Source organism: Passer domesticus, chromosome 4 (assembly GCF_036417665.1).
Source record: "Passer domesticus isolate bPasDom1 chromosome 4, bPasDom1.hap1, whole genome shotgun sequence".
NCBI classification, from domain to species: domain Eukaryota; kingdom Metazoa; phylum Chordata; class Aves; order Passeriformes; family Passeridae; genus Passer; species Passer domesticus.
Window position 1 is genome coordinate 2,256,539 of NC_087477.1, and position 138,893 is coordinate 2,395,431.

The 138,893-nt window shown below is 50.2% G+C and overlaps 5 protein-coding genes and 5 long non-coding RNA genes across 11 annotated transcripts; 5 read left to right on the forward strand and 5 right to left on the reverse strand.

Moving 5' to 3' along the window:
• Positions 1-1,345: 1,345 nt before the first annotated feature.
• Positions 1,346-4,024, forward strand: LOC135299809 (serine/threonine-protein kinase pim-1-like). Its single transcript, XM_064419232.1, has 6 exons — positions 1,346-1,363; positions 1,435-1,536; positions 1,650-1,700; positions 1,905-2,271; positions 2,889-3,065; positions 3,298-4,024. The coding sequence occupies exons 1-6, from the start codon at positions 1,346-1,348 to the stop codon at positions 3,402-3,404; spliced, it is 822 nt and encodes a 273-aa protein (XP_064275302.1). The 3' UTR covers positions 3,405-4,024.
• Positions 4,025-24,794: 20,770 nt separating this feature from the next.
• On the forward strand, positions 24,795-29,972 carry LOC135299810 (TOG array regulator of axonemal microtubules protein 2-like). The gene is made up of 5 exons (XM_064419234.1): positions 24,795-24,982; positions 26,579-26,684; positions 27,423-27,658; positions 29,182-29,334; positions 29,963-29,972. The coding sequence occupies exons 1-5, from the start codon at positions 24,795-24,797 to the stop codon at positions 29,970-29,972; spliced, it is 693 nt and encodes a 230-aa protein (XP_064275304.1).
• Positions 29,973-30,435: 463 nt separating this feature from the next.
• On the forward strand, positions 30,436-35,776 carry LOC135298361 (TOG array regulator of axonemal microtubules protein 2-like). Its single transcript, XM_064415918.1, has 4 exons — positions 30,436-30,611; positions 31,589-31,692; positions 33,061-33,265; positions 34,438-35,776. The coding sequence occupies exons 1-4, from the start codon at positions 30,510-30,512 to the stop codon at positions 34,879-34,881; spliced, it is 855 nt and encodes a 284-aa protein (XP_064271988.1). The 5' UTR covers positions 30,436-30,509; the 3' UTR covers positions 34,882-35,776.
• Positions 35,777-37,612: 1,836 nt separating this feature from the next.
• Positions 37,613-39,105, forward strand: LOC135298362 (uncharacterized). Its single transcript, XR_010360350.1, has 2 exons — positions 37,613-38,429; positions 38,872-39,105. It is a non-coding gene; the product is annotated as an uncharacterized LOC135298362 (long non-coding RNA).
• Positions 39,106-57,853: 18,748 nt separating this feature from the next.
• LOC135298363 (hydrocephalus-inducing protein-like) lies at positions 57,854-88,826 on the reverse strand. 2 transcript variants are annotated; one of them, XM_064415920.1, is made up of 11 exons: positions 88,532-88,826; positions 86,697-86,813; positions 85,414-85,533; positions 82,546-82,665; positions 80,067-80,201; positions 78,279-78,478; positions 74,502-74,685; positions 73,322-73,421; positions 71,999-72,117; positions 70,696-70,919; positions 66,917-67,001 (listed from the first exon to the last, which is right to left on the reverse strand). In XM_064415920.1, exons 2-11 carry the CDS (start codon positions 86,766-86,768, stop codon positions 66,968-66,970), a joined length of 1,308 nt encoding a protein of 435 aa, XP_064271990.1. In that variant the 5' UTR covers positions 86,769-86,813; positions 88,532-88,826; the 3' UTR covers positions 66,917-66,967. The 2 variants fall into 2 exon arrangements, with proteins under 2 accessions (XP_064271989.1, XP_064271990.1); XM_064415919.1 differs by lacking the exons at positions 71,999-72,117; positions 73,322-73,421; positions 74,502-74,685; ... (4 more) ...; positions 86,697-86,813; positions 88,532-88,826 and adding exons at positions 57,854-58,884; positions 60,756-60,982; positions 62,276-62,438; ... (2 more) ...; positions 64,526-64,661; positions 65,872-65,972 and having other exon boundaries at positions 66,769-67,001; positions 70,696-70,798.
• A 6,897-nt stretch (positions 88,827-95,723) lies between these two features.
• LOC135298365 (uncharacterized) lies at positions 95,724-96,739 on the reverse strand. Its single transcript, XR_010360352.1, has 3 exons — positions 96,571-96,739; positions 96,282-96,459; positions 95,724-95,965 (listed from the first exon to the last, which is right to left on the reverse strand). It is a non-coding gene; the product is annotated as an uncharacterized LOC135298365 (long non-coding RNA).
• A 2,266-nt stretch (positions 96,740-99,005) lies between these two features.
• On the reverse strand, positions 99,006-99,959 carry LOC135298364 (uncharacterized). Its single transcript, XR_010360351.1, has 3 exons — positions 99,817-99,959; positions 99,528-99,705; positions 99,006-99,211 (listed from the first exon to the last, which is right to left on the reverse strand). It is a non-coding gene; the product is annotated as an uncharacterized LOC135298364 (long non-coding RNA).
• A 2,253-nt stretch (positions 99,960-102,212) lies between these two features.
• LOC135298366 (uncharacterized) lies at positions 102,213-103,169 on the reverse strand. Its single transcript, XR_010360353.1, has 3 exons — positions 103,027-103,169; positions 102,773-102,914; positions 102,213-102,458 (listed from the first exon to the last, which is right to left on the reverse strand). It is a non-coding gene; the product is annotated as an uncharacterized LOC135298366 (long non-coding RNA).
• A 1,143-nt stretch (positions 103,170-104,312) lies between these two features.
• On the reverse strand, positions 104,313-106,574 carry LOC135298367 (uncharacterized). The gene is made up of 2 exons (XR_010360354.1): positions 106,479-106,574; positions 104,313-105,933 (listed from the first exon to the last, which is right to left on the reverse strand). It is a non-coding gene; the product is annotated as an uncharacterized LOC135298367 (long non-coding RNA).
• A 1,630-nt stretch (positions 106,575-108,204) lies between these two features.
• LOC135299811 (serine/threonine-protein kinase pim-1-like) lies at positions 108,205-115,008 on the forward strand. The gene is made up of 6 exons (XM_064419235.1): positions 108,205-108,296; positions 112,665-112,872; positions 113,006-113,056; positions 113,262-113,628; positions 114,251-114,430; positions 114,687-115,008. Exons 1-6 carry the CDS (start codon positions 108,205-108,207, stop codon positions 114,791-114,793), a joined length of 1,005 nt encoding a protein of 334 aa, XP_064275305.1. The 3' UTR covers positions 114,794-115,008.
• Positions 115,009-138,893: the final 23,885 nt, after the last annotated feature.

Genomic DNA, 138,893 nt, shown 5'->3' on the forward strand with positions numbered 1-138,893 from the left:
ATGAAAACCTTACCAATGGCACAACTGCCCAGCCCACAAGGAAAAGAAAAGAACAAGCTGTCAAATTCTTCAAATATTTCTTCTGCTTTGCTGCAAGTGTTGTGCTGCACCCACAGTGTGGAAAGCTGCAGTTGGTGGCACACCTTGTGACAGAAGCTGCACCTCGTTCTCCGGGAAAGGTTCTTGGAAAAAGCAAACCGGACTGTGGAGAAGATTCTGGAAAAACTGAAAGAGCTTTTAAGAAATTAAATGAAAATTGAAACAATTCAAGATGTTTTTCTCGATTTGTTTTTATGGTCCCCTTTTCCATCTTGCACTAGTTGTCCATCCCATTAATTCCAAACAGATCTCACTTCTAAGATCACTTCTAAGATCCATGAGTTGGCAAGTTTAAGACATTTTAAGATACCATGACCTAGACACACTTTGGCTTCCCCTGTTTTTCTTGGAAATCAATGCTGGAGAGGTAAGTGCAGTGCTTGGGTCAGGTACAAATTCTGCATTCAGGGAATGCGCTCTGAGAGTGTTTGACCCTCAGCAGGGACAACGCACAGGAGTGACCGAGGGGATTCCTGAGCCACTGTGCAGGAGTCCAGACTCTGGCTCTTGGCTGAACTCGGCAAAGTTCCCGTGTTTGGACAGGCTCAGGGGCTGCCCTCGGGGAACGTGGGGCTCGGGGCGGGGGCGAGCGGGCAACGGACAAACGGACACGGGGACAAACGGCCCCGGAGCTTCAGTTGCAGCAGCGGCAGCGGCAGCGGCAGCAGCAGCAGCAGCAGCAGCAGCAGCAGCAGCGACAGCAGCAGCGGCAGCAGCAGCAGCAGCAGCGGCAGAAGAAACTTTAGAGTCTCTTCTCCTCTCCCTCTCCCGCTGCCCCGTACCTCTCCCGTTCTCCCTTTCCCGCCGTCCCTCTCCTCTCCCCGCCTCCCTCTCCCCGTGCCGGGCCGGGCCATGCCCCCGGCCCGCCCCCGGCCCCGGGCGGGGCTGCCCCGTGCCCGCCCCCGGCCGTCCCGCCGCCGCCTGGCCTCAGCCCGGCTCTGGCCGTGCTGGCGCTGGCGCTGCTGGGCGGGCGTCAATGCCTGGGGCTGGGGCGGCATCGCCGGCTTTTGGCTCCGCCTGGCCCGAGCCCGGCCCCGGCCCCGACGCAGGGTCCAGTCCCGGCCCCGAGCCCGAGCCCGGCCCCGGCCCCGGCCCCGGCTCCTCCCGGGGCCCGCGGAGGACACAGGCGGCGTTGCCTCTCCCGCCGCCTCCGCTGTGGCTTGCCCGGCCCGAGCTCCGCCGCTCGGCAGCGCAGCCGCCGGCCCCGAGCCTCCCATGTCGCGTTCTGAAAACCGAACGCCGGGGGATGGCCGGGCCGGGGCGGGTGAGGGGCGCTCGGGGGCCGTTGCTGGCCCCGGGCCGAGCGCTGACAGCCGCGTCCCGCCCGCAGGGAAGGCGCAGGAGGCCCTGCAGGAGCGGTACCGCCTGGGTTCCCTGCTGGGGCGCGGCGGATTCGGCAGCGTCTGGTCAGCGACGCGGCTCTTGGACGGCGCCCCGGTGAGCGGCGGGGCCGGCGGCGGGCGGAGAGGGAAGAGGGAGACAAGGATGAGAATGTCGGAGAGCAGTGGGAAGGGCGTTGAGCTCAGCCCGCTGCTCTCCCTTGCTCGCAGGTGGCCATCAAACGCGTGCCGCGGGATCGCATCCGGCACTGGAGCGAGCTGGTGAGTGAGCGGGGCCAGCGGCAGAAGCCGGGCCATGCCGGGCGGCGAGGAGCCGGGGCCCGGCTGGGTGGGAGCCACCAGGAGCCCTGGGGGGAGAGCGGGCGTGGGCTGAGCAGGGCATGCAGAGCATCCCGGGCTGGCTGAGGGGTCCCAGAGCCCTGGCACGGCCTCAGCTCCACTGACGGCATCGCGCTCCTCCCGCAGCCCGACGGCACCAGCGCGCCCCTGGAGATCGTGCTGCTGGCCAAGGTGTCCTGTGGGTGTGCTGGTGTCATTCAGCTCCTGGAGTGGCTTGAGCTCCCCGACAGCTTCTTGATGGTGCTGGAGCGTCCAGAACGGTGCCAGGAGCTGTCGGATTTCCTGGCGGAGCGGAGGTTCCTGCCGGAGGAGGAGGCGCGGGGGCTGTTCCGCCAGGTGCTGGAGGCCGTGCGGCACTGCACCAGCTGCGGGGTCCTGCACAGGGACATCAAGCCTCAGAACATCGTGCTTGACCTGGCCAGCGGGCAGCTGAAACTGATCGACTTTGGCTGTGGCGCTTTCCTCCAACACACAGCCTACACCCAGTTTGCAGGTGAGCCCTCGCAGGGGATGCTCCTGGGCATCTCATGGCCCAGCCTGGGTGTAGCACTGGGGCTTCCCCCTACTGCAGCTGGGATGGGATTAATGCTGGAGCCAAGTTGATTTGGTTGGGGTGTGAGGGGGGCCAGCTCCCAGCCCTGCTGACAGCCTTCAGTACCCAGTGTGCCCTGGGCTGGGGCTGGAGCTGGTGCAGCCAGCCCGACAAAAACCCCCATGGGAGTAGTGGAGAGGGGGCTCTGAACCCATGCCCTGGATGGTTTGGTGTGCAGGGGAGGAGGGGCTTGGACTGCTCCACTCCCCTTGTTTGCCTTGGCTTATTAACATTTTTTGGGGGCCCATGCAGGCAGAGAGGAGAGTGGGTTTTCTCCACCAGTGGGTGGGTTTTTCCTTTCTGTGTCGTGGTTGGGCCTTCCCAGAGTTTCTGCTGCCCTCTTCCAGCACCAGTGGCTTCTTTTCCAGCCCTGAGTTTGTACACAAGTCCCAGGTGATGGTGAGAGGGCAGCAGTCACCCCGTGTGTTGCTAGAGCAGCCCCCACATGCCCAGGGATGCTGGGGCCAGGCTCTGGGAGCAGCAGCATCCCCCTGCTGAGCTCTGTCTGTGTTCCACAGGAACCCTGGCCTACAGCCCTCCAGAGTGGACCCAGCACCAAAGCTACCATGGCGAGGCAGCGACAATCTGGTCCCTGGGCCTCCTGCTGTACCAGCTGGTCGTGGGGAAGCACCCGTTCAGGAGGGGCCAGGAGTTCATCTGGGGGCGCATCTTGTTCCCACCACGGCTCTCTCAAGGTGGATCCTCATCTCTGGGCACAGGGGGAATACCAATGCTGGGAGACAGCAGCGGGCTGATGGGCATCCTGCTCTGGCAGCTGCTGAGGAGGTGGCACATGTCCTGCTCTCCTCTAAACAGAGAATCTGTGGGGAAGTTTAGGCCCAGGTCTGGGCACACCATTATGGCCTGGGCACAGGAACAGGGGGAAACTTCTCCAAGTGACTGGTGATTTCTGGTTTGTCTCCCCAGAATGCCAAGATGTCATTAAGAGGTGTTTGTCCATGCAACCCTTGGACAGGCCATCATTAGAAGAGCTTTTCTGCCATCCTTGGGTGCAGGGCGCTCCTCGGCCCTAGAAGATGAGAGAGATCCATGTGCACAGTTGGATCCAGGGGCCTGGCAGGTAGGAGCTCCACACATTTCTTGGCACTCAGTGGCAAAGCAAACCAGACTGGTTTTGTCCTGCCTGTAGCTCTGAGCAGGGGTCAGCAGAAGGGAACATGCAGCTCTTGGGCTGGAGCTGAGCTGGAGATCTGGTGTGGCAAGCACTGGTGGCCACCATCCCCCCTGGTTTTGCTTGTCTGGTTCATGGATGGCTGGGGCCCTGGGCAGAGCCCTGACAGCCTGGTCTGGTCCCAGGGAAGGAGAAGGAGCTCCTGGAGAAGCTGTACCAGGTGGGGCTGCTGCTGGAGACAGCAAGGACAACCTCAAGGACAACAATCTCTTCCTTGGCCTGGCCAGCTGAAGATGATGGACTTGGATTCTGGCAGCTTCTCTAAAGACACACTCCACACCCAATTTGCAGGTGAGTTCCACAGCCAGGGGGATGCTCCCAGATCTGGGCATGGCATGGCCTGGCTGGGCACCAAAGGTTCCCCCCTTTGCTGGGAGGGATGCAACAAATTCTTCGGTCGACTGCCCAGCTGCTTTTTGGCTCTGGGCAGCTGCTGAGGGCTGGATGTGCCATGGCTGGCTGCAGGCTGGGCACATGTCCTGCCCTCCTGCCCTGCTTCCCAAGGCAGCACTGATGGGCAGCTCTGGGCACAGCTCTGAGCCCAGCCAGCACGGCCTGGGCACTGCGGGCAGCTGGGACAAGGGGACAGGAGCCCTCAGCTGACGGGCAGTTTCTGCTTTCTCTCCTTGCAGCCGGGCTCTGCAGATGCTGAGGCTGCTCTGGGCTCTGGCAGGGCTCTGCTGGAGCTCAGCACCGGGCTGGCATCAGCCAAAGAAGAAATGGTGTCACCTGCAGCACAGACTTGCTTGAGCATTTTGACAACGCAGCTCAAGTTTGCAGCGTGGACACCTCCAATGGAAAACATGACACCTCCCAAAAATTAAAATCGTTCAATACCTTCTGAAATCAAATCAATCTGGGATGACTCCAAATGACATTTTTCAGCTTGCTCAAGATGTAGCTCAGCCCTTCTCTGAACAGTTCTCTCCCCCACCTGCCTTTTACTTCTCAACTGCTCCCTTTTTTCCCCCAGTGAATTCCCAGTCCATCGCAGTCTCCATCACTTGCTGGCCTTCCGTGTTGCCCCTGACCATAAGGAAGGCCGAGCCCCAGGTTTAGGGACTCGTGCTGTCACTGGCTGAGGAGCAGCAATGTCTCAGAGGTCCAGTGGGATTTTAGTGTCATTCAGAGCCACTCTCCAGCCCTCAGCTCTCCTCACTGCTGAGTTCCCACTCCCTTTTCTTCATCCTTGCAGCAGGATGAGCTCTGTGAATCCCCTTGAGCCTCCCCACTCTTCCCAGCCCACGCAGCCACCTCAGTTAGGCTGAAGCTGAAGTTTCTCTGTCTCCTCTGGCACACCAGTCCAGTCCCCTGTGTGGGGAGCCCCAGTCCCAGAGCACAGCACACAGCAGTGCAGTCCGGGCTGGAGCAGCTGCCCTGCAGCCCTGGCTTGGCTGTTTGTGGCAGCTGAATGCTCCCTGTTTCCAGCTGTCCCTGCAGGATGGCCCCAGGGCAGAACCCAGCCGGGCTCCCACTGCAGCCCCTGGAGCTTGGGGCAGACAGTGCTCCCAGAGCTGAGGTTCATGGGGAGCACCCGCAGCTGTGCCTCGCACTCTGTGCTGGCAAGTGTTGTGTTCTCATCTCCTGCAGCCTGAGGGGAAAACAACCTGTGCTGCCAGGCCAGCACTGCCCCTCTGGGCAGGGACAAAGCTGAAGGGCTTTCCCATTCCAGAGGAGCTGGCACTGAGCCTTGGCAGGGCCTGGCAGGGCTGGAGCCGGGTCTGGCCTGCTGTCCGGGACTCGCTGCCCACCAACCACCCCCACCCACCACGCTCCATCCTCCAGAGACAGAAGGGTCTGTGTGTGCCAGGGGCTCTTGGATGTCTGTGCATCCATGGACAGAAGGGTCTGTGTGTGCCAGGGGCTCTTGGATGTCTCTGTATCCATGGGCAGAAGGCTCTGTGTGTGCCAGGGGCTCTTGGATGTCTCTGTATCCATGGACAGAAGGCTCTGTGTGTGCCAGGGGCTCTTGGATGTCTCTGTATCCATGGACAGAAGGCTCTGTCTGTGCCAGGGTTTCCATAATGTCTCTGTACCCATGGGTATGGCATGAACATGGACAGTGAAAGTGTCAGTCATGTTGCTTGCACACTCCTTCCTTTGTACACAAGACAAAACCATGCACACCCCCAGGTATGGATATATTAATAGGATATGGATGGATAGGGGTTTCCCACAGTGCAGTAACTTTAGCATAACTCACCATTTAACTGGTGGCCAGGGGATTTTTTCCCTACTCTGTGGGAGAAGGCGTCCAAGAGCTGAAGGAGCAGCATTCAGAAGCAGATTCAGGATTTCTAGGTAGGAAGTGGAGCTCACGACCATCCACATAACTCGCCATATTCATTGGGATGGGCTGCTGCTTCTCTAGGAATTTGGCCCAATGCAGACATGAGACTTGGAGAAATCCCAGCTCTCTCTGGGTTTGTGCAAAAGGGGGAGCAGCTCAAACACTTTGTGCTTGCCTGGGGGACACAAGGTCCAAGGAGCTTTGGTGGCAGAGGGTGACCTGGGCTGGTGGCAGGTGAAGTTCCATTCTATGACATTCTCAGAGTGGCACAGGACAAAGGTCCAAGTACCCCCAACCCCACTGATGAAGTCCTTAGAGTGCTGCACATCCTCTAGGAAAAGCTGCTGTCAGACAATCTATTGGGATTTATAACTTTCATTTGCAACACTTTAAATCCAAATTTCAAACTGCAATATTTTTACACTCAAGACACAGTAATGCATAAATGCATAATAGATCTTTCAATTTCCTATTGATTCCATCACAATTTAGAATAACATAATATTGCAAACAAAACCCTGAATGTTTTTAAAAAGGGATGCTGAGGTCAGTAAGATGAATCCATGCCATCAGAACATTTACAGAGTAACTGATTTCTCTTCTTGAAAAGATCAGTTGCCTCTTAATCCAAAGTTACTGATGATTTTCAGTACACATTTGTATTTTTGGTTTTATCTTTCATATTTTTTTCTTTCCTTTTTTGTCCAGTGTTTTTAACAGAGAAGTCGTCCTACAAAAGGAATGTACAGCAAAATGAGAAATATTTCTGATAAACAATGAAAATGTAGGCTCCTCCTCTGTTTCCTTTTCTATGGATACCCTGAAGAAAAATATCTAGCAGATATGAGCAGAGGTGTGATGTGTTTCATTTGGACTAAGCTGGAGTTCAGCACTGCTGACATCCTGATCCAGTCAAGAGCTGCAGAATTCTTTTGCAGATCTCGAACCTTGTGTTTGCAGGCACAGCACCTGCAGTGCTGACACACCAATGCACATGAATAACTCTGTTATTCCCTCTCAGAATTTGGGCTCTGCCCCAGCACGAGGTGCTGCAGCCCTTTGCTCCTGGTTCCCGTGTGGAGCAGCTCCCTTCCTGCTGGCTGAGCTGCTCAGGCAGAACCCGGCAGCTCCTGGCCCTGCAGGGCTGAGGCTTTTCCCCACTGCTGGGCACAGACTGATGGAGCAGCACTGCTGAACACAGGGGCACACAGAGGGACCAGGAGCAGCTGCCTTTGGCCACCTGAGGCTCCAAGGCCCAAACTCTGAGCAGCCAGAGCTGGAAGAGACTCACAGACTCCCTGTTGGCTGTGCTGCCCCACTTGTGCCCAGCCCAGCTCTGCCTGGGGCAGAGGGAGAACAAGGGGCAGCTCCCTCCCAGCCCAGCCCAGGGACCCCTCCAGCCCCAGGGCTTGGGGCACTGTCAGCACCTGCTGCTCCAGCCACCGCTCCTGCTGACCCTGACAGCAACACCCAAACTGGGGCTGATCCCGAGGGAGCAGCAGCAGGGCCTGGATCTGATCCCTGACTCTGGGGCAGGGCTGGGCAAATGACCCCACAGCAGCAGCAGCAGCAGCACATGGAGCTGACTTTCAGGACAGCCCCTGCCACTCTTCCCTCCCGTGTGCAGCGGTGTCACAGCAGCCTGAGGCACCTGGGAGCCCCCAGTGCCAGCAGGGACTTGAGATGGCAGCCCTGGGCTCCTGGAGGTTGTGCAAGGAAAGGAGCTGGGGACTCCCAGTCCATGGGGAGCTTCCAGATGGAAAAGGCTGCTGTGCCCAGGCAGCTCCAAGGGCAAAGAAAGGAGAGTCTCGACCACTGGATCTGAGCCAGTCCCAGAGTCCTGGGCAGCAGCCACTGAGCCTTGGGGGAAGAGAGGGCACAGCAAGAGGGACAAAACCAGGTGAAGTCAGAGACTGGAGAGAGCCAGACCTGGGACAGGAACAGCTGCTTCACTGCACTCTTGGAGAAAGCTCTTGGCTGGTTCACAGCGCTGAAAGGCATGAAGGGCAGAGAGGAGGCCATACCAAACAATGCTCCTGTTTCCACACCCTCCCCTCTCTGTGTCCCAGAAGGAATTGCATGGACTATATTCAACTCTCCGAGTCGTCTAGTTCAGCATGAGCAGCTTAGCACCAGGAGCTGAAGGAGCTGCCACCATAGGCCACAGGAGCTGAGCAAGAGGGAACTTTTAGAGCAAAGTAATGCTGCTCAAATAGACCTAGCTAAATGCAGTGGATAGAATAATGGAATCACAGCATCATTTCTGTTGGAAAAGACCTCTGAGCTCATCCAGTCCAGCTATTCACCCAGCAATGTCAAGCCCAGCACTAAACCATGTCCCTGAAGTGCCAAGGCCTGGATAACAGCCCTGAGTGAGGCCTGAGCAGCAGGCCCTGAGCCAAAGGTGACCTCTGGATGAACCTTCCAACCAAAGGTTATCTTTGTATATGCTCACTGATGAAATATGCATGGTCATTAGCACTGTGATAGATGTAGCCACTTATTAGTGAAATATGTATTGACCTTTCTGTATTTAGAAGCTGGACAAGGCCATGAAATCTGACATCTGGCCTTGTTTGGGGCTGTAGGATCAAAGTCAGCTCCCTTGGTTCCTCCTTGAGCCCTGACCAGGCTTTGGGAGGAACCCAAGAGGAGGATGAAACCAGATGTTCCCACACTGGAAGTGCTGTCAGTTTGTTCATTCAGCACTGTCAGAGCTGGGCCCTCTCACAGCGAGGTTGGAGCCTCACCTGTGGCTGGAGGCACCTGCAGGAATTCCCAGTGTCCAGGAGTGGCTCTGCAGCCCTTGGCTGGGACAGCTTCCCCCAGCTGCTGTGTGGATCTGGGGGATGGTAAAGGCTGAGGGTAACAGGTGCTGGATCTTTCTTAATCACTGCAGGCAATCTTTGGTTCTGATGATTGAGTGCATTGCTGAGCTGCTCCTTTTGTGATCCTTTGCTGCTTTGAGCTGCAGTAAATGACACCGATTCCTTCAGTTGGAGTCTGTGTCTTTGGTGCTGACCCTGCCCACTGGTAAAACAAAACTGGCAGAGTCTGGCCAGATCAGAGCAAAATGTCACTTGTGAAATGTAAATATGAGGAATCAGTCCTGCCAGAAATTCCTGGTTTTCTTTTCTTTTTCCTTTTTTTTCTTGGTAAAACAGAAACCATGCCCTAAAAAGAGATTGGAGCAGTGAGCAAGCACTTAAAAGTCTTTTAATGCCAGATGTATTAAAATGCATCCAAAAATTGCATATGCAAAAAGGAAAAGAACTTGTGGGTTTGGGAAGACGAAGATTAATTTTGTTAACAGCACATTGGAAACAGCACCAACTGAAGGAAGAATTGGTTTTGGAATGCTCCCACATAGAGGGACAGAGGAAAGTTTAAATCTTGAGGTCAGGTTCATTTGTGCAAGTGAAACTATTTACTATTAATATTAATATTATTATATCACACAAACAAACCTGAGCTCAAGACACCAACCTTTTTCTGTCACTTCATGTGGGAGTGTTCCAACAACAGTTTTTCCTTCTGTTGGTGTTGTTTCCAATGTGTCATTAACAAAATTCACCCTCGTCTTCCCAAAAACACAAGTTGTATTCCTCTTCCCATAAAAAATGGATAATGTGAAATAATGTTGAAAACTGTAATTTGTTAGCTTTGGCTGCTCACTGTAACACTAAATACCCTACAGAAAAGGACTGGCCACGACCCAAATGTCAGTGGTAAACTTTGTATATTGTGTGTAATGAATAAAGGAGGACGGGATGAAATTGGGTATTTTTATAGGGTTTGCTGATACTGTGATGCAGAGTGCTTTTTCTATTACTGTGAGAAATAAAGACATTAAGACTTCTGGGTTTTTCATGTGCTAGACAATCCACAAGCTGCAGGATTGATTGAACAGGTGAAGGGGTTGTTAAAAGAGCAGTTGACAAAATGAGGAGATGGGAACCTGTCCCCATGGAGAACCCATCTCCCAGGTGTGCTCCAAGCCCTTAACAATGGCCCACTGGGGAAACGGAAACCCCTGGCTGTGCATGGCTGCCCCCAATTTATATTAGAGCTAAATCAATTATTACAAGAAATAATAAGTGATGCAGTGAAAATGTCCAATAGCACATACTGTGAGCTCCAACCAACACAAATGAGGCTCTGCAGAACCACACAGCCTTGGATTATCTGCTTGCTGGCTAGGGAGGAACCTGGGCTATTCTAGGGCAGGAATGTTACAGGAATGTCTGGCAGTGCTGGGTTTGATATCCAACCATCAGGAATCTCCTTGATAGAAAGATCAGGAGGAGAGAGGCAGAAAGGAGAAAATTCTTCCTGGTGGGATTGGCTCCCAAATTGGAGGCTGCTGTGAAATGAATTTGTGGCAGTCACTGTCATCATTGCAGCACTTGGTGTGTCATGATTCCATGTTAGAGTTGTTGTGACACCTTTTGCTGGAAATGGAGTACTGAGACTTGTCTAAAAAAAAAAGACACAGTCTCAAGAAAAAAGGGACATTTGGTAAAATAACAGAGAATAGCAGCTAATTAAGCAGGTTTTAAAGGGAATGCAAATTAGAGCTCTGAGTAATGAACTTGAGCAGTACTTCATTGAAGAACAAGAGGTGACACCTTTATGCCTGTCATGGTTTGACCCTGGCACAATGCCAGGGCCCCCATGAAAGGTGTATTTCCAAAATGGTTACTGTGAGATGTGACCCGGAAACAGAACAAAGCAGGCTCCCACCTGGGGATGGAGGGAAAAACACAACACTTGAATAATCTACAACACAGAAACATAAGGGAAAAAGAAAAAAACAGACACAACAATCCACAATGGAACACTCCCAAAACACTCCTCCTCCCCCTAGTCCTCTAACATTCAAATCTCAGTCCAATACCCTCCTTCACACATGCTCCCCCAGTTCATCAGGGGAGAGGAGTCTCCCTCTAGCACCATGGTCCTTTCTCGGAAACACAGTTGGAACTTCTTGTGCTTCTGTGTCACACGTGGCAGCCGCCCCGAGAGAATCTGCTGTGGTGACCATTTTCTTCCTATGTCCAGCGCTCTCACTACCGGCCATGGATCCAAACTGCTCCTTAGGTCCTTTTAAGAATGCATCACCCAGTTTTAAGAAGTGGCCGCCTCTTACCATTTGGGACACCTGTCCCCCCTATATTTTTATTCTCTTGGGGTCTGGGTCTCAGGAACAGAGATCTTTCGCTGAAGGCAGAGGGCTCCACCACACTTTCCCCCTTTGTCTTTGTTCTCTCTATTTCTCTTCGCGGCCTTATCATTCTTGGCTTCCGGCCAACTGCCTCTCTCAAGGTGCAGTCTCTGCATTATTGGAAGAAATTTGTTTCGCTCGTGGCTATGTGAGAGAAAAGTTCAGATAAAGCCACTCCAATCATCTCTTCCATCTAAGGTACTCGCATCTGCTGGCATTTCCTTCAACTACTCAAACCCTTTCTTCTTTCTTATCCTCCGTCCTCTCTAAACTCGCAGCTGGGGAGGATCAGTGTTTTTACAGCTTCCATTGTTTCAATACTAAAAGAGTTAAAAGCTCAGCCCGGTCTCCCAGCGGCTGGGCACCTTGCGCCCCCGCGCTTCTCCTCCTGGCCGTGGTGCCGGCAGGAGATATCAAATTCCAAGCCAGCACAGACTCTATCACTCTCTCCCGGGGGGGCTGCCCAAACCGTCCCAGTTCTCCTCCACCCCTGCCTCTTGCAGGGGCTCCAGCCTCTCTCCCCACAGGCCGCATGGCCTTCCCCTCCACCACCCAGACGCAGCTGGGCAGGGGGAAGACGTCAGACCAGCTCACCTGCCTGCCGGACTCCAAAGACGGAGTTTCTCTCCGAATGCTCTGCTTTTAACCACTGTGTGTTCTCAGAGGCGTATCCAAATCCCAGTGGCCACACCAGGTGCCAATTTCAAATCTGGCCACTGACTGGTTTGACCATAACCCTTCCAAAAACTCACTTCCGAGTCAAACCAAGACAAACACCCACCCAGAAAGTGCCCTACAATTCCAAGGTCAATCTTTCCTCTACAGCATGGGTTTGCTGTCAGAGTCTGCACGGGATTGTAAAATCACCAGGAGAAAAGTTCTTTTAGTTCTTTTAGTTCTTTTAGAAGTGAGTTCTTTTAGTTCTTTTAGAAGTTCTTTTAGAAGTGAGAAAATCACCAGAACAAGTTCTGCTTTGTCACTACCTCAAGACTTTGAGGGAGAGGGTTTGTGGTTCTTACTTGCTCACAGGGGTGCACAACAAGGGTTGAAACAGTAAAAATAGCCCAAACCCTTTAGAAATTGGAAGGAAAACCTGAGGCACTGGGAGCTAGCAGCTCAGAAACACGTGGCTTTTGCTCCTCTCTTCTACCTGAGAGCTTCCTGGGCAGGGGCAATTCTTCCAGTTGCATCACCGTGGCCATGGCTAGCAGGGGCAACGAGCAGATGGATTTAGTTTTTCCTGCCAGCCCCTGAAATGCCAGTTGTCATTTGTGTGCGCTGAGGATTCTGTTTCAGACTCTGAACTTGCGCAGCTGCTCCTTGGGTGCTGCTGGCCCGCAGGCGCAGCGGTGCTGCAGCAGCTGTCCCGCACACAGGGAGGGCTCTGGAGCCTCCCCAGGGCCACCAAGGAGCGGAGGAGGGAACGTGCCCGGGATCTGCTGCAGTACCGTGGGGTTGTGAGGGATCCTTCGGTCTCTTTGATGGGAGAGGGAATGGGGCAGATGGAATCAAGATGGGACAGGGATCAGACAGCCCCACACCAGGCAGCATTTTCTCCTCTGAGAGCTCCTCTGGGTTGAACGAGCTAGTGAAGCCTGCAGAGCAAATGAGACCTGGGAGTGAGGGAAAGGCTGGTTAGAAAGGAGTCAGATAAAGCCCATGTGGGCATTTCTCCTGCCAAGGGTATCCTGGGGAGACAAAGGAGACAAGAAAGATGTCTCATCTCACAACATTTCCTGGGATATGCTTTTGTGGTTGCCTTGGCAGTGTTAGTGGTCACAGGTTATTGGGAGGACTCTATGATCTTAAAGGCCTTTTCCAATGGAAACAGTTCTGCAATTCTGAACTTCCATTCCTGCTTTGAAGGATGCAGTCCCAAATAGACACATATTTGTGTTTTTAAGGAATTTAGCATCTACCTTTCCTTGAAAGTAATAGGAATCAGGTTTTAAATGCTCTCAAAACACTTGAATTCCTTGCTCTTAAGCTGTGTGTTTGAATTGAAGTGCTTTTGTCCACAAAGGCTGGACCATGGGATGAATGCAGGCAATTCAGTTGCAGTGGCACTTGTTTCACCTGCTTTTCTTCTTCCTTTCCCCATGGGTGGCCAATTTGGGAATATTTGTTTTGTACTTGGAGTTCTGGCTTCAACTTACTCATGGATGTGCAGTAAAATATATCTACCCCTTTCTACTAAAAAATGCTTGCAGACTGGTGGGAATTGCTAGAGACAAGGCTTACAAACCAGTCCCCAGTACGATTAGCCCAGTGTCCCTGCTTCAATCCAGGTATGCTTGTATTAAAAAGGAGCAAACTATTCTAACTCACTCACCCCCTCCCTCCCCTTTTATTTGGTAGCTCTTGTAACGAGTCCTTACCATTCCAACTCTTAGTTATCAAATGTGTGAAGGCACAATGCTGCTGTAGCAGAAGCCTGAGCTCAGTGAGAACATGTCCAAAGCACTGGGTCCCAACAGCAGTGGACACGGTGAGAGACTTGGCTTTGCTGCCATGGCCATCCAGCCATGGGGAGAGCAGCTGCTGGGGCTTCCCCCATTCTGCCAAGAGCAGTCTGCCTCCAGCATGTGGACTGCATGGCCATGATTTGGAAAGAATGTGTAAAATGCATAGTTTGAATGTATTTTGATGGTGTCTGACATCACCTGACTGGAGCAGTTTGGTAGGCAGGACGCCCTGCGGGCAGGGCCATGGCAGGGATTGGTGGCTGGCACTGGCACTGGCAGTGTTATTTTTCCAGACAGGCTCCTGGTACATCTGCAGGGGAGGGCACCAGCAGCTGTATCAGCCCAGCGAGCAGCAGCACTTGGAGGAGACCCTCATCTGCAAAGAGCCCGTCACCCCCTTTGCTTTCTCCCACGGCAGCACAAGATGATTCTGCTGCAGGTGAAGGGCTGCTGCAGCCTGGAGACTCCTTCAGCCAGCACTTGCTGCAATCTCGTTCCTGCAGCTGTGCCTGGAGGATGTTGGCCTGCAGAGGTGCTGCCAATGTCCCGGAATGCTGCTTGGCCCAGAGAGGCAGTGTGTGTACAAAAGCTGCATTCAAAGCCCTAATCACCAGACCCCGGAGCCACTGGCAAGGGCAGCAGCTCTTCTTCATTCCATGCAGGAGAGAGCCCAGCCTTGGAGCCTGTCCCTGGTGACAGGGAAACACTCTGAGTATAGGTTTGAATTTTCAGGGACAGTCCAAATGAGAATTGCTTTGAGGCAGGTGTTGTAATGTTGGGTTTGGGTGTGTCTGCAGGAAAGAAAGCAGGAATAAACCCCTTGCACAACAATGGAGAACTTTGCATGGCCAATTTACACCCTACAGATACACTGATCATGTCAGCCCACTGAACACTGGGGGCATCTAATGCAGAGATCTTTGAATAGATAAGAGAGATGAGACTTGAAGAATAATTTTGCAGATGCTGAAGAAGGGATCAGACCCACGTGTCCCGTGGGTTAGGCTTAGTTCTGCCAAATCAAGGATGATTAGTTTTATCTGCTCTGTTGGAGAGTATTTTAGAATGACCTGCCAAGTGCTATTTCTATGAAGAAAATTTTGAATTGTCAGGAACTGCCAGGGTCAGAAATGTTTTGAGGAAGATGATGTTTATGTTGGGTTTGGGTTTCTCTGCAATCAAGAAAGCAGGAAATAAACCACTGGAACAATGAAGCAGAGCAAAAGTGGAATGTTTGGATGGTCAATTAGTTCCCTAAAGCTATCGGCCAGCTGAATTGTGGGGTCATCTACTGGGGAGTGCAGAGCTGCTTTAACTTCCACCGCCTGGTGCCATTGTTTGTGTCCCAGCACTTTGTTTGATGTGAAGAGAAATTAACCAATTCCCACACCAACCAGCTGCAACCCAGAACTGAGTGGGAATTCCAGAAATAAAGGACTTGAAAAGTAGCTTTGGAGAGGGTTTACTTCCTAGACAGTGTGAAACCCTCAGGCGTGGCCAGGCTGGGCTTAAGGCTGGCTGCCCTTGGGAAGGGAAGGGAAAGGGATGGAGTTGGGGTGGGGTTTTGCAGCCATGGAAATGAGAGAACCACGGGCTAGTGCATCACAAAGGGGCAGCCCCATGGGCTGTTGTGTCACAAAGGGGCAGCCCCACGCTGGGGCTGTGAAGGCTGTGAAGGTTGTGGCTGGCACGGCCGCAGCGGCAGCAGACGCGTCTGGCTCTGCCTCTCTGTGCCGAGCGCTGGCGATCAGAGTCACCCGGCCTTGTTCTGAGGCTGGGCACCAAGCTCCTGTCGCTGGCTACACTGAGAGTGCTCCCAAATTCAAACCCAGATCCTCCTGCCAGGCAGAAGCACGGGTTCAAAGATGGAGTTTACTGGAAAAGGAAAAACCTCTGAAGGAAAAGGTGAGCATAGGAAGGAGCTGAAAGAATGAAGCCAAATGGAAAAACAATCCCACCATATTTCAGGGAAAACTGCTCCATGGTGCTCAGTGCTGGCTCTGGGTCAGAGTAGGTGGCTGACAGATACAGATGATCCTACAAGGATGCCCATGGCATCACAACATTCTGTCATTAGTTTACTCTGCTTTCTCCTTTTTGACAGCAGCCAAATCACTCATACTGTCAGCCAGGACAGGGACTGTGGCCACAGCTGAGCACAGACTGGACATGGTCATGAGATGCAAGTCCTCTTGCTTTCCTTGCCATCAATGTCAGGTCTCACTACAGATAAATTTCCCATTCTTCCTCTGCTTGCTGGTCAGGTCCAACCCTGAGGATGGTATTACAGTGCTACAGAAACACCAATAAGGCCTGCCTGTTGCTGACAGGACTTGGTGGTTTACAGAAATAGCAGTCACAGCGGTGTGGGTTTTTCCTGTGGATTCACAGGCCAGACTGAAGAAGGAATATTTTCTCCTCTTATCATTGGAGCCTTCGCCTTTTCCCTTCAGACTTGCCAGCTCCATACTGTTCATAGGAATTAAATGCAGGCTAGTTCCATGAAAAATGAACCCAAATAAATTTTCTCTACAATTAAAAATTCTTCCCCTTGAGTGCCACACCCATTAGATATGTTAATGATAAAGGTGGGACTTCACCTAACTCACTTCTTCCCCTGTGAGCATGGCTCAGCCTCACACAGAGGTGAGGGGGAGCTGGGCCAATCTCTGTTGGGAGGAAGGGTCTTGTGGCAGCCCAGAGAGCCTGTGCACATTGCCAGGGAACAGCTGTGCCCTGCATGTGGCCCTGCAATGAGCTGTGCTGCTGCCAGTGCCTGTGGAGCTGGAGGGCTGCTCAGCTGTGGGGCAGGGAGAGGAGCAGGAGGGTGCATGTGCAGCTGAGCCATTGCTGGAGAGCACAGGGCTCTGGGCTCCCTGCTGTCCCAGGGCAGCCCAGAGGCCAGGGTGCTCCTGTAGCATCCCTGTGGAAGTAGGTCAGGGTTTTCCCTTGGCCTGCCTCAAGTGTCTGCCAGCAAGAGAATGTAGCCCTGTGCAGCTGTTTAGAAGTTTGCAGGGAATGTGTCCCACGAGATATGGAGCTTCAGATGCTTTGGGTTTGCATTTTGGTTTCTCTTATATTTTGTGTCTCCACTTTGCAGGCCTGTCTGGCTACCCTCTTGCCAAGAGGTTTTCCCTGGCCAGTCCCTCTATGCTCCTTCCCTCCAAGCCATTGCCTCCCATCCAGAAGAGCTCTCCTTCTACCAAGCCAAGCCTGATATGCAGCAGAGAGCAGGAGAATGGGAAAGATGGCATTGGGTATGCTGAGGGCAGGAGAAAAGAAGAGGAGCTGAGTTCAGAGGGACAAGGACATAAGGTAAGGAGACCAAGCTAAGTGCAGTGTGGTCAATTTTCAGTTTCTGTGCTGTCAGCAGAGCTCTCAGACCTTTTCCCTGGCTGGAACTGTCCCTCTCACTGAAGTTGAACAGGTCCTGATTTGGTTCTTTAGGTGGTCCAAAAATGATGGGATACAAACAAAGGGTGTGCATCTGCCCCTGCTGCCTCCATTCCCATTCCTGGCCATGGCATGGGGGCCCTGGAGGAACTTGGGCAGGCAGAGACCTTGCAGAGAGCAGCAGGGCAGGGAGCTCTGCTCAACATCCTAAAAGCCAGTGAGGCTGAGATGGTGGATGTGTGGGGGCTGGAGAGCAGCGAGCATCCCGAGAGCTCAGCAGCAGTGTCTGGGCTCAAAGGCTGCTGGGGAAGTGTAGGAGGGAAGGGCAGCAGCAGAAGAAATGAGGGGCTTGAGAAGAGCAGGTTTTGGCCTCCTGCAGAATGGCTTTGTGGGGACATGACTGGAGATCAGCACTGGCTGTGAGGTACCTAAGGGGCAGGGAGAGAATAGTGATCTAAACCCATTCCCATGACACCCTATACTCCAGGTGGAGGCAGTGACACCTCAGAAAATTTTGATGTCAAATACGTGAATTCCAGCTGGGAATGTAGAAAATTGAGCTCAAGGGGAGAGGTGCCAAATATGTGCCCTGGGATCTCCCTCACCACTTCCCTTTCCTAGGTCAACATTCCCCATCCTAGGCCAAGCTGCTCCATCAGTTTGCCTTGTCTTTTCCGGCCAGGTCACAGTTAAATGCACATCTAAATGTCTTGAGGCATGAATGGGGACAAGGCTGCATGCTTGATCTGAGCACTGTGTTCTACTCTTTACAGGCTTCCTTGCTGTATTCCAGTGGAGGGGATATGAAGAAGGGGTTATTGGGACCACCTCTGATCCCCCCCATAGGCAAGGCAGTAAGTCCCTCTCTTGGCAGTGCTGTGGGCTCTCTGAAAAGCTCTCCGCAGCTGGAATTCCAGGAGTCCCAGGAGATGAGGTAAGCCAAGGTGTCTGCTGCTGCTGCAGTGTGCTGTTCACCTGTGTGTTCCCATCCCAAAGTGTGGTTATTTTGCACAGCCAGGTGTCCCATGTATTTAGGCATTTTGCCCATCTATGATGACCCAGCACAATGTCAAAGCCAACACCAATGTGCCAAGAGCAGAGGTGGTGGTGGGGAAGAGGAGGCAGGGCTTCAAAGCACCTCAAGATGAGTCCTCTGCTGGACTTGGCTATTGTTTCACACAGAGCTTGGCCAGCTCTCTGTGACTCCTGCAATGGAAAGCTTAAGGACAATGAATCAGCTTTGCATCCTGGTGTGTTTCTGTGCTGCATTTCCTCCTTCATCAGAGTGCCCATGCTCCGGCGGTTTTCCTCCTTTCATGGTACAGCCATTCCCTCCTTTCTCTTTCTACCTCCTCACATGTTCATTGTCCTCCATTTTCTGCAGGCCAAGATCCAGCAGCAGAAGCAAGGAGGAGAACTCTGAACATGCAGGTAGGTACAGGGCATGTCTGTCCTAAAATGACCATTTTGGTCTTGACTCAGAGGTGACATTTGGAAAGCTTGATTAAAACACATTCTTTTAAAAATGTCTTTAAATGCATTTCAATTGCTTGACGCGCTCAGTGGACTCTCCCAGAGTCCAGTCACTGGGAGTATTCTCTGGCAGTGCAGTGAAAATTCCTGCAGTCTGACGTGTTGAGTGGCAGGAGCTGGAGTGGTACCTCGTGGCCCTGGAAATGCAGTGCAGGAAAAGGAAATATTCCTCTCCATTCTGCACATGCCTTTTATCTCCCTGCAGCCTTCCTAATGTCACAATTAGTAAGGAAAACAAGGCATTTAGCACAAAATGAGAAATGTTCCCACTTCTTCCTCCTGCTTTTGTAGCAGAGAACCTTTCCTTGGGGCACTTTCTGAGCTGAACCCTTTGAGACGGGATGGACATTAATGGACATTGCCTGGTTTTGTATTGGCAGAAATAGAGAAACCTCCTCTGACAGAATGTCCTTATAAATTTTCCTGTCAGGGAGAAGGAGCCTTCCAAATGGATGCATCCTATGCAGGGTCTGAGTTTGTCATCCTGTGACAGCACGAGCCCAAAGCCACCTATGGCAGGTTCATCATGACAAATCCCTTCCCTGGCTCTCTGCCTGTGTCAGTGTTGCAGGCTGAGGCTGGGGGAGGAGATGCCTTCTGCCTTGTCCTCCCTCCCTGCCTTGCCTGATCCCTGACAAGTGGAATTGTGCCAGACAAAATGCACTCTCTGGTGCATCTGGCTCAGCCAATGCTTTCAAGTTGAAAGCCCCAATGACACTGTTGTTGTTCCTCTGCCATCTCTGGCTGTGTCATGATGGGACAGATGAGACTTGAAGAAATAATTCTGCTGATGCAGAAGAAGAGATCAGATGACCTGGTCCCTTTGATCCGGGTTAGTTCTGGCAAATCCTGGGTACAGCCCCTTTGGAATGACTCCTTAATTGCTGATGTGCAGCTGGAATGCTTAATGCAGCTAGGGGGAAGTATTGCTCAGTAAGGAAGGTGACATTTTTTCTGGACTCATTCTGGACTAGAAATGACCTATATCATTAATCCTTAGCTGTCTCACTTTTATTACTGACTGAAGCATTCTACAGGGTGAAGGAATCCCATTTTAGGACAGGGATTCCTCTCAAACTGCTTGGCTGCTGTATGAATTTACCCTCTGTGAAGCCATGTAAAGAATTAGTTCTCTTAGCTCTAACAGCTCTGTTGGAGAGTATTTCAGAATGAGCTCCATTGTTCTTCTTGCAATTAGAAAATCAGCCTTTAATCAGGCTGGCCCAAAATTGGCCCAGTCTCATACAGTTCAGAAGGAAACCCTCGGGGAAAATGAATTATCTGGTGCCAAGAACACAGTTCATGTTTGGGTAACACTCCTGCAATGCTAAGTTTTTCTTTGCATGTCCTCTAAAATATTCCAACAAAGAGAAGAAAATGTTGCTCTAAATGCATCCAGGTATTAGAACCTGGGACTTTTAGGAACCAAAAGAAGATGCTTACTAATATCAGCATGAATAAGAGCAGATAAGAATTGCTGTCAAGAGCAATCTCCATCTCTACCCATCTCTGTCAGACACAGAGGCTCTCCAGCATCCAGGGGCTGGGGCCTTCATCATGCAGCAGGTTTCAGTCTGCTGGCCAGCAGAGTAATGTCATGTCTGCTGCCAGTAGCCCATCCCTTGGGAGAGGCTCTAGGCATTGTACCTTGCTGCTCTCAGTCACAGTCTCTGTGTCTTCTGAGGGCTCTGCAATCTGGAACCTGTCTTGCCTGTTGCCCAGCATTGTGGTTTTGGGGGCTTGACATCTGCCAGAGATTTACACAAACCTTTGCTTTCATTTCCAGGCCTCCCACTGAGCCGGGCCAAGGAGATGGATCATCACACTGATCCTGGTCTTACGCGTGACACAGACCTGAGGGAAGGTTTTGGAAAGGTAAGAGAGAAGGACAGGGATGAGCAGAATTCCTTTCCAGTGGCGGTTTAGTGCTTGGCCCAAAATGTCACTGAAAATCATAATCATCCTCTCCTGGGCAATGTGGATTCTCTTGGGAATATATTTGACAACTAGAGAGCAATTGCTTGGCTCTTTCCAGTGGTGTCAAGGTGCCTGGTTTGGAGATGGTGCTAAGGTCATGTCAGAAGCATTCTTTATGTGCAAAGGCTGTTTTAGAGAAGTTCTGAATGACAGAATAAGCTACACATCAGTGAATGTAAGCAAAGTGCATCCTCGGAAGCAGAGAAGCAAAGATTCTAATGTTGTGTGTAAGCAAGGCTGCAAAAGAAAATGGGAGAGTTTGATTTTTCCTGGTTACCTTTCTGGCTGTATGTCACAGCCCTCTCATTCTCAAGTTTTCTGCTCATTAACAGCAGTGTTTCTGCAGCTTGTTTTCATATGACTCCCCATTTTGGTCTCCTGATGTCAGAGACCAAGTCCTTCAGAGTCCTTCAGAGCTGAGTCCTTCAGAAGCCAGGAAGTGAGAAACAGCTGCAATTCCTGGCCATGAGTGTTAAGCAACAGCTAATTACCCCTCCTTGCTGGATATTGCACATGGTTTTTATTCTCCTGCCATGGCCTGTAGGAACCGAACTGCCTGCTCACTGGCCGTGTCAGCTCTTCCTCTGTCTTGGAGCACTCCTATGACCTTCATGCTTCAAGCAGGGCTTCCTGACATAGGCTGCAGTTGTAGCAGTGTAAGGTTGTGGCACAGAAATGTTCCACCTGGCTGTTTGTAATTGCCAAGGTGAAGACGGGAGACATTCCTCTGAAACTTTTGGAATGGATATGGAGCTGCATTGAAACCTATGGCACTCTGTGGACTCTGGACTCTGTGCTCCTGAGGAGATGTGTCTGGTTTGTGTGTCTCTCCTTACAGTCTATGATGCATTTCCATTGCACCTAGATCCGTGCTGCATTGTGCATGTTGGCTCAAAAGAACTTAGAGCGGAAGGATGCAGAGCTTTTGGAGAGAGAGATGAAGAAAAGGAGGCAAAGGAAAGCATCCTTGCAGCCCATTCTGGAGACAGTTGAGCCCGGGGATGAAGCTGAAGCAAGTAAGTGGTGGCTACACTTGTGGTGGTCCTTTTTGACCACTTGCTTGCCCTTTGCAGTGTTGCAGTCAGACTGGGGGACTGTTCCACTTGCATTTGAGTGGAAGCTTGCTTGGGATTTAATTCTGTTTCTGAAAGAAAAATACAGGGGCATGAAGTGTCTTGCCCATGGCCTCAGTGAGTCAGTAACAGAATATCAGTTTCCCCCCTTCACCTCGAAAGTCTTTCAGAGTAGAAAATTCTGTCTTGCAAAGCACACTAGAGCTTCAGACTCTCTCCTGGAGAGCAGTCTTCAGGCAAGGTGAGTCCAAAAGAATGCTTTTCAACCAGGGTGCAACCTGGAAGAAACAAAATGCAACTCCTTCTCATGAAAACACCAGAGATCCTTCTCCTGCCACTCCCTGCTGAGGAGCTGGTGCTGTAGAGCTGTGCTGAAGCCCCCAGGCAGTGCTTCTGCTGTAGCCCTGGGAGCAAGCAGCGTTCCCGACTGAATCCCGGCCGAGGGGCTCTGCCTGCAGGGCTGTGAGTGCTGCCCGAGGGCGGCAGCAGGGCCCTCAGGAGGCAGCACTCAGCCCCAGGGCAGCACGCAAGGTTATCTGCACTTTCTCTGGTAACTTCCCCTGCCAGCCTCTGGAACAGGAAAACAAAAACAAAGCAGTACTGGGTTTCCTTGTTTCTTAGGGGAAGCATTGCTGCAATTTGGTTTGAAGCTAGAAGAGAGTAGATTTAAAGTAGATATTAGAGATATTTTTTTTAAAGGAAGGGGATTAAAAGCTGGAAGGGTTTGCACAGAGAAGCTGTTGTTGGTCCATCCTTGAAGGTGTTCAAGGCCAGCTTCCATGGGGCCCTGGGGAACCGGATCAGGATGAAGATGTCCCTGCTCACAGGTGTTGGACTAGATAGTGCCTAAAGGTGCCTTCCAACCCAAACTCTTCTAGGAATCTGTGATTCTTTTTCCCATATTAGTGTGCCATTGTTATATGTGAAGTTCTTTGGGATAACAAAGAGATGTTACCCAGCTCTGGCAAGTTTTCTCACCCTTTCCATCATTACCTTATCTAGTGCCTTGCACTTAGAAGCTCCTCTTTGGTCCCTGCAGACTTTAGCCTACCACCTGTTGATGGCACAGCTTCTAGAGTGCAGAGAAAACACCCTGGTAGTGCCTTGAAGAAGAAGGTCTTGAAGAAGCAGGACAATGTGTCCCTACTGCCCAATAGGCCCATCATCCATGGGGATGGCAGCTTCCCACGCAGCTCCTCAGGTAAGCCTGCTCCATGGCAGCTTTTTCCACACAGGTTTTTCCTTGCACAAGGAGTACAAACTGCCTCCTGCCTCAGCCAGCACAGCTGGGATCTTGGGTCCGTAGTCTGTCCTGAGAATGAGCAGCAAATCTACTTTTGAGTTACTCCAGCTTGGGAGTGCTGGAGCAGTGGTTCTTAGAGTTCTGTTGGAAAGTTGAGCTGAATCAAGTAGTGTAAAGGCCTGAGCTCTGGCTTTTGCCCATCCTGATAGTCCAAACTACAGCACTGGTGCCAGGAGGCAGCTGTGACTGCAGGGTGAGCTGCAGGGCAGTCTGCCAGGGTGTGCTCACCGTGCACCTGCGAGAACCACCACCATCAGTTGCTCACTCACCATCTGGCCCTCTGCCTGTGCTGCTGTCCAGTTCTGCAGCCAGCTTTTCTGCTATCCCAGCAAGGGCTGTCTCTGCAGGGCAGTCAGCAGCTTGGTGCAGTCGTGCTGCTGCTGCTCCCAGAAGTGCCCGAAGGCTCCTCGTTGCTGCCATCCCACAGCCTGCAGTGCCAAGAGGGAACAAGCAGTGCCTCCTGTGTCACCCAGCAAATACAGCAGCCATGTGCAGCCGATGACACCAGGAGGGGCTGCCTGCTGCTCCCAGGCTGTTTGCTGCCTGCAGGAAATACACAGCAGATAGTCCCTAGTGGCTCTTTTCTCTCCTTTGTGGGCAGCCTGCCTGTGCTGTGATCCCAAGCAGGGTGAGATAAGAAGATGGCAGCTAGGAGTGATACTTCAATGCTCTTTTCTAGTGATGCTACTTCCATGCCCAGAATTGACCAGAACTAGCCTGAGGTGTCTCTCCATTCATACTGAATCCAGATGTGTATGTCTACAGACTTCTGCAGTGACATCACTGGTGTCAGTGGCTGGGGTACCTCAGGGACACCCAGATTAGCTCCTGTCTGAATATTTTTCTTGTTATGGTTCCTCCATACTTGGTGAGAATATGCAAGGTAGCACAAAAACCCTATAAAGTCTAGGGCAGTTCATCAAGATTCTGTGCAATATTTATACTCCATCATTGTAGACAGCTCAAATGTTTTCATCTACACATTAGAAAATGAGCTTTTTAGTGCACAACATGAAATTTTTGATTGGCAGTGCTTTTGATGACAAATGGGTTTCCTAAGAAATGCATTTATCATCTGATTTTCTTCATACCCTCTAAGTTTTTTTCCTTACAATAAAATTTAATTAAGGCAAACCCAGGTCAACTGATCAACAAGAGAGTGTGTCTGCCAACAATGTGGATCTGTATTTGCATATTTTTATCCTCAGAGTGCATTTGGAAACCTTTTTAATCAACTGTCTAGTCTGGAAATTACATTTTTCCACAAGAGAAAGCTTAGAACATACTGAGTTTGCAAACATATCCATTAGATGACCAATTTCACCTCAGCATCTTTGAAATACAGGCAGTGTGCACCTCTGAAAGAGTACAGATTGATGATGTTTGGAAAGAACAACATCCATAAAGTACTCCCTTCCCAATAGTACGGATACTAAAATGTATGTGCACTCAGCTGCCTGCTGTCTAGAATATTTGCAGTCCGTGGGAACAGAGGCGCTGTCAGGTGGGAAGGGTCAGGTATGGCTGTTCCCTGGTAGCTGCTCCGTGAGGATTGAGCCGGGCCCAGCAGGGCTGGCCTGTTCAGGCTTGGCTTGGTGCTGTCTCCAGGCAGCTGCAGGTCTCTCCTCAGGGAGCTGCAGAGGGCCCCTGTCCTCAGGGCTGGGGAAATCAGGGTGCTGAGACAAGAGGGGCACTGAGGGGTTCCCTCCTGGGTAGCGAGTGCTGCTGGTCAGCGCTGTCTGGCAGGGAGCGGGAGCTCTGCGGGCGCAGGAACCTGCCGCTGGCCGTGGCACCTGTGGCCCTGGGGAGCTGGGGCTGCGGGGCAATTGTCAGGTTTAGCCTGGAGCTGTGCCCAGCTGGGGGGCTGGGAGAAAGCAAGGAGCCCCAGGAGCCAGAGAGCAGGGAAGTCTCTGAGCCAGTGCCAGTTGGCACCACAGGGAACCCTGGCTGGGAGATGGGGCTGCAGGCCGCTCCATGGCGGGGTGCCTTGCCCGGGCCGCAGCGCCCATGGCCGACCCTCTCCTTGCAGTGACCTCGCAGACGGCCACTGGTGCCCCGCGCCGAGAGGAGCCGCTCCGTGGGCATGGGCAGAAGGACAGAGCCTCTCCAGACCCACAGCACTCCTTGCTGGAGGCACTCTCCTTGCTCGGCAGCGATGACTGGTAAGAAAGGCCTTGTTCACTCTGTGTCCCTCTTGGCATTAACGTAGGTTAGAATCGTGTCTTGCTAGTACCTCTGAGCCCCCGAGAGCCCAGAGTGGACAAAGGGCACTCCAGAGCAGTGAGAGGATAAAGATTTGAGAGCAGCCTTTTCTTGGCCTTGCTCTGCAGCACTGCTCCAGCTGCAGCAGCTCCGTGCTGCTTCCTCGCTTTGCCTGTTGTTCCATGGAGCTGCAAAGGAAACCTTGAGGGGATGGCAGAAGTTTTGAGTGTAGAGAGTTGGGTGCCTTGGGCCACTGGCCCAGTGGGACTGAGTAAGATTCCTCTCTGCCCCCACTGCTGACAGCAATGGCAGGTGACAGCGTCTCCCTGTGACCTCCTGCATGGGAGTCCCAGAAGCAGCTCCAGGGAGTTCCTCCAGGGACTTGTGCTGTCCAGTCCCTCAGCCTCTCATTACTCCTGAAGGGCTCATGGCAGAAGAGAAGGAAAAAGAAATGAAATCCTCTAGGAATCTTGCACTTTTGGAATTCAACTTTTTCCTTCTCACTGCTTCATATGGGCCTGAGATGTTTTGTCAATACTCACCATGTGTCCCAAAATTATACACAGGCAGAAGGAGGCCCAGAGGTGATAACCCTACAAATGTTAGGTGATATTGGTTTTCTTTTTAATGTCTTTTTGATCACTCCCTGGTAGATGCTTCATTCACACAGGGGTAAGGACTCCATACACACTGGGATGAGCATGAAAAATCTGCCACGATGCATCTCCTTGTGCAGTCACCTTTGTTTTGTCCTTTCTCTTCTGCTTTCTCTTCCCCATTTCTCATGGGTGCCCTGTGAGGTGCAGAGAGCTTCTGCAGGTGTAGGGGGTCCAGATGATGCTCAGGGGTGCCAGTGGGATCAGTCGCCAGCCCTGTGCTGCAGCCCTGATGCCTCACATTCCTTCCTGTAGCTGAGGCCCTGCACAAAGTGCTGAGAGACAGAGTTGTTTGCACCTTTTAAATAACACGTTGCTGTTGTGGGGGTTGTTTTAGGTAGGGGGTTTTGGGAAAAGCCAGAGTTTCAACAGTTCTTGCTCAGGGGGGGAATCTCCTGGGACATCCTGGTGCTTTTTTTGGGGAATATGTGAGGAGGAGTGGAGGGGGTGACAGAGAGAGGCCTAGATGGCAGAGGGGAAACTCAGCTCCAGAGTGCCAGTGCAGACTCTCAGTGCTGAACTGCCTGCTGGGGCTGACAAAAAAGGAAAATGCCCCAATAACAGCCAGGTGGGACTGTGTCTCAGGGACAGGCACAGGGAGGTGACAAGAAACAGCAGTTTGGTCTGGTCTACAGCTTCTAGGAAGCAGTGCCAGGGGGGCATCATGTGCCAGAGATTTCAGAAAGGCTGTCTGCTTAAATGGCCACTCTGAAACCCCTCTATTCACCTCTTGGATTTGTGTAGGCTTTTGACAGCCACATCATCCTGTGGCAACCTTTTCCACAACTAAATTAAGTACTCCTTGAAAAGCACCTCCCATTGTTTGACTGAGCTGCCAGCCTGATAATCTCAGAGGGTGCTGCCTTGGTGGAGAGAAAAAATCAATCTTCTGCCTTTCAGGGAGATGAAGGAGAAGGGACTCTACAACATCAAACACCTGGCTGGGTCCCATTCAGAGGTCCTGCTGTGTAGACTTCATGACGTTTGCTTGGCAGTTACCAGCGAGGTGAGAACATTGTTCTGAATTGTCCCACATACTTCATACATGGTGTGTAGAGTAGGTATGTGCTTGTTCATCTCCATGTGTGCTCAGGGTCTGCCTTCATTTCTGCTTTTAGACCTTCTATTTCTAATTTCTGTCAGCTATCTGTAGGATCTGTGGGTACATGTAGCTGTATTTACTGGTAGGTCGGGTATCTGACACGTGTCTTTGAGTGTGGTGCCTTTATAATGCAATGTGCAAATGCAGAAACTGAGACACTAATGAGGTTATTTGCCAGAGTCCCAGTCTCTGCCCAAGCTGTAATTCAACACTGCAAATTGGTCTCTGGGTCTGAGCCTGTGTTTTCTGTTTCCTGGCTGAGTGCTTCAGCTGCTGGTGTTGTTTTTTGAACAGGAGCACCTGACTCTTCTATCTTTATGATTTGTGCTTTTATGATTTGAAAGCAGCCCTTGCTTCAGTTTTCTAGTCAAAGGGCTTAAAATCAAAGCTGTGAACATTTTAGAAGAGTTAAGTAGAACACTTGAATGAAATTTTTTTTTTTAGGCCTGCAGTAAGCAGGTGTGAGACCAGAAATTGGTGCCAGAGTAAAAGCCTTTCTGTGCTTGTGCTCTCCTGCTCTTACTGTACTTTGATGTTCCTCTGGACACAGTGGGATGTGTTGTCATTTTCTGGGACTTCTGTTGCAGGCAACTGGTTTTCTTTTCAAGGTGATTCTTATGTTTCCCCTCATGACTTGTCCAGGTGGCCAACCTCCGTTCCAAGGTGTCCTACTCTGCAATTGTCACTCTGGGAGAGCTCTTTGTGACCTTGAAGAAGAACATGGACTCTGAGGTAGATGAGGTTGCTCGGGTCCTTCTGCAGATGGTGTCCAACTCCCCAGAATTTGTTCAGAAAGCAGCCAGTCAGACCCTGGGGATCATGGTGGAGAATGTGACTCCTGCACGAGCAATGACTGCTCTCATGGACATGGGAGTCAAGTAGGTTGTTCTTCTTTTAGTGATATTCTTCACCTTCTAGTGTGTGGGAGGGAGAAGGGATGAGACAGAGAATGGGAATGGTGGGAGGGAAGGGTCCTGTATGCTGCATCTTCTGTGAACTCAGTGACTTCATTCTCCAATCAACGTCATTTCTCTCTTCTTGTCACCTGTTTCTGCCCTCCTGCAGCCTATTAGTTCTCAGAATCCCAGAACTTTAGAATATGGGGAGTTGGAAGGGGCTCATCAGGACCATTGAGTCCAGCTCCTGGCCTTGCACAGAACAGCCCAAGGGTCACACCAAGTGCCTGAGATTGTTGTCCAAATGTTTCTTCAACTCTGTCAGGCTTGGTGCTGTGACCACTGCCCTGGGGAGCCTGTTCCAGTGCCCAACCACCCTCTGGGTGAAAAACCTTTTTCCTGATACCCAAATGAAAGCTCCTCTGACTCAGCTTCCTGCTGCTTCCTGGAGTTCTCCCAGGCTGTCAGATTTTCCTAGCTGTGGTGACTGGTGGGGAAGTGAAAGTGCCTGCAAAGGCTGAGGATAGAGCCTTGTGCTTTTGTGGCAAGAGGGACAATTGCAATTGCAGCTGTGAGTGGTGTTTGGTATTTCACAGCACTAACCACAGGGGCCCTGGGAAAGCCATGTCTCCTCATGATGCCATTAGCTTGAGAAATGAGGAGGGTACTTGCTGGGGTGTGGAGCACATGGGGGACAATCTGCTGGGTGTGGCACAGCCTGCACAGCAGGTGCAGCTCCTGCCAAAAGGACTCTTGTATGACTGTCCTGGCCATAGAACTCTACTTTCTATTCAAACTCATGTTTCATGTTAGCCTTGGGATGATGAATCACTTTAAAGGCACCTTCACAGCCTGACTGCCATGGAACAGTTGAAGCACATGCTGCCTTAAATGTTGGTGCTGGGCCTGGTAGTTCCCAAGAGACACTCTCTAGAACAGGACAGCCTGGCTAAACTGCCTGTCCCTCCTTTCCTCAGCTTTGGAATAGGGTAAAACATTCAGATGTATCTGTTGCCAAGCCTCACAGAAGAAACAGGCTGCATTGCTGGATATTCTGCAACTTCATGGCCCACAATGTGTTTTCCCTGCATTTGTTTCTTCCCAGAGGTCTGCAGATTTGGGGATCATGGGTGGAAAGAGCCTCAATCCTGCTGCAGCTCTGTGTACTGGGTGCCCTCTGATGGGTCAGCATGAGTTGTCTTTAATTTCTAAATCATTCATATGTAATCTATTTCCTTAATCTTTCTCAGAGTAAATACTGAGAAAGGAGCTGGGTATCAGAGAGTGCAGGGAGACTGAATTCCTCCCTCTGCCTTGCAGGCAGTCCTTCTGTACAATGCTAGCTTTGTGTTTACCTGAGTTCAGAACCTTCTAGCGGTGTCTAAAGTTGCAGGGAGAAGGCAGGCCTCCTTCCCCCAGCAAGGACAGGGAGCAGGCTCTGGCCAAGGCCTGTGCTGCTGCTGCTCCTTCTCCCTGTGCCCCAGGGTTTGCTCTCTCCTTCCCAGGAGCCGCCACGCCCAGGTGCGGAAGTGTGGGGCCGAGCTCCTCCTGTCCCTGATGGAGAGAACTGGAGTCACAAAGCTGGCAGGCACAGCCAGGGCTGAGAGGCTGGCACACGTGGCAGGGAAGCTTGCTCAGGACTGTCACAAGGACACAAGGTAATGATCCTCATTTCACTTCCTGAAACAGGAAAACCGTTCCCTGTCTGGCCATAAAGGAAAAAGCACAAAAGATTGGAAACTCAAGGCAATAATAAGTGACCTCAATGTGTGGATAAGGGTCATAGAATCACAGAATATGCTGAGTTAGAAGGGTACTATCAGGGTCATCCAGTCCAGCTCCTGGCCATGTGCAGGGCACCCCAAGAGTTACTCCATGTGCTGAGAGCATTGTCTAAATGCTTCTTGAGCTCTGTCAGCCTTGGTGCTGTGACCACTGCTCTGGCTTGCCTGGGCAAATGACTGTACTGGGTAACCTGAGGTTGGCCAGCAAAAAGATGCATTGCCAACTTCCTGTGGCTTGAAGGATTCTTTACTGAGATCAAAAGAGCTCAGATGAGCCAGTCCAACAGTTTTCATTGTCTTTAGGTGCACAACACAAAGCCAAAGTGTTGGCTAATATTCATCACTGAAGGATCCCAAACATCTGTTTCTCATTAACTTAATACATTCCTAGAAATATTTCAGGGGTCTTTAGACAATGTATTCACTCTTTATAAAACCCCTTCTGCAGATTTCTAGAATGTTTTTATCTGTGGCTCAATGACCTCCAAATTTCTTCTTGAAGAAAACTGTGATTTCCTAGTGGCAAAATCAACCCAAACCACCAAAATCCTCTTACTTTGATGATGAAATTCCCATTAATAGCTGCCAAGAACACCAGAGCAACTAGCTGCCCCTGTGCATACATATAGTATAGAATAATCAATAGGATGCAGGAGGTGTTTTGTCCTGGATTCCCTGCTAGTTAAAGAAAGGCAAATTATTGTGCAATGGCAGCAAGACACTGCTAATAGGCTCTGACAACAAAGCAGATGTGTTTTGCTTGTTCCCTGGGATCCTTTGATCCCAGAGGAGCACACCCACATTTTCAGAGTGAAATGGTATTTTTCTGTTGCCCCACATTCTCCTCTTGCCTCCTGTGTTCATCTGACAGCACTGTGCAGTGTCAAGTGGAGGTAAATCTCCCTCTTTGCTGAGTAGGTAATGCCTTCTTGTGCAAGGATTGCACATGATGAATTTAAGGTATAAGCCTCTTCTGTTCACACTCTTCCTTTGTTTGTTCACTTTTCTTTCCTTTCCTCCCTTCCTTCCTTAGGCATTATGGACAGGAGATGGTGAAGATGTTGCTCAATCATCAAAAATTTAAAATGCTTTTGGAACGATCTCTTTCCACCTGTGACCTGGAGGATATTCTGACAAGAATGAAGAAGAAAGTAAGTGCTTGGCAGTAGAAATGTCTCCTTTGTGCAAGTATTGCCACTGCTAATGTGAGATCAAACATCCCCAATCTGTCTTGATCTCATTCTTCTTCTACTGAATAATTTTTCTCCTGGGAATGAGGTGTTAATCCTCAGCCTGTTCATCTGCAGACCACAAAGAAATTGATGTTATTAGGGAAAAAGTGGGGTTTGGAATATTTTCAATATCATTCACAAAGAAGAAAGGGAAAGAGAACAAATGGGTTTACATTTAAGTGTAAGGCCCCACCATGCTCTCCCTCCTCTGCCCAGTAAAGCAATTAAGTGAGAATAGTGCTTCTGAAAAGAACAGAGTCTTTGCAAAAGATACTGGAAGTAGTAGTACTAAAAATTTCCAAATTTACAAAAGATGGCCAAGTCAATCCTAGTTACTACAGTTACAGTCTTTTGGGAATACTGCCCTGCTGTCAAGCTCTGTGGAACTGGAAAAAGCTTGGTGAATTCAGCAGCATCCTGTGGAAATTCCTTTGTTGTTTTTTTTTTTTTTTTTTTTTTTTGTGGGGGGGGCGGGGATTTTATTTTTTTTAATCGACATTACAGAAGGGAGCATGCCTTTGTTCAGGCAGAGGGAGAGTGAGTGTTGAACCAAATCCTTCCAACACTATGGGCCAATCCCCAGAGAGTCCATTTTTTTCTGTTGCTTCTGTTGTTTACGAACACTCGTTGCCTGCCAGTTTGCATTATTCCCATTTATGCTGAAGACTAATGAATTTGGGATTTTAGACTGCTGCTCAGTCTGGCAGCACCCATAACCTGCCTTGGGCTATTGAAAACAAAGAGTTGGCATCACTGAATCCCTGTTTCCATCTGTAAGTTAGGAAATGTTTCCCTAAGCCTTGGTAGCAGTGATCCTGGTTCTAACTTGTGTTTTAAACAGGGAATTTCCTATTTTATACTCTAAAGATTGATGGGGTTTCTCTATGTCTTTGTAGGGGATGGAAAACCAGAAGGCTGAACGCCCATCTGTCAAGGAGCTGGTGAAGAAGAGGAACGATGGCTCCAAGAAGCCCCAGGCCACATTGTCTTCTAGCAAACAGTACTGAGCACTTTATTCAGATGTGACAAAGCACATGACAAGCTTTACATGTCTCTTCCTCAGGAAAATCTTTCTGGCAGAGATGGCCAGTGCCACAGATTGTTCTCTTTCCCTACAAATGCTCTATGATAAAAAAAGTCTACTTCTGCATTAGGCTGAACACAACTTCTCTGGAGGGGTTTTCACAAAAATCGGGAGACAAAAAGACCCCATTGGTTACAGCTCAGATGATCCAGTGCAGTGACAAGGGCAGTGTTATGGAGGCTGTGACAGGGCCAAGTTTCTGCTGCCTGACTTGGACAAGGAAATTCAACCAGGGCTTTTTTTTCATCTGAGTGGAGTCTTTTCCACATGGGTGTTTTGATGAGAAGTCCCAGTCTAGAAGCAGGATGCCATTCCACAAAGATGCAGTTCTCATGCATGTGGTTTGGCCTGGCTGAATCATGGTTTTCTTACCCTGAAACAGGATCAAGTTTGAGTAGTAAGTAGCAATGCAATTCCTGATCAACTTCAGGCAACAGGTGTCTCAATGTGGACTTTTTGTCTTGATATTCCTGTCCTTCATATGATTTGCTTGATGGAGACAGCATGTTTGGTTTCTTTTGTCCTGTGCTGCAATCAGCATTTAAGACAGGAATTTGGTCCTTGCTGTCTCTTCACGGCAGTTGCAGAGCTACTTGTACCTGTTCTCCTCTGATCACAGAGGGGATTTATTTAGCTCTGTCACGCTCAGCAGTGGCAGGAAAGTGACCACATGCCTCAGTAGCATAGCTAGCATCTTTCCATGCTCATGGAAGAGACAGGTTGATCCAGGAGAATTGTTCCCAGTGGGGTTGTTAAGCTGTGGATCTAGTCTCTAGGGAAGCAAATGAAATGTGAGCATAGTTCTGGGATGTCTGGCTTCTGTTTTTATCTCTGTTACTGGTTTTCTGAATCCTTCACATATGGCCCTGTTCATCTGTTCAGATGCACCTGAGCTATTTTTGCAGATTGTCATGCCTGGTTGTAGAGACACTTCTCCGGAGTGATGAGTTTCCATGTTATAAGACACACACGTCCCATATGAGGAGGCATTTAAACTTGGAAGTAGTGTCTCTCTTTCTCCACAAAGCAATGTGAACTGTGTGCCTTGGCAGCCATCTGAAGATAGATCAGATGCATCTCTTGGTTTTCCTGAGTCAGCACTGGCAAGAATGTTCCTTGCAGATTGTCTCTCGTAATAATTGTCATGAGGTCCACGTTGTTTTTCAGAGCCTCATGATTTTCCAGCTTGAAATCACATAATGAGGAAAGCTCCTGAAGATGTTTTGCTCACAATTAACTGAAGATATTATCACCGACAGGTCCTAATTTGGATTTATTTTCCAGAGTGAAATCTACCTCTGATGGATGCCTCCTACACCGTGCACAAGCCCAGGTCACGTTACCTCCGGTTGAGGAAGAAACGGAGCTGCTCCAGAAGCTTTACAATCTCCTGGAGGCCAAGGGGTTTCAGACGCGCATGGAAGGAGTGTCACTCCTCCAAGACCTGTGCAAAACTAGCCCCCAGCTCATCTCCACTAACATTGTCCAAGTATGTAGGGTATCTTCATTGCTCCTTTCCTTTAGCTCCTTTCCTAAGCCTGTAGCAGTAAAGTTAATTCAGTGTGTCTTGGCATTCCATCCTGGCTGTTTGGGACATGCTGGTCCCTCTTACCCAGGCAAATTTAATTCAGGTCCAGGCTTCAGGACAAGTTATTTCAGTCCAGCTGTATACGTCTGGCAGGAGCCTATTGATGCTGTTCATCAGATGATGACAGAATTTTCTGCTGGTGTGACTGCTGCTCTCTCCTACTCCCAGCTGGGTTAAGTGAAGGCAATCCAGCCACTGAAAGCATGGCAATTATTCTCTAGACCAAAAATGGGTTTACCTAGGGAAGAGAAGATCAGACTGGGTCGGTTTAAACCCAGGTTTTTTTAAGAATACTTCCATATACTCCATCTAGTCTTGCCCAGGCACAACTCTGGCTCTCATTTCCATCCTTGTTCCTATTCCTCTTGGTAAAAACAGAGCTCACCCTTCTTGGGGGGTCTTTTTTTCTCCTTGGAAAAGGAGGAAAACAGCTAAGGACTCATCTCTGCCGTCTCCTCCCAGTAGCTGCTTTTCCCCTTTCTCCAAGAAAAGGTGCCTGATGATGTGTCTGTCAAGGGACTGAAGCTGCTCTAATGAGAACTGTACAGCTCATTAAATTCCAGAAGTCTACCTGTTACTTAGAGAAATGCTCTGCATCCTGGAAGAGTTGATCAGAGCCCTGCACTTCTCCAGATACTGCTGCTGAGACAAACAAAAGAAAACTTATATCTCCTCCAGCCGTAGTTTTGGCTAAATCCTAATTGCCCTCAGTACTTGAGGCAACTGTATAGAAAACCGGGCATTGTAAACATCTGCTTCCATACTTCTAAAGCAAAGGTAGTCTTTAGCATGAATAAATTGAATGGATTTAATGATTTATAGATGAAGAGAAATACCATAGGAACTGTGCTCTCCCCAATCAAACATCTTAAAAACAGAAGAAAATCTTTCTAGCAGCATGAGGTTGCACCACCATTCCAGTGAGTGGCCCACAGGAAAAGAGTGAAATTGTGCAAGCAAGTGCTGACCTGACAGAAAGGATCACTCTCATCTTTTACATTGCTGACTGCTACATCCACTCTTCAAACAAGGACATGTGAATCCAGCTTTCATGTTGTTTGTTCTCTTCACAGATTTTTGAATATTTTGTCCTGAGAATATCTGACAGCCACAAGAAAGTGAAGCAGAAGGCGCTGGATGTGCTGGCAGAAATCACAGGCGTCCTGAAAGATGCCTTGAACCCGGTGATCATTGGTTTGGTGGAAGGAATAACGAAGAACCTGAACTCCAAGGACCCCAGGGTTCGTGCCGCAGCTGTGAAAGCGCTGGAAGAATCCATTGCTCATTTAGGTAAGGCTGAGCCCTGGCATGGACTCTCCTCACCTGTGTCTCTGTCTCTCCGACACAAGAGAGTGCTGAGTGCCTTGATAGCTGCTGTTGTCTGTGGAAAGCTCCAGCTGGCATCCCCCAGAAGCTGTGCAGGTGCAGTCCTTATGCACCCGTTCCCCAACAGGCTTGAACGTGATCAGCATTTCCCAAAAGTCCCAGGAGCCCTTGGCTCTGTGCTGCCTGTCTGAAGAGCAAGTCCCAGACTACAGCTTTGCTACAGTTCAGAGGCAAAGGGGGTTTGGAGTTTGCTTGGGCCCCGTTTGACTTCCCAAATGCTCTTGGCATGAAGGGAGACTGACCCATCAGAGCTCCTGCAGAGCAGCCACCGGGAATGCTCTACATGATAGGCATTAGCTGCCTATTTTCCCCTTTTCTTCTTTGTCTTCTATTTTCAAAGGGGAACTTAGGATTCCCCAAGTTCATTTCTTTATAACAAACAGGTATAAACCCAGCTGTCAATGATGCCCTGTTCCACATGTTGTTTTGCATGGGGCAAGATGTCTACAGCAGTTAACTACATAGGCAAAGGCTGCTCTCAATTCCTTTGCCACACAGATTTATGTCAGCTCTGAAAATGCCACACTGAGGAAATGTGCCTGAAAATAGGAGTGTTGAAGAGGCAGGTGTTCAAGGGGAGTTGCCACTTTCTCCTCCTCAGCTGCTCTGTGAACTCAGGAACTGCCTGACTCGGTGCCTTTCTGTGTCCCAAGTATGGGGTTCTTCCTTTTTGCTCTGGGATGCAAAATCTTTTCACTGCGTACATGTGACTGAACTCTTGATGTCCCTGATGGGAAATGTTTTAACATAGCTCCTGATACAGCAGACAACTTTGCATTTACAAATGTGAAAGGAGAGCTTTTCTTTTGCAATTTAAATCCCTGCCAAGCAGGCTGGAAGGAAAGAAGAAAAGGATTCAAAAACCAGCAGAAATGTACTTTATTTTATAGAATGGGGTTGCCCCTACCCTTTCCCTCTGCACTGTCCTTTCTCCTATGGTCTCAGAAAAGTGAGCAGAAACATGTGTTTCACTTGTAGATAAAGTATCACTGCTGAAGGAGTTCAGCTACCAGTGGAATCAACTGAGTGGCCAAGCTCTGCTGGATGTCCCGGAGTGTATCACAGGTATGGCCTCCCCTTGTAAGCCAAGAGGTCTTCCCAGGGAGTATTTACAGGCAATGCCTGTGAACAGACAGCAGAGTAGCTCCTCCAAACCAGGAGGTGCTGAGCTTGTCCCTCCTGCCCAGTGCCCAAGGCAGGTGTATTTGGCAGGTTTCCCTGGCTGCTGCAGAGCTGTGCAGCACCTGAAATGGGGGCAGAGCTCGGCCTCGGGGCTGAGCTCCCACTGAGGCATCTCAGAACCCAGCTCCAGGAAAGGGAGGGACTCAAAATACCCCAGCTGGCTCCTCTCTTGGAAGCTCAGGGACATCTGTCATCTTTTCGGGAAAATGGTGGCAAATGCTGTTTCAGGGGATCAGTTTGTTTTGTCCTCACAGAACTCTTGTTTTTCTCTTGGAAAGCTTTGAGGCTGAACTGTGCAGAGCCTGGGGTCACAGCTTAGGTCAAAACTCAACAGACGTATTAGAGGCAGGGATTTAGTGCAAGGCAGCCTTTGGGGGCAGAGGGGCAGAAGCAGAGTGCTGAGGCTCCCTGCCTGTGCTGCCAAAGTGGCACTGGACTGAGCATTTCAGGGTGTGCAAACACTGTCTGCCTGTGTCAGCACTGTCCCAAATGTTACAAATGCAGCTGATAATTGATTCCTCAGAGGTGCTTGCTATGTCAGCAATAGCCAAGGAATGGGAAAATTATAATCCCAATATATAGTAGAACAGACTATTGATAGCCTTGCTTTAACTGGGGCTAAAGCCACTGCTAATTAGGCCAACATCTTTGAATGCAAGGTTTAATACACTTTGTGTCTTCATTGGGAATCTCAAAAGGGCATGTTCAGCGATTGGGAATGTCAAAGGCCCTTTAAAGAGCTTTGAAAAAAGTAGATCTCCAGCAACAGGGAATTTAGTTTTACAGATCTTTTGATCTCTTTTTCAAATAAAGGAATGAAACATAAATTAGGACTACTTTAGAAAAAGTAGATGTTCTCTCTGAGATTCAGTAGGAAGAGACAGCTGTTCCTTACCTTCAATAGTCACCAATGTCTTTAATTGTATTTAAACTCAAATGAATTCCCATGTTAAAATGGGTATCATAACCCTTTTCCTGCTTAGCACAATTGGGGTTTGGGTACTTTCAGGAGCTGTTTTAATATTGATGACTGCCAGTGGATTAAAAGCATAGAGAAAATGAAGTCTCTTCCACCACAGAATAATAAATGGCTACTAGATAACATTTTGCCTGATCAGAAAATAAGAATGGTCTCCAGAGCTTTTCAGGATTTGATCTTTCAGCCAAATCTGCCATGCAAGGAGCCTGTTGGTAGTAAATTTTTGTCTGTGTTTGACATAGTTTGGTTCAGAAAATGAGCAGAGAGCAGTTTTCAGAGACAATATGAGAAAATACTTGTGTTTTGGATGAATTTCAGTCCCTTGTGTAGCATTTTGCTCTCTCTATGCCCCTACTTCAGTGGACATTATAAGAAAAAATGCCATTAAGATTGGGAGGGGAAATGGCATTAAAATGTGGAGATGCTCAAATGCCACAGCAATGGGGTCTGGATAATTCTCTAAGGCACCCTGAGGTTTGAAACAGCTGCTTGTTGGAAGCCCCAGAAGCATTCTGCCAAAGACACCAGCTAGTCACTGATGTTTCCAATCCAACTGTCAAGCAGCAGCCGTCTCTGGTAGGCTGGAATTTTGAGGTGTGTTCTAATCCTGCCCTTTGCAGTGTGCCACTGAGCAAAGGGAAGAGCCAGATTAAACATGTGGCACTTGACATCAAAGTTATGAAAATGGAATAATCCCTTTTATTAGAAATCCCTCCATTTCTTCTCTATGGTGCATTTCCAAATCTTCAGTGTGGGTTTAGACAACTTCTTAATGGAAATAAAAAGCAACTGGACATTTCATTCATTGCTCATGCAGAAAGTGATTGTGCAATAATTTAGTAAAGGTACAAAGTCTGCCACAGGGACAAGGCTGTGGTTGGAGAAATTAGTCCTGAGGGGTTGGTGGTTCTGTTTCCAGGATGATCAGCTGCTTTGCCCGTTTCTGGATCATGGGGCTCTGTGCTATTTTGCTGATCTTAGCCAGAAGGCTTCCAGTTAGCAAGAGCAGAGGTAGATCCCTGTTTGCATTAGGCTGATGGTTGAGAAGCTGTGTCTCTCTCCCGGCAGTGCTTGTGGAGTGGGTTTATGCCAGGAGCCCTGAAGTGGTCCAGCACGACGCCCTGCCCGTGCTCTGGTCCTTCCTGGAGAACAAGGCGCTGCCGGTGCGAAGCGCCAATGTCCGCACTGTGGCCACCAAGCTTGCCTCTGCCCTCCACAAGGTGATGGGCACCAAGCTGAAGAGATGTGCTGCCAGCCAGCCTCCACATGTGCGGGAAAACCTCTCCAAAATGTTGGGCTGGTGAAGGCATGATGTTCTCCAGAGAGATGACAACGTGCTGAGTTGGACACCTCCAGATCTGCCTTGTTAGCTGTGCCAAAAGAGACCAAATGCTAAGGAACGGTGTGCACCTGCCCCCTCTCTCTCCATCGCCCTTCCTAGTCATGGCATGGGGGGCCTGAAGCAACTCCAGACTGAGGAAAAGGTGAAGGCTGATCATGACTCAGCCTCACACAGAGGTGAGGGGGAGCTGGGCCAATCTCTGGTGGGAGGAAGGGTCTTGTGGCAGCCCAGAGAGCCTGTGCACATTGCCAGGGAACAGCTGTGCCCTGCATGTGCCCCTGCAATGAGCTGTGCTGCTGCCAGTGCCTGTGGAGCTGGAGGGCTGCTCAGCTGTGGGGCAGGGAGAGGAGCAGGAGGGTGCATGTGCAGCTGAGCCATTGCTGGAGAGCACAGGGCTCTGGGCTCCCTGCTGTCCCAGGGCAGCCCAGAGGCCAGGGTGCTCCTGTGGAAGTGGGCCAGGGTTTTACCTTGTCCTGCCTCAAGTGCCTGCCAGCAAGAGCATGTTTCCCTGTGCAGCTCTTTAGAAGTTTGCAGGAAGTCTGTCCCATGAGATATGGAATTTAGCTGCTTTAGGTTTGCATTGTGGCCCCTGTTAAACTTTGTGTCTCCATTTTGCAGATCGGACTGGTTACAGTCTTACTGAGAAGGTTCCTCTGGACAATTCCCATGGTGCCTTACCCACAAAGTCCTTGCCTGCTGTACAGAAGAGCTCTCTTTTCTCCAAGTTCAGGAAGAAGCTGCTGCCTGTATGAATATTGTTTGAAGAATAGGATTTATATGTTAGGTTTTGTAGTAGATGTACATATGTTCTGATCCTTAGATGTAGTTTTGAATAAATGTGTTTTGATTGTACCTTTAAATCTTGATTACATATTTTTAATTGTATATATTTTATACTGATGATGAAAAAAAAGTAAATAAATAAATTAAATTTAAATAAACCAGGAGAAGAATGTGAGACCAGGTCCTGCTAGCCTAGAGATTATGGGAGTGCAGCTCACTCAATGAGCCAGGGTCCCACCACATCCTTTCCTCCTCACTGGGCCTCTCCTCTTCCTCTTTGGCCATGTTTTCTTTGTGTCATTTGTGCTGCTCTTTGTTACTTGGCATTATGACAGGGCCACCTGTTGACTTATTTGGGGGACAATGGATCCAAAAGATCCTGTATAGTCAAAAGCTTTCTACCTAGGCGTGTTCTGTGCTCAGAAAAAGCCTGAGCAAAGAAACAAAGAGAAATGTGCCCAAACCCCAAAGCTTTGCTCCTTTGCAATCTCACACAGATCTGGCTCACAGGTGTCTTCAATCACAATTTCATAGGTAAGAAGAATTCGTGTCTTTCACTGGGAAAAGATGCACTGATTTGGAAAAACCGTCTGTATGTATATTTACCCAGGACAGCAGCCCAGCTGTGTTGTTTGCACCTTGTTTGCAGAAGGATGAGTGCACTGGGAGGCCAATAACAAGTGACAAGGGTTCCTCAAATCTGTACCGCAGCCTGGGTGCCATTCAGCCCGAGCTAGGGGACAATTTGTTCATCATGGAACAGTGCTTGCCACTGAAATGAATTCCTGCACAGCTGGAAGAAGCAATTCTGGATGCAGCTCCAGCTGTGGGTGGGCTGCATGATCATTGACAATGCTGCCTTTCCAGAAATTATTCTGCAGTTTCCTTTCATAGGCATTTGAAGCTTTTGAACTTCACATTTCACTTTGCTTTGCCTTAGGGAAAAACACTTCTAGGCCGAGTGGAAAATGTAACCTTTTGCCAGCAAAGTTCTCACGGTTGCCACCTACTGATGTTACAGAAGAAACGGCATGGGAATGTGTTAATTAGGTTTTCTGAAAGAAAAATTCTATGTCACCTGGCTGCATGTGTTTGCTTAGCTATGGGTCTAGTCCTGGCCTAGTAAAGCCCAGGCAGGGTGGCATGTTGCTGGGAAAACTAGCCCGTGAGCTTGTGGGGTTGCCATCACCAGCAGAGTGAATGTGGCCTTTGGGGATTTCTATGGAGACAAAATTAGGGACCTACTCAATGCCACAGTATTCTCTTAGATCTTTCTATAATGTTCTAGAAAAGGCTGTGAAACTTCACATCTCCTTGCACAGCCACTGTTTGAATTGGGGCATTTTTGTCCCTCCTCAAAGTCATTGCTCTTGCACACCAGAAACATGAACATCCACCAACAGGAATGATGCACGGTCCTCCTGCTGCTGCTTCAGAGCACTGGGAAGTGCAGACCTGGGTATGACCACCATGAACACTCAATTAGCATTTCATGCTCCTTCAAGCTATCCAGATCTCAGGGCTTTTTGTTTCAAAGCAGCCACTGTACTGGCTCTAGGGAAGAACAGGAAATGGGAAGCAGCAACTGCCTGCCTTGCAAGGGTGTAGGGGAAGACCGCAAGTGTCTGCATCAAAAGATGAATGGGAAGGGTGTAATTGCCAAAGCAAAAGCCTCATTAGGATAGCAGGATCAGGTCTTTACTGCATGCTTGCATGAAGATCATTTGGGACCTCCTTTTTTGTATCTCATGCAGAAAAGGAGCTCTTAATAATACCATGCTACTTAAAAGCGCATTGGGATGTAGCTCTGTAGTGGTTCTCAGTGAAGCAGACTGCCTGCTTTGTCACTGCCAGCCCTGGTGAGCCTGCGAGGGATCCTAGTGTATCCCATGCCTCCTTTGCCTCCAAGCAAAGCTTGCGTTTCCTTCTTAGTGTAGAGTAAATAGAAGAGTAATAAAATGGACAATTAAACTGACCACTTTGGAGGATATGCTTATGCTTTCACATGTCAGTTCTGTACCTCATGCTCCCGAGGCCTGTTACTCATTATGGAATATTTTAATAAAAAACCTCAGTTCTCCTGTTGCATCTGAATAAAATTGCATAAAATCACAGAGAATTCTGCTGGCAGGAGCAAGACAAGAGCCTTCCAACACTCACTTGCAGCAGTCCTCGATTTTTGCAGCCCATTGTGAAAAGCTGCTGTAGACTGAGTGTTTGGAGTTGGTTTGGGCCTTTATGAAAGATATGTGGAACAGAGTGCAGGGCTCTCCTAGCAGAAAACTGTTTGTCCAAGCCCAGGGACATGGTGCTGGCAGAAGTGGAGCAGCCCCGCTCCCAGCCCAAGAGTCTGTGAGCTGAGCCACGCCAGGGAGAAAAGGCACTGAGGGGCTCCAGCCCAGCTGCTTCACCTGCTGTGACTGTTCCATGGAGCTCTGCCACTGGGAGAAAGTCGATGCCAGACGAGCCAGCGAGCTTTCATCAGCTGCTAGAACTACTCCATGACAGCTCCTGTTCTTCCTGAGAGAGATCCCGGCTCCACCTTGTAACACGTGTCATAGGGGGATCTGTTTGTTAATAAACTGTTGGGGTTTTTTTCCACTTTCATCTATTAGTAATAATTTCCTATTCCTGGAAAGGGATTGTTGCAACAGTTTAGAGGAGACAACTTATTGCACAGTATCCTGTTTTAAGTTGTCTCAAACTCTGTGAGACAGATGGCTTCACATAGGAGCATCCCCAAGGCTGCTGAGGGAAAGGCACAGAGGAAGACAAACTGAGTATTTCTGAGGGAAATCCCTTGACACCAAACCAACCTGAGTTGTCAAACAGTGGACCTGCCATTTTGAGACGGGGGAAACCTTTCAGTGTGTTTGGTCCAGGCTGGGTTATGCTCAAGGCAAAGGAGTGTCAGTGCACTTGATTCCTTCTCTCCTCATTGTGGCCAGCACGCACAGGAGCCCAGAGCTCCTCCAGAAACCATCACAGCACTCAGTGAGAGAAAACTTGTGCCCAGTTCTCACTTAGAACTGTGGTGCCAAGCATTCCACCGCACTGGAATGAGGAACTGTTCCAGCTCTTTTAGAAGGAGCTAAGGAAGTTTGGCCTTCAGATCAGCTCCTTCCTAGCACTTGATTTGCTGCCCTGGGTAAGCTGCTGCTTGTGACAGCACTTGTTTCACAGCTGACAGCCCTGCTCTGATGGCGAGCAGCCATTGCAGGAGCTTTTGCTGGTGACATTGAACATTTCAGATCTTCCTAAGGAAAGCTCAGGGCAGAACTTGTCAAAGGAGCATTGCCTGGGCCATGCTTTTAGAATTAGATCTTTCCTCCACTGGCATTCATGTCCAGGGGCCTGTGACCCCAAGTGGGCTGCTGCCTCCTAAAATCCCAAATGCCACAGGATGTCTCCCAGACCCAAGCTTCCAGCACCTCCAACTCGGGCTCCCCTGGCAGTGCCAAGTGCCTCTTGCAAAGTGACACCATGAAACTGGGGTGGTGAGTTTTGTTTCCAATGGAAAATGGCCTGCGTTCAGCCAAGGGGCCTGTGACCCCAACTAGTCTGCTGCCTCCTGAAATCCCAGACGGCGCAGGATGTCTCCCAGAGGCAACCTGGTACCACCTAAAGCTCATGCTGCCCTGGCAGTGGGAAGCACCTCCTGGAAAGGACATCAGCAAACTGGCCTGCTCAGTTTTGTTGCCCATGAAAAACGGCTGGCGTTCGTGTCCAGGGACCTGCATCCAGCCCAGGGTCCTGTGGCCCCCCATGGCCTGCCACCTCCTAAAATTCCAAATTGAGTGGCATGGGGCCTGTGCTGCAACAACTCCCCTGGGCCCTGGAGTCTCAGACCTCAGGCAGGCACCAATGACCAACAGGGAAAGGCAGGCAACAGGATGCTTCTTGCTTTAGCAAAAGCCTCAATCCTTTATTGTGCCAGCGACCAAGACAAGAAACAAGGGGGTAGTCATGGGTTTTATATGACAGGCTAGGGGTGGCATTTAGGGTCAGGGTCCAATAGCAGAAGGAGCAGGGGACTGCAAATGGGTGAATCGAGGAGGACAACCAATGGAAAAAACTAAGGTGAGCACATTGCAGTAGAATTGAAACCAATGGGGGTACAGGAAAGGAAGAACATTCTGGAGCCATTCCTTCTTTGACAAGATGGAGTGGAATGCCTTTTTCCGGACTTCCAGGGACATGCCCCACAGGGTGGAGGGGTGGAATCTTCTTTAAATCACACCCCTCAACCGATGCTGTCTGTCTGGGTAGAATCCCTGCCACCTGGGGCAGGGGCACTACACAACTCCCTCTTTTTTATTTCTTTTAGAAACAGGAGAACAATCTTTAAGTTATGGCCCCAGAATACTCTTCAACTTAAATTCCTTCATACTTACGGGGTAACTTCTAGAGGCATTAGGACAACTCATAAAGGGATTCCCAGGGACATAATAATGAACAGTAAAACACTATTAACAAGACAATGACAATTATAGAACTGATAATTTTAGCTAAACTTCAGACAATAAAGAATCTTAATGGAAAGATTAAACATGAAAGGGGTACACACAGGAAATTAATTTTGAGATATGTAAAGATCGAAAGGTATAGGTAAGAAAATAAGTTTAATGTAATAATCAAAGTAACACTTAAGGAAAGTCGTTTCTTTCATTTCTTTGTTCTCAACTTAATGCCATTAATCTAAGTAAACCAGTCCTTTTTCCTCACTCTCACTGTCTCTCTTTTCTTTTTCCTTTTTTTCCTCTTTCTCTTCCCTTTAACAGTCTTTCAAGTATTCTATACTATCACTCCTTGTCTTACAATCAGACAGCTTACACACACCTTATTTTCACTTGCTTTTCACTCTCATTAAAACTTCTCTTACTTTTCTACTAATGAGAATTGTAATTTAACACATCAGGTGCAAAAGTAAAACACACCATTTATAAAAACACAAAATAAAACTCATCATTTGTAAAAAACTTTTTCAACCAGTGAAAAATCAAACATCAAATTAGACACTGTTATGGTTTGAGTTTGAGGCTGGCACAGTGCTAGTGCTTCTATGAAAATACATTTTCTTGAGTGGCTTCTGTGCAATGTGATCAGGAACAGAGCAAAACAGGTTTCAATTTAGGAATAAAGGAGACAAACTTTATTAACTTGCAGCATTTAAAAAGGAACAGACACAAAACTAAGAATGAAAACTTTCCCAATACATCCCTCCTCCTCCCCCCCCCCCCCCCTTTCCTTCATGGCATGAAATGACACCACAGATTTTTACATTATCATCATCTCTCAGATAATCAACTTTTGAGTCTATCATCACCTTTCAAATAATCAACTCTCAAGTCTATCAGGGAGAGAGGAGTCTCCCCTTGCATTATAGGCTTCCCCCAGAAACACAATTGGAACTTCTTGTGTTTCCGTGTCACTCGTGGCACTGCTCGGAGAACATCTGCTCTCATGACTTCTTCCCTCCATGTCCAGTGCTCTCACTACTGCACATGGACCAGAACTGCCTTTAGGGTTCTTCTTTTAAGGATGCCCCACCTAGTTCTAACAAAAGCAGCAGTCTCTTAACTTCGGGACACCAGTCCTTCCCAAATTTCACCCCCTGGGGCCGAGGGGCCTCATAAACAGAGATCTTCTTCTCTGAAGACAGAGGGCATCTCACACCCTCCTCAGCTGTCTCTGTTCTTGCCACTGCTTCACTGTACTCTCTTTGGCTTCAAGGCATTGCCTCCCCCTAAGTGCAGTTTCTGTGTCACAGGAAAAACATAGGTCTGTCCATGGCCATATAAGAAAGAGTCCAGCTCAAGGCAACTCTATTATTTCTTCACACTTAGGATTCTTCTCACCTCTTGTAACATTTCTCACTTGTACTCACTTTCATCACACTTGCCCACTGCTTCATCTCTCTCTCCTCATTCAGATGCAGGAGGATCAGTGTTTGTAAGGTTCTTATTCTACAAAGGGGTTAAAATTTTTGCCTCTGTCTGCCCAGAACTCCCACGGCTGCTGGGCACTTTTTTTGTGCCACATCCCTTACTTCTCCTTCTGGCCAGCTGTGCTGTCAGGCTGTGATATTGAATTTTAAGGCAGCACAGGCACTGGCTCTCTCTCTCTCCTGGGGAGTAGGGGGTGGCTCAATGCTTTTCAGGGCTGTTCCACTTTTTCATCTTACAAGGCCTTCACCTCCCCTCCTTTGCCTGAAGCTCCGGCCTACTTCACCCAGCCGCAAGGCTTCGCCTCCCCCACCCAGCCCTGGCTGGGTAGGGAAGGTCTGACTTGCTTCACGGACTGGGACCAAGAAAGTTCTCTTAGGAGTTCTCTGCTCTTTTCACCCCTGGTGTTCTCAAAGGCACTCCATACCTTCAGTGGCCAAGCTAAGTGCCAATATTCAAATCTAAGCACTGATTGCTTTAATCACAGCTTCCCAAAAAAACTCACTTCCTTCTTAACCTATGACAGACACATACTTTTACAATATGATATTTTCTTTCTGCGGGGTTCCTTGCAGAAAGGACAATAGACAGGGTATAAAGAGTGCATTCTAAAAACTCGATTTTTCCAATTAATTAAAATAGAGGCATTTAAAGATTTAACATGAATAATGGGAGTTAGGATTGTTTCTGTCATATTAACTTCTTGTAACTTTAGTTGAGAACTATTTACATTTTTGTATATATTAAAATTGAAAGAGATAATAACAGTCTGTAAAAACTAAATCAACATTAACCAACAAAATAATAGTACTGGTATTGAATAGCTTACATCACTTCAATTAATACTATTAAATCAAGTTACTCCTTTTTAATGAAGAGTGGGGATCTGTAAAAGGTTAATCAAACAAACATATATTCAAGGTGATCTAGAACTTGGTTAAACTTAAAATTATCTAAATACAACTGAAAATATATTTACCAGGAAGGAGGAATAAAAGGGGAAGTGTTATGATTTCTATAGAAAACTTGTACAGTTACATTAATTTGCTGTCTGGAGCAGGCTTGGTGCTGATTTCTCCTCTGCTGGCGGCACTTGGGAGCTCTAGGTGTCAAACTTTGTTGAATGCAGTTTGCCACAGCATGCTGGAGATGCCTGCCACTGCAATCCATGGCGGTGGTCACTGGTGCAGGCACAAATTCATTGAATATGAAGTTTCTTTGGGGAGTCCAGATGGCAATGGCTGCATTTAAAGGAGGCTCTCGACACTGGAACACATGTCCCAAACTGTCTGATGGATCAGCCTGGCTTTACAGGGGCTGTATGGTGCTGGTGGAGGCAACTAAGGGGGAGACCCTCTCAGGAGAGGGAGTGGAAGCCCTGATGTTGTATGTTGGGTAACTGTAGCAAGTTGTCTGGGGGTCCAGTAGGGGGGTTATGGGCGCCACCATTTTGGCGGAGTAAAAAAAAGAATGGTTTCCGGAGCGGGGTCTCTGGTTCCATCTTCCCTAGAAGAGGCGTGCCCTATGGTGGAATGGTCAGAGCCTCCAGAGGTGGTGCATTCGGGAGAAGAGGCAGAGCCAGAGGCGAGATCAGAGCCAGGAAGAGAAGGTGAAGAGCTGGAAAACAGTTTCAAGGTGGTGTGACCATTACCATCTTGAAAAGGAGGGTCTGGGATGGCATGGCCAACACTACTCAAGATCAGGGACTGGGGAGGGTATGGGAAAATAAGAGAGGGGCAGAATAAGGGGAGCTTCACAGAAGCTAGAAGGGGTTTTATGGGAGACGTGACCAAAGGCAGGAGGCCTCGATGTGCTGCATGATGGTGTAAGGTCTCTTGGATGGCAGAGGATATGGGCAGCAATTCAGGTGCCATAGTGAGTGTTCTTCACACAAACTAGGTCCCAAAAGTTGATGGTAAATATGGAGTCCTGCAGATGCACCAGGAAAAGTGTTGTAAAGCCACCAAACAATTCTTTTCAGATCCCATTTAGAAAACTCTGTCCCTTAAGAATCTAAAAATAAATTAAAATGTTTATAAATGTCCTGTTCTTCCTTTGTAATTATTGTTCCCATCTTTATCTTTGTCCCTGTAAACTTTCCCCCACGCAACACTAGGACTGGGGGTTCCTGCAATCTTGGCCTGAAAGCTCTTGGGGATGAGACCAGGGTCTTCTTTATAAAATTGTCCTAGCTTGACAGCACTTTAAAAAAAAAGACTTACGGGGCTGTTGGTCTTGACCCGGTCTCTGCTGCCTCTGATGCTCAGCTCTTCTCCTTTCTTACCAAGGGGAGCGTGTCTGGTACACTGGCAATCAATGATCATCAGGGCCTCAGGGCCCTTAGCATTGCTGCCTCACGTTGGGCACCACTTGTCGTGGTGGGTGGCTGTCTAGAGTACCTTCCCAAAGAAGTGTCTTGGAAAAGACTCCTCAGGAGCACAAGGCACGACTGCGCTCATGCAGGGTGATTTCTGCTCTTCTGAGATCCAGGCGACGCAGAAAGAGAGATGGGGTCTTTGTGTGGGGTTCCAAGGAGAGCCTTCATTGAGCTGCTTCTTCACGAAAGTCTGGGGACTAGGAGCCACTCAGGCAGGGAAAGCACAGCTTTATATAGGGTTCTTGAGGGGCGGGACAGTACACCAGGGCCAATGGGATGAGGGCACAGGGGTGGTGAGAGTGGGAAGGGCCAATGGGATACATTGAATCTGCATATCACAGCAAGGCATGCTGGAAGAAGCCTTTCTTCTCACCTTGACAAGAGTGGTTATTGCTTGAGGGGTTTTCCATCCAGGGGACAGTTGTAGACTTTTCCCTGTTGGCCCACTGGCCTTCACAACTCCACTACCTTTATTCATTAAAAAGGTTTCTCCCATGGCTTTTTTACAAAAGCGTAAAAACCATGAAAATGTAAGCAAAACAAAAAAAAATTACAATTAAAATCCACAAAATGTTTTTAACTACATGTCCTGAGTTGACTATATAATGCTTTTATCCCCAATCATCTTGTTCTGTTTATACCAAATAATAAGTTTTACACCTTTAAGACTCTCCCAGACAGTGAAGAGGGGAGGGAAGAAGCGCACAGTTTGTTTTCAGACTGCTCTCACTCCTCCACATTCCTGCTCCTGAACTGTGTTTTCTGCAGATGTACAAACAACCGGACAGAACTCCTTTTTACCCTTTTTTTTTTTTTTTTTACTTTTAGTTAGTTTTAGCTAGCTGAGGCAAAGAAGTTCCCTAGACTGTATTTTTTTTTTCCTTTTCTCTTAGACCGGTTCAAGCCTGCTCTAGACTGAACACCCAAAAGAACACCAACAGCTCCACCTGTGGACCCCTGGCCGTGCCTGGGCCGCGGCGTTTCCAGCACCAGAGAGACTGATCAAAGACTGAGTGAGCCGAGCGGCAACTCGGGGAAGGGACTGTTCTGAGTTTGCTTTTTTTTTTTGGAGGAGTGAGAAGTTTTATTGTTTAATATTGTTTGGGTTCCATTGTTTAATAAACAGGTTTCTTTCCATTTTTTCTCCAAAGAAATATTTTCTCCCGAACCAGTTAGAAAAAAGAAAGGCAATTGAATCTGCTTTTGTAGAGAAGCCCCTTTAAGAGTTATCTCCCAAACTTGCCCTAAACCAGGACAAATACAGGTAGTGGCGCCCAATGTAGGGCTTGAGAAAGTAGAAAAACCCCTTTATTGATCGCAGGTTGGTTATGCTTGCTGTGTAGTAAGTTAAAGTACCCAGTAGCCATGTTGTTTGAACTTGTAATGTCTCTTGGGGAGGCCTTTATGTGGCTCTGGTCTCTAGACCTTTTTGAGGTTTCAATACCTTTCTGGTCACTAAAATTATTGTCCCTATCATGTAGTTTTTGCAGTAAAAAGACACGGATTAGATTAGCTATTGTGCTGGCCTTGGTGATAATGATTTATAGGGCGTTTACAAAGATACTGGCGTCTGTTTACGATATGTGTGGTTTATGGTTTCTTTGTCCTACCCTGCATCCCAGTTCTAACAGTATGTTTTGAGAATTTATTAGTAATTACACCCAGCTAGTTAGAGGAGGAGCGGGGAATGAGGCTTTCCAGCCTTTCCTTTCCTTCTTCTCCTTTGAATCTGTTACAACACTTTTGGAGAATGTTCCGTTTCCCCTGAATGTTAAAGACACCATCTTTCTGGTATTTAATCTGGTAAGCTTCCTCTATATGGTCTGCAGCTTCTCTAGAATGAGGGCTGAGATGTCTAGAAGGGCTGATGAGACCCCTGACCCAGAAGTAGACCCACATGTGGAGAATCCTGAGTGGGGTGGAGAATGGGAAAATATGGGCCAAATCCTGAAAGAATTCTCTGACCCTATAGTCTGGGACTTTCCCCATGAACAAATTCAGAACCCAGCTACGGTGAAGAAATATCTGAAAGAGAAATATCATAATGACCCTAAGGAGAAAAAGATCATTGCAGTGAGCTAAGCCCTAGCATATGCTTATCACACACTGCTAGATACTGTAGGGCAGCAGACAGAAGAAAGAGGGCAGGGAGATACATCAAGAGCTATCGCAGTCACTCAGGCTGCAGCCAACACCCCAGGCTCAAAGCCAGCAGCTAAACCACATAGTGAGCCTAAGCCAGCAGTTAAACCAGACAATAAGCCTCAACCAATGGCTGTTGCTACTAGCACTAGAAGAGGGAAGTGCACAGACAAGACCGATCGACCAATGGATGATGATGATGATGAGGCAGGAGAAGGACCCTCAACATTTCCTGACATAAAATCAGGAGTCAAAGCAACTGCCACAAGATCAGAGGCCAATATTGAGTCCTTCTCCCTGAAGGACCTGCGTGGCCTAAGGAAGGATTACACCCGATGATCTGATGAATCCATAATTAGCTGGTTAGTCCGTTTTTGGGATGCTGCAAGCGAGGCTACAATTCTGGACGGCACAGAAGCGAGGCATTTGGGATCCCTGTCACATGATCCTGTCATCGACCAAGGCATGATGAGGGGGGCTAACCCTCACAGCCTCTGGGCACGGGTCTTGGACAGTGTAGCGCAAAGATACCTGTGTGCCGATGATCTCTACATGCAGCAAACACAGTGGAAGACCACAGAACAAGGGATTCAATGCCTGAGAGAAATGGCAGTGGCTGAGATTATCTTCTCAGATGACGTAACAACTAGGAATCCAGACTTGGTACCATGCACATCTGTGATGTGGCGAAAACTGGTAGGACTTGGGCCACATGAATATGCTTCTGCTCTAGCTATCATGAAGCGGGATGACAGGGATGAGACCGTGCTTGACATGGCAAAGAAGCTCCGAGCTTATGCAGATGCTGTACATGGCCCAACACATGCCAGAATCGCAGCAGTGGAAACACGTCTGCAGAGATTAGAGGATAAGATAGAGGAGAATCATAAGAAGCTCAGAGAGGAGATTAAAGAAGACCTTCTCCAAATCTCAGCAGTACAGATCAAAAGTTCTGGTACCCAACGCAGACGTTCCCCAGATAGAGAGAGAAAGTACACCCCACCAGCTGAGCTGTGGTTTTTCCTGCGCGATTATAAAAAAAACTTGAGGCTGTGGGATGGAAAATCCACCGCTGCTCTGGCCCGAAAGGTGCATGAATTGAAAGAAGACAGAGCTCAGAGAAGAAGTTCCACCACAAGAAAAGCAACTCCAGTTGCCCGTAGCCGAACTGCCAGGTATAATAATGATGATGACATGTCCGATCCCCTTGAAGGAACCTCTAAGATATATGCCCAAGAAAAGAAAGATAACCAAGCTTAGAAGAGCCCTGCCTCTAACCAGGTAGAGGCTAAGGAAAATCGTGTTTTCTGGACAGTGTAGATTCGTTAGCCTGGCACATCAGAACCACAAGAGTATAAAGCTTTAGTCCACACTAGTGCACAGTGTACCTTAATTCCATCAAGACATGTAAGGACAGAATCCGTTTCTATCGCTGGTGTAACAGGGAGATCACAAGACTTCACTTTAGTAGAAGCTGATGTGAGCTTGACTAGAAATGAGTAGAAGAAACATCCTATTGTGACTGGCCCAGAAGCCCCATGTATTTTGGGCATAAATTATCTCCGAAGTAGGTATTTCAAAGACCCAAAAAGACTGAAGTAGGCATTTAAGATAGTAGCTGTAGTGACAGAGGGCGTCCAGCAATTGAATACCTTGCCTAGACTATCTGAGAATCCATCTACAATAGAGCCTCTGAAGAGAAAAGAGCAACAGATACCGATTGCCACTTCCACAGTGCATCGTCGACAGTATAAAACCACTCAAGATGCTGTGATTCTCATCCACAAGATGATCTGAAAGCTGGAGAGCCAAGGGGTAGTCAGCAAAACCCACTCACCCTTCAACAGCCCCATCTGGCCTGTGCGTAAATCTGAAGGAGAATGGAGACTGACGGTTGACTACCGTGCATTGAATGAAGTGACTCCACCACTGAGCGCTGCTGTGCCAGACATATTAGAGCTCCAGTATGAGCTTGAGTCCAAGGCAGCGAAGTGGTATGCCACTATTGATATTGCCAATGCATTTTTCTCCATTCCGCTGGCAGCAGAATGCAGGCCTCAGTTTGCCTTCACCTAGAGAGGTGTGCAGTACACTTGGAACCGGCTGCCCCAAGGGTGGAAGCACCGTCCTACCATCTGCCATGGACTGATCCAGAGTACACTAGAAAAGGGTGAAGCTCCAGAACATCTGCAATATATTGATGACATCATTGTATGGGGGAAGACAGCAGCAGAAGTGTTTGAGAAAGGACAAAAAATCATCCAGATTCTCTTAAAAGCTGGCTTTGCCATCAAAGTCAAGGGACCTGCTCAAGAAATCCAGTTTCTGGGAGTGAAGTGGCAAGACGGACGGCGTCAGATTCCCACTGATGTCATCAACAAGATAACAGCAATGTCTCCACCATCCAACAAGAAGGAAACACAAGCTTTCCTGGGTGCCATAGGTTTTTGGAGAATGCACATTCCTGAGTACAGTCAGATCGTGAGCCCTCTCTATCTAGTCACCCGTAAGAAGAACACTTTCCACTGGGGCCCTGAACAGCAGCAAGCCTTCGTCCAGATTAAGCAGGAGATCGCTCATGCAGTAGCCCTTAGCCCAGTCAAGACAAAACCAGATGTGAAAAATATGCTCTACTCTGCAGCCAGGAACCATGGTTTGTCCTGGAACCTGTGGCAGAAGGTGCCTAGGGAGACTCGAGGCCAACCACTAAGATTTTGGAGTCGAAGCTACAGAGGATCTGAAGCCAACAATACTCCAACAAAAAAAGAATTTTTAGCAGCCTATGAAGGAGTCCAAGCTGCCTCAAAAGTAATAAGCACTGAAGCACAACTCCTCCTGGCACCCCGACTACCAGTACTGGGGTGGATGTTCAAAGCAAAGGTTCCCTCTACCCACCATACCACCAGTGCAACATGGAGCAAGTGGATTGCTCTCATAACACAGCGTGCCCGTATTGGAAAGCTGAACAACCCTGGGATTCTGGAAATAATTACAAACTAGCCAGAAGGTAAAAACTTCAGTCTCACTGATGAAGAAGAACAAGAAGTGACACGTGCTGAAAAAGCTCCACCATATAACCAATTGCCAGTGGAAGAAACACAATATGCTCTTTTTACTGATAGTTCCTGTCTCATGGTAAGAATGAATCAGAAGTAGAAAGCAGCCGTATGGAGCCCCACACAACAAGTTGCAGAGACAACTGAAAGAAAAAGTAGATCAGACCAACTTGCTGAACTCAAAGCTGTTCAACTGGCCTTAGACATTGCTGAAAGAGAAAGGTGGCCAAAGCTCTACCTCTACACTAATTCATAGATAGTAGCCAGTGCTCTGTGGGGATGGCTGGAGAGGTGGAAAGAGGCTAATTGGCAGCGTAGAGGAAAACCAATTTGGGCTGCTGAAGAGTGGAAAGACATCGCTACCAGGGTAGGGAGGCTACCTGTGAAGGTCCGCCATGTAGATGCCCATGTGCCCAAGAGTAGAGCCAATGAGGAGCACCAAAACAATGAGCAGGTAGACCAGGCTGCAAAGATAGGGGTGTCCAAGATAGAGCTAGATTGGGAGCACAAGGGAGAGTTATTCCTAGCTCGATGGGCCCATGATGCCTCAGGTCATCAGGGTAGAGATGCCACCTATAAGTGGGCACGAGACCGAGGGGTGGATTTAGCCACGGACAGTATTTCTCAGGTTATCCACGACTGTGAGACGTGTGCTGCCATCAAACAGGCCAAGAGGGTGAAACCCCTATGGTATGGTGGGCGGTGGTCCAAGTACAAGTATGGGGAGGCCTGGCAGATTGACTACATCACACTGCCCCAGACACGCCAAGGCAAGCGCTACGTGCTCACAATGGTAGAGGCCACCGCGGGATGGTTGGAGACCTATCCTGTGCCTCATGCTACTGCCCGTAACACCATCCTGGGCCTTGAAAAGCAAGTCCTGTGGAGACATGGTACCCCTGAGAGGATTGAGTCAGACAACGGGACTCATTTCAAGAACAGCCTTATCAGCACCTGGGCCAGAGAACATGGCATTGAGTGGGTGTACCATATCCCCTACCATGCACCAGCTGCGGGAAAAGTAGAAAGGTACAATGGGCTGCTAAAAAGCACCTTAAAAGCCTTAGGTGGGGGATCTTTCAAAAATTGGGAGCAGCATCTGGCAAAGGCCACCTGGTTAGTTAATACCCGAGGCTCTACTAGCCGAGTGGGCCCTGCCCAATCCGAGCCTTTGCACAGAGTAGATGGAGACAAAGTCCCAGTGGTACATGTCAGGGGTTTGTCAGGGAAGACAGTCTGGATCAATCCTGCCTTGAGTACAGACAAACCCATTCGCGGGGTTGTTTTTGCTCAGGGACCAGGCTGCACATGGTGGATAATGCAAAAAGATGGAAGAACACAATGTGTACCTCAGGGAGATCTGATTGTTGGGTGAGAACCATGTATAAATATCACTGTTTGCTGAATGTTGCCACCATTGTCTGTGTATAGCTGTATATTAGATGTATAATGTATGTGTTTGTAGAGTTAGAATATATATATTAGTTTTAGTAGTAAGGTGACGATATGGGGATAAGGGGTGGAATGTCCTGGGTTGACTATATGATGCTTTTATCCCCAATCGTCTTGTTCTGTTTATACTGAATAATAAGTTTTACACCTTTAAGACTCTCTTCCAGACAGTGAGGAGGGGAGGGAAGAAGCGCGCAGTTTGTTTTCAGACTGCTCTCACTCCTCCACATTCCTGCTCCTGGACTGTGTTGTCTGCGGATGGACAGACAGCCGGACAGAGCTCCTTTTTTCCCTTTTTCTTGCTTTTAGTTAGTTTTAGCTAGCTGAGGCAAAGAAGTTCTCTGCATTGTGATTTTTTTTACCTTTTTTCTTGGACCTGTTCAAGCCTGCTCTGGACTGAACACCCAGAAGAGCACCGGCAGCTCCACCTGTGGCCCCCCTGGCTGGGCCTGGGCCGCGGCGTTTCCAGCACCAGAGACTGATCAGAGACTGAGTGAGCCGAGCTGCAACCAGGGGAGGGGACTGTTCTGAGTTTGCTTTCTTTGGAGCAGTGAGAAGTTTTATTGTTAATATTGTTTGGTTTCTATTGTTTAATAAACAGGTTTCTTTCCACTTTTCTCCAAGGAGATATTTTCTCCCGAACCGGTTGGAGGGGGGGAGGGGCAATTGAATCTGCTTTTGTAGAGAAGCCCCTTTGGGGGTTATCTCCCAAACTTGCCCTAAACCAGGACATGGCCGCAGGGCCCTGCTGGGAGATGGAAAATGGGATGATTGGCTCTGGCAATTAAGGGATGAATATTGTGTGAATATTGAGAGAAGCTTTATTGGTGTACAGTTATGTTATTGCAGTTTAGATGTCCTCTGTTCTCCTCATAGTTTCCCTGTGGGCAGCGCCTTCCCTCTCCCCTGTGGGTGGCACAGGCCCCGCTCCGGCCCAGAGCTGTGTTTGTGTGCCTTGAAAACGTGGTGCTCTAGGGTTTTTAAAAGTTTATTTTAGTTTCTGACTAAATTCTGATTGTTTTATGTAGTTTTACAGTTACTGGAGAGATTGAAAAGCGGTAAATGCAGCACCTTATTACCTATCAAATTTTAACATGGTCTGATCTCTTTAACAAGAACGCTAACACATTTGCCATATAAAATGATGCCAGATACTGTCACTAAAAGCTGTTGGGTTGTTCAGAAATATGCTAAATTGCACATTATTATATTTATTTTCCATTAACCCTGGACTTTAAAAAGTCTTATTGAATTTCTGTTTCCATGGAATTTGCAGTTACCATGGGTTTTTCTCATAACTGATTTACTTATAATTCTAATATGCTTGTTACAACTTTAATGCTTCCAGCAGACCATCATGCTGTTATTTCACTTATGCCTTATTCACCTTTAAGTTGTCTCTTAATAACCTTAGACTGAGTTACATCATGTCATATCTATAACTTTTAAGGATGTTCATTTGAATTCTGTTAAATTAAGGCCCAAAATTTTAATGCTCAGTTTCATTCTGTTAAATTGAATAAGGCTAAGTTTTATTAAGTAAATTTTGGTAGATTTTATTTCTGTCAAGTTTCAGTTTTACTTAGTTTGAACAATGTTCTTTTCCAGCTTTTTATGGATCCAGTTATGTTTGGAATTAATAGTAATTAAATTTGAGTTCTCTTGAGTGTGCTTTTTGTTCTACTAAGGTGATAATGAAATTATGTTTATTAATTTGAAATCCTTTTAGGGCTGGGTTTTATTGAGTTCATCTTGTTAAGCTCTATTGATGTCGAAAGGAATTTATATCAGGTTTGAGTGTTATTTAATCTGAGGTATCATAAATTTTATGAGTGAGCTGTTCAGTGTTTCCTTTGTTGCATTTTTTGTGTCATAAATACATTCATGTTTGTATTCCTGTTTTTATAGCCAGCTTTTCATATGTTTTACCATCTTTTGGTGTAATTATCTACAAGACACGTGTCATTTCAGGATCCTTCTTTTGTTCTCTAGCTGCTCATGTATCTCTTAGACCAGACTACCCCTCTGGCTGGGCTCTGCACTGGGGCTCCATGGTTTGACCCAGTGCTGCCTCATGATTTTCAAGTATTTTTCATAGTTCCAGGAAATGATATCTCAGCTTTGTCAGAAGTCTTCTCTAAACTGATGGTATTGTGACATCTACTCTAAGCAATCAGATGCAGTCCCAATTGTTATTACAGAACCACTCCAACAGTTGGCTGTGTTTAAAGCATCTCCATGCTGAGGAAATTCTGGAGGAGACAGCTATTGGATGGTCCATCAGTCTTTCACCCCTAGACCTTTACTCCTAAGTGCTATTCTTAGGAGCCTTGTTTAAAATTACATTTATGGAATTCTCTCCCACTTAGGGCTTGGGTGGTGGCCAGGCCTTAGCTCTGCCTGGACAGGAAATTGCCAACAGACCCAGATGTTTTCTGCATCAAAACTAGATTTGAGTTGCTTTGACTTTGCAATTTGACTGTCTGTACATGACAGTTGAACTATTTTTAAAGGGAGCTTGGGAATTATTATCTGGAAATAATTATCCAAGTCCCCACTGAATCGAGATTTGTCAGCTGTTTGCAGACTCTGGGATGATGGTACATTATTTCAGAGATTTCTATTTATTTCATTCCACCTATGTTGTTAGTTTTCTCTGCTATTAGAAATATTCCTGATCGTTGTATCCAAATTATTCCTAATTGCTCTTTCTTGTCCACTACATGTATTATTTTGCTACGATGTTTCTTTATACTCATAACAAAAGACATGCATCTCATTCTTATTAAAAAAAAAAAAAGAAAGAAAAATTAATGCCTTAAGAACATTCAAATAATGCAATATGTACATGAGAAATTTGGACGACTAATCATTTTGAATCATGCAATATTTACATTAGAAACTTGGAAAAAAGATCATCCTATCTAAATCCCAATGGAGTGTCCCACAGGGAAGCCTAACTGATTCATTAACTTCAGGAGAAGAGATGCCTGTGTTTTATCACCAACAGCTCAAAGCAGTCACCTGTTCATTCCATCAGATACTGATCAGCTCTGAAGAAATGAGGCCCAGTGGAAAGAGAAATAACCTCATCCCCTTGCAGCCTTTGTGGCCAGAACAGGAACAGGAGTAGGACTGCCAAGACACAGCTGTGCCTGGAAACTGACAGAGGCAATTGGCCAACAAAAGCCTCATGGCATCATCATGGGACAGTGCTCCTCCCAACCTTCTTCAGTCCTTCCCTGTTCCAGCTCCAGGAGGACATTCAGTGATGTCCAAGATCAACATTTCCAGCTAATGGACCTTCTCCTACTTCTCAGCTAATTGGAAACAATGGTCATTTCTTTCCATTTCCCTAAGAGACATTGGACATTATTCTTTTGTTTGCTCATGCTGCAAAACCCTGTGTCAATGACTTGACAGAATTGGGTAAGTTTTGTTGATTGTAATTGGTCTTTTATGTATCTTACCCCGTATCTAACAGATAACCAGTGATACCCTTCATGAGATCATACCCTCCCAAGAGTGAGCTGTTTCAACATCAGAACATAGGAGCCTTTTTTAAATGAACAAAAAGGGGGAGATGTCAGAGACAGGTAGAATAATGATAAAAGAAAGGCCTTATGAAACCAGGCCTTGTTCTGCTATATTAACAGCTGGCCTGTCATCTCTTCTAAGTGCAGCTAAGCAGTCACAAGTTCCCATGTGAAGTTATTTTGAGAATGAGACTTGGTGAACAATCTGATCTGAGGGTGAAAAACAAATGCACCTGCAAGAACAAGGGATTTGTCCCATGAGAATCAGTGAAGAGAATAGGTAACAATACAAACAATACAACAGAGAGATTTGATGCACAAGTAAAATATATTTTATTATCCAACAGAATAACTGGCATAACTAATAATAAGAAATCTATTAACTAACTAAAGTGGCACATTAGGTTTGTCAAACTGTATAAAATAAGTTGTGTGAATAAAATCAAGAGTTCTTCTCCAGCTCAGCTGGGTTCTCTGGGATTTTGGTTCCTCCCTTCTTTCAGGCTTTGGCTTCCCCCTTCTTTGGGGCTTTGGGTTCCTTCTTCTTTGGGGCTTTGGTCTCTCTCTTCTCTGGCACTTTGGCTTCCCCCTTCTTTGGGGCTTTGGGTTCCTTCTTTTTTGGTGCCTTGGTTTCCTTCTCTGGGATTTTGACTTCCTTCCTCTCTGGGCATTTGGTTTCCTTCTTTTCTGGAGGTTTGCTTCTCTTCTCTGGAGATTTGGTTTCCTTCTTTAGGATTTTCAATTCCTTCCTCTCTGGTGCTTTGCTTTCCTTCCTCTCTGGAATTTTGATTTCCCTCTTTTCTAGAGGTTTGTATTTCTTTTCTGGTAGTTTGTTTTCAATCTTCTCTGGAGCTTTGGTTTCCTTCTTCTCCGGGAATTTGGATTCGCTCTTTTCTGGAGGTTTGTATTTCTTTTCTGGGAGTTTGTTTTCAATCTTCTCTGGAGCTTTGGTTTCCTTCTTCTCTGGGAATTTAATTTCCTTCTTCTCTAATAATGCTTTGGTGTCCTTCTTCTCTGGGGCCTTGCTTTCCTTCCTCTCTGGGAATTTGGTTTCCTTCTTTTCTGGATGTTTGTTTTTCTTTTCTGGGAGTTTGGTTTCTATCTTGTCTGGGGCTTTGGTTTCCATCCGCTCTGAGATTTTGGTGTCCTTCTTCTCTGGGGCCTTGCTTTCCTTCTTCTCTGGGGGTTTGGTTTTCCCCTTCTCTGCTTTTGGAGGTTCCTTCCCCACAGAGACACCCTTCTTTTCTTTCTTCTGCTTCTCTTTCTCCTTCTGCCTCTCTTCCTCCACCAAGGCTTTTGTCTCCTCCTCAAGCTTTGGAGCCGGCCGCTTCAGCTCCCTTCTGCAGACAAAACAGAAAACATGGCTGAGAGTCACCACCAGAACCTTGGGCTCACTCGTCCTGGCTGGCCCTGCACTTCATTCCTTGACCCTGAGGCCAGGCAGAAGCGCCAGACCATTTCCATGAATTCTCCTCAACCCACAGAGGTTGGGAACATCCCAAGGGAGGGCAGTGGTGGAAGGGCACCTCCAGGACCAGCCAAGCCTGAGCCTTGCCATCAGAAGGGCTTGACTGTGCAAGCTCCCTCTCCAGGCACAGCCAGACACCTCCAGCCCACTGACAAAGGCTGATCCACCAGCTCTCTGCGCTGTGCCTGAAAACGCCCTTTGTCTCTTGACTTCCCAGTTTCAAGCAGAGCACAGAGTGCCAACATCTGCTGATCTCTCCTGCAATTCTTACTCAGCTCATTCAGCCCCCTTCTCCCTGGGCACAGCTGAAGCAGGATTTCAATGAGTTCGGATTTCAGCTGAGGCTTAGAAGCAATTCACATTGATCAGGATGTCAGTTAGACAGGCAGACCATAGGTTAATGATGATGAGATGCTTCAGCCAGAGCTGATTGTTATATTGTTTACCATGATGAGCTTCTTGATAGAAGGAAGCGGAGTAAGTGAACTGTTAGAAGAACACCTTGAAACCAGTAGAACAATGGTTAGCACCTGGGCTTGATGTCAATCAGTCACTAAGCAGGGGACCTTGGATGGTGCCAGAGGGTCACAGAGACCTGATGAAGACATTGCTGACTTCATTCCTTAAGACCACTGGCCCAATTCGAGACCACCGACCCAATTCCAGAGAAGAATTGTGCAGGTGTGAAGGACTAATGACCTCATTTTAATACAGAGCCGGGAGGGAAGGTGCTGGGGTTGTGCACATGTATTGTGTGTAAGATCCTGGGAAATAAAGAGAGGGCAAAGAACCTTGTACAGCGCGGTCACGCCTTGTAGGGACGACTCTGGTGCCGCCCACCGGGGTTAATAAACATACCACTTTCTAACTTCAATGAGTTAGAGAGTCTCTGTCCGTGAGCCTCGGTTTTAACAACTGATAGCCTGATCCTAAATGAGAATAATCCCATCAGTCAAAAAGGAAAGGCTGCAGGAACTGCTCTCCTGCAAGACAGGCTCTTGTCAGCCAGATTTCCTGCTGGAAGCCAGCTGTGACCAAGCCAGCTGCTGCTGTCTGCCATGGAAACCATCTGAAGCAGCCTCGTCCCTCTCCTCCCCATGAAACCAACTTCAGCCTGGCCTGAAGGAAGTCCTGATGCACAGGCTTGCTTTAAGCAGCCTCCACTCCCAGCTCACACTTTGCCTGTGTGTCCTGAGCTGGGCTGCCCTGCTGGAGCAGAGCTTCTCCTGTGCTTGCCCACTGCTGCAGCTGAAGGGGAGCCCCAAGGACAGGAGCTTTTATGGCTGCTGCCCCACCATCAGGAGAACCCTGGCAGATCAGCACTGCAAGGACTTCATCTGTGGCAGCACCAGCACCCAAACCAAGGTTTGGTCTGTGCCCCACGCCTGCCCACACCACAATCCCACTGTTTTGGTGAAGAAGGGAGATGCTGAAGAAGATGCAACTCAACACCATGGAGCTAAAGACACCTCTAGAGGCAGTGCCAAGGCAGGGCCAGAGCCCAGCTCCCTGCAGGCAGCATCTGAGCCAGGAGGGCTCACCACTAAACTAGAGAAGAAGATGCTCTGTCCCAACAGAAGAAGGTGCTTCCTCTCTTGGGAGCCAGGGAGCCAAGAGTGGCCATCCCTGTGCTGCTTCTGGCCTTTGCTATGCAGCACCTCTGAGCTCAGAGTCCTTGGAGCAGGGAAGCCCTGCAGGGACAGTAAGCCATGGAGAGCAGGAACCCATGGCAGGCTTACTCACCTCTCCCTGAGAGGTGCCCCAGAGCCACAGTTGATCTCCTGGGGGCTCGGGGAGCAGCTGGCACGTGAGGCCTCCCCGGGCACCAGCACCTCGGAGCTGGGGCCTCCCTCCACGTGGCACAGCGCCGTGGCACTGGAGATGCTGTTGAGGTGGCCAGAGAAGGGCAAGGAGACCTGCTGGCTCTCTCCTGGCTGCAGCACACCTGACACTGGCAGGATACTGGAAGCCTGCATGGAAGACAGGAGAGATGGAGGTGTTGAGCATGGAAATGGATGCAGAAGAGCAGCTTGGAGCAAAGTGCAGCTGCAGCCAGAGGGGCCTATTCCCCAAACACTGCCAGAATCACCCTGATCTCATCCTGCATCCATGCCACTGACCAGTGCAGGGACCATGGGGAAAATCTCCTCCCATCCTCACGGGTCAATGCATTCATGAGTACATGACATGAAAGTGAACTGGGATGTCTCCTGGCACTAGAAATTCTCTCTGATGCACAACTTGCCTTGAAAAAGTTTCAAAACTTACTGCTTTTAGAAAAGGAGGAGACTCAGAGTAAGAGCTCTTGGAGCTGAGCAAAGGACTCCCAGCCCAGCTCATCTGACTCCTGAGGCTCTGCCCCTCTCTCTCTGATTTAAATGCTGCTCCCTCAAGGTGCTACAGCAAAAGCTCCTGCAAAACCTTCCTCTGGACCACCTGAGGAGTTGCAGGGGGAGCAGTGCCCTCCATAGGTGCTGCACAGCGTCCTTGGGCAGCCCCACAACGTGTCCTGCACGGCCTCTCCAACACCCAGCTGCTCCAGCAGCACTTTGTGCTGGGCCTGCAGGGATGGGAGGCCCCTCTGTGGCCAATGCTCAGGGCCACCAGTGGCACTGGCAGCTCCAGCCCTGCTTGCCACACTGACAGTGTGCAAGGGAGACAGATTCCCTCTTCCCTTCTCCGCTTCCAGGGCAGGGTGCGGTGCGTCCACGCAACACCTGAATCCCTCCAGGCCTGCTGGGAGGTGAGGGTTTGCAGGAGCTTGTGGTGGCACCTGAAAAACAAGCCATTCTCTATGCCTGCAGGAAGAGACAGCCACTTTGCCAAGTCCCAGTTTGTAAGACAGCTTCAGGGCCAGCAGTGCAAGAGCAGCTCTCGGGTGACAGCAGAGAGCTGCAAACAGGGAGTCTGGCTGGGCTGGGAAGAGGGCACATGGAGATCAGGACTCATCCCAGCTTGCTCTGCCAAGGAAGCTGCAGCTCTTCCCATCATGATGCAGATGAAAGCCTCATCTTGCATTGGGAAGGCAACAAGGCAAAAAATGCCACACTCAACACAGGCCTGTAGGATCTGAGTGAGCTTCTCCAAGGAAAACTCTCCTATTTCTCCCTCCCGCTCCCCCATGTCCAGCCACTGGCCCTGCTGCCCAGCCACTGTCAGGGCACAGGACAGCAGGGCAGCAAAAAGGGAGCTCAGCAGGAGCATGACTTGCTGGTGGCAGGCTGGGGAGGCAGCACAAGCAGTAGGTGTACAAGAAAATCTACCTCTGGTCCTGAACACTGGGTCAAATCCTGCTCTTCAGTCAGGGCTGTGGCTGCCTCCTGCTTTCCAGCCTTGAAGTGCCTCCATCGAGACGCTGGGCAATGCAAACATGTTCTCATCTCCTTTGGTGGATGGGGAGTGAATTGAGGTGGGTGAAGCTCATCTCTGGAAAAGAAGATAACTGTGAACAGGGACCTGCAGTGGGAGGGAGGGACACCTGCACCAGCAGCTCCTGCTCAGGATGCAGCCCCTGGCTGGCTGCTGGCACCTTGAACTGAGAAATGCTTTGATCCAGCCCTTCCCAATCCAGGCTGGAGCAGGTCTGCTCTAAAGGCAGCCCAGGGATGACACTGAGCTGCTGCAGCAGCTGCAACTGCTTGCACTGAGGAACTGCAGAGGACAGGGATGAACACCCTGTGGGCATGCAGAAAGCACAGTGGGAGAGGAAAAGACAGAGAAGGCAAGCAAAAAGGGCAGATTTGAGACATCCAGGGGCAGACCCAGGCAGTGACAGCCAGCACAGCCCCCCCAGGGCCCAACAGCAGAAACTCTGCAGCTCCACCAGGTATTTATCAGGAATGTTTCCCTGACACTGCTGGGGGCTTGGCTGACATTTTCCAACACTCCCAGGGGACTCAGGTGGCATTCCCCATGCATCCAGACATACATACATGGGCTGTAGTGCTGGGATCCTGCCAGACTCCATCAGCCTTGGGCTTGGGGAGGTTTCTGCCAGCCGTCCAGAGCTCCATAACTGTTTTCTCTGTCCCAGGAAGCAGGCAAGAAACATTTTTAAAAAAAGCCCAAAGCAAACCACAACAGGGAAACCTAAAAATCCTTAAACAGCTCAACCCTGCTCTAGTTATTTCTTTACGGACAGCTACCACTCTCCAGCTGAAATGCTGGGCTTTTGGAGAAAAAATAAAAAGATAGTTACATGTTCACCTCCAAATTTAAAAGGATCAAGGTAAGAGAATCTTTCAAACTACAAAGGATTGCCCCAAAGGTAAAAGCTTTGCAAGAAATCTCTAGTTCAGACCAGGCTGACAGTTAAACAACTGGTTCCTCTGGTGGGGAGAAGCCCTCCTCTTTAAGGTAAGCAGTCTGAGAGTTGAAAGCAACTGTTCTGTCAAACCTCAGGCTCCCTGGCACAGCCTGCCTTGCCTGTCCTTCCTCTTCACTGATTTACATGCAGTGCCACAATGGCCCAGGTTCAGATGTTTGGTGCCATTCAGGGAATTTGGCATTGTCATTTCCTTATGTTTTAATGTAAGTTTCAATCCCTGCAACCACTCTTCAAATGCCAGCTTTCCTTTCGTTGACAGAAAGCTCAAGGTTCCCAGAAGTCTTCTGACATCCCCTTTTGTGCTCAGAGGGATGCCATTTCCAAACAGATGTTTCCAAAGTTAACAGCATTTTCAAGAGTAATGCACTAAAGTGGCCCTGGATTCCAGCTCAGACCAGCGACATTCTGTGCCAGACACTGAGATTACCACCCGTGAGGCACGAGCTGTTGGTGCCACCCATCCCTCCTGGCCTTCTCCACAGCAGCCTGTGCCTGTTTTCCCCAGCAGAATCCCCGTGCCCTTTGCAGCCTGCCAGGAGCAGCTGCACAGAGGCACACATCTCCCCTGCACGCACCAGTGGGTTTCTCTCATCCCCGAACACGCCGATGAGAACATTGGTGCGATGCGTGCCCAGCGCCTGCACTTCCACCAGCACTGGGATCTCTGCAGTGCTGTGAGGCTGGACAATCCCACAGGGCTTGGGGCTGGAGTAGAGCACAGCAGCGTCCTCCTTGCATTTCTGCAAGAGACACGATGAAATGCAGCTTCAGAGGCACCTCTGAAGGAACTTTACACTCCCTAACATCCACCGCAACAGCAACTGACACACGTGTTTAAAAATGCCCAGGACAAAGGTAAAAGGCACAAACAAGATGCAAGAATTGTAGGCTTAGCATTCCCAGGTCATCCTGCAAGGAGGCTGCTAGCACAGGCACTGGTGTCTGTGGATGCAGCAGCTTTCACAACCCTCTAAGATCTCCCACAAGAAAACACCCTGAAGACTAGAACATCAACTGTTCCCTCAGCAGGTTAAACTGCATCCTCAAGTTTACATTCGGGTAGGATCCTGTTCTCAGCAGATCTTTAAGACTGAATAGAAACCAGCAAGGTCATGTCCAAATCCTTTTTTCCCCTAATAAGCTCCTCAATAATATTTGAGAGGGGGAGGTGGATGGGAGGCCAAACCTGTTCAATGAGCCCGTAGCAGCCAGGCAGGTGGCTGGGATTCCTAATCAGGAACTTCTTCTCATATGGCACCTTCAGGAGGCACTCATCATATTGCAGCACGTGGGGGGACACTTGCAGCTTTGGAACGAGACATCTGGACAAAGAGATGAGCCCAGGGGAATCAGAGATACTGAGAGAATGGAGAACATTTACCCCCAAAGATAGTAAAACAGAGCATAACAGCCCTGCAGTGATAAATTGCCTTCTACATCTTCCCGCTCCAACAGGTCTTGTCAAGGAGGGGCAAACCCTGAGAGGCAGCACCCAGAGGCTGCCAAGTGCCCCAGGCAGAGCACTTTGTCCCACAGCTGCCTCAGCCCCTCCTTTCCCCAGGAAGCCTTGCAAGGACTCCTGTAACACTCCCAGTGACCCATGAGCTCTAGGGGAGCCTTCCCAACAAGGAACAGAGCTCACTAATGCTCAAGGAACACACAACTCCAGTGTCCCATGACTCCCTTCTCTGCCATGGTGCTGTTGCCCTGCCTGGGAACTCAGCTGCTTGCCCCAGCCTTGGAGGGCACGAGACACCAGCTGCCCTCCAGAGTGGCTGATCAGCCCCTCCCAGGCCCTACAGCTCCCTGGCTCCTTCCCTCCACAGCTCCAGGCACTGACTGTCCCCAGCCCCACCTGCTTGACAAAATGCCAGCCCAGGCACTGCCTGGATGGCTCTGCCTGGGAGAGGGAACAGCACCAGGGAACTGCATCCCTCCTGGCATCCCACTGACACCCACAGCAGCACAGCAGGATGGAATTCTGCTGCAGCAACAACCACTTTTGCTCTCAACCCTGAGAACATTCAAGCTCAGAGTGGGAAGCAGAGGGAAGGAGAAAATCTAGAGCTGAGCTGCCACACCAATGGCTGCTTTCCCCTCCTGAGACCTTGCCCTCAGCACTCTTGCTGGCAGCCACTTCCCCCCTGCCACGTGCCCTCATGAACAGAACCAGAGCCTGGCTCTCAGCAGGCTGCTTGCTGTGTCCCAAACCAATGCACGGTGCTCGCACCCAGCACAACTCTACCTCTTGCAGCAAGAAGGAGAGGAGGCCCTGGGGAAATTTGTTCCACCTCAAGCACCAAAAGCCAGGCCAAGAAATGATCTCATTCCTGGTGCCTTCAGAAAAGGGCCCAGGACCCTGCTGGGCTGGGAGCAGGGCTGCTTTTCACCACAGGCTGCTGTCCAAGCTCTGCTCTTCTCATGCCCAGCTGGCACAACATGAGCTCATGAACCAGCACTTCTCCTTGGCAGCTGCAGCCAGCAAAGCCTGGGCAAGGCAGGGGCTGGGGGAGGCCAGGCAAGGCCTGGTACCTGGCTGTGATGACCAGTGATGCCACTCCCTTGCCAAAACCCTCCAGATCCACCAGCATTTTCCTGTAGAACTCCATCACCGAGTTGGAACACAGGGTCACCTGGTGGAAGAGAAGAACAGGAAATTCTTCCTTACAAAAGCTCATTATCCACGTGTGATATCTTCCAGCCCTTGAGGGAAGATTTTCTCTTGATTCTGCGGCTGCTCCATGTGTAGAGCACAGTCTCAAAGCAACAAAAGCCTTCTGGCAATAGCAGATGTGTTAAACACACCTTGCTATCAGGGCATAGCTCAGCTACATTAAAACATTAGACTAAAGCTCTATGAACCACTGTATTCAAATTAAGGGGCCAATTTCTCATCTGACTACAATGACATAAATGCAGAAGAAATCTGACTTGAACACAATGAGTTCAGCTTTACAGCAGGAAGCTGAGGGCAAAGTGTGGCCCAGCAGGTGCTGGGCAGTTCATGGCTGCAGAGTTTTTTGTCCCCACTGGAGATTCCTGCAGTGAACACAAATCCTTCTGCTCCCCAGGAGAGGGAAATGAGACCAAGAAGAAAAGCTAATTGCTTTCTACAATGACATCCCTCTAACAGCCACCTTCTGCCCTCATCTTTGCTCTGCCCACTTGCAATCAAATAAATGGCTCTCAAGAAGCCAAGAGTGACTTCTGGCCTTGACCATATGGTATGTGACCTCAGCATATGATTTTGGAAAGAAAACAGTGCTCCTTGAGGAACACCCCAAGTAAGGCAGCTGGCAGAGGCCTCAGAGCAGTGCAGATCTCTCACTCACACCATGCTCAAAGCTGCAGCAGAGCTAAAGCCCTCCCACACTGCAGTGCAGCTGCAGCCCTGGTGCTGAAGCGTCTCTGGCTGGACTCTGCCCGTACCTGGATGTCCTGGTGTCCCTGGGGCAGGATGGTCCCTTGGCTGGGAGTGATTGTAAACTCCCGGGGCTCCACATAGAAGTGAATGCCCTTCCTCCAGGCTGGGTCACTGTGGCAGCGGATCTGATCGACGCTGTCCACGGCCGGCTGCGTGCCATCGAACGACATGCGGAGCTGGAACGTCACGGGCACCGGGGAGCTGTTAGTGAGCCGGCAGCGCTGGGTGTAGGGAAAGCCTAGGAAAGGACACCAACATCCATTGAGGCTCCCATTGTGGCATGACTCCTGCTGGGAATGGCCTGGCACGATGAAAGTGGCATTGGAGTTCAGCTCTGGATTATCTGAACTACAGCTCACCCAGAAGCTGCATGAGGAATGAATCATCACTCAGTTCCCTTTGACACAGATTGCAGACTGCAGCCTTGAAAATGCCCACTCCTAGCCCTGCTGAACACTGCAAGCTTCTCTCTTGGCGATGGGGAGGAGCTGCCTCACCTGCCCCAAACCAGCACCAGTGATCTCCCAGTGATAAGTGTGCACCCAGACCAAGCATTTCCTCTGAGAATTCAAGCTGTCAAATTCCCTGTTAAGCCTGACAACACTCCCACCCTTTTCAAGACAGATAAACAGTGAGTCAGCATTGAGAAGAAGCTACAGCAAAAGACAGTGAGGATGGAATCAGGAACTAGAACGTGAGGCAAAGCACCTCAATGCAGCTTCTCTCTGCAGGATCTTTAAGGCATCTCTTGGTTTGGGCCAAACAGACTGAGCATGAGACAGCTCAGAGCCCACTCAACTGGGGGCACACCAAGCCTTGCTTGGAGATTGGCAATGAGGAACCAGGTCCCACCTCACCCAACAAACGGGGACATCACACCCATGCTGCTCACTGGGATTGCTGCCTGCAAGGCTTTACCCCACTGGAGCTCTGGGATTTGCTTTCCATGCTGGAAAGCCAGAGATGCAGCCACTCATGGTGGGGATGTCCTGCAGAGCCCGGAGAGCAGCCACAAGCTGCTCTGCAGTGGACATCTGGCTGGGCTGGCAGCTCTGTGGGGAGGAGACTTCTCCCCAGGCCTGCTCACCAAGAGGCACTGGAACACAGATGGGGAGAAAAAACAACTGCAGGTGCAGCCCAGAGCTTCTCTGTGCCCATCCCAGTGAGCACTGCCAGCTCCAGCAGTGACTCCAGCAGGGAGGCAAGAGAGGCACAACAAGGACAAACGCAGATGGCAAAACCTGCAATGAGATTGAGCTCACCGCATGCAGACAACAGTCAACAGTTCCAAAGAAGCAAAGATACAACAGCTGCCTTCAGCTGAAGAGACCTTAGGAATGAAAGCAGATCCAGCAGGATCAATCTCCTGGTTCAGAACCATAGTTCCATTGGTTGCCTTTCTTGTTTCATTTCTTCAAAAAGGCAACTTGACAAGTGCCTCCATGGTGATGCAGGGTGGGGAAGAAGCAGCTCAGGAAAGGCAAGTAGAAGTCCATGACCTTCCTTGTTCTGGGTTCAGGCTTGGTAGTGAATGCTCCCCTTGGTCTGGGAAGGGGGATAGGGGTTTGGGGGTTTTGGCCCTGGGGGTGGGCTTTTCCCTTGGGGGTTTTTGGCAGCTGTGGCGTGATGCCGTGGGCGCTGTGCAGTGGGAGCTGAGGCTGGGCAGGGAGCGGAGCTTCCCTTCCTCCCGCTCGGGGATGGGAGCTCGGCCGCGTGCTGCTGCGGGAGGTTGTGTGCTTGGCCCCGGCACTGCCCTGGCTGCAACTCAGCCTGGCACCCACCCTGCCTGCCTTCCCCGCTGCTGCCTGCTGCTCTCAGGCACTGCCCACATCCCCCTGCCCTCTGTCCCTCTGCAAAAGGAGCATTTCCCTCCTTCCCTCCTTCCCAGCCGCTGCCGGCTGGCAGGGGATCACTGCCCTGCCAGAGCCCTCAGCTCCTCCTGCTGGGATCCTCACTGCACCAAAGGGCAAAAACGGGACTTGGCGGCTGGTAAATGTCTGCTCTTGTTCTCTGGGCTCTCCTGATATAGTCTAGGAAAGAACTGTTATTCCTTTCCCCATCGTTTGAGCCCTGTAATTTCAAAGGTATCATCATTTGGAGGCAGGGGCTCATCTTTCCATTCCAGGAAGATCCCCACCTTCCTTGGCAGACACCTGTCTTTTCAAGCAGGACAGAGACAGCAGAAAATCCTGACTTTCTCAGCCTTGCTTCTGTTTGATCTGACAATGGCCAAATGCTCCCTGCGGCACCAGCAGCCCTGCAGTTCCCACCCTGAAGAGGCTGCTGGGGCAGAGCAGGAGGGAGGGATGCTTTTCCCTTGGAAGGCACAGATCCCTCCCGCTGTGTCCCAGCCCAGGCAGCACTCACCAAAGGAGATGTCCCCGAAGTCGAGCTCAGGGAGGTTGAAGTGCAAACTGGGTCCAGTGACGCTGCCCCTGCATGGCGAGGACAGAGCAGGAAATGCCTTGGTTCAAGGAATTGCAAAGCTCCAGCTGTCGTGGCTCGGGGGCACAAACCTGGTGTCAGGGCACCGTGCCTTTCAAACCAGCACACACCATGTGCTCAGCACAGTGCCCCTGGGCACAGGAGGCAGCTAAAGCCAAGTGGCCAGCAGCCAACAGCCACTGATGGGCTCTGGGCACAGGGCAGGCAGGAAAAGCCCCCGGGATGCTGCTGGTCCCATGAAGGACCCTGAACACACAGCCAGACATGGCTCTGGGCCTCACTTTCCCCATCTGAAATGGGATGGGCATCAAGGTGTCCTCACAAACTTCTGTAACCAGCCCTTCCAGACACAGGTTCCTGCTTTGCTACTTCTTAGCTGGAACTGCTGTTCCCATGGAGGAGCTTTCTCAGCAGAGTTTGACCCACACCATCATTACAGACACAGTTCTGACACATGAACACAGGGCAGCCCCAAACATCCTCTGAAAAGAGCAGCAACACTTCTACACAGGGCACAGATGATGAATCCTAGAGGAAAGGACCAGCTTTTCCTCCAAGAACAAAGCCAGCATCATTCTTTCTCCACTAGGGGCAGACCTACTCACCACTTTTCCCTTGCTAAGTAATAACTTCCTTGTTCTTTTTCATCCATCTCCCTCATCTTACTGCTATCATCCAGTGCAGATTGCTTTCATTTCTTCACTGCCTTGCCCCAGTGCCTCCCAAGAGCAGCAGCCTAGCTCCAAAGCTGCAGAGCAGCCAGCATCAGCTCTCCTGCTCCCACTGCATTATCCTAGCAGCCCATGGCTCAGGCTGGCAGGGACAGGGCCTCGCGCTGCTGTGGTGCTGAGCACTGAGCTCTGCCTCCCCTCTCATCACCCCTTGTCCCTTGTGCTGGGCCAGGATGATCTCTTGCCATGGCACCAGCCCAGGGGATGGTGCCCAAGTCCTTGGCACAGTTCCTGCTGCACAGTTCCCTGACTCCCACATCAGCCCTTGCCTGGCTGTGCACAGGAGGCACCAGAGCCCTCTGGGCACAGCAGCAGGGAGCACAGCTTGTCCCCCACAGCATGGCCATGAGAGGGGAGGTGAGGCTGCTGCTGCCCATCTGGCATGGATTATTGACAGAAGTTTTTAAAAGCACTGCTGCTGGTACAGAATGCCCCAGGCTGGCCCATCTCCAAAGCCCTGGGGGCCTTGCTGGCTGTTCAGCTGGGACATCCCAGAGCAGCTGCTGCCCAAAGCTGATCCATCCCACTGCCTGCCATGGCCCAGGGCAGAGGGAGATCCCTGCAGGGAGGAGTCATTCCAGCTCCAGGTACCACACAGGGCAGGAGGCATCCTCCCACTAAAGCAGTGCCAGCATCAGAGCAGAGATGAAGACCTCAGCAAACACCTTTTCTCTCTGCTGCACCCCAACAGGGGGTAGGTGGGGCATGTCCCAGAGACAGCTGCAGATGTGCCCACCAAGCTCCCAGGGTCCTTACCTGATGGTCAGGATGGCAGGCGTAGGAGATCCAGCCACACTGAACCGGAATTCTTCCTCAAACCTCCCCAACACGGTGGCACTGAAGGAGATCTGGAGAGTCTGGCTCCCACCTGCTGCAATGATGCCCTCCTGGGGTGCCAACTTGAAGCCCAAGCCCACCTTTGTGGCCGAAGGGATGTATCTGAAGGGAGCATCAAGAGCTCCTTGGTTGATCAGGTTCACCTGCAGCAGCAAGAAAGCAAAGTGGAAATCCATGTGGAATCTTCCCTTCTTGGGAGCTATTGCCTAAGGATGCAATGAACAGCCAGAAAAGGCAGAAGATGCTTTGTGCTGCTGAATGGCAGAAGTCAAAAGATACAAGAGGACAAGTTCTGCCTTTGGGTGTTCATGCAAAGCAGTGGCAGCTGCACAGACCTGCAGTCACCCTGGGGTTATCCCATGGACACAGAGCAGTGCACCTCTGGGCAGCATCACCCAGCTCATGGAGACCTGGCCCTGAGAGCAACGTGGGGTGATTGCAGCTGCCTAGTGAATCAGCACAGAGCTGCTGCTGCCCCAGCCTGCACAGCTCCAACAGCACCATCTACTCATTCACCTTTTCCCACACCATGAAAACAAGACATTGATAATGAGGCATCAGCAGCAAAATGTACACACAGCACCATCTTTTGGTAAGAAAACTCAGGGTGTCTTTCTCTTCTACAGTCAAGCTTTTGAAAGTGTCTGGCATGATGTTTTTGCAAGCTTGGCACTATTTAGGGGTACAAAACAGGTAGAAAAATCCTTTACTTTATTTCCAGGAACACTTTTCTCTTTCTAGAGCCAGAGATGCACCAAGGCTGAAGTGTGGGACTGGTCAGCAAGGGACAGAACTCCCAAGGCTTTCCTGGGACTTCCAGGAATGAGCAGGAGACCCTTGACTGGAAGCTGTTGGCAGTGGACTGAAGCTCAAAGGCAGCCAGTTGGTTCCAGCTGCTTCTGCAGAGCCCAGTCCAAAGGTGCCTTGTGTCTGGCACTGCCACAAAAGCCTCTGAACATGCAGCTTTTGCACCCAGTGCTGGTTTCACCTGCCAAGGCCTTGTTTTGCAGGAAGCGTCCCAGCTGATCCCTAAGGAAGGCTGCCCAAAAGCAGGGGCTGGGGCTTCATGAACAACAGACACACCTTTCTGACCCCCAGACTGGACCAGCACATCAAATATTCCCTGCTCACAACTGCCCAGCTTGGCAGGAATTCCACAGCTCCACCAGGCTTGCTGCTGCCTCAGGAGCCATCAGCATCCATCCCCAGCCCTGCTGCTCACCTCACAGACATGGGGGGTGTTGACAAAAATGTCCCCAAGCTCCAGAGTGTCACAGCTGAGCTCCACCAAGGGTCCTTGGCCTTCCCCTCTGAGCTGCAGGGGCAGCCTGCTCTCACAGCCTGGGGAGAGATGTCCATTTCAGAACAAGCATTCCCTCTGTCACACTGTCTTTTCCAGGCTGCCTCAGTGCTAGTCCCTGACTCTGAGCTGGATGCAACCAGCTCCTGATGCTGCAGGAGAAGATATGGACCCTTCTCTTCCCTCAGCAGATATCCCTTGGGGCTCACTTCTAATTTCTAACCCATTTCTCAGGCTGGTTTCCAATTTCAGCCACCAGTCTGCTGAGTTTAAAACACCTCTGCTGTCCTGTAGTGACAGGCCAAAGAGTAACAGGTATAAATTGAAAGGAAATTTAGGTTAGATATTAGGAAGACATTTTTTCCTGTGAGGGTGGTGAGACACTGGAGCACGTTCCCCAGGGGCATTGTGGAGGTTCTAGTCCTGAAAGAGTTCAAAGCCAGGCTGGATGGGGCTTGCAGCTACCTGATCTAGTGGGAGGTGTCCCTGCCCAGAGGCCTTTAAGGTCCATTCCATCCTTAACATACTGTGATTCTGTGCTTTCCTTCCCATGCACCTAGAGGAGCTTGGAAATCCATTCAGTGAAGGCACAAAGCTCATCCAGAGCTGGGCAATTACCAAACTACCTGGCCCAGCAGCACAGGACTTTGTTGCCCAAGGCCTCACCTTCTGACCCTCAGCACTGGGCTCTGTTTCCACAGACTGAGAGCTGCAAGGTGACAGCTCCCACACAGGGAGAGAAGCAGCTGCTGGCCAAGGCTGCTCCTTCTACCAACAGCCTGGGCTCAGTGGGGCTCAGCCCCCTCTGCTCTGGTGCTGTCTGGCCAGTGGGAGCTGATCCAGGCTCAGGGAGCACATTTCTAACCCAGCTCCTGCCACCTGATGATGGATCCATGTCCAGTGGAGCCATCCTGGAGGCCAGGGGCCTGCAGGGGCTTAGTGCTTGTTCACTAAAGCTGCTCTGCTCTGCAGCTCTCTGGCCTTTGAGGAAATGCTGGCAAAGGCATGGCATGAAAACCTCTCCCTGCACTGCCTGGGCTGTGCTGGGATCAGGAACCCAGACACAGCACTCTGAGCCCTGGCCTTGCACGGGACATTCCCTGGGAGCTGCAGGGCCACTGGGGATGTGCCAGCACTGCCCTGCTGGCCAGGGACTCTTCCCAGCACTGCCAGGGCAGCCCAGTGGGCTCAGGCTTGCACCATGGCTGCACTGAGGGGGAGAGAAGCAGGGCAAAGGAGCTGCACCTGAGATGCTGCAGTAAGCCACACTTTGATACTCCACTGCTTCCAGGGGTTTGAAAGTCATCTTAATTTTGGCCAAACCATCCGGCTCGATTTCTCCCTCCTACAACAGAAACAGCAAAACATTTCTCTTCAAACTTCACATTTCTTGTTTTCAACCATAGTCCTGTCAGCCTTTGTTTAGAGCATCAGTGATGAGTGAACAACACAAGGAGCCCAAGGAAACCCTCCAAAGGCAGCTCAACACAGTGCTGGAAGCTCTCAATGCTGGGCAGGTCCCACTCTCCACAATTTCCTACTGCTCTGACACAAACTCTTGCTCACATCATGCTGCTGTCAGCTGCAGTGGGATGTAACTGCCAATGTGCACTGGTGGCTCTTCACAAGGAGAGATCATGATCCCCTCCCCCAGAAATAAAAATATTAGTTTAACCTGTTTTGAAAGAAAGCAGAGGTTGGGATTATTCTGGGCTTTACTCCAAGGGGAGAAGGGATTTTGCACTGTGCACACACCAGGCATTCATCATCTCTCACAATGCCAGTGCTCAGAATCAGGGCTCTGGCTGATGGCAGCACGTGGCAGTTGGCTTGCACAAACAGAAAAGGAAAAGGTTTTCTGTCCCTGTGTGCAGGAGAACTCAAAAGGCCCAGTGAAACCTTCCAGCCTTGTGTCCAGGCTCACAGATGACACTGGAAGGCAGACTCAGAAATAGTGCAAGGCGTGGTTACAGGAGGCCATTGGCATTTCTGGGATTAACCTTGGGCTGAGTTTGGCCTCCTTTTCCCAGCCAGCCATTGCCAGCTTCAGGTCAGTGTGTGAGCTGGCAGTGCTGCAACAGCCTCTGCTGAGCCCCACGTGTGGGGGCAGCCCCTCCCTACAAGAACTGCTCCCTGTGACACTGCAAGGACACGCACGGAGTGCCCTGAGCTCCAGCCCTGGCAGCAGAGCTTGGCTTTGTCAGGCTCCCAGCCCTGCCTTGACCCTCCAGGGCAGAAATGCTTTGAGCATTTTAGCATTTTTAGGTGAGCTCTGCAGCTGCACCAGAAACTCAATGCCCTCCCTCCCAGCATGTGGGACCAGCTGAGGATCTGCCCAGTGACCACAGCCAGGGTTGCAGTGGGTGGGAGGAAGAAGAGGGAGAGGAGGAAGAGGAGGAAAATGAGGTTCTCAGCTATCACTTACCATTGGCTCAATGACAGAAACGTCATCAGAGAACATGGGGTCCTGGCGCACCTTTGCCATCTCCCCTGGGGCTCTCAGGAGGGCAGCACGATCTTCACAAGAGCCCTTCTCCTTCCCTGTTTCTTTCTCCTCCATTAATTTTTCCAGCCACAGCTCTCTCTGTGACTGCCCAAAAAGACTCTGCCTGCAGCCAGAGGAGAGACAAAGCCAGCAGGTCGTTTAATAAGCCACAGATTTGCAGAGAGAAGTGCGAGTGCAGGAGAGCAAAGCACCTGGGGAGGAGCAGCAGTGTGACAGATGAGCAATGCCATGACTGACTCTCACCATTAACAGACAAATACCATGTCTATAGGTTAAGAAAAGGGTTTTTTACCCCCTGAGTTGTTATCAAGGGACAGCTGGGGTTGGGATATTTGGGAGGGTCAGCTTGTCACCATGGTGACATCTGATCTCCAATCAAGACTGGAGGAAGTGAACTCCACCACAGGACAGCGAAGAAGGGGTCGATGGTCAGAATTTTGGGAGAGGCTAAAGGGTTAAAAGGCAAAACCTCCATTGTGTGGGTGAGCACACCTGGGGAAAATCCTTCCGTAACATCTTCTCTATCCAGTCTTCTGTTGTATTTTTGATAAGGTTTAATCAACCTTTCTAAACTTAGGAAAAGTGAGTGGCTATTTCTCACAAGCAGCCGCTCCCCAGCAAGGGCTGACCCCAAGCCCTGGGGGTCTCAGAGGGATCACAGGATAACTTGCTGTTCACTGGCATAGCAGGTAGTTTTACTCCACACCTGCAGGCTCAGGAGAGCTTTCCAAAGCCAGAACCCCTCAAGGGAACCTCCTGGCTCAAAGCCTCTGCCAAAACTGAGGGACAATCCACCAGCCACTTCAAGTGGCTTTTCCTCCCACTGAGCTGCTGGGGGAGGCAGATAAAGATTATGGAGCAGGACTTCCCTGGGAAGGGGAGACAGAGCTGGGTTGCAGCTCTGTGTTACCAGCACTGTGAAAAATGCCTATTATATTATTGGCTTTTTGCAAATAGTAAAATGAATACTATATGTGTGATGTTGGAAAGTGATGTTGTATTAATCCTTTTTTACAGACCAAGGAATAATAACTGTTGAATTTGCAGTGTGGTTCTTTGGTGTGTTTTACCTTGAAAACATCCAGATTGAGCCTAAAAAGGGCACATTTTAGCAGTACTTCAATGAAAGGTACGCTAAGAAAGGGAGCAGTCAAAACTCTGAAAGAGTGCAAATGCACATTAGAGCAATACAGTGACATGGAAACCCAAAAGGAGGATGCCATTTACACTCTGAAGGATCCAATCCCAGCTCAATGAAGCACCATGAGCAGGAGCACATCAAGGAAGCAGAACAGGAGGTTTCTCTGTATTTACCAGCAATGCAGTCTGGGACTGTGGGTTGTCACCCACGCTGGTAACTGTTTGCTTGGCCCAGCAGAGAAACTCTGTGCAATGTGTTGGAAATAATTATGCAGATGTGTTGGTGCACTTTGGATTTAACAGCAGCAATCAGGATTGGTGATCAGGTGAACAGCTCTTGCCTGACAAACACAAGACTCTCTGCTTTGATGCTCAGGGAGAGCTCAGGGGAAATGTGCTTCTGCCCAGCAGCTGCTGGCCTTTGTGCTTTTGTACAGCCCCACTGAGGAAACAAAAGTTCCTGGCCTTGGTGCTTTGCTGCTGCTCAATCTGTCACTTCCAAGTGTCTTCTGGGGACTTTGGTGATGAATGCATCACACACAAAAATAAAGAGAACATCTGCCAAGCTGAACTTTGTTCATGTCAGCAGTGATGAACTTGCTTCAGGTTCAGCTCATGAAGGACCTATTGCTGCAATGATGGGCCTGACCAGTTCCCATTACCACTGGTGAGAACATCCCTGCTGGCTGAGGGAGAAGCCTTAGGACAGCAGTGCTTATGTGCTGGATGTGAGGCTTTGGAGAGAGGGGAGGAAAGACAAGGCCCCAGCAGCCCCAGAGCTCCTGCATGTGCTCCAGGGCTGATGCCAGGGCTGCTGCAGCTCTCTGCTGGGGCTCGGGGATCAGTGCCTGCTCTGGGCAAGGCACAGCACTTTGTTCTTATTCTTCTGCCAAAAATTTCACTGGAACAGAGAAGCTGCCAGTTAAGGGAATCCCTGGCCACACTTCAGCACTACATTCCATCCCATTCCATCCCATTCCATTCCATTCCATTCCATTCCATTCCATTCCATTCCATTCCATTCCATTCCATTCCCACTGCTGCCCCATGTTACATGCTCCTGCCCTCAGATGGCAGGATGGCAATAACACTCCTGGGGGAGACTTCAGGGCTTGCCTGAGAAAGAAGGGATCTTCTTCTTTTCAAATTATCAGGAGAAGAGGATCCAGCCAAGTTCAGGACTCAGTTTTCAGGACTGAAAAACCAAGTGCAAATCAGCCCCTGCATCTCCTACATCCCAGCCCGGGCTGTACCCACCAGACTCCTCTGTTCCTGCTGGAGCAGTCATCTCTCACACAGACCTGGCTCCCCAAGACCCAAGGACACAAGCTCTACAGCTGAACTTAACTCCTCTGAATTTCAGCCAACATCCCTAAGCTGTTCCCTGAGCCCACAGATAGAAGAGCTGTGAAGGAGACATCCCTGACATTGGAATAACCAAATGAAAACACCAGTGCCAATAGATGGGGCTGGCAAGCTAAATTTTTGGCCTTTTATCTGTGAATTTTGAGCTGTTCCTTAAGATAGTTCTCATCCTGTTAGATCTACCCTTTCAATGAATCACTACTGCACCCTGACAGGCACTACCGCACTACTGACAGGCAGAAAAGATAAGGTATGGAGAGGGTTTCAATAGGTTGTTTTCTTCTGCTTTTTAACTAGGGCCCTTTGTATGTTTGTTTCCTTGCATGGCATCTAAAGGCAGGTCCAGATCTCCCAATGGCACCTGGCAATCCCCAGACACTGCTCTTGCTTTGAGCAGTGTGTCTGCTCAGATGATTGCCAGAGCTCCCGTCCAAAAGTTATTCAATACTTTTCTCTTCTAAATCAGCCCAATTGCTTTTCAAATATTCACTAAATGTCTCATATTTCCTACACACCTGTGCAAGTACCCATGGGCATGTGGTATATTGATAGGCATTAGAGGAGCTCGACCTTCATGAAAGTTCCCAAGGAAGAATTCATGATCTTTTGGCAAACACTTAAACCAAAATGAAAAAAAACAGCAGAAACACAGGAACTTCAGAGCATTCAAAAAGAAATCTCAATGAAAAGAGGGCACAACCTTATTCAGAGATTTAAATCATCTGTTTGAAATTTTAAACTGGCTTTCAAAGGTTCATCATGGAACACAAGAGGTGACTGATGCCCTCAGCTGACAAGGGAAAGCAGATCAGCCTCAGGAACAGGACTGCACTGGCTGCCTGCAGCACAGCTCATGTTGGGCATCTGATGCTGGGACCCCTGCAAAGCCACGTGCCTGTGGCCTCCCAGAGAATGGCTCTGTTTAGCTGACAGTGCTGAGAAAGCATTTCAGGAGCTGCTTGTGCTCAGCAGGGTGCAAGCCAGCTGCCAACATGTTGCAGCAGCCTCCAGGAAAGCTGGGACAGAGAAAGCTCAAAGGCTGCATCCTGCTCAGAAGACCGAAAGCAAGAGCAGCTGCCATCCATCCTGCTCCCTTCCAGCCAGGGCTGCAGGGATGCTCAGGCTCCTTTTGTTGCTCTTTCCCAGCCCTGTTATCACCCAAAGGTGTTTTGCACAAGGACAGATCCTCACCTCTGGGTGCTCAGCTGGAAACGAGCTTCCAGGTTCCCGGTGTTGCAGAGCAGCAGAGTCTTCTGGGTGCTGCACTTCACTGGACACCTGGAGAAGTCCAGCTGGTCAGGGAAGTCCAGGATAGCTCGGGCAGCAATGGCCCGAATTGGCACCACTATCCTTTCCCTTTCAGTGACACAGAGCAGCTGGTGGGAATAATCCTGCAGGAAAAGAAACTGCCTCAGCACAGGGCATTTAGTGCCGTCCCCATGGCAGAAGAAAAACCATTTCCTATAACCCTTCAAGGGCATCAAGTTACCTATCCCACCCTAAATGAACACTAAGCTCTACTGATATGTCACATTTTAGAGGCACTAGCGCACTTTGCAAAACCTGTCTCAGTGGCATTAAGCTCTTCTGTCACTTGGTCATCCAGAGAACTGCCCTAGGCCACCATCATTTTTACTCTACATTTTAATGATGTTAAAGAATTCCTAAGTCCCTTCTAAGGAACATGGAGCTAGGGAACACAGGACATTCCTCTTTAGCTTTCTATATTCCCACTGTTTGAGAATAGGACAAAGTGTTCAACTTACTCGAAGCAGCAAAAAAAAGATGAGAAAACAGCTGCACCCAAAGAGCTCCTGCACCTCTGGCTTGGTGTAGAAACATCAGCTGCCTCAGAACTCCCCTCCAACTTTGCCTCTCCAACCAAGTCAGGAGGAGAACAGTGCTAAGAGGCAGCAGGATGCTGCTGGAAAGAGCCTCTCTTTGTTTCCCTGCAAGGCTTCCTCCCTTCCATGCCACGGCCTAAACCCTTCTGGATGAACAAGCCTGCAGATGCCAGCACTGAGATCAGACTTGCCAGGGCCTCAGCACTGCTGTTCAAACCTGCACACAAAAGCACCTTTGGCACGCAATGGGTGCCAGCTGACAGAGCAAGCACAGGCACAGGTATGAAGACAGAGGCACAGCAGCGTCACTGTCACGGGCTCTGGGCTCACAGCTCTGCCTGCAGCTTGCACCTGCCCTACACCAGCTCCTGCAGGCAGCTGTCCAAGTCCCTGCAGCTCAGCAACCTCCTGATGACCATGGGCACCCAGCAAAAAAAAACCCGGCAAAATATTCAAAGAACCTGGTAAAAACCTTCTAAAAACTTTGCAAAATATTCAGAAAACCCACCAAAAACCTTCTAAAAACCCACCAAAAACCTTCTAAAAACCCGCCAAAAACCTTCTACAAACCCACCAAAAACCTTCTAAAAACCTGGCAACAGTGTGCCTGTGCCTGTGCCAGGCCGGGCTCACGGGCACAGCACATCCTCTGCCCTGGCCCTGCAGCTGCACCATGCTCACTTGTGCTCTGGCACAGCACAGCTGCAAGGCTGCAGAAGAGAGGCTGGGAAAAAGCACCGTCCTTGCTCCAGCCCAGGGGGAGGCAGGGAAGCTGTTGCCAGGCAGGAAGGAGGAAAGCTCTCAGACCTCTTTGTTCCTCCAGTGTTTTCCATCATCATGAAACCCCTTCCACTGTACCTAGAGATGGCCCAACATCTATCAACACCCCTCTGTCATTTTCATCCTGCTCCCTGGGCATCTTCCCTTGGCAATGCTCAGGGATGTGCAGGGAGGGGAAGCAGAGCCTGTCAGGCCTGGCTGCAGTGCCTGGCAGCCCGTGCCAAGCTGGGACTGGCTGCAGGCTGCCTGCCCACGGCCTGGAGCCAAGCTCCCAGCACGGAATGGGCTGCACCCAGAGTGCAGGGAAAACAGTGGCTTTGGAGAGCATTCTGTGTTTTGGCTCCTCCAGGCTCACCTTGTTCTCGCCGGGGCTGAAGCGGATGCGCACAGGGACAGACACGGCTGGCACCAGGAGACGGTAGGCATCGTTGGAGCCCATGACCTGGAAGTAAGGTGATCTCTCCATGGAGACCTTCACCACATGAGGAAACTGCAGGAAAGACATGAAACAATGATTTTGTCACTTGTGGAAACAGGATGAGAGGAGACCTGTCCATGCCCTGGTGTCATCCCTCCTTGACCCCTTTTCCAAAGCACTTTCAGCTGTGCATGTACAGGCACACAATTCATGAGGGTGAACTCAAATTCCTTCTGTCTGGCTCCAGCATTCTGGCCAGGCCCAGTAGGGCGGTGCCTGGTGGGAAGGAAGGGCTGAGCAGGTCAGCACCAGCAGGATGGAGACAGAGCACCTGAACCAAGTCATCTGCACATTCAACAAGGCCAGAAAACCTGCTGGCTCCTGCCTGCACACAGCCATGCAGTCGTGTTCCAGAGGGGGAATGTGCTCCCTGAAAGCAAACCAGCACATTCTCCTGGCGGAAGGAAGAAATTCCCTTCTAGCAGATCAGGTTTGGGTAGGGATGTTCTGGGGATACAGTCATGCAGGCAGACCAGCAAGAAAGGAGACCAAACACTGTGGCCTTACTGGGAATAAAAGCAAAGCTGAAAAGCCAAAGTAGGAACACAGCAGGACAACCCCTAAAACAAGGAGATGGCAAAGAGAATTTAAATGGGCAGTAAAGCAGCAAGGAAGAATCACAGAACCATGAGAGCAATCAGCTTGTCAAAAGTGACAGAAACACAGACAGGCTGTGCCTATCACTATGGGCTTCAAAGGCATTTTCTGCCTGGAGAAACAGGACCAGCAGTGTGGTTCCAATACTGAAAGACAATTTTGGCTCTCCAGGGATTCTTGCTGCCTGTGCAGGCAAGCTGGGCTGCTGGGCATTCCTGCCTGCAGCCATCATGCCAGGTTCTGCCCTCTGGGATACACAGACACAGCAAACAAGCATTTTCTAGCACACTGATATCATCAACCAATGAGCACCAAAATGCTCTCAACAAGTCTAAACCAGATGACTTTGACTCCCTCCTGTCTCTTCTCACCAGCCCACTCTTGGCACAAGCCTCTTTTTAGAAAATGTTTCCCCTGACTGAAATTCCAATGGTCTCCGTTTTCCTCTTTACAGTGGAACACAACTGCTGACATTTTTCAACTTTTCCCCTCAAAGCTCTCTTGGCAAACTGCAAAACAACCACAATTTCTACAAGTGAAGGTGAAAACCTCCAGGAGCACATGACTTTGGATGTGCTGTGGTTCTCCAAAGGGAAAGCAGAGCACAGTGTTGCTTTTGGAAAAGCTGAGCAGAGCTGGATGAAGCTTAGCAGGAGCCTCAAGTGGCACCTAAAGGGCTCCCTCTGCTTCTGCTACGTCACTCTGATTCCAGGGCTGCTTCAGAACACACCTCCTGCAGTGCCAATGCCATTAATGAAAAGTTATTCCAGCATAAAGTGCAGAAGACTCAGCCCCTGAGCTTTGACTGTGAGCTGCACAAAGGGAGCCCAACAGGCTGAGAGAGGCAGAGGAGCCAAGATTAACCAAGGAGACACAGGAGGTGGTAAACACTCAAGGCAAAGCACGAGAGCAGATAAGAACTGTACAGGCCTCAACACTCCTACCAATCCAGAGCTTTCAAGAGAAGGCACCTCCTTTGGGACAGATACCGTCAACACATGGCCAAAGTCAGGGGAGAATTCCCAGCACAGGAAGCTTTCCACCATCTTGCAGAACAAAGGTGCTGAGACATTTTCTTCTGGACGTGCTGCAGCAGATACCCTGCTTTGCTGTACACTTCGGGAATTACAGCTCTCTCCTCTTCCAGCCCAGTGTTAAAGCTCTGTAGAAACCTAGGCCAGGGCACTGGGAATATTTCTCTGTCTGCTCTGGGCTGTCCTGACCCCCGGGGGAGCACTGACTTTGACCCTCATTCATGGAGAAACTTTCCTAGATGTCAATATAGGCTAGAATCCACAAAAGCGTGAAATAGATTATAGAGAGTAATGTAGGTGTATCACCTGCTGAGAAATTTAGGTTTTGGGATTTCTGTGGATAGAAGCAAGATGGAGGGCACAGGGTGTCATCCTGAGTTTCTTCTTCATGCTTCTTCTTCCTTCTTCTTCATGGGTTTGGGTGGCATTGTGTAATTGGGCAGAAAAGTCCGCATTGCATGCTTCCAGGGATCAGTTATTGGCTTAAAAGGGAAAATAATCCAGGTGTCCTTTCTGAATTGGATAGCTTAGTCTTAAAAGACTTTGTAACAAGAGATTGTTAGCCATTTCGTGCCTTGCTAATGACAAGCTGCCGAACTCATGGTTGTGAGACTGTTTTACTGATAAGAAATAATAAACACCTGAGTCTGAACGTGAACTACCATCTCGAGTGCCTTCAATCCCGACCCAGAGAAACTGATAAAGCTCCATATCCCAGCACTTACCTTGTCCACATTCATGAGAGACACTGTCATTTCAGAGACATCATGAGTGTTGAAGTTCTGAAATATCACCTCTGGTGGGGAAATCTGCAACAAGTTCTGCTTTGGGGCAGCTGACGGCAGCTGGAGAGGCGAGAGAGAGCAGGGACAGCTTCAGCTGCTGGGAGGAAGGCTCATGAAGGACAATCTTACACTGACCCCAGTGAAGTGCAGACTCTGGGGGAGCACATCTGCCCAGCCCACACTGGGCAAACAGTGGCTCACCCACCTCTGCTCTGAGCTGATGGAGAGCTGCTGGCCACGCAGAGCAGGCTCGAGCCAAGCTGCTCTTTTGACATGTATTTCTCCAGCTTTCATTCTCCACAATGCCAGGCAGCACTTACCTTAAGCACAGCCCTGTGCCCATGCGGTCACAGAGCTCTGGGGCACTGCCTGAGCACTCATGGAGTAAGTAAAACCCATACATTTACATCAGACTCCATGGGAAACGATTTTGTGATGTCCTTCACTCTGACACAGGGAAACCGAGGCCCACACAACTGCAAATCCCTTTTTTGATCTAGAACTTAGGCACCAGTAGCAGAGGAGGTGTGAGAGATGAGGTGATATTTGGCTGAAGCCAAAAGGTTATCAAGTTAAGGAATGAAAGTTGTTGATTCTCTGTGTTGTTTGGGGTTTGGATTTGTTCAGGTTGGTTTCTTGGGTGTTGCTGTGAGAGGAACAGGGTTGAAGACCTGACCAAAAGGAAGCAGGGTGAGAGGGGAGGGGACAGAAAAATTGGCGTTTGGAGGGAATGGAAGTTCCCAAGTACCCATCCAAAGGGAAAGGGGACAGAACAGCCCTCACCGGTATAAAGGGGATAGAAAGATTGCCATTTTCTCAGAGGCTGTGTTTGTTCATCTCCAGGAGGAGGGAGACACGCCCGGCTCAGCTGAGTCCTTACTAATAAACAGTTTCCTTTTGCTTCAATGATTTTGACCCCTTTCATTGTATTTAAAAGTGAGTGCATTTCTAACTGAGGTAAAGGCAAAAATAAAGTACCACAGAAGTTAGGAAAAAGACAAATGAAGTGAATGCTGAATGAGGATAAGGTTCAGTTATTTTCTCAGCAACTTGGGTAAAAGTAGAGTTGGTATCTCCTTTTTCCATGAGCTTTAAATAGGTGCTTTCTTGTAATTATTGCTACCTTACTTGATACCATTGTAGAGGCATGTCTGGAATGACACAACAGCAGCAAATGCTTCTGGAGCAGAGACATTACTTGGAGAAAATTCTCCCCTTCTCCAGCCACACTGCTGTCACTGCAGAGACACCAGCAGCTCTCCTGTGTGACTCCAGGGCAGACACAGCCTGCTGAAGGGAGTGCCTGCAGCACACTGTCCCCCACTTGTGCCCTTCCCTGAGGTGTTCCCATCGCCCCTCTCCAAGGCAATCCTTAACCAGTGTGTTCAATATCTCTTGCTGCCAATTCACTGCTCAACAGTGTGATAAATGAATGGGATTCGTGCTAACAATTGGAACTATATCGATATTTTAGAAAATATATGTTAAAAAGTCCTAGAGGAAAAGGATATGTAATTAGTGTCACAAAACAGATGTTTTCAGATGTTCATGAGAAAATAGGAGACAGGATGTAGTGTGAGATAAGTAAAATCCCAAAACGGAATAGGCCTCGGGATAATTAAAGAATTGGCCTTGAAATGGAGAAAATTAGGATGATTCTAGGTGTTTATGAAATAATATAGCTTATTTTTGGAATATAATGCTGGCTTCTATAACACAAGACCTGGGACGCATGTGCAGCCTGTGGGGTTGTTCAAAGGACAGTGAGGATGAGGAGAAGCCTTCGTCGGAAGCAACCAGTGAAAAGCCAAAAGACCCCTTGGAAACAAGCTGAGCATGCACTGTGCAGTACAATGATATAGATTTCAAGAATTGAAAACAGGAGGAGATTTACAAAAAATTGTTGATGAACATGTATTAGCATACAGTATATAAGTTGTGTTTGGGTTCTTTTCTCTTTTGTACGGGAGGCAGGGTGAGAAACCCCCCCATACCCTGATTGTACCCCAATCAGTTTTGCTTGTGCTTTATCCTAACCACTGCCAAATTATTTTGTATCTATTTGATTACATTTGATTGCATAATTTTATATAAAATTGCTGCTCAATTAAAATTGCTGCTAAATTCTAATTTTGTGGTTTATTAAATTAGACATATAGGACCTCATTCATAACAACAGCCCACCTTGATCACCTACCCTTTTGGACTGTGCTTTCTACTGAGCCAGTCCTGCCACAAAAGCAGCTTGAAACACACCTCTAAGTAGGCACTGATCCACAGAAAGCACATCCACACCCCTCTGCCCAGGCCGAGTCCCCTGCACATCTGGCAGCCTGCAAAATCTAACACCCCGTCAGGGTCCAACACATTGTTCCAACCCAAAGCGGGAATGCAATTGGTTTTGCTAAATCTGAAGGAATTCCTGCAGGTCCTCGGCCTTCCAAGGCCAACGCTGCCACTGTGGAGGGAATCCTGTGACCCCGAGCGTTTGATGGTGACCACACCAAAGCAAGAGGTGGCTCCTTCAGCAGGAGAATGGCACATGGCAATGCTGTGCCTTTGTGTCCCCAGCCTTCCCCCATTGTTTTAGCAATGGCAGCCACACTCTAGCACAGCCCAGCAGCTGCAGCAGAGGTTATTTGTGTTGGCTCAGTGCACATCAGGACTCCCAGTCCACCACTGCCAGCAGCTTGCAATGACAACAGCACCTGGACACGGAGGTGTTTTGCTGGAGGCAAGCCTGTCACAAGCACACACCCTCTTCAAACTTGCCATCAAGCAGAAAGGAAAAGAGCAGGAAAAGGCTACCTTTGGACCAGTCTTGCTCAGGTCTAGCCATGGGCCAATTCTGGGCAGAATCCTCCCCCCAGTGCTGGCCTCCTTCTTCCTGCTGGGAAACTTCTCCTGCTGGAACTTAGAGGGAAGCAGCTGAAAGGCAAAACAAAACAAAAAAACAAAAAACAAAACAAAACAAAACAAAACAAACAAAAAAAAAAAAACCAAAAAAAACAATATCAGCAAGAAGCTCAGAGATTTGTTTGTTCAGAAAGGCATTTCCTGAGCAAGTGGCACTGGTGAATAATTTGTGATCACAGCCACTACGATAGTTCTGGAAGCCCTGGAAGTTACTTGCTGAAATGCAATAGCTAGAATAAATAATACAGGGTGCAATACACATACTCCAACCACATGGCTGTGGCCCATTAGTCTCTCTGTGATCTGATGTGACATGTTTGGGGATTTCTGCTCTTTGGCCATTTGTTTCCTCTTACATTTCATTGGATTGAGGCAGTGACCTTTTCAGAGAGTGGGAAGGAGCTCTCAGAACTGCCCCAACTCCATCCCTGCACAACACTCACAACTCACAGCAGGAGACAGCACTGCTGGCTGAGTCCAAGAGAAGCCAGGAAGAAAAGCTGTACCAAGAGGGAGGTGCACAGGAATGTGTCCAAGTTTTAGCTCTCTCTGTTAATGAGCATTTGTTTCCTCTGTCTGGGCTGACAGAGCCCTCCAGAGAAGAAAACAGAGGCATCTCCTTGGCAGAGCCTCAGCAGTGGGGCATCTTCAGCCCAGTGAGCTCCAGACAGCAAGGGACCTTGGTGGCCCTGACTGCAGTGCTGCCTGCAGGGCTGGAGCTGTGCCCACCCAGGAGCTAAGAGAGAGCAGCTGCTTTGGGAGCTCTTCTGGCTGGGACCACCCGTGGCTCTCAAGGCTCTGGGCACAGTTTGAGCTCTCCCCCCCACATGCCCAGGTGCCCAAGGGCAGGTTGGTCACAGCAGCACAGGGCAGTGCCCAGCCTGACAGAAGGAATTCCTGTGGCAAAGGGCAGGCACAGAAGCACATGCTGAGGGCTTCAGCTGCACATTGCTTTCACTTGGCTCCCGTGGCACAGCCAGGCAAGGCGCTGGGCTGTCCCTGAAACATCACACAGTGTTCCCTACTGCACCAGGACAGCCCCCACCAACAGCAGCACGGCACAAAGAGCTGGGCAGGGGCTCTGCAGCTTCCCAGCGCTGCTGGACAACAGGGGCAGGGACACCAGGGACACCAGGGCACTTGCCAGCCTGAGCACAGCCCCACTGGCTACTCACAGTGTTAGGCTGCAGTCTTTCCCTCTGCAAAAGACGAGGTGTTGGTGTCTTTTTTGGGAATCCAGAATCCATTTTGAAGGGAGGATGTCACAGAGGAGCGACAAGGCCTCAGCAAAACTGGAAGGAGAACAATGGAACTCTGAAAATCCAGAACCCGATTCATGACACACTCAAGGCATATATGCTGCTAAACATTTTATATCATTTGAAAGTAGCTAAGTGCTTGTTTGGCATAAGTAGCTAGTATTGTTAGGCCTCTAGTTGGACTTTATTTGAACTAGATGGCTCCCTTGTGCAATTCAAAAATGGATCTTGCTGAAACCTGGAGCTAAAAAGCTGAACATTAATAATGCTTAGAGTAGACACAGCTGCAGCTTAAATATTACTTAAAATCAGCTTGAGTGGGCCTCCTCTTCTTTAGGCTAAACACCCCCTGCTCTCTCAGCTGCTCCTCACTGGACTTGGGAGAGACTGCAATGTTATGGCTCATGGCTTAAATATTGCTATAAAGGACGTTTTGCCCACTGTGACAAAACTCTATAAAGAAGCTGAGAGCACCCAAGCCCACCCTTTCCTGAAAATGCCTCCTGACTGGAACTTGGGACTGGGAGTTCAGCCCCACAAGGGAACTTGAGACAAGATAAAGGTGACACTATTGTCCCATTAGCTCAGGTCTGGGCAGAAGTGAACAAGGCCAAGGGAGAAAAATAGATCCACAACAAAGCCAAATCCAGCAGCTGTCCTGAAAATGAGCACTGTCTGCCTTCAGGCTGGGCAGGTCATAGCCACAGACTCCTCTGCTGAGCCAGGTTTGCACACAAACCTCCCATCAACAGAGGGGCAGGAGGGAATTTAGGGTCTGTGGCACAACCTCTGGTAAGGGGCAGTGGACACCCATCCTCCCTCACACAAACTGGCTCAGCTCTAAAACCCCCCACCCCCAGAAGGCCACATCCAGGGGACATTCCCATCAGGGGCAGCTCAGGGGGTGTCATAGCCCATCAAAGACCCCCAAAGTGCCCCCAGAGCCGTTCCTGAGCCCTTGCACCAGATGATTGCAGGCCATGCAAAGTAACACAACAGATCCAAAAATCTACAACCCAATTCATGGCAGACTCAAAGGATATACTGGTGCTGAAGATTTTCTATTATTTGAAAGTAGCAATAGACAGTCAAACTTGCCCCACCCCAGGGAGGTACCTGGGAGGTCCCACCTTGCCCAAATCTGCATTCATCCATTGGAATCTTACATTTTGCAATACCTCACCACTGAGAAGACCAGAAGAGGATTTTATGGTATGCCAATGGGATCCATGGAATGGTGATATTTTTTACTTAATCTGTCTCTGTCATTCTCTTTCTTCCCCCTCTTCCCAACCCCATCTCCACCCCCTTCACCCCCCCCCCCCCCCCGCCTTTTTCTATTCCTTTCTCTCTCTTCCTCACATTTACTGTTCCATAAAATCCAGACTACTGACTTTGGCAAATTGCCTCGTTTGCACCTCAATTCAGAGGCCTCTCCCTAATAATTTTAATAACCAGATGATAACAACCCACGGAAACTTGAACAGAACTCATTCACCTTGAAGCAGTTTATGCAATCACTATAGGGAAAAAAAAGTATAGATGAGTACATTTAGAAAATGTTGCATTTCTTCAGTGCAAAAAAAAAGCACAATCAGCAGACGAACTATTGTTCATCCACTCAGCTGTGCATGCCACTGCACTGCTGCACCAGAAGACTGGCATTATCCCATCCTGTATTTCCCTTTGGCCTTCTCTCTCAGAGTGCACATGAGACAAAACCAAACAGTTCAACTTTAGTCAATCTTTACCTTCAAAGGAAATTCACGCTCTTTTCCAGAGGCCAATGCTCTGCACGTTGAGGAATCCTCTGCAGAGTCCAATGCTCCGCGAATTGAGGACTCCTAGCAGAGGCCAATGCTCTGCACGTGCAGGATGTTGTTTGCAGAGGCCAATGCTCTGCACTTTCAGGAATTCTCAGCGGGGCACAATGCTCCGCGAATTCAAAGGACTCGCTGGCAGAGACCAATGCTGCGCGAACAATTCACTTGGCGAATGGCCCAGTGTAGCTGCCTGTACGAGCCCAGGCTGCGCACACCCAGCCAGGGCCGCGTTCTCGGGCAACTGAGGCCGCGCGGCTGTCACAGACGCTGCCGCCTGCGCGGTTACCAGGCAACCGCGGCGCCCGAACCTCGGGGCCGGGCCGGGTTCCAGCGGGTTCCAGCGGGGCCGGGCCGGTTCCGGCGGGTTCGGGCCAGGGCCGGGCCACAGTGATTTCCAAAGGAGATTGTCACTTGAACTACTGCCGTAACTTTCTGAAGAGTCTTTCTGTAAGTATTAGCGAAAGCCTAAAATGTGGTGCTAGAGGCACCTCTGTCAGGTCTGTCCCTTGCTCTCTGTGCAGCACTAGTGTTCTGTCCCGGCTGGAACAGCCAGAGGGGCTGAGCGAGCTGGGAAAGGGGCTCAGCCTGGAGAGGAGGAGGCTCGGGGGGACCTTGTGGCTCTGCACAGCTCCCTGGCAGGAGGGCGCTGCGGGTTCAGGAAGCGCCGGAGCGGCGTGGTTCCCTCTCTCCTCTCCCGCTCAACCTCTTCCTCCCTCCCTCCTCCTCCTCCCCCGTTTCCGAAGCCCTCGCAGCCCGCAGGAGGAGCGGAGATGGAGCCGGGACAGGGCGGAATGCAGAGAGGGGATGCCAGGAGTAGGAGTGACTGGGCTGTACTGGGACCATACTGGGATCATGCTGGGAGGGAGTAGGAGCAGCACGATGGCTGCAGCCAGGCCATGCAGGGCCTCCTGCCAAGGGGAATGATTTCAGACAAGTGCTGACTGCGTGGGAGAAGGTGTTTTGTGTTGGAGGGCTGAGTTATCACTGAAGTTTTTCACTTCTGATACTTGGTAATATCAGTGTCATTTTGTCAGTAAGGAGCACACTCAGTGCCTGAGACATCTCCATCTCCACCTGCTTCACAACTCCACTTGAAGGCAGATGAAAATTATTTCCTTGTAAATGACCTGTTTTCACCAAATTCTGCAAACTCTTACTCTTTGCCATGAACTTGATTTTCTATTTATTTTTTTTTCCTTTTTTTTTTTTTTTTTTTTTTTTTAAATAAGAATTGCTTTCTCCTTGCAAATGTTAAGTAAATTTTTCCCTGCCTGGGATGTCAGGAGGTGCACATCCTGTACAGAAACACTCCCCAACTGCATCAATAACCTTTTTGTACTGCTCAGTGAGTCCTAGAAAACTGCAGAGCAGTTTTGTCTCTGCAGGTTACTTGGCAATCAATTCTCCATCTCTGATAAATCCTAATTTACAAGGAGGATGTGACGAAGTCCCTCCTCTGCAATCAGGAGTTGGCAGTGCCCATTCTTCTGCAAATTTATGGCTTCAGCAGAATAATATCATAGGAACAGAGATGTTCTGCAGCATTGCTGCTTGGTTTGCTCCTCATTTTGTGGGGCAGACAGCAGCCTTCTACAGCCCTAAAAAGGACAGGGAATTTTCTGAACTGGAAAGAAAAGCATCCGTGAGAGAGGCAGAATGTGATGCTGTTACCCACGGCTGGTGTTCCCACCTCTGTTGTCAAATTTCCCTCCCTTGCTGCCTTGGGGCATCTGAGTAATGGGTGGTTTGTAGTGATGTTCTCCTAATTGAAATCAGTCAAGAGTTTGTGGACTTATTTCCAGCATGAAAACAACCCCTGTTTTGCTGGTTGTATGAGGGAAAAAATTATTTCAGGCAGAGAGAGGACAGAAAGAGATGAGAGACCACTGAATTGTTTCCATGTGGCTGCAGGGAGGGAGAACAGTTGTGGTGTGGAGATGCGTTGTTAATGTAAAAGCAACAAAAAGCAACCCCAAATAGAGAGTGAGCATCACTTGAGCTGCACCTCTGCCAGTTAGGGATGGATCCCTCCTGCTCCTTCCCCTGCCTGAGGCACCTGTGTGGGGCTAGTTGTCCCTGTCATTTACCTTTCAATTGCACAACAAACAACAAGTTTCTTGGAAAACAGTTGGCTTTTCAGACTCTCCCGGGCATTCAAGTGAGTCCAGGAGATGTAGGGATGAGCTGATAAGTGGCTTTGGATGGTCTTGGCTGTTGGGTGTTGCTGTGTTTCCTGATGCTCCAAAGCAATCCCTGGCACGCTGCTTTTGTGGAAGGCAGAACAGCTCAAGAGAAAAATGTGCTTGAAATTACCTGTTCTGGGGAAATGCAATCACAGCGAATTTTCTGCTAGGAACTGCTTGTGAACAAAGATGGAGCCTGAATGAGGGATGTGCCCTTGTGGGGGTGCCTTACACTGACACAAAGCTCTCTGTGCCTCTCCAGAGGGTTGTCACCCTACAGAAACTTGTCACTTGAGGAATCTCCTGGCAGGGCAGGGAGGGGGGATTTGACATCACAGCTGCGTGCCTGGGAAAAACATCTAGGCAAATTCTTCTTTTCTGGCCAGGAAAGCCAGGGTGTGTGCCTGCTGTGTTCCACGAGGAGGAAATCAGTTGCTGAGGGATTTCTGCTGGGAGATTTGTGCTTTATGAAATTCATGCCAGGGGCAGAGGACTGGGGAGCTGCCAACGATAGCACTGTCTTCCTCCCTTCTGCTGCTTTAATTGTTTGTAATGATTTAACAAATAGCACTGTTCTTCCCTGCAGCAAACATAGGCATGTGGCATTTTATTATCTTTATTAGGGCTCCTGTTTGGAATTTCCTTGCTGTATTTCCTTCTTTGCAGAATTGGTCCAAAACTTGGAGGAGTTGGTGTGAGAACTGGACTTTGTGCTGTCAACATTCTGAGTGTTGAGCCAGTGCTAAATCCGTGCAACTATATGGGAATGAAATAAATGACATGATTTAAAGAAGGAAATGCTCCTGGCTTAGGCATTTTATCTGCACAAATGCACACTAGGAGAGGAAGAGCAAATCAGGTACAAGCTCCCAGTACTTAGAGAAGAATGAATGGAAGTAACTTCCTGTTTAGGCTGGAAATTAGGAGAACATTTGTACCCATCAGAAGGGTGTTGAACTGGAGCAGCTGCCTAGTGACAACAGACAAGTGGAGAAGTGAAAGCCCAAATTAAAGGCTTTTAGTGTGGAGTTTTTTGGATGTTGGGGTCTTCAGAAGTAGATCTTGAGTCCCACGGGCAATGCAGGCAGCTTCCCAGGGGAGCATCTCTGTGCCGTGCCAGGGACCTGCTGCCCTGGTCCCACAGAGTGATTTGGGGGGTACCTGATGGCCCAGCAGAGTTTCGGGAAATGCCTCAATGCTTGTTGGATTTGAATGGCATTTGGGTCAAACTGAGTTTCTCCTCTGAGGGACGGAGTCTTGAGCTCTCACAGGTTTTGCTTGAACATGTCTTTCGTCTGTCCCCCAGCCCAAAAACCCCCAGCAGATCCCTGCTCCTCCCTCTCTGTGTCTCCCACAGCTGCGATCCTCAGAGCTTTTCCCTTACACAAAAAAAACCTGGAAATTGGCTGGGGTTTATTCCCTCTTGGCGACAAAATAGTCTCCTGTTGTGCAGCTCAGGGGGAAAGGAACCTCTTCCTCCCTTCAGTGTGCTGCAACAAAGTGTTTTGTTCGTCTTTGTGAAGAACTAGGAAGAAACACTTCTTTTTAAGCTGAGGGAGCCCAATTCAATTCCCTTATCATTTTCAGCAAAATAACCAAGTTATTTATGTTGAAAGTCACTCCAAAATTTTGAAGAGACCTTTTTAGAAAATATTTCTCTTGGTGACTGATTACGAGTGGGTATGGGAAGAAACTCTTTGCCTTGAACCTCTCAAAGCAGTAATTTCTTCCCAAAGAGTAGGTGTAATTTCATTTGCTATGTGAAAAAAATTAAGTAGTAGTGGACCAAAGGAGCTTCAAGCTGATCTCCATTTGCTGTCAATGACTGAATTAAATGCACAGGGTTCCTATCATCTTTGCCCGACAAAACATTGCTTTTGGGTTATTGGAGGTTTTGTCAGAAATCTTTGTAGCATGAATAGTTCATGGACTTATCTCTGCTGGCTTCAGCCATTCCTGCTGTCCATCATATCTTGCTCTTATGAGGAAGCTCTTTTCATTATGTTGCCTTTTAATTCAGATATCTGAGCCTTTTTCTACTTCTAGTCCCAGTTTTCAGGAGGACAAACATTTTCTTATCTGTGAGTGTATTCAGTGGTGGCCACACAAGTGAAGGCAAGGAACTGGCAGGTGATAATTTATGGAACTTTCTATAATGGAAAAACCTCAGCATTCAATTTCCATCTCCTTAGAAATCTTTATTTCTTTTCTTGTCTCTTGTGCACTTTGTGGCTGGTCTGAGTTTAGTGCTTGGAAATGCAATTCTATGGATCCCAATTCTTTTGAGAGAGAATCATCTTGTACACAAAGCCAAATAAATTGAACTTTTCAATATCAGAGCAGTTTGACATCCAGGCTTGGGGACCTGGCAGTGGTTAGTGCCTGACCAGCCTCAGAACAGAGAGTTTGTCTGATTTAGGTGAAATTTCATTCATTGGAGACAAAGTAAAATTGCCTCTTATTTGCTCAGCACTAAAATTCCACCTGAAGCTGATTGCCAAGAATTGCTGCTGAGTGATGGGATTAACCCCTGCAATGGCACCATGAAATGAGAGACTGGGAGAGGAATATTAAACAATGGCATTTCCAGCCATGTGCAGGCCCTGGTCTTCTGCTCTTGGCTTGGTGCTCTCCAAGGGGCTGCTTTTGATGGTTCTAGAGGCACTAATCTGGGCAGTGAAATGCACCTCAGGCACCAATTGCATCTCTGGTGTCTGCAAGTGCCTTTATCTCCCTTCATGCTCCTCAGAACCGAAATCCTGCAAGGACCAAGTGAATCTGAGACTTTGGGAAGGCCCAGTAGTGACAGATTTTGGTGAGATTTGAGTCAGGAGATGGAAGCAGCAGCAGAAGGTGCTGTAATCTTCATCCCTGCACTCTCCTGCATGCTGATACAGTGTGAAGGAGGCAGGGATTCCATAAAGCACCTTCTGTAGCTCCTGAGGGAAAACAAGTGGCAAGTTCTTAAATTTCTTAGAGTTTCAGGCATGTTTGGCTGTGCTGCAACTCAGGGCCAGGCTCTGCCTCTCTCTGCTCCAGCTGGTGCTTCCAAACTGCCCTCTGATTTTTATTTGCAAACCAGCTCTCTGACCAGCTTCCACTTTGCTTTAAAAATTCAGCACCACGTTTGTGGCTGAACAGGTCCCAGAGCTGGGGAGGAGGATTTGAGATGCAATTTGCATCACAGAGTTGTTACAGCAGGGAAAATGTCACATCCCTCCTGTGCCTGGCGCTGCTAATCTTGTTCTGAACATTGGAAACCGCTTCAGCTGCTCTCATTATACCTCAATTTGATTACTGCTTTGATTTCACACCTCTTTCATGCATGATTTTCCTCTCTCCTTGGCTGGAATTGTGAGGCCTGAGAATTTGTCAAGCCTTGGGACAGTTCCCATCACCTATCCCTGCTCCTAAAGCTGGTTTGAATTATCTTAGGAACCTGAGCATGAGGGAAACTGGCAGGACTTTGGTGAGAGGAAAAGTAAGGCACAGAGGCCAAAGTGTAAATGCAGAGTCTGGGGACTCTGTTGTGGGGATCTGGGCCCTGCAAAGGGATGTTCTTCCCTGTGAATGGCTGGTTCCTTCTCTATCTCCTCCTGAAATTCCTGAGGACCAGGGCTGGTGCTGGTACTGCAGCCACACAAACTCCCCATGGAGCTTTGTGGGACCCAGTGGGAATCATTGATTTGCTGCTTTTGATGAAAAGTTGTGACATGAACCTCAGTGTCAGGGAGGTGACATGTTAATGCTGCTGCTGTCAGACAGTGCCCACACACCCTGTCTGGAGACAGCTCTGGAGAAGATGAAGAAAAACCAGGATGAAATCCCATGTGCTACTGAGCTCTATCAGAAACTGCTTGGAGTGAAGTCTGTGAAGTGACTGGGGAGAGCTGGATGAAAGGGACAGCTCTGAGAAGTGTGTGGTACATCATTGATGTCCTAATACTCATCTTTGCACAGAGATGAAAACGTATCAGTTTGCATGGCCTGAATGTCTGGCTCTGGACATTCTGCATTGCACAAGATGTGCTGAGCTCATCTGGCTCTGAAATATCATCTCTGCACCTTAGCCAGGAACAGCATCAGAGTTCTGAACAGATTCATCAAAATCAGTCATAAGCCAGAAGCAAACCTTGGCAATACACATCTGTGGCAGGTGAGGAGACCAAAAGCTCCCATTCTTGTTCTTGCTGAATGAATTCAGCAATAAAAATTCCTCTCTCTTGGCATTAAAATACTTTAGTTTCAGCTCTGCCCCAGACTATCAGTGTCAAGTATTTCTCTGGGTGCTTGGGGGTAGGTTCTCCCCCTGTAGCTCTCTGCAGGTTGGTGCTAATTCAAGATGTTCCCTCAGGTTCAGATGTTTTGCTGCCTGAGCAGAGTGTGCAGAACAGGGATTACAAGCACTGACATTTGCTGTGCTAGAAAGTGCAAGGGACACATTTGTGCCAATGAACGTCACACCTTGAACTAGGAGGATCAATTCTTGTGCTCACCAGAGTCTGTGGACAGAGGGGGTTTCCAAAGGAAATCTTGGTCCATGTAGGGCTGAGGCTCCCTCCAGGCTGGCTCCAGCCCCTCAGGGTGCCCAGGAGCAGAGCTTGCCCACAGCCCAGTGCACCCTCCTTAGCCCTGGGGCTGCCCAGGGAAGGGCCATGGCTGAGGCTCTGCAGGACCCCACAGGATCAGCCCGGCTCCAACATGGGATCCGTGGGCCAGGGCACGCTGGGCTTTGCCCCTACAGCTCCCAAGTGTGTCCAGAGAAACTGCAAGGAGAGGCTCACCTCTGTCAGTGGGACCACTCTGTGCACAGGACACCCACTCCTGGGGTGGCTATGCCAGGGACCTCCCGCCCTGGGAACCTGGAGCAAGTGGAAACTACAACTTTGCAAAATGCTGCCTGTGCCTGAAGCAAATACAAGGAGAACTGGGGTGTGAAAAATAAAATTTGTTTATTACAGAAAAACAGCAGCAAAAATACAGAACATGTTTACATTGTAAGAATATTTGTAACAACAACAATCGATAGAACATATATACAGAAAAACCTACCTAGCAAAACTATGGGAAACGTATTTACAGTAGTCAAAAATTGCCCTAAACTCTATATTCTAAAGAAAAACAACAAACTGCAGAACATATATACAAAAGGGTGATGTCTCTGTGATGTCCATCGCACCTGGAAGAAAAGCAAATGCCACGGTCACTCCAGTCAGGCACAGAGGGCTCTTGCATGTGCCCCTAGGCTGGCACAGCTGGCCCAGCAGCAGGACTCTGCTAGCAGAACTGAGCCTGGCTGGGTCTGGCATGGAGCTTGTGTGGAGCAAAGCAGGCAGAGGACAGGCTGTAGATGGCCACCAGAATCCAGTGCCCTGGGTACAATGTCCCTGAGCAGGGAGCACCCAGCCCAGCCCCAGCCTGGCAGCAGGAGACCCACTCTGCCTGTCCTGCTGCTGGCATTGCTCTTCATGCCAAGATCATGGCCTCTTCCTCACCTTTTTAATCAATGTCCATGTCCTCCATGGACTCGTCCATATCAACGTCCATCTCTTCCTCCTCATCCACATCCACCTCCATCTCCTCCTCTCCAGTGTCTGCTCCCTCCGTCTCCATCTCCTCCTCTGTATCAATCTCAATATCCGCCTCCATCTCCTCCTCTCTGTCTGGGACAGCCTGCAGAGGTAGCAAAACCTCTGAGTGGGGTCCCTGTCCCACTCCATGCCCACAGAGCTCCAGTCCACACAGGCAGGTGGAAGTGTCCACCTCCATGGAATGGCACCATACCTTCCTCAGGACAAATGGGAGCATCCTGCAGGGCTGGATGACAAAATCCAGGCACTCAGGATCTTTCAGGAGTGATGGGGTTATCAGGGGGCAGGTGACAAGCAGAGTGGGCAGGAGCAGGGTGAAGAGTGTGCAAACACAGCGGCCAAGGGTTGTGTTGTGCCCTTTGCTGGGCGCTGGACGTTCCAGCTGGAGCGTGGGCTGTGACATCACAGTTCCCAGGCTCCATCTGAAGTGGACAGTGGAGACCATGGAATGATGGAGTCCCTGAATGGTTGGGCTTGCAAGGTAGCCTGAAGAACAACATCTTGTTCCCAGTGAGCAGTCTTCCCCCAGAGCGTGCTGCTCAGAGCCCTGTTGCCAAGGATGGGGCATGCACAGCCTCTGTGCACAGCCTGGGCCAGTGCCCCACCACCCCCAGTGGAAAAGAGCAGCTTCCCTAGATGCAGCTTCAATCAACGTGCTGCAGTTGAAAGCCATCCCCCCTTGTCCTGTCAGCACAGGCCCTGCTGAACACTCTGTCCCCTTCTTTCCTGCGGGACGCTTCCAGTCCTGCAGAGCCACAGTGAGGCCTCCCAGTGTCTCCTCTCTCCAGGCTGAGCATCCCCAGCCCCACTTGCCCAGCAGTCAGTCACATCAGGGCCAGTCAAGGCTGCAGGGTAGCAAATAGCATCAGGAACTGAGAGATGCAAGCTTTAGACCCACGTTTGCCTCTAAATGTACAAAATTAATAACAGTGGAGAGGAAGATGGCGGGACACTGGTTCTCTTCTAATTGGTGATTTTTTGTTTCTTCTTTTCTGTCATGCTGACCCAGGTTTTTCTGTTGGAAAGGAAGCTTGGCACAATGTCCATTGTCTTCACCATTTGTGAAACACCAAGCAGATTCTGGGCAGGCTGATATGCAGAGCAAAACCTGAAAATATACTAGTGATCCTGAGCCTGGGGGATGCAGCTAAACCCAGCCCAAAGTAATTTCTGCAAAGTCGAGCCTGCTTTACATTTTCTTGAGTTTGGAAAACTTCACCAGTCATTTCTAAAAAAGCAAACAAAATCCTCAAACCAAATCAGACAAAAACCCATGCAAACAAACAAACCCACGCAAACCAGTGCAACAAATAGATCAAAAACCCCAAATAAAACTACAGGGAATGAGGAGTTAGGATTAATTTTGAGGATAGCACAGCAGGCAAATGGCTGCTTGCCACAGGATCACCATCAAAAGCCAGATAGAACAGCTGCTCCAAAATATACCCAAGAGGAGAAAAAGAAAAAGTGATCCATGGCAACTTTGGGGGCAGCTCCACATTCAGGTGAAGGATGAGCACGCAGTGGTGCAGATCCAGCATTGCCCACCCTCCAGGCTGCTCTTTGCTCCTGATGAAAGACCCTTGCAGGACTGTGGCCCCTCTCAGTGCAGTGTCAGTCACTGCCAGAGCTCTCAGCTGAGCCACTGGCATTTCCAGAGTGACATCCAGCCGCAATCCTACTGCCTGCTGAGCACCTGTGGAAGATCCTGAGCCTAAATCTTCATGCCTAGGACCACAAAACAGCTCAGGATTTCTCTGAACTGGTTTTCAGGGGGGGTTTCCATATCCCCGTGAGATCTGTTCATCCCTCAACACGTATGACTTGATGTACAATGATGCATTTGGGTTCCTTCCTTCCTCCTGTGTGCCAGTGAGAAACCATCCATGGGAATGGAGGATGTTGTGTGCAGGGCAATGTATTCCTGGCTTGCCATTTTGCTTCACTGTCACTCAGCTGAGCATGGTCCTTATCTAAGAAGGACTTAGAACTTGCAACAAGTGATAAATTAACCTGCTCCACTCTCCTTAGCATGGCTGTGATGAGTGTTAAGGAAAGCAGCGAGCGCTTGCCAGGATGGGAGCTTGTTCTTTGCCAGGGAGGAGGGAGAAAATCTTGCTTGGAGTAAATAAAGCAACTCTGCATCCCCAGGAAGAGAAGCAATTCAATATGTGAGTGCTGCATGGACTGATTTGCACAAGGATTGTCTACTATGCAACAATGTTCCCAATAAACCATGCTTCTCCTGACCTTTATTTTTCTGGGTTTCCACCACATGATACAAGAGACTCTCAATGAAAAAAAAGCAAAACACCTTGTGGGGAGACGTTTTTTCCTTTCTTCAGGCTGCCTCTTTCTTTTGTTCCCTCCAGAGCTCTCTCTACATTTCTGCTGTTGTTTGGAGCACGTGCTTCCCTCTTCCTGATCCCCTGGGCTTCTTTGGCTCTGGGTGTCATGGACACTCTTAATTGTGGATTTTTTCCCCTTCATCTACTTGTGACCTCCAGCCCTGGGAACCTGGAGCAAGTGGAAACTACAACTTGGCAAAATGCTGCCTGTGCCTGAAGCAAATACAAGGAGAACTGGGGTGTGAAAAATAAAATTTGTTTATTACAGAAAAACAGCAGCAAAAATACAGAACATGTTTACATTGTAAGAATATTTGTAACAACAACAATCGATAGAACATATATACAGAAAAACCTACCTAACTAAACTATGGGAAACGTATTTACAGAAGTCAAAAACTGCCCTACAATCTATATTCTAAACAACAACAACAAACTGAAGAACATATATACAAAAGGGTGGTGTCTCTGTGATGTCCATCGCACCTGGAAGAAAAGCAAATGCCACGGTCACTCCAGTCAGGCACAGAGGGCTCTTGCATGTGCCCCTAGGCTGGCACAGCTGGCCCAGCAGCAGGACTCTGCTAGCAGAACTGAGCCTGGCTGGGTCTGGCATGGAGCTTGTGTGGAGCAAAGCAGGCACAGGACAGGCTGTGGATGGCCACCAGAATCCCGTGCCCTGGCTACAATGTCCCTGAGCAGGGAGCACCCAGCCCAGCCCCAGCCTGGCAGCAGGAGACCCACTCTGCCTGTTCTGCTGCTGGCATTGCTCTTCATGCCAAGATCATGGCCTCTTCCTCACCTTTTTAATCAATGTCCATGTCCTCCATGGACTCGTCCATATCAACGTCCATCTCTTCCTCCTCATCCACATCCACCTCCATCTCCTCCTCTCCAGTGTCTGCTCCCTCCGTCTCCATCTCCTCCTCTGTATCAATCTCAATATCCACCTCCATCTCCTCCTCTCTGTCTGGGACAGCCTGCAGAGGTAGCAAAACCTCAGAGTGAGGTCCCTGTCCCACTCCATGCCCACAGAGCTCCAGTCCACACAGGCAGGTGGAAGTGTCCACCTCCATGGAATGGCACCATACCTTCCTCAGGACAAATGGGAGCATCCTGCAGGGCTGGATGACAAAATCCAGGCACTAAGGATCTTTCAGGAGTGATGGGGTTATCAGGGGGCAGGTGACAAGCAGAGTGGGCAGGAGCAGGGTGAAGAGTGTGCAAACACAGCGGCCAAGGGTTGTGTTGTGCCCTTTGCTGGGCGCTGGACGTTCCAGCTGGAGCATGGGCTGTGACATCACAGTTCCCAGGCTCCATCTGAAGTGGACAGCGGAGACCGTGGAATGATGGAGTCCCTGAATGGTTGGGCTTGCAAGGGAGCCTGAAGAACAACATCTTGTTCCCAGCTGAGCAGTCTTCCCCCAGAGCGTGCTGCTCAGAGCCCTGTTGCCAAGGATGGGGCATGCACAGCCTCTGTGCACAGCCTGGGCCAGTGCCCCAGCACCCCCAGTGGAAAAGAGCAGCTTCCCTAGATGCAGCTTCAATCAACCTGCTGCAGTTGAAAGCCATTCCCCCTTGTCCTGTCAGCACAGGCCCTGCTGAACGCTCTGTCCCCTTCTTTCCTGCGGGACCCTTCCAGTCCTGCAGAGCCACAGTGAGGCCTCCCAGTGTCTCCTCTCTCCAGGCTGAGCATCCCCAGCCCCACTTGCCCAGCAGTCAGTCACATCAGGGCCAGTCAAGGCTGCAGGGTAGCAAATAGCATCAGGAACTGAGAGATGCAAGCTTTAGACCCACGTTTGCCTCTAAATGTACAAAATTAAGAACAGTGGAGAGGAAGATGGTGGGACACTGGTTCTCTTCTAACTGGTGATTTTTTGTTTCTTCTTTTCTGTCATGCTGACCCAGGTTTTTCTGTTGGAAAGGAAGCTTGGCACAATGTCCATTGTCTTCACCATTTGTGAAACACCAAGCAGATTCTGGGCAGGCTGATATGCAGAGCAAAACCTGAAAATATACTAGTGATCCTGAGCCTGGGGGATGCAGCTAAACCCAGCCCAAAGTAATTTCTGCAAAGTCAAGCCTGCTTTACATTTTCTTGAGTTTGGAAAACTTCACCAGTCATTTCTAAAAAAGCAAACAAAATCCTCAAACCAAATCAGACAAAAACCCATGTAAACAAACAAACCCACGCAAACCAGTCCAACAAATAGATCAAAAACCCCAAATAAAACTACAGGGAATGAGGAGTTAGGATTAATTTTGAGGATAGCACAGCAGGCAAATGGCTGCTTGCCACAGGATCACCATCAAAAGCCAGATAGAACAGCTGCTCCAAAATATACCCAAGAGGAGAAAAAGAAAAAGTGATGCATGGCAACTTTGGGGGCAGCTCCACATTCAGGTGAAGGATGAGCACGCAGTGGTGCAGATCCAGCATTGCCCACCCTCCAGGCTGCTCTTTGCTCCTGATGAAAGACCCTTGCAGGACTGTGGCCCCTCTCAGTGCAGTGTCAGTCACTGCCAGAGCTCTCAGCTGAGCCTCTGGCATTTCCAGAGTGACATCCAGCCGCAATCCTACTGCCTGCTGAGCACCTGTGGAAGATCCTGAGCCTAAATCTTCATGCCTAGGACCACAAAACAGCTCAGGATTTCTCTGAACTGGTTTTCAGGGGGGGTTTCCATATCCCCGTGAGATCTGTTCATCCCTCAACACGTATGACTTGGTGTACAATGATGCATTTGGGTTCCTTCCTTCCTCCTGTGTGCCAGTGAGAAACCATCCATGGGAATGGAGGATGTTGTGTGCAGGGCAATGTATTCCTGACTTGCCATTTTGCTTCACTGTCACTCAGCTGAGCATGGTCCTTATCTAAGAAGGACTTAGAACTTGCAACAAGTGATAAATTAACCTGCTCCACTCTCCTTAGCATGGCTGTGATGAGTGTTAAGGAAAGCAGCGAGCGCTTGCCAGGATGGGAGCTTGTTCTTTGCCAGGGAGGAGGGAGAAAATCTTGCTTGGAGTAAATAAAGCAACTCTGCATCCCCAGGAAGAGAAGCAATTAAATATGTGAGTGCTGCATGGACTGATTTGCACAAGGATTGTCTACTATGCAGCAATGTTCCCAATAAACCATGCTTCTCCTGACCTTTATTTTTCTGGGTTTCCACCACATGCTAGAAGAGACTCTCAATGAAAAAAAGCAAAACACCCTGTGGGGAGACGTTTTTTCCTTTCTTCAGGCTGCCTCTTTCTTTTGTTCCCTCCAGAGCTCTCACTTCATTTCTGCTGTTGTTTGGAGCACGTGCTTCCCTCTTCCTGATCCCCTGGGCTTCTTTTGGCTCTGGGTGTCATGGACACTCTTAATTGTGGATTTTTTCCCCTTCATCTACTTGTGACCTCCCGCCCTGGGAACCTGGAGCAAGTGGAAACTACAACTTTGCAAAATGCTGCCTGTGCCTGAAGCAAATACAAGGAGAACTGGGGTGTGAAAAATAAAATTTGTTTATTACAGAAAAACAGCAGCAAAAATACAGAAGATATTTACATTGTAAGAATATTTGTGACAACAACAATCGATAGAACATATATACAGAAAAACCTACCTAGCAAAACTATGTGAAACGTATTTACAGAAGTCAAAAATTGCCCTAAACTCTATATTCTAAAGAAAAACAACAAACTGCAGAACATATATACAAAAGGGTGGGGTCTCTGTGGTGTCCATCGCACCTGGAAGAAAAGCAAATGCCACGGTCACTCCAGTCAGGCACAGAGGGCTCTTGCATGTGCCCCCAGGCTGGCACAGCTGGCCCAGCAGCAGGACTCTGCTAGCAGAACTGAGCCTGGCTGGGTCTGGCATGGAGCTTCTGTGTGCAAGCAGGCAGAGGACAGGCTGTGGATGGCCACCAGAATCCAGTGCCCTGGCTACAATGTCCCTGAGCAGGGAGCACCCAGCCCAGCCCCAGCCTGGCAGCAGGAGACCCACTCTGCCTGTCCTGCTGCTGGCATTGCTCTTCATGCCAAGATCATGGCCTCTTCCTCACCTTTTTAATCAATATCCATGTCCTCAATGGACTCTTCCACATCCACCTCCATCTCTTCTTCCACCTCCACATCCACCTCCATCTCCTCCTCCATATCAATCTTTGCATCTACCTCCATCTCCTCCTCTCTGTCTGGGACAGCCTGCAGAGGTAGCAAAACCTCAGAGTGGGGTCCCTGTCCCACTCCATGCCCACAGAGCTCCAGCCCACCCAGGCAGGTGGGGAGTGTCCACCTCCATGGAATGGCACCATACCTTCCTCAGGACAAATGGGAGCATCCTGCAGGGCTGGATGACAAAGTCCAGGCACTCAGGATCTTTCAGGAGTGATGGGGTTATCAGGGGGCAGGTGACAAGCAGAGTGGGCAGGAGCAGGGTGAAGAGTGTGCAAACACAGCGGCCAAGGGTTGTGTTGTGCCCTTTGCTGGGCGCTGGACGTTCCAGCTGGAGCATGGGCTGTGACATCACAGTTCCCAGGCTCCATCTGAAGTGGACAGTGGAGACCATGGAATGATGGAGTCCCTGAACGGTTGGGCTTGCAAGGGAGCCTGAAGAACAACATCTTGTTCCCAGCTGAGCAGTCTTCCCCCAGAGCGTGCTGCTCAGAGCCCTGTTGCCAAGGATGGGGCATGCACAGCCTCTGTGCACAGCCTGGGCCAGTGCCCCACCACCCCCAGTGGAAAAGAGCAGCTTCCCTAGATGCAGCTTCAATCAACCTGCTGCAGTTGAAAGCCATCCCCCCTTGTCCTGTCAGCACAGGCCCTGCTGAACACTCTGTCCCCTTCTTTCCTGCGGGACGCTTCCAGTCCTGCAGAGCCACAGTGAGGCCTCCCAGTGTCTCCTCTCTCCAGGCTGAGCATCCCCAGCCCCACTTGCCCAGCAGTCAGTCACATCAGGGCCAGTCAAGGCTGCAGGGTAGCAAATAGCATCAGGAACTGAGAGATGCAAGCTTTAGACCCACGTTTGCCTCTAAATGTACAAAATTAAGAACAGTGGAGAGGAAGATGGTGGGACACTGGTTCTCTTCTAACTGGTGATTTTTTGTTTCTTCTTTTCTGTCATGCTGACCCAGGTTTTTCTGTTGGAAAGGAAGCTTGGCACAATGTCCCTTGTCTTCTCCATTTGTGAAACACCAAGCAGATTCTGGGCAGGCTGATATGCAGAGGAAAACCTGAAAATATACTAGTGATCCTGAGCCTGGGGGATGCAGCTAAACCCAGCCCAAAGTAATTTCTGCAATTCAAGCCTGCTTTACATTTTCTTGAGTTTGGAAAACTTCACCAGTCATTTCTAAAAAAGCAAACAAAATCCTCAAACCAAATCAGACAAAAACCCATGCAAACAAACAAACCCACGCAAACCAGTCCAACAAATAGATCAAAAACCCCAAATAAAACTACAGGGAATGAGGAGTTAGTATTAGTTGTGAGGATAGCACAGCAGGCAAATGGCTGCTTGCCACAGGATCACCATCAAAAGCCAGATAGAACAGCTGCTCCCAAATATACCCAAGAGGAGAAAAAGAAAAAGTGATGCATGGCAACTTTGGGGGCAGCTCCACATTCAGGTGAAGGATGAGCACGCAGTGGTACAGATCCAGCATTGCCCACCCTCCAGGCTGCTCTTTGCTCCTGATGAAAGCCCCTTGCAGGACTGTGGCCCCTCTCAGTGCAGTGTCAGTCACTGCCAGAGCTCTCAGCTGGCATTTCCAGAGCCACTGGCATTTCCAGAGTGACATCCAGTGGGATACCCTTTTCGGTTGGTCTCCTAATGCCGCAGGGGTCCTAAACAGTATATGCCATCCCATTGTTGTTCTGTTGATATTGACTGTGCTTGGTTTTATTTTGTCAGCAGTTCCATTCATTATGAATTGGAATATGATGAAGAAACTAAGGAAGTTAGTACCTATAATTAGTGCACATAGCTTAACTGATGAGGCAGCTCATTTAATGCTTGCTAAGAAAGAACTAGAAAGATTTAATGAACAAAATTGGTAAAAAAAGAAATGGGGGATTTGTAATAAGTAGTAATACGTTTGTTCATTAATTAAATCAATAGCTAAATAACTATACAATATAAAACAATAGTTAAATAGCCAAAAAACTTCTCGTGCAGATACATATGGTTGCTGGTTTACTATAGTGCTTTGGGAATTCCATTGTAAAGTTATGCCTTGTGAAAAGAAAGTAATGAGAAGCAGCTGTAATAGCAATCCTTAAACTCGCTAGAATTTCTGAGCTTGCAGAAAGTGTATAGTACTAGTAAGAATTGCTTAGCTTGCAGAAAGTGTATAGTGTTCTGTATAGATATGCCTTATAAGGCATAAGTTCACTCAGCATTCACAAAGAGGAAGACTAAGGGGGACTAAGCCTTCATCCCACGACCACCAGAAGGCAGAAAAAGACCCCCGAGCAACTGAACGAGCAAGTGCAGAAGACAGATCACGTCATCCCTAAACCCGGAGAAGAAGGCAATAAAGGGTGGACTCAGGGGATAGGATTTTGTGAGCCAAAGTGGAGCGGAGACTCCGGGCCGCCCAGAGCTGTCCTTGCTTATTCTTGCTTGCAAAATAATAAAGATAATTATTTGATCCTTAAATTCAGTGGACTTGTTTATCATACTGCCCAGACCCAAAACTGCCCCAAATGTGCCCCAGAAATGTCTCCAGGGACCCCAAAGTGGCCCCTTTTACCCTGTCCATGAAAATAATAAAAAAATATGTCAAAAGATCTAAAAATAGCACTAATTAGCATTAAGAAGGAGAAATAAATGGCCAGTAGTGGTCAATGATTTAATGAAAGGAATTGTTTTATTTAAAACCAATGACAAATAATTTTTTGACTGCTAAAAATGTATTCAATTTTTCACATAAATATCAAAGGTAATAGAAATATACAGTAATACTAATATAAATTAAAAAAACTATAATTATAATTTTATAAATTAATCAATCTTATTTATTTTTAAAATGCATACTTTTTTATGTTTTGGGATGTCAGTCCCAGGTGGGCCATGTCAGACATGGTGAGGCTGGGGTGAGGAGCAGGTTGTCCAAAATGGGTCAGCCTGCAAGGGGCTTGTTCCTCTCCATGCCCAGATCTCCTAGGGAGACATTCAGCATCAAGATCACCTGGGGAATCGTTCTTTCACCTCTTTTCTGAACTGAAAAATAAAAAACCACACACGTGATTAAAACCAAACATCATGCCGTCGGTGCACTTTGAAATCTCCCTCCTTAACAGAACTCCAGACTGACTCCAAGCAGCTTCACAAGCCCTGGAGACTTGGAGGAAAATTGAAGGAAGAGAAAGAGCCCCCCAGGGCTTTCTGTATTTTAATCAGCCCCACGGTGGATTTGGGGCTGGGTCCAGGAGCCTCAGGTACTGAGAGAAGGATGAAGAAGCTGCTCAAGGAGTCAGCAGCAAAACTCCAAGTGCCGTGGAGCATGGCTGGGCCCCACTGAGGGCAGGGAGTGCCAAAGGCTCCCAGGGACTGGTGAGAGCAGATCCTTGAGGCCAGGAGTGCAGGGAGCCCAGGGCTCTGGGCAGGGAACTGCAATGCTGAGCAAGGCCTGGGCTGGCTGGGGGAAGCAGAAAGGCCAAGCCCTGAGCCCAGCCTGGGCCAGCAGGGCCTGTCCCTCACGGGTGGCTCGGGGCTCTCTGTGGGGCAGGGGGATGTCAGGGGCAGCAAGGACAAATGCCATCAACCTGCAGCCCCTGCCAGCCTGGCCAGGGAGGCCGAGGGAGAGCCAAAGTGCAGCCCCTGCCAGGAAAGTTCCTGCTGTGGGGCCTCCAGAGGCGCTGCCCGAGCCCAGGGCACAAAGGCCTGGGTGCCTGTGGCCCTGCCAGCCCTGCCCAGCCCTTGGCCATCTGTCCTGCAGGCTGTGCCCCCTGTGCGTGCTGCTCCTGTGCCCTGGCCGGCTGCACTCGCCCCTCTCGCTGTGCCCCAGCATTTCTCAGCCAGCGTTTCTGTGCCCTCCCTGGGCTCCCTGCACCCAGCGCTGCCGGCTCCTGGTACACAGAGCCGGCCATGGCCCAGCCTCACGCTGCCACACCTCGAGCACCACATTTCCACCCTGGCAGGGACTTTGCTTTCTCCTCAGCTCCAGGCTCAACCTTCCAAGCTGTGCTTTGGGGAGGTGTAAGAGCCTAAATGAGAGATGCGGGACTCCAGGCGGCTCTTCCAAAACGCAGTTTATTGCATGCAAGGTGTTCCAGGGTCGTGGGCGACAGAGCCTGAGCCTACAGCTGTCAGCTGCAGCTGCAGGCAGGCCTGGAGCCCCTTAGTTTAGGTTACAAATGCATTATATACTTTTCTCTCCTGAGCATCTTAATACAGTAGAACCAATCTATACCTTAACTTTTATCTATAGCCTATCATAACTAATACAATTACCATATTCATGTTAGTATTCTCCAATCACTAAATGTTAGTACATTATAGTTTAAGCTAGAAGGTGTTTTTCAGTTTTCTTGCAGTGGAAAATTCTGAGACCTTTTTTCTACTTGCAACATTTGCTGACTTGTTTGCCTGTGCTATCTTTCTGCTTGGTAAAAACATCTTGTTTGAGATGGGTTTATCCTTTGTTCTGAGTCATAAAAACCCCCTTCTAACTAACATACCCTTTGCCTCCTTGGTTATCCAGTAAGACTGGCTCAGCAATTCTTTTCTTCTATATCAAAACTTGCTTCTATCTCTATTCCTTCCTCAGCTTCTACATTCAAAAATCTTTCTGCTAAGCATACATATCTGTGAGACTTTCTTGTCAAACTTTCATCCTTCCCAACAGGGAGGTTTCCTGCAATTCCCACTCCCAAGGAAAGCTCTGTCTCCTGCTGCTCACAAACAGAGAAGGGCTGGTGGGAGAAGTGCTGGTCAGAGGCTGTTTGGGGCACAGTGACCATGAAATTATTGAGTTGTTTCAATATTCCATGAAAGAAGGAGGGGCATCAAAATTTTTTCTGCCCTGGACTTATAAGAGCAGAGTTTGGCCTACTGAGGATGCAGATTTGGGGTATTGATTTTTTAAAGAGAAACAGCCCGTAAAAACAATGAGTTCCAGGAAGGATTTTGTTTTGAAGGAAACACTTCAAAAAAGAAATCTTGAAGGAGCAAGAGTAGTCTGTCCCTTTGTGCAGAAAGATGACCCAGAGGGGGAAATGACTGGCCTGGCTGGGCATGGAGCTTTTCAAGGAATTTAGGGGTTAAAAAGAGGGTGCATCACCTTTGGACATAGAGGCAGGTAAATCAAGAAAGGTTTAAGGATGTTGATAGGTTGAGCAGATAGAAAATGAGAGAGGTGAAAGCTCAGTTAGGACTTAATATGGATACTTCTGTGAAGGACAATGATTATGTTTTTATAAGCATATTAATGGCAAAAGGAGGGGTAAGGACAACCTGCATTTCTTATTGTGAAGGATATGGTTACCGAAGATGAAGAATGGGCTGAGCTACTTCACCCCTTCTTTGCCCCAGTTTTCAACAATAAGACAGGCCATCCTCAGGACAAGTGTTCTCCTGAGCTGGTAGATGGGCACAGGGAGCAGAACAGCCCCCTGGAATCCAGGAGGAAGCAGATGGGGACCTGCTCAGCCACTCAGGTGCTCACAGGTGTCTCTGGGAGCAGATGGGATCTGGTGGATGAGCTCCCCAAACTGCTCTCCATCATTTACTATCAGACTTGGCTCAGCAGGGAGATGCCAGAGGAGTGGAGGTGCCAATGTGAGCCCATCCCCAAGAAGGGCTGGAAGGAGGATCTGGGGAACTCCAGGCCTTGTCAGCCTGACCTTGGTGCCTGGCAAGGTTATGGAACAGATCACCATGGGAGCCATCACAGGGCACCCACAGGATGGCTGAGGGATCAGAGCCAGCCAGCGTGGATTCCAGTATCTGCACTGATGATCTGCATGAGGGGACTGAGTCCAGCATCAGTACATTTGCAGATGACACCATCTGGGTGTGAGTGTGGATCTGCTGGAGGGCAGGAGTGCTCTGCAAAGGGACCTGGACAGGCTGGATCCAGGGACCAAATCCAACAAGGTGAGGTTGAGCAAGTCCCAGTGCTGGGTCCTGCACTTTGGCCACAACAACCCCTGCAGCACTACAGGCTGGGGACAGAGTGGCTGGACAGCAGCCAGGCAGAAAGGGACCTGCAGGGACTGAGGGACAGCAGGCTGGACATGAGCCAGCAGTGTGCCCAGGTGGGCAAGAAGGCCAATGGCTCCTGGCCTGGATCAGGAATGGTGTGGCCAGCAGGAGCAGGGCAGTGATTCTTCTCCTGTGCTCAGCACTGGTGAGGCCACACCTCGAGTGCTGTGTCCAGTTCTGGGCCCCCCAATTTAGGAAGGACATGGAGAGGCTGGAGCGTGTCCAGAGAAGGGCAACAAGGCTGGGGAGGGGTCTGGAACACAAGTCCTGTGAGGAGTGGCTGAGGGAGCTGGGGTGGTTTATCCTGGAGAAAAGGAGGCTCAGGGAGACAAAGCAGTGTCAGGGCACAGGTTGGACTTGATGATCTCCAAGGACTTTTCCAACCTTGCTGATTCTGTGATTCTCTGAAACCACCCTTGGGGCAGTTCCACAATGAGCCCTGGGCCTCCTCTTCAGAAGCTCCAGCAGCCCAGGTCCCTCAGCTTCTCCTCCCAGCCCCAAAGCCCATCCTGTCAGTCCTGCAGAGCCTCTGCAGCTCCTCCTCATTGCCCAGAACAGGGAGCCCCGCAGGCAGACACAGCAGCCCAGATGTGCCCCCCTGGCCTGGGGTGCCTCTGGCAAGGGAGCAGCACCAGGCACTGCAGGAGCCTGCAGACAATTCCTGCAGCACTTGGAGGATGATCCTGCTGCCCAAGGGACGTTCCCATGGTGCCAAGTCAGGAACTGCAATGGGGAGTGGGGCCAGAGAGGAAAAGGCAAACAGGGATGGGCTGTTTGCAGGGCAGGGAACAGGGCTGGGCAATAGGAAGAAATCTGGATCAGGGATGGGTAAAGAAAGCAAAGGTGGAGCAAAGGAAATGCTCAGGGCAGTTTGGGGCTGGCTGCCAGGCAGCCTTGGCTCTGAGCAACAGGGTCTGCAGTGGGACAGGAAACTCCCAGCTGATGGGAACAAACTTTCTGGCTGACTGCAGAGGCCACGACAAAGCTGAGTGGTTTCCCTGGTGTCCCCCAGCCCTTGCTGGCCCCAGGGGCTGATGGCATTTGTGCTGCCTCAGGTTCATGTCCCCACAGCAGCAGCATGGGTGTGCTCCCACCTGCTCTGTGCAATGCAAACAGGGGCTCCTGAGCCAGTGCTGCCGTGTCTGTGCCTGCAAGGATGCAGCACCTCTGTGAGCTGGGGGAGAGGCCAGGGCTGCAGAGGGGGGATGTTGTTGGCAGCTCCATGAGGACGCTCTGGGACGCTGCCCTGGGCTGTGCAGTGCACTGGGGATGGATCAGCCCCTGCTCTGCTGCTCCTTCCCGTCTCCCCCAGGGCCCTTGCAGAGCCCCAGCCATGCTGCTTGCCCCCAGCCTGCCCACGGCCAGCCTGGGGCTGCTCACCCTGGGGCTTTTCTGTGCTGAGCATTGGCCTGGCCGTGTTCTTGAGAGAGCCTGGGCAAGGAGCCTGGAGCCCCCAGGGCCTGGCCTGAGGCGTCAGCGCTGCCCCAGCAGTGCCCATGGCCTGTCCCTGCTGCAGCCCCGGCACTGCCACCCCCAGGACTGTGCCCGGCCCCGAGAGCACTCAGGCCCTGCAGCAACACCAGGGCCACCAGGGCAGCGGGGCAGGGCCACGGCAGCAGCACTGGCAACACCAAGTACTGCTGCTGCTGCTGGGCACAGCTGCTGCGCCAGCACTGATCTGCCCCCAGCTCTGCACACAGACATTGCTGCTGCAGCTCCAGAGAAGGCAACAAAAGGGGGATCTCTGCAGAAAACTCTGCTGGGAGATCTTTTAGTTCCTTTAAAGCCACTGAGAGCACACCTCCTCATTGTCACAGTCTGCGGCCACAGCAAAGGTGGAGAGAAACAAAGTCAGAAATAGCAGAAACAATGGTCTAGCTTTAGGAAGAATATTAAAAAAAAAAAAATGACAGGGAAATCAATGGACCAAACCAACAGAACTATCAAAGATTAATTTTGTTATAAGTGATTTGCAGAAATTGGCCAGCAGTTTAATGTTTCCTAATATGTCCAGTCATCAGTCTCCACACTGCAGCCTTGAGCTCCTGGTTCCTCAGGCTGTAGATGAGGGGATTCAGGGCTGGAGGCACCACCGAATACAGAACTGACACTGCCAGATCCAGGCATGCAGAGGAAATGGAGGAGGGTTTCAGGTAGGCAAGTACTGCAGTGCTGAGAAATGCATTTCTCCTGCTTTTTTCCTTTTCAGATTCTTTCTGTCATCTCTTTAGAGGTCCAGTTTGTTCTGGTGCTTTTCATGAACTGATTGTACTCTTGATTTAGATGGAGACTGTAGAATTGATTTCAGATGTAGCAGAATCTGAACTGAACACAGAAACAAACTCCTTCTGTCAGCCCATTTTCATCTTCTAGATCACTTTCAAGATGTCCTTGGGGGTGTTGGAATGATTATCACACAGCTCTCCACTTCTGGCTGCAGGCTCTGGAGATTCTTTCTTTGCATTCAGTCAGGCTTGCATTCCCTAAGAGTTCTTGGTAGCCTGTCATGTTTGCTTAGGGTAGAAGAGTAACAATGAAAACCTTACCAATGGCACAACTGCCCAGCCCACAAGGAAAAGAAAAGAACAAGCTGCAAAATTCTTCAAATATTTGTCCTGCTTTGCTGCAAGAGTTGTGCTGTACCCACAGTGTGGAAAGCTGCAGTTGGTGGCACACCTTGTGACAGAAGCTGCACCTCGTTCTCCAGGAAAGGTTCTTGGAAAAAGCAAACAGGACTGAGGAGAAGATTCTAGAAAAACTGAAAGAGCTTTTAAGATATTAAATGAAAACTGAAACAATTCAAGACGTTTTTCTCAATTTATTTTTATGCTCCCCTTTTCCATCTTGCACTACTTCTCCATCCCATTAATTCCAAATGGATCTCACCACTAAGATCCATGAGTTGGCAAGTTTTAGACATTTTAAGATACCATGACCTACACAGAGTTTGGTTTCCCCTGTTTTTCTTGGAAAGCAATGCTGGAGAGATAAGTGCAGTGCTTGGGTCAGGTACAAATTCTGCATTCAGGGATTGTGCTCTGAGAGTGTTTGACCCTGAGCAGGGACAATGCACAGCAGGGACCGAGGGCAATCCTGAGCCACTGTGCAGGAGTCCAGACTCTGGCTCTTGGCTGAACTCGGCAAAGTTCCCGTGTTTGCAGAGGCTCAGGGGCTGCCCTCGGGGAACGTGGGGCTCGGGGCGGGGGCGAGCGGGCAACGGACAAACGGACACGGGGACAAACGGCCCTGGAGCTTCAGTTGCAGCAGCGGCAGCGGCAGTGGCGGCAGCAGCAGCGACAGAAGAAACTTGAGAGTCTCTTCTCCTCTCCCTCTCCCGCTGCCCCGTACCTCTCCCGCTCCCCCTTTCCCGGTCTCCCCTCCTCTCCCCGCCTCCCTCTCCCCGTGCCGGGCCGGGCCATGCCCCCGGCCCGCCCCCGGCCCCGGGCGGGGCTGCCCCGTGCCCGCCCCCGGACGTCCCGCCGCCGCCTGGCCTCAGCCCGGCTCTGGCCGTGCTGGCGCTGGCGCTGCTGGGCGGGAGTCAATGCCTGGGGCTGGGGCGGCATCGCCGGCTTTTGGCTCCGCCTGGCCCGAGCCCGGCCCCGGCCCCGAGCCCGACCCCGAGCCCGGCCCCGGCTCCTCCCGGGGCCCGCGGAGGACACACGCGGTGTTGCCGCTCCCGCCACCTCCGCTGCGGCTTGCCCGGCCCGAGCTCCCCCGGCCCGAGCTCCGCCGCTGTCCCGTTGCAGGGAGCGAACGCCGGGGGATGGCCGGGCCGGGGCGGGTGAGGGGCGCTCGGGGGCCGTTGCTGGCCCCGGGCCGAGCGCTGACAGCCGCGTCCCGCCCGCAGGGAAGGCGCAGCAGCGCCTGAAGGAGCGGTACCGCCTGGGCTCGCTGCTGGGCCGGGGCGGATTCGGCAGCGTCTTCGCAGCAACGCGGCTCTCGGACGGCGCCCCGGTGAGCGGCGGGACCAGCGGCGGGCGCAGGAGGAGGGGGTGGAGGAGGAGGAGCAGGGCGGAGGAGGCGGGTGGAGGATGGGGCTGGGCAGGGTGGACAGCGAGCTGAGCCCTGTTCTGCACTTGGCTTGCAGGTGGCCATCAAAAGGGTGCCACAGAACCGCGTCCATCACTGGGGTGAGCTGGTGAGTGAGCGAGGTGCTGTGCTGGGCAGGGATGAGCCGAGGCCCGGCAGGGTGGAAGCCTCCAGGACACCTCAAAGGAGAGCGGCGTGGGGCCAGCGCAGGGCGCAGAGCATCCCGGGCTGGCTGAGAGCTTCCTGACCCCCGGCACGGCATCAGCCCCACTGACGGCATCAGCCCCACTGACGGCATCGTGCTCGTCCCACAGCCCGACGGCACCAGCGCACCCCTGGAGATTGTGCTGCAGGTCAAGGTGTCCAATGGCTTCTCCGGTGTGGTCCAGCTGCTGGAGTGGGTTGAGCTCCCCAACGACATCTTGATGGTGCTGGAGCGGCCAGAGCACTCTCAGGACCTGCACCGTTTCATTCGGGCACGGGGGTTCCTGTCCGAGGAGGTGGCGCGGCAGCTGTTCCGCCAGGTGCTGGAGGCCGTGCGGCACTGCACCAGCTGCAGGGTCCTGCACAGGGATATCAAGCCAGAAAACATCCTCATTGACCTGGCCACCGGGCAAGCCAAACTGATTGATTTCGGCTGTGGCACCTACCTGCAAAAGACAGCCTACATTCATTTTGCAGGTGAGCCTACACAGAGCTGTGCTCCCGGTTCTGGTATCTGATGGCCCAGCATCTCAGGGCCCAAGCTGGGTGTGGCAGCAGGGATTCTCCCTTTTGCTGACCTTCATGGCACGGAGTCTTCAGCCGAGTTGGGTTTGAGCAGGGGTGGGTGGGGAGCCATCTTCCAGCCCTGCTGGCAGCCTTTGCCCACCACTTTGCCCAGGACTGGGGCTGGGGCAGCCAGCCCAACAAAAACACCCGTGGGTGAGGGTAGCAGAGATGGGGGGGCCTGGAACCTGTGCCCCAGCCAGTTTGGTGTGCAGGTGAGAAAGGGCTTGGGCTGGTCCACTCACCTGGTTTGTTCTGGGTTCATAATGTATTTTGGGACAATGCAGGCAGGGAGGATGAAGGCATGGTTTTCCCTCAGCACTAAGTGTGTTTCTGTCATGGTTGGTCTTGCCAGGGCTTCCGTTGTCCCCTTCCCACACCAGTGGCTTCTTTTCCAACCCAAAGTTTGTACACCAGTCCCAGGTGCTGGTGAGAGGGCAGTGGTCACCCCGTGTGCCACTGCTGCAGCCCCGGCACGCCCAGGGATGCTGGGGCCAGCAGCATCCCCCTGATGAACTCCATCTGTATTCCACAGGAACACCATCATACAGCCCCCCAGAATGGACCCATTTTGGCTGGTACTATGGCGAGCCAGCTACCATCTGGTCCCTGGGCATCGTGCTGCACCAGATGGTCTGCGGGGAGCACCCTTTCAGGAGGGGCCAGAACATCAGCTGGGACCATCAGCTCTCGCTGCCACAACGGCTCTCTCCAGGTGGATCCTCATCTCTGGGCACGGGGGGAATGCCAGTGCTGGGAGACAGCAGCAGGCTCGGGAGCATCCCGCTCTGGCAGCTGCTGAGGAGGTGGCACATGTCCTGCTCTCCTGCTCTCCTCCAAAACAGGGAACTGATGGGAAAGTTTAGGCTCAGCTCTGAGCACATCCAGCATGGAGTGGGCATGGGAATAGTGGGGCAAAGCCAACAGAAGCCTTTTCCAACTGACTGGCCGTTTCTGGTTTCTCTGCCCAGAGTGCCAAGATCTCATCAGGTGGTGTTTATCCATGCCGGACGTGGAAAGGCCCTCATTAGAAGAGGTGTTCTGTCATCCTTGGATGCAGGATATTCATCTGCCCTAGAAGAAGGGAGAGAGCCACAGGCACACTGTGCTGCAGGGCCCTGGTAAGTTACAGCTGCACACATGCCTTGGTAATGAGAAGCAAAGAAACCCAGACTTTTTTGTCCTGCCTGTGTCACTGCCCAGGGCTCATCAGATGGGAGCACACAGCCCTTGTGCTGGAGCTGAGCTGCTCTGCCCAGCCCTGGTGGCCAACATCCCAGCTGATTTGGCTTGTCCTGGTTCCCTGACAGCTGGGGCCCTGGGCAGAGCCCTGACAGCCTGGTCTGAGCCCAGGGAAGGAGAAGGAGCCCCCAGAGAAGCTGTACCAGGTGGGGCTGCTGCTGCAGGAGACAGCGAGGATGACATCAAGGATGACAACCTCTCCCTGGACCTGGCCACTGGTAAGCTGAAGATGATGGCCTTCAATTCTGGCACCTTCTTCAAAGTCTGGCTCCACAGCGAATTTACAGATGAGTCCACACGCAGGGGGATGCTCCCAGAATTGGGCATTGCACAGCCTGGCTAAGAACCAAAGGTTCCCCTCTTTGCTGTGGCAGATGCAGCTGATCCTTCAGTCGGCTGCCCAGCTGCTTTTGGCAGGGCTGGGGCCATGGTCTGGGATGGGTACGAAATGGGAGTGGGCTCCTGGCCCTGCCAACAGCCCCCAGCACCCACCGTGCCCTGGGCTGGAGCTGGGGCAGCCAGCCCGATACAAACAAACCCCCATGGTGGGAGCAGAGGTGGGACTCCAGAACTTTTGCAGGGCTGCTTTGCTGTGCAGGCAAGGAAGGGCTTGGGCTGCTCCACTGCCCTTGTTTGCTTTGAGATCATGGTTATTTTGGGGGGCAGTGCAGGGGGAAAGGAGAAAGCGTGGGCTTCCCTCACCCATGGGTGTGTTTTTCCCGTGGGTGGACATGCAGGGGTTGGTGCTTCCTCAAGACCCTGACAGAGATAAGATTTTTACATCTGTTGTTTTTTCCCCTTTTTGTCTATTATCTATTTTCAATAATTTATTGTTTGTTTTTCTAGAGGAAGCGTTCCAGGTGGGGTCCAGTCTGGATTGGGAAGTGCTTGGGACCAGCTGTGGCGTGGATGGGCCGTGCCCTTGGAGCAGGCTGAGGACATCGTTTGGGACCAGCTTTTCTTCCAGCCGTGGATGGCGTGAGGTGGGTGCCTGTCTGCTTGGCAGGGTGGGATCAGAGCTTTTGGGAGATGGCAGCGAGCACAGGAGCATCCTGCTCTGGGCAGCTGCTGAGCAGGTGGATGTGCCATGGCTGGATGCAGGCTGGGCACATGTCCTGCCCTCCTGCCTAGCTGCCAAAAGCAGCACTGATGGGCAGCTCTGGGCACAGCTCTGAGCCCGGCCAGCACGGCCTGGACACCGCGGGCAGCTGGGACAAGGGGACAGGAGCCCTCAGCTGACGGGTGGTTTCTGCTTTCTCTCCTTGCAGCCAGGCTCTGCGGATGCTGAAGCTGCTCTGGGCTCTGGCAGGGCTCTGCTGGAGCTCAGCACCAGGCTGGAATCAGCCAAAGAAGAAATGGTGTCACCTGCAGCACAGACTTGCTTGAGCATTTTGGCAACACAGCTCAAGTTTGCAGAGTGTACACCTCCAAGGGAAAACATGACACCTCCCAAAAATTAAACTTGTTCAATACCTTCTGAAATCAAATCAATCTGGGATGACTACAAATGACATTTCTCAGCTTTCTCAAGATGTAGCTCAGCCCTTCTCTGAACAGTTCTCTCCCCCACCTGCCTTTTACTTTTCAACTGCTCCCTATTTTCCCCCAATAAGTTACCAACCTGTTGCAGTCTCCATCACTCTTGTTGCCTTCCTTGATGCCCCTGACCACAAGGAAGGCCAAGCCCCCAGGTTTAGGGACTCATGCTGTCAGTGGCTGAGGAGCAGCAATGTCTCAGAGGTCCAGTGGGATTTTAGTGTCATTCAGAGCCACTTTCCAGCCCTCAGCTCTCCTCACTGCTGAGTTCCCACTCCCTTTTCTTCATCCTTGCAGCAGGATGAGCTCTGTGAATCCCCTTGAGCCTCCCCACTCTTCCCAGCCCACGCAGCCACCTCAGTGAGGCTGAAGCTGAAGCTTCTCTGTCTCCTCTGGCACACCAGTCCAGTCCCCTGTGTGGGGAGCCCCAGTCCCAGAGCACAGCACACAGCAGTGCAGTCCGGGCTGGAGCAGCTGCCCTGCAGCCCTGGCTTGGCTGTTTGTGGCAGCTGAATGCTCCCTGTTTCCAGCTGTCCCTGCAGGATGGCCCAGGGCAGAGCCCAGCCGGGCTCCCACTGCAGCCCCTGGAGCTTGGGGCAGACAGTGCTCCCAGAGCTGAGGTTCATGGGGAGCACCCGGAGCTGTGCCTCGCACTCAGTGCTGGCAAGTGTTGTGTTCTCATCTCCTGCAGCCTGAGGGGAAAACAACCTGTGCTGCCAGGCCAGCACTGCCCCTCTGGGCAGGGACAAGGCTGAAGGGCTTCCCCATTCCAGAGGAGCTGGTACTGAGCCTTGGCAGGGCTGGAGCTGGGTCTGGCCTGCTGTCCGGGACTCGCTGCCCACCAACCGCCCCCACCCACCACACTCCATCCTCCAGAGACAGAAGGGTCTGTGTGTGTGCCAGGGGCTCTTGGATGTCTCTGTATCCATGGACAGAAGGGTCTGTGTGTGCCAGGGGCTCTTGGATGTCTCTGTATCCAGGGACAGAAGGGTCTGTGTGTGCCAGGGGCTCTTGGATGTCTCTGTATCCAGGGACAGAAGGGTCTGTGTGTGCCAGGGGCTCTTGGATGTCTCTGTACCCAGGGACAGAAGGGTCTGTGTGTGCCAGGGGCTCTTGGATGTATCTGTACCCAGGGACAGAAGGGTCTGTGTGTGCCAGGGGCTCTTGGATGTCTCTGTATCCATGGACAGAAGGGTCTGTGTGTGCCAGGGGCTCTTGGATGTCTCTGTATCCAGGGACAGAAGGGTCTGTGTGTGCCAGGGGCTCTTGGATGTCTCTGTATCCAGGGACAGAAGGGTCTGTGTGTGCCAGGGGCTCTTGGATGTCTGTGTATCCATGGACAGAAGGGTCTGTGTGTGCCAGGGGCTCTTGGGTGTCTCTGTATCCAGGGGCAGAAGGCTCTGTGTGTGCCTGGGTTTCCATAATGTCTCTGTACCCATGGGTATGGGAGAACATGGACAGTGAAAGTGTCAGTCACGTTGCTTGCACACTCCTTCCTTTGTGTACAAGACACATCCATGCACACCCCCACATATTGGTATATTAATAGGAGAGGGATGGATAGAGACTTCGCACAGAGCTCCAACTTTGGCATAACTCACCCTTTAGCCAGAGACCAGGGGATTTTTTTCCCAGCTCTGTGTGAGAAGATGTCCAAGAGCTGAAGGAGCAGCATTCAGAAGCAGTTTCAGGATTTCTAGGTAGGAAGTGGAGCTCACAACCATCCATATAACTTGCCATATTCATTGGGATGGGCTGCTGCTTCTTTAGGAATATGGCCCAATGCAGACATGAGACTTGGAAAAATCCCAGCTCTCTGTGGGTTTGTGCAAAAGCGGGAGCAGCACAAACAGTTTGTGCCTGCCTGGGGGACACAAGGTCCAAGGAGGTTTGGTGGCAGAGGGTGACTTGGGCTGGTGGCAGGCAAAGTTCCATTCTATGACATTCTCAGAGTGGCACAGGACAAAGGTCCAAGTACCCCCAACCCCACTGATGAAGTCGGTAGAGTGCTGCACATCCTCTAGGAAAAGCTGCTGTCAGACAATCCACTGGGATTTATAACTTTCATTTGCAACACTTTAAATCCAAATTTCCAACTGCAATATTTTTACACTCCAGACACAGTAATGCATAAATGCATAATAGATCTTTCAATTTCCTATTGATTCCATCACAATTTAGAATAACATAGTATTGCAAACAAAACCCTGAATGTTTTAAAAAAGGGATGCCAAGGTCAGTAAGATGAATCCATGCCATCAGAACATTTACAGAGTAACTGATTTCTCTTCTTAAAAAGATCAGTTGCCTCTTAATCCAAAGTTACCAAGGATTTTCACTACACATTTGTTTTTTGGTTTTATCTTTCATATTTTTTCTTTTCTTTTTTGTCCAGTGTTTTTAACAGAGAACTCGTCCTACAAAAGGAATGTACAGCAAAATGAGATACATTTCTGATAAACAATGAAAACGTAGGCTCCTCCTCTGTTTACTTTTCTCTGGACACCCTGAAGAAAAAAATCTAGCAGATATGAGCAGAGGTGTGAAGTGTTTCATTTGGACTGTGCTGGAGTTCAGCACTGCTGACATCCTGATCCAGTCAAGAGCTGCAGAATTCTGTTGCACATCTTGAACTCTGTGTTTGCTGGCACAGCACCCGCAGTGCCGATGCAGCAATGCACATGAATAACTCTGTTATTCCCTCTCAGAATTCGGGCTCTGCCCCAGCACGAGGTGCTGCAGCCCTTTGCTCCTGGTTCCCATGTGGAGCAGCTCCCTTCCTGCTGGCTGAGCTGCTCAGGCAGAGCCCGGCAGCTCCTGGCCCTGCAGGGCTGAGGCTTTTCCCCACTGCTGGGCACAGACTGATGGAGCAGCACTGCTGAACACAGGGGCACACAGAGGGACCAGCAGCAGCTGCCTTTGGCCACCTGGGGCTCCAAGGCCCAAACTCTGAGCAGCCAGGGCTGGAAGAGGCTCACAGGCTCCCTGTTGGCTGTGCTGCCCCACTTGTGCCTGGCCCAGCTTTGCCTGGGGCAGAGGGAGAACAAGGGGCAGCTCCCTCCAGCCCAGCCCAGGGACCCCTCCAGCCCCAGGGCTTGGGGCACTGTCAGCACCTGCTGCTCCAGCCACTACTCCTGCTGGCCCTGACAGCAACACCCAAACTGGGGCTGATCCCGAGGGAGCAGCAGCAGGGCCTGGATCTGATCCCTGACTCTGGGCCAGGGCTGGACAAATGGCTCCACAGCAGCAGCAGCAGCACATGGAGCTGACTTTCAATGTCGCCTTGACTTTTTAAGATTTTCTAAGTGTTCTGATGTTTGCATTCTTGTACCAAACTTTCTCACACACTTTCTGTAAACAACTTATTGTTTTGCATTCTTTTATGGAGGAGGAGAAACTTGATGGACTGTTTGTTTGTCCTTGGAGAGGTGGCACTTTCACCCTCCAATCCACTGTCATATTTGGAAATCTATAAATGTTGGAGTAAATAAATTAACCTGCCCTTTTTCCTGCCTTGAGACCAACAGCGTCTCTGCGTCGTGTTGTCTTGTGTCCTATAGTGACATTTCAGCACAGCCCCTGCCACTCTTCCCTCCTGTGTGCAGCGGTGTCACAGCAGCCTGAGGCACCTGGGAGCCCCCAGTGCCAGCAGGGACTTGAGATGACAGCCCTGGGCTCCTGGAGATTGTGCAAGGAACAGAGCTGGGGACTCCCTGTCCATGGGGAGCTTCCAGATGGAAGAGGCTGCTGTGCCCAGGCAGCTCCAAGGCCACAGCAAGGAGGGTCTCGACCACTGGATCTGTGCCAGTCCCACAGTCCTGGGCAGCAGCCACCGAGCCCTGGGGGAACAGAGGGCATAGCAAGAGGGACAAAGCCAAGCAAGGTCAGAGACTGGAGAGAGCCAGAGCTGGGAGCAGGAACAGCTGCTCCATTGCACTCTTGGAGAAAGCTCTTGGCTGGTTCACAGCACTGAAAGCCATGAAGGACAGAGAGGAGGCCTCACCAAACAATGCTCCTGTTTCCACACCCTCCCCTCTCTGTGTCCCAGAAGGAATTGGATGGACTGTGTTTTTCTCTCCAAGTCGTCTCGTTCAGCATGAGCAGCTTAGCACCAGGAGCTGAAGGAGCTGAAGCCTCAGGCCACAAGAGCTGAGCAAGAGGAGACTTTCTGAGCAAATGAGTGCTGCTAACCTGGACCTAACTGAATTCAGCAGATAGAATCCTGGAATCACAGAATCCTTTCTGTTGGAAAAGACCTCTGAGCTCATCCAGTTCAGCTGGTCACCCAGCAGTGCCAAGCCCAGCACTAAACCACGTCCCTGAAGTGCCAAGGCCTGAACAGCAGGCCCTGAGCCAAAGGTGGCCTCTGGATGAACCTTTCAACCAAAGGTTATCTTTGTATCTGCTCATTAATGAAATATGCATGGTCATTAGCATTGTGATAGATGTAGCTGACACATGTATTGATCTTTTTGTATTTGCAAGCCAGACAGGGCCATGAAATCTGACATCTGGCCTTGTTTGGGGCTGAAGGATCAAAGTCAGCTCCCTTGGTTCCTCCTTGAGCCCTGGCCAGGCTTTGGGAGGAACCCAAGAGCAGGATGAAACCAGATGTTCCCACACCAGAAGTGCTGTCAGTTTGTTCATTCAGCACTGTCAGAGCTGGGCCCTCTCACTGCGAGCTTGGAGCCTCACCTGTGGCTGGAGGCAGCTGCAGGAATTCCCAGTGTCCAGGAGTGGCTCTGCAGCCCTTGGCTGGGACAGCTTCCCCCGCTGCTGTGTGGATCTGGGGGATGCTGAAGTCTGAGGGTAACAGGTGCTGGATCTTTCTTAATCACTGCTGCAATCTTTGGTTCTGTTGATTGGCTGCATTGCTGAGCTGCTCCTTTTGTGATCCTTTGCTGCTTTGAGCTGCAGTAAATGACACTGATTCCTTCAGTTGGAGTCTGTGTCTTTGGTGCTGACCCTGCCCACTGGTAAAACAAAACTGGCACAGTCGGGCCAGATGACAAGAAAATGTCATTTTTAAATGTAAATGTGATGAATCGGTCCCATCAGAAATTCCCAGATGGGAAGCCCTTCATTGGAGTTGGCTGGCTCTGGAGTGGGCTGAGGTCAGAGCAGATGTGAGCAGTGGGGCAGCTGGTTAAAAGAAGCTGAACCCCTGGATGTCTTAAAATGCATCCAAAAAATTGCATATGGAAAAAGGAAAAAAAATTGCATTTTTGGAAGACAAGGGTGAATTTTGTTAATGACACATTGGAAACAGCACTAACTGAAGGAAAAACTGTTGTTGGAACACTCCCACATGGAGTGACAGAAGAAGGTTTCAATCTTGAGCTCAGGTTTGTTTGTGCAAGTGATATAATAATAATAATAATTATATATAACACAATAATCTATATTTATATCTGTATAATTAAAAATTGATAATGTGAAATAAGGCTGACAATAATTTGTCAGCTTTGGCTGCTCACTGTAAACACTAAATACCCTAGAGAAAAGGACTGGCCAAGACCCAAATGTCAGTGGTAAACTTTGTGAATTGTGTACAATGAATAAAGGAGGAAGGGATGAAATTGGCATTTTTTTATAGGATTTGTTTATACTGTGATGCGGAATGCTTTGTCTGTTACTGTAAAAAATACAGTGATTAAGACTGCTGTGTTTTTCATATCCCAGACCATCCACAAGCTGCAGCATTGGTTGAATGGGTGAAGGTTTGTTAAAAGAGCAGTTGACAAAATGAGGAGATGGGAACCTGTCCCCATGGAGAACCCATCTCCCAGATGTGCTCCATGCCCTTAACAATGGCCCACTGGGGAAATGGAATCCCCTGGCTGTGCACGGCTGCCCCCAATTTACATTAACAAGCTAAATTGATTATTAGAAGAAGTAAGAAATGATGCTGTGAAAATATCCAATAGTACTTCCTGTGAGCTCCAACAAACACAAATGGGGCTCTGCAGAACCACATGGCCTTGGATTATCTGCTTGCTGGCCAGGGAGGAACGTGGGCTATTGTAGGACAGGAATGTTGCAGGGATGTTTATCAGTGCTGGGTTTGAGGTCCAGCAATCAGGAATCTCCTTGATAGAAAGATCAGGAGAAGAGTGGCAGAAAGAAGAAAATTCTTCCTGGTGGGATTGGCTCCCAAATTGGAGGCTGCTGTGAAATGCATTCATGGCAGTCACTGTGATCATTGCGGTGTGAGCACTTGGTGTGTTATGGTTCCATGTTAGAGTTGTTGTGACACCTTGTGCTGGAAATGGAGTACTGAGATAAAAAGAGACACAGTCTCAAGAAAAAGTGGGCTGTAATAAAGAACATAGAGAATAACAACTAATTAGGGCTGTTTTAGTCAGACCCTGCCTGACTGAAGCCTCAACAACAGGCCCTGAGCCAAAGGTGACCTTTAGATAAACCTTCCAACCAAATGTTATATTTGTATCTGCTCATTAATGAATCATTATTAGCAATATGATTTCTGTATGTGTTCATTGGTGAAACATGGATTTACCTTTCTGTGTTTGGAAACTGGACAAGGCCCCATCTGGCTTTGTTTGGGGCTGTGGGATCAGTCACCTCCCTTGGTTCCTCCTTGAGCCGTGGCCAGGCTTTGGAAGAAGCCAAACAGGACAATTAAACCAGTTATTCCCACGCTAGCACTGATGTCAGCTTGTTTATTTAACAGTGCAAAAGCTGTGGCCTCTCACAGTGAGGTTGGAGCCTCACTGGCTGCAAAGGTGGAGGCACCTGCAGGAATTCCCAGTGTCCAGAAGTGGCTTTCCAGTCTGTGGCTGTGAAAGGGTTAAAAGCACTGTGTCCAGGCATACTTGGGCAAGAATAAGAGACATTGCACCCAGTATGGACGCTTGCAAAAATTCAGCCACAAGCTAAAGACACAGCATGAAACTTTGCAAGAAATAGGGAACAAAACTGGCAGGAATGAAGGGCAGAGCTTGCTAAAACCAGTGAGGAAATTGCTGAAACAGCCAACAAGAGACTGTGCATGCCTAGAGGAGAAAGGTGAAAAGGGCACGGCAATGAAGACGTCCATCCTTCATCAGGAGACCCCCGAGGAAGACGCAGAGCCTTCCTCAGTGCCACCACCAGTGTGCACTGCACCTGTGCCTCGTGTATGCTAATGATTGTAATGAGTACTGAGAAATCGTTTATATAACCTCACCTTTTCTGAGGAGAAATATGAATATGCATAGAGTGTAACCGTATATTGTAATCTGCTGTGTGCCTGTGTGCGCTGTTAGGAGGAGATATCCCTGCACACCCAGCAGGCTGAATAAAGCAAATCCCCTCCTTGGGCTTTGTCTGGGAAGTGTCTCTTGGCCCGATTTGGGGCCATTCACGTCCATGGGGTTCTGTCAAGTCACAATGGAACCTTGGTGCCCTGTTGTTGCACAGCCTCACAATGCTCTCCTGCTGCCATGAGGTCCCTCCCTCGGTGACACACTGCAGCCCTGGTTCCATGAGGGGCTCTTGGCTTCCGTGGTGCACGCCTTTTTCACACCTGAGCCTTGCTTCCATGGGTTCCATGGACTGACAGGGGGCCTCTGCATTCCATGGGGCCCAGCTAGATCACAGCAGAGCCTGGCTTTCATCAGGTTCTGATACCTGTTCTGCCAGCTGACAGGGGTGATTTAAAGAACACAGAAACCAATGGGAAGAATGGTCTTATTTTACTGTGAGTGTTAAGGCAACACAAAAGTTAAATTATGCATTCAATAAAACTACCTGCAGGGCATCTTGGGCTGCAGAGGCACCGATCTGTCACAGGCACTGACGGGGGCTCCACGATGACATCGCAGGAGTCCCCAGGCTGCCAAAGAGCCGGGATGTCCCAGACACTCCCAGGGGTTCCTGTCATGGGCACAGTGGGAGCCTCAGGCAAAAGCTTTATTTCTTTATTACAGAAAATCCTGCTGGGTTATGAGATGGAGGAATGACATCCAACAGCCACCATGGATCCTCAAATCCCTGCAGGGTCCCCAGACTTCCAGAATTCCTTTTAAGAGAGGAGACTGGGATCAGCTGGATCCAATCCTAGCCCCAGAATTTGTCAAAGGTGTAGAGACTGCACAGGTGGAATTAAACCTTAATGCAATTTGTCCCATACAATTAATGATGGAATACCAGATATATTTTTATACATATGGCTTTGATTGATTCTGATCATGATTAGAAGAAAGAACTTAACCACGGTTATTTACTTCACAGTACAGGACCTATAACAATTATTAGAATATTCTGCTTTAGGAAGCAGTTTTGGAGTCAACAGGGCCTGGCTGGATTTGTTGGAGCCCATTGCAGGCAGAGCCTCCTGCTCCAGCAGGAACTGCCTTTCCTGTGCCAGGAGCAGGGCAGGTCCCGCTGCAGGAAAAGCCCCAGGCCAGCCCCAGCACAGGGAAGGGCTCGGGCACAAGGGCAGAGTGCCGTGCTGGGAGCTGTGCCAGGCAGAGCCTGAGGCACCAAAGGCACCTTGGCAGCAGCAGCTGCTTGCAGGCCATGGCCAGAAGCCTCCCTTGGCAGCCCGGCCTGGTGGCCAGCACTGCAGAGCTGCTGCCTCAGGGCTCATTTCTGCCTGGGCTCTGAAAAGCCACTTCTGCTCCAGGAGCCGGCCTGGGAAGCCATTGGCCCCAGCACCCTGGGGACAAGATATGAATGACAAAACTCTTCATGCCAGCAGAGACAAGGCAGGGGCAGAGGAAAGGGCAGAGCCAGGCCCAGGGGACAGGGCTGCCATGGTGATGGCTGAGAGGTCACTGCCCCTGCAGCAGCCTGGCTGCCCTCAGCAGACATTCTGTCCACAAGTTTTGTGAGGGCACCCAGCACATCAGAGAACCCACACAACAGGAATTCTGTGCTTGGGGATGAGGGGGTTTCACAGGGTCAGGTTGCACAAAGCTCCTGCTCTTGGACAATTCCGAGGATGAGGCATCTACTTCTCTGGAAAAACAGTTGCAGTTTTGTGCCACTGTCATAATTTTAAAATATTTCCTCCTTTTAACAAATGTAAATCCACCCTCATTTATTTCAGAGATATTGAGCCTTGTTCTGTCACTGCAAGATTTGGGAGAAAATACCTTTGACCACTATTTTTCCATTTTCACAGACCTTGGAGAGGACCCAAAAATCTCCCAAGATGGGGTTTGGAGGCCTCTTCACATAACCAGCAGGGAGAGGCTGATGGCTCTGGGCTCAGTGGTATTGAGACTGAGGACAGAACAGGAGCAGCCCAAAAGGGATTGAAGGGTGGTTTCAGAGAGGCTGGAGTTTTTCTTCATTGTATAAAACAGCCAGAGAAAGAAATAATGGCACCAAGGGTTTGGAGTGTCCCTACCCCAGGAGGCAGGGATTCTACCCAGAGAGCCACCATCGGGCAAGGGGCGTGATTTAAAGAAGATTCCCCCCATCCACCCTGTGGGGTGTGCCCTTTCAAGCCCAGGAAAAGATACTCCACCCCATCTGGTCAATAAGGAATGGCCTCACAATGTTCTTCCTTTTCTGTACCCTCATTGGTTTATGTTCTACTGCAATGTCTCCAGCTTAGATTTTTTCCTTGATTGTCCTCCTTGATCCACCCCTTTGCAGTCCCCTGCTCCTCCTGCTATTGGACTCCAACCCTAAACTTCACCCCTAAACCCATGACCCCACCCCCTTAATTTCTTTTCTTGGGCTCTGGCACAATAAAGGATCCTGGGTAGTGCTAAACCAAGAGCCATCCTGTTGCCTTCCTTTCCCTGTTGGTCATCGGTGCCTGCCTGAGGTCTGAGACTCCGGGGCCTGGAGGAGTTGTTACGCTGCTTACTGCAGCAGAACCCAAGTGCAGCTGGGGAAGCCCAGACTGGACACTAGGGGAAAGGAATTCCCTCGCCAGTGCAGGGCTGTGGTGCAACACATCTCCCAGAAGGAGCCTGGAGCAGCCCAAGGCTTTGTGTGGGCAGGCAGAGGCAGGCAGGAGGCAGAGCTGTCAGCAAAGGAAGGGGCCAGCCAGGTGGGGCAGCGGGGGATGACGACAGCCTGCAGGGACAGAGGCACAGGGCAGGGACACCGTAGGACAGCCTGGGCTGCACAGGGCACAGGGATGGGCAGCAGCTGCAAGGCCCTGACAGAGCCACCAAAGGCAGCACTTTGGCCATGGCAGACACAAAGAGCAGCAAAGCCCCAGAGGGTGATTAAAGTCCTGGTGCTGTGTCTGTGCTGCTGAGCTGGGCCGGGCTCCTGGCCCAGAGGCAGCTCCTGGCAAGGGCAGCACTGCAGAGAGACAGCTCTGGCCAGGAGCAGCTCCTGGGCACAGCCCAGCAGGGCTAGGGCACTGCCAGGGCAGCTCAGGGACACCAGCAGGGCACAGACAGAGCTGACAGGGTCTCAGCACTGGCAGGAGCTGGGGGATGTCCCAGAGGGGGCTGTGTCACAGCGGCACCTCTGTGGCTGTCTCATGGAGGCACAGAGCAGCTGTGATGTCAGAAAGGGGGTGTGTGACAGCACAGAGTAGGCTGTGTGAGGTCACAGGTTGGGCTATGACACCACAGAGTTTGTTGTGTGAGGTCATTGAGCAGCTACAGCATCATAGAGGGGATTGTGTGACATCACAGAGCAGGCTGTGACATCATGGCATGGCTGTATGACATCATAGAGCAGGCTGTGAGGTCACAGTGTGTGCTGTGACACTACAGAGTGGCAGTATGACATCACAGAGAGGGTTTTGTGACATCACTGAGGGTGTTGTGACATCACAGAACTGTCTGTGACATCATAGAGTAGGGTGTGAGGCCATGGAGCAGAGTCTGCCGTCATGGAGGGTGGCCCTCTGTGACATAAGAGAGTGGGTTGTGACATCACCAGGTGATGGAGCAACATCATAGAGCCAGGTGTGCAATCACAGAACAGACTGTGACATCACAGGGTGACTTTGTGACATCACCAAATCTTCTGTGACATCACAGAGCAGCTTTATGATATCACAGACTGATATCCCAGCACTGGCCCTGTGATACCATGAAGGGGCTTTGTGACATCACAGAGCAGCTGTGTGTGTCATCACTGAGTTGCCAGTGATTTCATAGAGTAGGCTCTGTGACATCATAGGCTGGACATTATAGAATGGATTCTGCCATCACAGGGTATCTGTGTCACATCACAGAGGGGTTGTGACATCATAGAATGGCTGTGTGACATCCAGGATAGGTTGTGTGATATCACAACATTATCTGTGACATCATAATGAGGGCTGTGACATCACAATGGGCTATGTGACATCACAGGGACTTTGTGACATCACAGGGAATGTGTGACATCACAATGGGCCTGTGTGATGTCACAGGGGGTTGTGTGACATCACAGGGGCTGTGTGAGTCACTGGGGAGGTCACTCTGCCCCAGCCCCCCTCACAGTTCCCCCCAGAGCAGTCCAACGCTGCTCGTGCACAGCGGGGTCCCCTGTCCCCCGGGTCCCCCCGCCCCCGGCGCCGCAGCCTCCCCCAGAGGATGTTCCACGAGATCGACCCCAGAGCCTGACACGGGGCCGGGGGGCCGGGGCTGTGGGAGGTGGGAAGGGGGACAGGGACCCCCTGGCAGTGTCCCTGTGTCCCCCAGGGCCAGAGCCTAGGCCAGGGCTCCTTCACCCTGTTATGAACGAGGGCTTGAGAGCACTGAAAAAATCCCTGGGAAAAGATCAGCAACAACCAGATTTAATATTAAGCGACAGCACCACAAAGTTCCTTGGCAAGAGTCACTCTGCTCCTGACTGGACACTTCAGGCACACCGGGGGAACAAAGCAACAACAAAACCAAACCAAATCCAGGTAAATAAAGCAGAAATGAACCAAGAACTGTCCCTGTGAATGTGTGTGTGTGACACAAGGACAGTGAGGGCAAGGATAAAAGGAATATGATCTAAAAGCTGAACAGAGCTCAAACTTAACAGGACTTAACTTATACCTTAACCTTAACTTCTACTGTAAACTTAAGAATTTAGCAAAAGAACAGCACTTAACAGTCTTTAACCTCATTTATAACCTATGACTAAATAATTTAACAGTGGAATAACAATTAACAATAGTCATCTTAGCTAATAAATTAAACCTAACAAATTAGCAAAAGAGCAACTCTTAGAAGCAATTAACTTAGCTTAGACCTTGTGACTTAACCTCACCTACAGGCCTGACTGACTCAGCTATCCAACCCCTCCGAGAGCAGCATTTCTGCCACATTTCCCCAGCACAGGCACTCCTGTGTGCACACAGACACAAAGAGTCAGTGCAAGGCACCTGTGAGAAATTCCCCTGAGGGCAGGAAATGCTCCCTGTGGATGCTTTGGCATCTCCCCAGCAGGCGAAGGGTTGAGCCTGGAGGAGTGGGGGGATCGGCGCAGGCTCCCTCGTTGTTCAGGATCCCCGAGTGCAGCAAACGGGAGAGTTCCCGGCTGGGAGAGGCTGCACTCAGAGGGAGTCACTGGCCCAGGAGAGCTCCAAGGGGCTCCTTTTGCAGCGCTGTTTGTAGGGCCCCAAGAGAGGGGCTGCAGTCACAGCAATGATTCATCCTGGCCGCACTTGGCATCAACAGCTTTCTTTGGCAGTGTGAGAACAGGGATGCTGTGCCACTGAGGGAACAAAACCAGTTCCCAGAGCTGCTCCTACAGCAACCAGGAGCTTGTTGGGCACAGCAGTGCCTGGAGCAGACAGTGTTTGTGCTGAGCTGCAGAGGAGCTGAGCCCAGGGGCTGTTGGCCAAGGCCGAGGCCCAAGGAGCATTTCTGAGCTGGCCGGGCGGCCTGAGAAGGGGAGGGGGGAATGCAGCAGCACAGGGCCCATGGAACCAAGGGACCATGGTGACACTGTGGGGCCCTGTGACACCCAGGGACCATAGTGACACTGTGAGACCCTATAGTGCCAAAGGCCCATTGTGACATTTCAAGGCCTCATGGCACAATGGAGAGACCATTAAGAGACTTCACAGCCTCATGGAACCAAGGGGCCATTGTGACACACAATGGAGTCAGGGGATCATGGGGACCATTGTGACACTATGAGGCCCCATGGAATAAGCAAAGCATTGTGACTCTGAGAGGCCTCATGGAACCAGCGAGACCATTGTGACCCTGGGGGTCCCCACAGAACCAAGAGGACCATTGTGATCTTGTGGGGCCTTGTGAAAGCAAGAGGCCTTTGTGACACTGCAGGGCTGCATGGAGCCAAAGGTTCATTGTGACATTGTGGGGCCTGGTGTCAACAAGGTCCATTGTGACACTGTGGAGCCAAAGGAGACCATTGTGACACTGCAAAACCCCGTGGTCCAAAGGTCCATTGTAACACTGCAGTCTCATGGAATAGAGGAGTCACGTGTCATTGTGGGGCCTGGGGAACCACAGAGACCATTGTGACAGTGCAAGGCCTCATGGAATCACTGGGACCATTGTGACATTCGGGGCCTTCTGCAACCCAGGAGCCATTGTGACATTGTGTGACCCCATTGAACCAAAGCACCATTGTAACACTGCAGGACCCCATGGAATCAAATCACCATTAGGACACTGTGGGGCCCTGTGGAACCAAGGGGACCATGGTGATACTGCAGGGCCTCTTAAAACCACGGCAACACAGAAGAGGTCTGGCTGGTTTGGCCTCCCATGGACTGCCTGACTGGTCCAACTGACCATGGCATGTTGAAGGCCTCTTCTCTTCTGCTGTTGAAACACTGGTGCTCCATACTTTCTTTCATATGGAAAAGATCTGTCCTTCTCCTGCAGGCATCCATGGCCAGAATTGGGATTTCATCTCCAGATTTCCTTACATCCAGAGATTATTCCCATAGGAATATTGCCAGGACAAGACTGGCTGACAACGGTTTCATGAGGGTCACCTCTCATCTGTCCCCAAAACACTGGGGAAGGCTCAGTGCTTTCCTTCTTGTGGAAAGAACTGTCCTTCTACAGGTGCCCATGGCCAAGATTGGGCTTCCACCTTCAAAATTCCCTAAATTCAAAGACTGCTCCCAGACAAAATCTGCCATTCCTGACAAGTCTGGCAGGCATTGGCCTAGTGAGATTCTCACGTGCCCTCCAAACACTGGGGCTCTGCCCTTCCCTTCCTATGGAAAAGAACTTTCCTTTTCCAGGTGCCCATGGTCAGAACTGGGATTCACCTCCAACATTGCCTATTGTGAGAGACTGCAGGAGATTGTTGGCTCAAAACATTTCATGTGTCGGGGAGTCTTGTTTAAACTGTGTTCCCTTGGACAAGGACACGAGGCTTGACTCCATTTTCATCAGAAGGCTGATTTATTATGTTATATATTATACTAAAATACTACATTACAACTATACTAAAAAGAACAGAGAGAAGAAGATCAGAAGGCTACAAAGACAAGAATAGAATAGGAATCAATAACAAAAATCTTGTGACTGCTCACAGCCTTGGCACAGGTGGCTGTGATTGGTCACTGATTGAAAACAATCCACATGGACCAATGGAAGATGCACCTGTGGCATTCCACAGCAGCAGATAGCCATTGTTTACATTTCTTTCCTGAGGCTCTCAGCTCCTCAGGACAGGAAAAATCCTAGCAGAGGCTTTTTCCCTAAATTATCATGGCAACATCTCACCCTTTTAAATTATTAAATTAAATAGAAAAAGAAATGTTTGCAATCTCTTCTACTGGAGCTTTGCAGAAGAGAGAACAACACCTCTTGAGGTTCATCTGTTGCCAATCAAAATCTCAATCATCTGCTGATGTGGAATGGTCAGGGAAATTCTTCACCTGTAGAACATTCAGGGAAATTCTTCACTTATCAAACATCAAATTCTATTATATCACTAAAACAATCTTAAAATATAAAAAATGCAAACCTCATGCAAGGAAAGTTCATTGTTTCGAGTCCAAACAGCTGAGTTTCAGGACAGAGTCCATGGACTGAAGACGTTCCTCTTTGACATCTCTGGAAGTCCCCTTTGGTCCTGAAACAGGCTTGCAGAATCCTGAAACCAAAGAATTGCTAAAGAAAACAAGAATCATGAAAATCCATTGACAGTCATCAAACAATTCAGAGAGAAAATTCTGGAATGCCCTGGCCACAGCCCTTCATTGAACCACTTGGGCTGAGGCTAATTTTTGGCTTTTCAATGCTTTTGAGCTGCTAGCTCTTTCCACTTTTCTTTATTAATTTTCCTTTTTTTTTTTTTTTTTTTTTTTTTTTAAAGACGAAGAGTAGCAGCAGCAGAGGGTCTCTAGGACCCTTGAGTGGCCCTGGTCCTGGTGGACGGACCAGAGAACCCAGACCTGGCTCACAGAATGGTGGCCCAGGTCCCTGCGGGGAAAGCAAAGTCCCCAAACTGAGCGCTGGACGGGGCGGAGGCCCCGGCCCAGGGAAATGAGCCAAACGGCCCAGAACCAGCCTGTGAGGCGGGCTCTGTGTGCTCAGAACCTGGCAGGACCATGCTGCCAGCGTCCTGAGAGCAGAAATGACCCAATGCTTCCTCCCCCCAGCAGCACCGGTGCACACCGGCAGCTCGGGAAGAGAAGCATTCTCAGGAATTGTCATCCCAGATCTGAGGGTTTCTTGTCCCCAGAGCAAGCGAGCAATGCTTGCTTTGCTCTGTGTCTCTTGCTCCTGCAATGAAAATGCCACTTCTCCTGCATTCTGCCCCTCGGCACCCCCATCCCCACTGGGCTGGGGACCAGAGGCAGATGCCACAGGAGCCAACTCCTCCACGCCGCTGGGGCGCTCGGGGGGAGGCAGGCACCCCAACCCCCAGGGAGAAGCCCCCGACCACACACAAAGTGACCCAGAAACCATACTGATTTTGAACACAGCCAGCCGAACTGCTCCTGCAGTCAGCTGGAGGGCCGTGCCCCCTCCACGGAAGGACAGGCTCTTTGCAGGGTCTGATGCGAATGACGGAGCTTCGGAAACCGGCGGGACAACTGGGGTGGGTGATGCGGGCAGCACGGGCGCTGGTGTCGACTCTTGAGGCGTTTCCGTGGGCTCAGCACCATTCTCGGCATGCTCTTGCACTGCAATTGGGTCGGCAGGGAGCGGCGGGACAGGCGGCGGGCTCGGAGCGGGGTCGGCCCGCGCCGGCGCCGCCTGCACCGTTGCGAATTCAGTTGCCGGCTGGGATGCAGAGGGAGAAGGCACGGAGGCAGCTCCTGCAGCTCCCGGGGACAGCAGCACAGCCGGGGAATCACTGTTGTTAATCGCGTTCCCTGGCAACACGGGCGGATCGGCGGGAGGCGGTTCCGGGTGCCGCGGCGCAGGCGCAGTCATCAGAGCCGGCGGAGCCGCTCCAAGAGGCTGCGGGGCCGCGGGCGGAGCCGGCTGAGGCGGAGCCGCGGGGTCCGGCGCCTCCCGCGGGGCTGGCTGAGGCGGAGCCGGATCCGCCCCCTCCCGGGGTGAGGGGACCGGAGAGTTCCGCGGCGAAGCGGGCGGGGCCGGCCCGGAAAACGGCGGGCTCGGCTCCCCATCCTCCCCAAGAGAAGGAGCGGGGTGGGGGGAAGGCAGATCTGTTTGCTCCGAAGGAACAGAGAAAAACTTTTGCTCAGCTGTGGGCTGTGCGGGGGGGCTGCAAACCCGCGGTTCGTCTTCTTTGAGAGGCTTCTTTCGTGCTGAAGCTGGCGGGTACGGAGCTCGGCTGCGCCACCGAGCCACGATGTCCCTCACAGCCTTCTCTTTTTTCAAAACACAGAATAAGAGGCCTTGGAACACTAAATATATCATCGGGCGTCTAACACCCTGGTGCTCTGCCCACTCAACAGCAGCCTGCATGAACTCCCAAAGGTCTAAATCGAGGGAGTATGCCACATTTGTAAAAAATCTATGAAATTTTGCCCATCTGAAAGCCTGATAATAACTTTCCTTCCTAAAAATCAAAGTGTGTCCCCATTCGCACCAGAGTTTAATAACTTTCTCCTCTGACGCAGTAAACGGAACCTGAGCTTCCGAAGGTACATTTTTCCAACTTTCCTCCCACCTTTTGCGAATGGCAGGATCTTCAGGAAGGGAAAAAATAACAGTACCTCTAGACAGTGTCTTTGTGGATCCAGCTGTGCAGCTCTGCTGCTCTGCGGTCTCTGGACACAATCTCCAGGAAAGTCCAACAGGTTCTCCTGTTTGCCTTGGCTGAGAACTCTGCCCATCTTCAGGGTCTCGTTTCTTCAGCTCCAGGCTAGATTCCATGGTCACTCTTGGGGTGACCATCAGTTTCACACGTCCAGGGTTCACCAGTTGTTGCTTTGACTTGGACCCCTGGTGCGAGGACACGAGGCTTGACTCCATGTTGATCAGAAGGCTGATTTATTATGATATATATTATACTAAAATGCTACATAACAACTATACTAAAAGAACAGAGAGAAAAGGATCAGAAGGCTACAAAGACAAGAATAGAACAAGAATGAATAACAAAAATCCTGTGACTGCTCACAGCCTTGGCACAGGTGGCTGTGATTGGTCACTGATTGAAAACAATCCACATGGACCAATGAAAGATTCACCTGTGGCACTCCACAGCAGCAGATAGTTATTGTTTACATTTCTTTCCTGAGGCCCTCAGCTCCTCAGGACAGGAAAAATCCTAGCAGAGGCTTTTTCACTAAAAATCCTGGCAACAGTTAGGGAAGGGCCTCCAAGGTGGGGCTGGAGCCCTTGGGCTGTGAGCAGAGGCTGAGGGAGCTGGGCTTGTCCAGCCCAGAGCAGGGAAGGCTGAGGGGCTCCTCATCCCAGCCCAGAGCAGTGCCAGCCAGGAGGTGATGGAGAACACAGAGCCAGGCTCTTCACCAGGGGGCCTGGTGGGAGCATCCTGATACAAGAAACTAATTGTGTTTAGATCTATCACAGAAACACGTTTTTCTGAAATTAATTCTAGTATGGAAATCACTTGTGGATGGTGGACTCATTAGACACTGCTGGGACGTTGCACATAGCTCAGGGAAGAGTGTGATTGTTATTAAATTGTATCCTGTTCAACCATGGTCTGTTGGAAGAGAAACATTCTGTGCCTCTGAGTCTCCCCAGTTCCTGACACCCAAAGGACACAAACCTGATGAGTTGTGGTTCCCATTCCAGTGGTGGCATTGCACCTCCCTCCACAGCCAGAGCAGAGCTCCCTTGTCCCAGAAAGTCCCTGGCAACGCAGGGATGAAGGAAAGAGGACAGGCTGTGGAGATCAGGGGCAGGGCACAGCCAGGGATGTGGGGTGGTTGTGAGCCCAGGTCAGGAGTCGGTCCTTGGCCTTGGTGAACCTCATCCCATTGTCCTGGGCCCATGGCTCCACCCTGCCCAGATCCCTCTGCAGAGCTTCCTGCCCTCCAACACAGCCACACTCCCACCCAGCTTGGAGTCACCTGGGAACTGACTGAGGATGCCCTCGATGGCCCCATCCAGATCAGCAGTAAAGAGATTTCACTGACCTGGCCCCAGTCCTGAGCCCTGGGGACACCCCTGGATGAGACGCCATCACACTGCTGCTCTGAGTGACAGAGGGTGGATGAGGGAAATGGTGGGGAGGGTGCAGGGACAAAGTCTGATTGATTGTTAGCCATAAAGGACCTTGATTTTCATCTGTATTTAGACTGTATTATGAAGTGCTGGGGGTCTATGTCAATTGGGGATTGCTGACATCAATCTATAAACAGGAAAAGAAAGGAGGAAAAACCAGTTCTCTTTGCATTGATTTCAATATAGCATATTCACTTTGAATACACTTCTGAAATCTACCTAATAATCTATGAAAGAATTGAAAACTTATATTACTCCCACAGGCTTGTCTTGTTTGCATGTTTTGAACAAATGTTTATGAGCCTTTCTCACTGAATTTCTCAACTGAAAAGCTCAAGAAAGAAAAGGTCTCTGGAGTGGTGAAATTCATCAGCAACCTCCAAGTGGCTGAGGATCCATCTCCATCAGAGCAGCAATGAACAGAAAAGGGCACAGCTTTGTGGTTGCCCCAGCTTTGGGATGGGCCCTGGGCCTGGAGCCGGAGCAGCTCTTGAGGGCCCCAAGGCCGGGGCTTTTGTGCTGCCCTGGGCACATGGGATGGCAGCAGGGGCTGCAGAGCTCTCAGCACCTGAGCCAGAGGGGAGCAGGGCAGCCAGGGAGCCTCCTTTGGCCTTGGCCCAGCACCTTCCGCCATGGCTGGGGCTGAGTCCTGTGGGAGCTGCAGCTGCTGCTGTGCCCTTGGCAGGGGCTGAGGCCGTGGGGCCAGTGGCCAGAGCAGCCTGGCCTGAGCAGAGCTGTGGGGCCAGAGCCGGCTGGGCTGGGCTGGGGAGAGGCCCTTGGTGCTGCCCAGAGCTCAGGGCAGCTGGCAGAGCTTGCAGGGAGCTGGGCTGGGCTCAGAGAGCCTGCCCCAGAAACCATCAGTGTCCATCTCAGCCTGGCTGGGCGTGCAGGGGCAGGACTCAGGCCAGGCCTTGTGGGGCAGGGCCAGCGCCTGTGCAAGGCATTGAAAACAGGCAAGTGCCCCAGAGAGGAGGCTGCTCTGTGCCCTTGGGGGCATGGACAGAGCAGGGAGGGGGCCCAGGACATTTGTCAGTGCCAGCCTCTGTGCCCAGCCCTTGGCAGCCCTGGCTGCTGAGCCCAGCTTTGCCCTGGGCTGAGTTTGGCTGTGGCCCAGCTCCATCCTCCTGCGGGGCTCAGGGCCTGTTCCCGGCCATGGCCAGTCCTGGCCGGCCTCTCTGCTGGCCCAGAGGCCGGCAGAGCCCGGGGCAGGGCTGTCTGTGCAGGCCCACAGGTGCCAGGGGCTGTGCAGGAGCTGGCAGAGGCTGCCCAGCAGGGAGGCCATGGGGCACAGAGCCCCAAGGCTGCTGTGGGCACCACGGCACAGGGGCCGTTCCCAGCCGCAATGCTCCTGGCCTGGGCTGGGCCTGCACAGGGGCTGGGCCACCATGGCGGGGCCAGCACAGGGCCACCAAGGGGCCATGCAGCCGCTGCCGGGGCTGACAGCAAGGCCAGGCACACACAAGCAATTGCTGAACATGGCCTGCGCTGGCCAGGCCTGACTGTGCCACAGGCAGAGCTCAGCTGCCTTTGGGGGCTGCAGGAACAGTCAGGAGCCCAAAGAGCCTCCATGGCTGTGCTGGAGACCAAGGCTGGAGCAGGGAAATGCAGGGCTGATGCGGAATGGGGAGGGCATTGAATTCCAGCACACACCTCAGCTCTCTGATGATCCCAGCACCATGCTGGGCCCTGTTACAGACTGGAGCAGAGCAGATGTTGATGGGACAGGAGCCCTGCGGGGCTGGCAGGGACCTGCAGCTTGCAAGGTGCTCTGCTCTCCCTCAGGTGCTCTCGGAGAGATCCAATCCCAGCTGGGCACCTCAGGGCACAAGTGGCACTGCCTGTTCATGGGCACACAACTGATGGCTGCCTGGAAAGGGGCACAGCTTTTAATACTTGAACATTTAATAATATATAAGCACTTTTTTTTTTTTAAATCTGAGTCACTTCAGTATTTTTGAAAAATGTTTTCCCACAAGGAACAGGAATTTCCTGGAGGTGTACTGATGGCAGGACGAGAAATACCGATCTTGTCTTCTACTGCTGTCATCAATATTCTCTCCCTCATCCTTCAGACGTTTCCAGCTCTGCTGTTTAAATGGCCATGTCTAAGGTCATCGCTTCACTAGAGCAGCTGGATCTATGTCCTTTCGATTGCTCCCAGATTTCCTCCTTCAGATGCTTTCTGATCATTCAAGTGCCTCTCAACTGACTGGTTTCATGCTTTGAGCTTCAGGGAGTTGCCCAATCTCTCTGAAGTTAAAATAAATATCATGTTAGTCAACATCTTAATTTCATTTGTATCTATCCTCGAATAACCTGTTCTTATTTCTTTGTCCAAAACTGTTCCTGTACAGAAATCCCTGGGGGGTGGTGGCGATGTCAGATGCTGCTGGATCATCCCAGAGAGCTGAAAGAAGAGCTGTGATCATTATTAAACAGCATCATGTTCAACTCGTGTTCGTTGGCAGAAACCCTTCTGTGCCTCTGAGTGTCACCAGGCCCTGACTCCAAAGGACACAAACCTGATGAGTTGTGGTTCCCACTGCAGTGGCTGCACTTGGACCTTGGCTCTGCACAGGAGAGCTCTTCATCCCCTTTCTCTCTTTTCTTCCCTCTGGGCATGGAGGGAGCTCCTGACTTCAGTGTGTGACTTGTGTGTGCAAAGAGCAAATCTGGGCAGAATCAGGGCAGGGAGGGAATGGGGGGACCTTGGGATTGGTGCTGGGCACAGAAGATGTTTTCCATTGCTCTGAGACTGTCTGCTATGGAAAGTGGACTTAATACCCAGCAGAGGAATGACTTTTGCATTTAATGGAGTTGTGCCTTCTATTGGCTGACAATAAATGAACATCCCTCTGTGTCTCGGGCAGCTCCTTCTCCTAGGAAAGCAGGTGGGAATTGGCACCAAGGAGCTGAAAGCTGCAGGTCCAGTCTGGGCTGGAGGCAGCTCAGATTGGCACAAGGCTGCTCTGAGTGCCAGGGCTTGGATGGGGGAAATGGTGGGGTGGGGGTAGGGACAGAGTCTGATTGATTGTCAGCCATGAAGGGTCTTGATTTTCATATCTATTCAAACTGCATGAGGAGGGACTTGGATTCAGTGTCAATTGGAGATAGCACATATCAATGTATTAACAGGAAAAAAATCCTAAACAGCACCTACAAATTGTTTTCTGACTATCTTTTTAAATAGAATATATTCAGTTTGAACACACTCCTGAAATGCATTTAATTAACCAAAAATTATTGGAACACTTAAATCAAATTATTCCCAGAGCCTTGGCTAATTAATGTGTTCTGAAAGTTAATGAGCCCTGGGACACTGAATTCCTGCACTGAAGAGCTGAAGGCTGAACAAGCCTCTGGAGCAGTGAAATCCAGCAGCAGCCTCCAAGTTGCTGAGGATGTCAGCAGCCCCCACTGAGGCCATCCCTGCCCAGAGACCGTGGGGGAATGGGCAGACAAGGAGAGCGTCCCTGGGGCTGGGCCAGCAGAACTCAGAGGCACCAGCGGCTCCAGCTGGGCAATGGAGTGTGGAATGTGGCTGGGAAAGCCCTGCCTGGGCTGTGCCAAGCACTAAAAACTCTCTCAAGGAGACATTCAAAAGGAATTACAGTTGTTTGTGTACTCTGAGTTGGATGCACGGGAACAATACCAACAAGAGATTCTGAGGAGCTCAAAACAACAAAACATCCTTTACTGACAACTTTAGAAAATCAGAGAAATTTAGTCAAAATGTTTAATGCATCATTCAATCACCAAAAAACACTTCTCAAAGCAATAACTTGCCCTGTTTGACTTCACAAACTCTAAACCTGTTCAATTTAAAGCTAGTCAGAGTTTGCAAGAGGACAAAAATAGAAGAAGTAGACACAGAAAGAGAGAAAGAAAAAT

Excerpts from the sequence above, each read along its gene's own strand:
- LOC135298361 (XM_064415918.1), top strand. The coding sequence starts at position 30,510 with ATGGTGAAGATGTTGCTCAATCATCAAAAATTTAAAATGCTTTTGGAA. Across the intron at positions 30,612-31,588 it reads TGACAAGAATGAAGAAGAAA|GGGATGGAAAACCAGAAGGC; the intron begins GTAAGTGCTTGG and ends ATGTCTTTGTAG. Across the intron at positions 33,266-34,437 it reads TCTCCACTAACATTGTCCAA|ATTTTTGAATATTTTGTCCT; the intron begins GTATGTAGGGTA and ends TTCTCTTCACAG.
- LOC135298363 (XM_064415919.1), bottom strand. The coding sequence starts at position 66,933 with ATGTCGTTCGATGGCACGCAGCCGGCCGTGGACAGCGTCGATCAGATC. Across the intron at positions 64,662-65,871 it reads TCACTGGTCATCACAGCCAG|ATGTCTCGTTCCAAAGCTGC; the intron begins GTACCAGGCCTT and ends CTCTTTGTCCAG. Across the intron at positions 62,439-62,944 it reads ATCCCAGCACTACAGCCCAT|AGATGAGCTTCACCCACCTC; the intron begins GTATGTATGTCT and ends CTTCTTTTCCAG.
- LOC135299810 (XM_064419234.1), top strand. The coding sequence starts at position 24,795 with ATGGCGGGGTGCCTTGCCCGGGCCGCAGCGCCCATGGCCGACCCTCTC. Across the intron at positions 24,983-26,578 it reads TTGCTCGGCAGCGATGACTG|GGAGATGAAGGAGAAGGGAC; the intron begins GTAAGAAAGGCC and ends TCTGCCTTTCAG. Across the intron at positions 26,685-27,422 it reads GCTTGGCAGTTACCAGCGAG|GTGGCCAACCTCCGTTCCAA; the intron begins GTGAGAACATTG and ends TGACTTGTCCAG.
- LOC135299809 (XM_064419232.1), top strand. Across the intron at positions 1,701-1,904 it reads TCCGGCACTGGAGCGAGCTG|CCCGACGGCACCAGCGCGCC; the intron begins GTGAGTGAGCGG and ends CTCCTCCCGCAG. Across the intron at positions 3,066-3,297 it reads CCCACCACGGCTCTCTCAAG|AATGCCAAGATGTCATTAAG; the intron begins GTGGATCCTCAT and ends TTGTCTCCCCAG.
- LOC135299811 (XM_064419235.1), top strand. The coding sequence starts at position 108,205 with ATGAAGAATGGGCTGAGCTACTTCACCCCTTCTTTGCCCCAGTTTTCA. Across the intron at positions 112,873-113,005 it reads GGCTCTCGGACGGCGCCCCG|GTGGCCATCAAAAGGGTGCC; the intron begins GTGAGCGGCGGG and ends CTTGGCTTGCAG. Across the intron at positions 113,629-114,250 it reads AGCCTACATTCATTTTGCAG|GAACACCATCATACAGCCCC; the intron begins GTGAGCCTACAC and ends TGTATTCCACAG.